The following is a 142742-nucleotide window of genomic DNA, read 5'->3' as shown; positions in this document are numbered from 1 at the left end:
CACACACACACAATAAACAATATGTGACGCTGAGCTCCATAAAGGTCATTTGTTGTTGAGGAATCACTGATCCCCACGAGCATTAACAAAGTCAATTAACAATTCTTCCACAAAGAGGAAAGGAACCCATCTCCCATAAAAATAGAGCGCCGAGTGTCGTCCAAGCACCCTCACAATTATAACAACTCTGCGTCCCCCAGATAATTATGTGAGCCATAAATGGGGAGAGAAAGACAGTAGAAGGCAATGGTCACTGAGAAGAAAGAGAGGGGAGATGAGGGGAAGCAGCGCCAACAGCTGGTTTGAATAGATTGTGTGTGGGATGAATTAAAAAGTTGAACCTTTCCCTGGCCGTATTCAGATGTCTGCCGCTGGGTGATTAATCATGGCCGTCAGGACCTGTAATCCCTTTCAGTGGGAAACAAATGCAGCCACTGTCCTCTCTTCTCCAATGCGCCCAGGGCCCAGGGCCACCAGCCCGCCTGCCTGGTCACAATACCTGAACCGCAGAGAGGGCACCCTGGGGAGCGGGGATGTGTGGACACACTGTAATCTGCTCCAAACATGATGGGAGGAACAAAAAAGCTGGATTTCAACAAAATTGTATGGCACCCTTTATTGGTTTTGTAACATCCTTTTTGTATCTCGCAGTCAATAGTTGAGGCAGGTGGCACGGCGGCACGTCCAACGCAAATGGAGCAGCTATGAAAAAAACAAACATGCCTTCGGGGACCTAAAGAAGGCTGTGAATGGCTTTAGATGACAGAGGAGTTCTTTTTTCTCTGACTGATATCAGACCTCTCCTGCTTGCAGCTGCTTTAGTCACTGAACTTCATGTCACGTTCCTACACGGTGGTAAACAGCTGATCTAGTTTAGAAAAGACAGTGAGAAAGTCAAGAGCCAGCAACATTCAGAGCCCGGGAGAAGAAAGTGTGTCATCAGCATAAAAATAGAAGCCCTCTAACGAATTCCTAATCATATCCCCCATTTCCTCGAGGGGCTATGCTAAAGAGGTTAAAACACCAGCCGGTAGATGAGAATATGTGGCGCATTAGCTCTGGAGATTAATTCTTGGCATTCCAAAGGTTTTCACTCTTATTGATTGTTAAATTCCCCATTATCTCCTCAGAACCACAAAACAGGACTATTCTCTGTGCAGCCATGTGTCCTTTCTGCAAATGTTAAAAGCTCAATAATGGGGAGTAATTTATCCTTAATGTCTAACACTAGTGAGGATATCAGGGATGCTCTGTGCCTACTTTGTCAATCAATCAAGGGGGAATAATATCCTAAAAGCAAAATGCACTACTTACACATCAAAGGCAGTGAAGAAAGCATCAATCTTGACTTAAGCTTGACTGAATCAAGTAATGCCTGTGTGGCTTTTACGAGTGAATAAATTGAATGCCCTTCAAAAGGGCGCCCCCGTACTGATTCTAATGGTGTATATGGCCTCGCAGTGATCACCCAAAAAAAACTTAGTATTAAAAAATCCTTTGTATCCAACAAAAGGCAAATGTCAGTGTTCCCACTGAGTGAAAGAGTGCTTTTATATGTGTGAAAGGTTGTGAGGGTAGTAATTCAGCGCGGCCGCAGAAGGTGGTGTGTGTTGGCAGCACGGCAGGCTGTGGAGAATGAGCCACGGCCAGCCGTTTCCAGAGCCTTTGTGTGTCTCTGTTTGACCAGGCGTCTCCTGGTCCACAGGAGCACAGCTTCAACACATGGAGCAAAGGAACAAAGCAGCCATTATCAGCCCTATCTCATCCCCACCCTGCCTCGACTCACTGACACCCAGGGACAAACAGTGGCAGGGCCCGGCCGCTCAGCTTTGCTGGGGGACTCTAAAGCGGACACTGAAGCGGACTGGGAGGTCCATTAAACACATAGGCGACACCTTAGCTGTAGACAAACATCAACACAATAGCATGCGGCGCTGGTTGCCACGGAGATGGGGGAAAACAGAGTACAGCGCCAGCGGTGACAAAGAAAGGGAGGGGTCAGGCATCGTGGGCCACTGGCAACTGAAAAGCCTCTGCGAAACACACAACACCCTTTCTTACTTTGTGTCACAAACACTGTATACCTTAAGCATCCATTCAGTAACACGTAAAGATTTACCGACAAGTAATCTGCATACAGGATCTCTGCAACGCAAAGTTTATGCTAATGAAAATAGAGTTTCCAATTGAAGCATATGTGCAGTTTAAATTAGTCTACTCTTAAACTAAATGCTCTGTATCAGTATTTACTCCTGTTAGATAATAAACATTGCAAATTCCTTTAGTGAGTTTAAACATGCCATGCTTGGTAGCAGCTCCTTTTTAAGACACAGTAGTTGAAAACACTACATATGTTTCCATATATGTTGATGAAAGTAATCACCCTCAGTTTATCATTCAATATAGGTAGAATACAATCCAAATGTGGGACAAATATCTTATTTTTGTTATTTCATTCTTGATAAATGTAAGGATTAGAAACGCACTCAAGAGATAAACTTAAAACTAAGTTAAGACACAACAAGAAAAAAGGATACGACTACTTTACATGAAGTAAATTAAGTGTTTGCAATGGAGGCGTAGTGAAGTATAGACGTTTTAAATTCTACATTTTCTCAGGCTAAACCTTGAATCCCATAAAATAGCTAAAGAAGTACTCTGTCAAAATGTTTAAAACAAGCCTGTTTTCTTAAGTTGACACTTTGGAAAATCTTGGCTTTCATTGGATAGTGAGAAAGGCCTGCACTATCAATCTGTTAACAGAAGCTGTGTTTGTTTATTAATGATGTATGCCTCATGTCTGCTCTCAGTTTGTTAGAACTACAATAAAGTTCAATGTGTGACATAGACTACGTTTCAAATTTTGCATGTAAATTGTGAAAGTACAACTGAGTGTGAAGTGAGTGAGATCAGAGAAATCATCAAAGCTTTAGTAAAGAAAATGAGTGTGCATACATAAACACAAAGAACAGTTTACCAGTTTTTCTCACTTGGCTGTCAATTTAAATACTATAAATTCAAATCACCGAATTACAAAACCTGCTATTCCCACAAACCAAAGTAAACCATGTTAATTGTCTATTTAAATGGATGTCATTTATATTAGTGTAATGTTCTTGATGCTGACACATTTGCACCTGAAAAGTTATATGTTGGGTTTTTTGCCCTGTCTGCAGATTCCATGCTGGAAGAAAATATTATAATTGGTGTGCTACAGTCGAGTACTCGATGCCTTAGTCTAGAAATGCCAATCATGATATCCATAACTCATAAAGTATTTACAAATAAATGGAGCTGAGGTTTTGCCCTTAGATGATGATTCCAAGTGTAAATGAAATTCAAAAGCGGAGTGGGCTAAATTAAATTGGACAAGTAAGCTGAGGTACCAAACGCTGGAATTTATAGAGAGGGCATTGTGGAAATTGGAGTTTCCTGTTTTGATTTAGTTTTCATTCAGCACAAACTGCATGTGGTGATACATAGTGCTTTTCTGCATCACAAGAGTTTGCTGTTCAAGCCTGCTTTCTGTCTATTTTTTCACTTACGACTAGCGAATAAAACCAGTCGATACAATCATCCCCTCTGACCTCTGAATCTGACAGCATGTCTGCTAAACACTTCAAGTGTACTACGAGAAGTAAGTCAGTTTCTCTTTTGCTTTCCTTCCCTCTCCTCTCTTCCTGTGCTGCTGTTGTGCACAGCTCTTCCTCCTCTCCACCTGCCTGAGCTGCTGTGGCCTTGTCTGAATCCTCTGAATTCCCACTCCACTGCAGTGTATCCGCCTGGAAACACCACAGATGCCAGCACTTGGTAAGTTGCGCAAAAAACAAGGAAAGTGATGGGATGAAGATGTCAGTTATGGCAAATAGAACTCTGTCACACTCCTATAACATCTCTGTCACTGATTATCAGACCGGAGAGTCGAACACACACACATACGCACACACACACGCACGCACGCACGCACGCACGCACGCACGCACGCACGCACACACACACACACACACACACACACACACACACACACACACACACACACACACACACACACACACAATGTTGGGCTGATAAACAGAAGCACGAGAAGAGCTCTAATAACACTGAAGTAACCAGATGACAAAGATGTGGATATACACAGTGAAGAGCCCTGAAAAATACTCGGCACTGAAAACATTTTTTTTTAAAACAAGGCAACCGCAAAGTCCTTTGTAGTTTTCCCAACTTTAGGTGTCGTGTTAGATCACTGTCAGACTCGATGGACAGTTTTGAAGCAAAACCAGAGATATCATCTTTTTTACTGCAGGCTTTATTCTATCTTGTCAAAACATGATGCCTACATTACCCACAGAGTCGTTGGAGATTTGGGCGCTTGGTAAAACAACCTAAATAACAATAAAAAACAAAGTCCGTTCCATGTGTGTTCAGCGCAGCATTTCCATTTATTTTCCAATAAAAGTAGCTAGCACTAGCTCTAAAAGGCGCCAGATGACATCAAACGCTCATTTGCATATTCGTGCCATCGGGATTTACAAAAGCTTAGCGGTTGCAGTAACAGAGAGACCCCTTGTGGTTGAGCCGTATTAGGAATACATTATAATATAATACATATAAAAAATATATCTTGGTCATTTCTTGATGATATGAAAAGTAACTTTTTATATATCTTTTTGGAGATAGAGTTTGCCAAATTGATCAAGTAAACCTCCATTTGGCAGGAATGGTAAAGTTTTGTCGGTAGTTTCTAAGCTCTGAGAAAACACAGAGAGCGATTTGTTTGGCTTACAATACATCTTGGAAGCATTAGAGTGAGACAGTTGAAAATGTGTCTGATGCGCTATGCACTTTTGTTAAGCTTTTGTTATACTACTTCTATGGTGCAACAGGCGGTGCTAGCACTTGTTCAAACTAATTTACTTTTATTCTGCAAATAAGATGTGATTCAAGTAAAGTCTAATTCATAAAGAAGAAAAGAAAATGGCTGAAAGAAAGATGCCCTGTTGGCTTTCTGAAATCTGTTGAAAACCCTTCACTGGTTAATACCCCAAATCACATAATATGCACATTTTAACTTGTTGATTAGGTTATTCATCAAGAGTGACAAGATGTATTATTAAGAGAAAAGGGCCCAGGATTTTGTGTTACGTTGCTGCCAGGAGACCAGAGTGCTTTGTGAAAACAACCTGAGGACCTAGCATTGATTTCATATCTAATTTATTTCCTTGTAGACAGGGGTTTGAGAAAAGGGAGGGTCTTAAGCACTTGGGTTGTTTTTCTTGAGTCCTCCAGGGTGGGAGGAAAGGATCACGGGGTGAGGAGTCAAGGGGAGGACAATGTGACTGATTGAGCTGAGGCATTAGGTCAGCGTCGGGAAGCTGAATCAAACCCAAGCAAGACCCTCCTCACAACTAACTATGATCAAATACATCATCCGGCTCTGTCAACACATGTGTCCAGCTGGACGCTATATGACTTCCACATGTTCCTATGAGCTGGGCTACACAGCAACACACATTAGAGGCCTTATCAGCACGCAGCTCAAAGCAGAGCCCTGACAAAAGCAGCGTTACAGCGGAATAATGGATGCATGAAATCAATCAGTGAGTTTCAAAAGGTCATAATGGGCAAAGAAACCATATCATCTCTAAAATGGTCCACAAAGAGAAATTCAACAACAGGACATTAATTGGAAACGGGTGAACACGACTTGTTTTAAAATTCAAAACGTGTGTGCTTTTTACATTAGCCAGATAATTAATGTGCTGCAATCATCACTAGTCACTATTGGGATGAGAATTAATCTACACAAAAGCTCAATTTCAAAGAAAATGTATCACAAAGTACGTTTCTTTTCAGTATTCTTCCAACATTCGTCCACGGTACTTTCAATACAGAATTCAATTATGCGGAACACCTGAACAAACAATATCTCACAGCCAATTATTCAGCGCCTTGGAGACCATTGGCAAACAAATTAGCAATGTTAATGTGAGAGAGTCTTGATATTTTTGGCTGTGTGTGCTTACAAAGGCAGCAGCACTGCTCCCCCGCTCTATAGCTTTTCGGGCTATTGTTGACTGATAAATTAAACAGATTTGACTTGATTTGAGAACAAAAAGGAAATTTCAGATGTCAGTCTGCTCCTCTTCCTCAGATAGGAGTCATCTTCAAACTGTGATTGCAGCATTCATAATTGTCAGAAGCTTCTAGACTAAAAAGAATAATGTTTTTGACTCCAGACAGCCGTATTTCAGGTTCAGTCTGAGCAGTGCTACTCTGCTTGACATTTCAGCTTCCAGACAGAACAATGAAAAACTACCATGAGATATCTTGGCAAGGCTATTGCCCTGTGTATTGATTGGGCAAAGGCCCAACATCCCCTCACTAAAAAGAGATTAAAATATCAGACTTGTCTAAGACATTTATGGAGTCTGTGACCTCAGCCAACGCTAAAGTGGAGTACATACATCATAGTCCATCTCTGTGAGCTGCACTGAGTCTTGAGTAGCACTGACAGAGAGAGAGAAGAGAGGCTGAGCATTCAACTGCACCTCTATGGGCTGATGCGGAACAGATTAGGCTCCAAACTGTAGGTGTAAATCAACTAAGTTGTTGTTTCATTAAAAATTCACACCACGTTGTTGCATGTTAATGTTTAACACTGTGAGCTGTTGTCTGGGATGCTTCTCTTACACCCTCTTTTTTTTTTGTTTAAAATGGATGAGATGGATTCTGTGGGAAAGGCAGTGAGACAAAAGCGTGAAAGATGTGTGTATCCATTCACAGCTCCAGAGGACCTTCATTACAGAGCAAGCAGGTCCTGTCAACGTCTTTTCATTACATGGTCCCATATATCCACCCCTGGTGTCCAAACGGTCCGCTCTGTCGCCTGTCAAGAAAAGGCACTCTCGGGGAAAGTCCTCCTATCTCCCCGATCCCCTTCACCACGCCTGATTCCAGACTGCGAGGCGGGAGAGGCCAGGCAGAAAGGGAGGAATCGTGTTTGCCATCAACAGCTCAAGAGAGTAGCATGGCAGCAAGATTGATGACACCCTCCCCGAAAGTAACAAAAGAACTCCTGTGCACGAGGGCCCGCTTATGGGGCTTGATAGAGTTGTCATCCTCTTAATAAACAGCTCTGATATGTCAGCGGCAGTGGCAGCAGGGACTACACCATGTTCACCCACCAAGCCATGGGCAGGACCACCTACTGGCACCACAGCACACACATCCGCGGGCAATCTCTCCACATGGAGCCCCTGTGGGCGTTAGCAGGACGATTACTGGAGAAGAATAAATAAACGCTAAAATATTCCTGTCTCTTAAAATCATTGTTGTGCAAGACAGACTCAAGGTAAATTATGCAATAACATCTGTGGAAGTAATTCACATTCATGGTGATTTTGTTGGGGCGTGAGTTTATCTGTGAGACACAAAACAAGTGCCATTTTTACCTCAGTCAAGGAGGTTAGGTTTTGAACTCAGTTTGCATGTCTGTCAGCAGGATTACAGGAAAACTACAAACTCAATTTTCATGAAACTGGATGGTAGGTTGTTGTTTGGTCAAAGGAAGAGACCATTACATTTTGGAGCGTTTCAAAAATAACAGGGAGGTTGAATAAATTATGTTTCACTTTCATTAACGTTGCTATATTTTGGTGCATTCGTGTCGTTTGGGAAAAATCCCAAAAATGAGTTCCTCACCGAAAAATAATTCATCTACGGTCGGAACAACGACATGGAAACAGATATTAACGTGTTGCTTTGAGCCATTGACCACAACATATCTACTTTATGGTGTCCACCTTGTTTCCACATATGGTCTTGAACCACATGTACAGCAAAATCTTTCCAACTCTATCCTAGGAGAACGTTAATGCACCATAAAACCCACAATATTCTGAGCAGTAAAACAAAAGAGTGCTGCTACTTTAGTTCATCAAAAGAACCACCAGGATACTAGCAATCACAATAACTAATGTCTGTGGTGACTGTCAAGCCAGCAAAAACAAACAAAAACCATAGAAAATCAAGAAGTTGTTAAATAAATAAGTTAAAAGCAATAATAAATCTTGCCAATATTATTAATGTACATTTTCTCGGGGTATCAGCTACTATAATATAGCATTACTGTATACTACCATTGCTTTTTATAAGGTTGTTTCACAGTAGCATGAGTTCTGTGTTTTAATTTAAAGCAGAAAAACTGAATAAAAAGGCAGCACATTTTATCAGGAATATGAGAGACGAGGATGACAAACACACAGATTCCTGCCATGAAAATGGACCCAAAAATCGTTTTATATAGTCTGCCACTTACAATATTCACTTATTTTTCACCAGAAATGTTGTTGTCTCTGTCACGATTCAATCTGCAGCACTCTCCCCACATGCTGTATAATACCTAGTTAAAGCCAGCAGGGTGTGAAATGGTATTTGGAAGTAAATGAAACTGACTATGAAACAGTGGAGTTGGGAGATATTGCCATGTCAAGATGACAGACAAGTCCTGGAATGGAGCAAAAAAGTTATTATCCCAAAGAAGAGCAAGGCTGGATTAAATATAACCCATGATGCCTCACACCGCTCTGCCTTTATCCTCGCAGACACCGGAGAGAGAATTCATACAAAAAACAGGCAAAAGGCAAAGATCCCAGCTGCAGCCCAGACTCCTGCTGATTTTCATTTGAACAATCAATAGTATTTCATGCTGCCGTGCCAATAAGTGTTATTGCAAAGTGTTTGGTTATTGATGCTCCATATAAAGTGTTTTGAAGGAGCTTTAGAGGAACACAATCCCTCGAGGCTCCTCCTGGCCTGATTTACAGCTGAACCGATGAGTCACAGAGGACATGCTGGGCATTGAAATAGCGACAAGTATGTTGTCGGCCTTATTAATTTTTAAGGTAGAGTGTTGTCCTGTGGTTTATTAGAGGACATGATGATTAATGACAGCAAGGGATTGTAAGGGTTAGAGCCTAACTGTTATAAGGTTGAGCGGGGTGAAGGCATATGAGGCTTGGCGCGGTTCTTCATCAACCTGTGCTGAGTGACGAGCTGCAAATCAGTTTCAAAGTCTATAGAGAACATGAGTTTTACTTTAAAATCCATTCCTGAGAATTTCCAATCAAATAACACAGCTCCATTGGAAGAGTCAAGGTGAACATCATCCTTTGTTTGTACCTCGGACTCCAACAATCTTTCCAACACATTATATTGATATCACTGCTAAAAATAGCCCCCCTGCACCCTGCCCTCTCTTTAGTTTCATCTATGGAGACCCTCGATTAGAGCCTGACAAACCAGTCAGCATTTAATCACACAAAATAAGTAATTATCAAAGGGAAGGTTAATATCACCTTAATAATCAATGAATCACCCTAAATCCGTTTAAAGAAACATTTACAGGTTAAAGGGGAAAATACCACTTCAGTACCTCAATGGTTGATTAAAATAAACCATAAGTCCTAAATTGGTAGCTGCTGCCCTCTGCTGGAACATCGAGCGATTCTCCAAAACAAAGAGAGCTTTGTTGACAGCCATGTTTTAATCTGTGTTTTGTGTATCCTTGATTAATAGCTTTGAAGTGAAACTGATCTTTACTATTAGCGAGTGTCTGATTTCACAACATATTAAGAACGCAGTATTTTTGTTGAACACTTAGATGATGACCATCACAGCACCCAAAAAGTGGATCTGCTAAAACTATTAAAACAACAGGTACTTCTCACACAAACTAAACTAGTGTTTCATTTGATCTATCAGTCAATTAACGACCAATTTTGTATATTGCACTGCATTTCTTTTTCATTTAATAAAGCTTTCAATTGATTGTTTTTTACTAAATGAGCATTCAAACTCTAAATACAGATTTTAATATCTCACCTTAGGAGGTCTAGCAGTATAATAAAATGTAATAATGAAACAATGTGATGTCAGTTTTTGATCTTGATCCAAATTGTAAAATCATTGAATAAAGATATACTGTAAATAATGTGGATGGGTTGCATCACAGTCAATACCTGTTCCGCGTCATCAAGCCTGATACTAAACAGGTGGACTGCAGAACTGCATCCATAGGTAAAAAGCACTAAAATAATTAGTGTGTTTTTGGGACATTGATTAAAAGTAAGATTCCTTAAAAATATCAGATTTTCAATAAAAGATTATTGTTGCCAAAAAAGGTATGCTTATGATATTTAGGCAATTACCATGGAATATCTAAAAAATGCTATCAGTTCAATTCATCTTTAACTCTGTATATTTTGCGTTTTGTCTTCAAATGCACAAAACTGGTGGAAAAAGTGTCTGTTACTGTATAGTGTGTATTAGGCGCCGCTAAAAAGTAGCCTTCTGCGTCATTCTATGCGTCAAAAGAGATGTTTGTGCTCCCTGACCTGGTAGAAAGTCCCTCTCTTATGAAGTCACTCATTTGTTTATCCGCTTTGGGATAATAAGTATGATAAAGAGAGATGTGGGATACATTCATGAGATGTAGACACAGTAAAACTTCACTTGTATTACACTTGTTAGTTGTATTATGACATGACAAGTGTCATCATATTGAAGTGATAAGACATTAACCGACAGTCACATCAGATTCCCACAGTATCAGCAAGTAGACACTATGCACTGATTTATCCTGGTCTAAATGTCTACAGCACTGTACACAAAGTAACCCTGACTTTCAGATGTATTTCAGAATTCAAAAATATAATGATAATTGTCTGAGATTTATAATAATGATGGCCTGGTTACATACAGTAAAATACAAATAATCCTGTAAATGTCATATTTATGTAAGCTACCACTATTCAAACAATAAGTTCTCTAAATAATTGCAATTACTAAATGTTGGGGAAACCAATAACTATGTATTTTATTAAGTTTGTATGAATCGTAGGATACCCTTTAGTCTGTTTGTTATATTATTTAGTTTGAGCTAGTTGTATTGACAGTAGTTCTGCCTCGTGATGCAGACAAAGTGAAAGTTTTAGCCTTGTAAAAAATAATGTCATTTGTTAGAGATAGCCAACGATATGTCAGTCAGACAAAACTTTGGCATCAAATAATCTGTGAGTATGTGTCCTTATTAGTATTAGTTGATTATCTTGCGAAAAATAGCCCAGATACAAGATTGTTGTCAGGGATTGTGTTTCACTATTTTGGACTGTGGAGCACAAATGTCAATGTATAATTAGATGTTATCTTAAAATGAAATCTTACAGTGGACGGGTGAAAAAAATGAGCAGATAAATCTCTGGTAATAAATGTAAAGACTATACCATTCTTTGAAAAATAATCCAGGATTTATCAAAATAAAAAAACAGAACCCAACCCCTCTTTTTCGGAAGTTTCTATCCTCATATTTTAATACCATTCTTTAGTTTATATTGCTCTTTGTCTGGCATGGATAGCGATATATAAGTATGTATTGCACATTCTTAATTTTGTTTATGTAAATATTTCATTTTATTAATCTTGTATTAAATGTAATTCTTAGATTACTCTTTTTTTAATGCAAGTTGCAGCTACTATGGCAATTTCTTGATATCTGAACACGTTTTGGTTTCAGCATCCATCCATCTCCATGATAACTGAGTAAACTCTCACAACTCTGAGATGTGGTAAAAAGCCCTAAGCAGTTTGAGGAACATTTTCATTAAAAAATATCATTGTTTTATATTGCACATATAAAACAATAATTTTCAAATATTTATAAATACCACATAGTACACCTATGTGGTATTTATAAATATTTGAAAATTATAGTTATCAATACCATGACTGACTCCAGATGTACTGCTTTGTGAAAACTTAATGAAAAATAAACATCAGTATTTTTCCCCAAAATATGTTTTCAAATGAAAGCTGAAGCCTCAGGTCTTTATCGTTTTGGTCTTACTTTGGTCTTGACTCCTTAGGTCCTCCAGAGTAGAAGTCTGATGGTGTTGTTGTTATTGCCACAGCAATCATGATACAGTGCCTCCTCCTCTTCCTCTTCCTCTTTCTCCTCTTCATCTGCTGCTCTGGAGGTCTGAGTCCATCAGGTGGTGCTGTCCATCCACTGAACTGCAAGACAAAACAATATCAGAAGGTTGTTCATGATCATTTGTATGATGTCATGCAATGTGTTTAAGTGTGTCACAGATACAGTTTCATTTAATACAAATAAGAAAGATGTATAATGTACAACAACAACAATATGTAACACTACAAATCAATAAGGCAGAATATAAATAAAACAAGATGAAAATCCAGATCCAAATCGTAATCAATGATAACATGTAAAATGCATGAATCGTATACAAATATATAACTTAAAATGGTCAGTATAAACACAGAATAAATGCCAGACTAAATTAAGTATCGCATAGTTGAAGTATTGCGCATTATTACATTATGTTACAAAGCTTTTGTCCTTGGTGTATCAGAGGGGGCCAGAACCAGATCAAACAAGAAACGTTAAAAGGGACACAGTCGACCTGGATACTAAAGCAACAAAATGTCATTCTGTGTCATAGATGGGAGAGTCTGTAAATATGAATACTAACATTGTGTTGCTGAATTCACTTGGCACACTTTGTCCACTAGTTTGAATCCAGGGCACAAAAGGGCTGCAGGCTGATAAGCTACATGTGTGTGGTTCATTTCTTCCTACAATGATTCAAAACAACATACATACACTGCAAAAACCCTGTTTTCCAGAGGCTGCTGCAGAGCTTTGGTGGAGAATTCCTCTTTCTTTAGAAGTGGGATCAAATAAATGTCCAGCTTCTGCCACAGTGCCAGAGGGTGGGGAATGTATTTTAGCCCGCAGTCAGGCCATTAGCCGACAATCATTAGGAGTTTTTCTACACTGTCTCCCCCCAGATTGTCTAGGATAACTACAACTAAAGAGTTGTTCATCCTTGTCTCAATTCAGCACCACCTTTACTTACAGTTCAAAGCAAGCTTAATGCCACAAGGTCAGTTGGCATCTTGAGGATTGAGGCCTTAGGCGACATCTCCATGCTCTTTGGCCCTGGGAACATTTCACGTTGCTTTGCAGCTGCAATTAGTGTTATCAAAGCTGGTAAAGGTGCAGCATGTCTGAATACTATGCTGCAGGGTAGCTTGTGAATTTACTACAGCTTCCAAGTGTAACTAAAGTATTTTTTAAGTGTAAGATTTTTCACAACATCAATCCAAATCTGAGATATAACTAAAGGTAGGCTATTGAACAAATGTAGTGAAGTAAAAGTACACTATTTACCTCTGAATTGTAGTGGGGTAGATGAACCAAGTTGCAAAAATGTAAATACTCAAGTAAAGTACAAGTTCTTCAAAATATTACTTAAGTAAATCTACTTTGTTACTTTACACCACGGAATTTCGTTTAAATGTACCTTATTGAAGCAGTAGCTAAAACCGTTTATGCTACTAGACTAGCATTAGCAGAGTGACGTTAGATAGTTGTTGCCGCCGTCTGCCTCACAAGGCTTTTTGAGTTTTTCTACATCCTAAAGGTAATGTACAGGCTGAACGTCTACACACTGGAAACATTGCTCAAGACCTTAAAACGCTTAAAAAATGTGTTGATTGTGATGTTTATCATCAGGAATATAGTCATTTGAGCTACAAACAATGACATTAATTTACAGTGGAGCGTATTTGTTTTCCTCATCAATTTCCTCTCAGTGTGACGCATTAAGAAGGCCTTTCAAACTATAGAAAAGACTTCTTAATCTTTCATTCATTATTTTGCAACCAAACTGCCATGAGTAGCCTACCTTGGGAACATGAGAGACCCAAGTTAAACATCATACTCATTTCAACCAGAGGAGGAGAAGTCAACCCATTTTGCATTGTTACAGATTATTTGAAGGATTATTCCATTGACTGTATATATATATAAAGGATTATTCCCATTTACGCATGATTTGGTCACATGTGCATTCAGGACAAAACCGGAGTGTACCGGACGATATTTTTTAGTGGGATTACATAACCTTTCCCATTTAAACCAGTTATCCCATGCAGTACCTGGCTCCCCCACAGGGTGGCGTCTTGCACCGTGAACTATCTGAATGTTTTATACTAAGGTTGTTTTTACGTTGTTCCACACGGTTGATTTGGTCTCCAATAGTGAAGCACGTTTTCCATCGCAGCATAGTTCATACTTTAAATATAATTCCTTACATCGTTCTTACATGAAAATATAAGAATGCACACACACAATAGTGGAGGAGCATGCACTTGCAGCAGCAGCAGTAGCTGCATGCGGCTGATCTTCTGCTAGAGGGCGTAGCGTTTCGTTGTGCAGCCTATCCAATGACCGGGCTGCATGTGCCTTCAGTCAGCCTTGGAGTAAACACGCTGCCGCCTCCTCAACCAATCAAAGAGACGACGTACCAGTTCCTGTTCTTATAAATGTGCAGGGATCCCCGACACTTGGTACCGGAGAATGAGAGAGACACTAGCGAGATATCACACGACAAGACATTGGACCTCTAAGTCCTCTAGTTTTTATTTCGATTTCCTTGTTGTTCCAGGTAATATAACTTCTTTCCTCTGTGTGTTCTACTTTCTCTGTGGTGCTCAAACTCAGCGTGTACTAAGTGTAGCCTACCAGACTTTTCATTGTTACAGTTTTAAGACATTGATCTTACCAACCATGGGTATCTAATTATCTCCAGTGGATTCAGCTTTTGATTTAGTTTAGGATGGTATAAGTCTTATATGTATATTAGTGTTTTAGTGTAAATGATGCTGGATACCAACGAGGGAGCCTATGATGTAATGTTGTCTCACCGTGGCAGCCAACTATAGTAACCATGACTACTATAACTATTGGAAACAGGATGTACAGTAAATGTACTTTTTTGGCCGAATGTATATTTGTGTGTGTTGCCTTGTAATTACATTTTCCACGAGGCATCCTTTGTGAGCTTTCCTCATTAAATCCAATCGTAATGGTCATGGACATGCGGAGGCAAGTTCTCTTTGTTTCCAAACTAGAGAGGGGGGAAAATACTGGAAATGTGGCTTCTTTTGACATCCTCAGTGTTTTTTTCGTCCCTCCTCCTTTCTGGAAGAGGAAACAATGGTGGTGTTTTTGTTTTGCTGCGCCCAGTTACGCAACATGTGATCCAGAGCTCACCTAGGTCTCACACTGGCTCTCCTCTTCTTATCCTCAGGTGTGTTATAGAAGGAATTAAGATGGCTACGTCCTCAAGCGCGACGTTGAGTAAAACTGTGAAGCAGCAGTACATGGAGCTCCCTCAGGGGGATAAAGTCCAGGCCATGTACATATGGATTGATGGAACAGGAGAGGGGCTCCGCTGCAAAACCAGGACTCTGGATTTTGAGCCAAAAAGCATCGAAGGTAAGCAACACCCTCAATCTTCCATAAACTGTCAATAAATACTATGATTAAATCCTTCATAATATAACTCATCTGTGCCTATTCTTGTAGATCTACCTGAGTGGAACTTCGATGGCTCCAGCACCTCCCAGTCTGAGGGCTCCAACAGCGACATGTATCTGATGCCTGCTGCCATGTTCCGGGATCCTTTCCGTAAAGACCCCAACAAGCTGGTGCTCTGTGACGTGCTCAAGTACAACCGCAAACCTGCAGGTAACAAGAGTGAAACTCAGGGTCTCTAAAGTTTGAATGAATGGGATATTTTGCAACAGAGTAAAGAAAATATAAACTCTTTTTAAAACAATGGTTCCCTCTACAAATTAAATTGATAGTAAAAGTTGCTTGACTTTATTCCTTAGGAGGGGGAGCACACAGTTGCATGCACACTTTAATGACCAGTGGTGCACACATTTACATGCTTTGACACAAATTTGCATATGCATGCTCTCATTTATTATGTGCATACAAACTGCTGTAGGCATTTTTTTAAATGTAAAAGTAATGGACGGATAGTTAAAAGAAGCCCTAAATAGAGAGAGGACTAACTATAAATGTATTTTAATGTTTTTTGTTTTTTTAATCTTTATTCATGGGTTATGTACATTAACATGATACACAGCTTCTTTGTCAGAATGACGAACAGATGCTAGTGTAATAAAAATCCATAATTAAATCAGCACTCTAATCTAAGCAATCTCTAAAAAAGTAATTTACATAAAGTTTTGCTGTATTTTTGTGAATACTTTTATTAACCTTTTTTAGGCATTAATATTCTGGAGATGTCATTGTTTTTTCAGCCAAGATCATATTTAATAAATACTGAAGCAAATCAGTAATTGTTGCCTACCTTCCAAAGGACTACTTGTATAACTTGCCTTGCTATTCAAACGGCAAAACTGGTCTTGATCCGGGAAACTGTATTTTACTTTACCGCTGTCAGTCTCCTAATCCGAGTTTCTTTCTTGCAGAAACCAACCTTCGTATCACATGCAAAAAGATAATGGAGATGGTGGAGGACCAAATTCCCTGGTTTGGCATGGAGCAGGAGTACACTATTCTGGGCACAGACGGACATCCTTTTGGCTGGCCATCTAATGGTTTCCCTGGACCACAAGGTAAGCAGCCAGTTTGGAGAGTTTGTGCATAGAAACATGAATTTGTCTGGATGTTTTGTTAATAATGAATGCATTTACAGGTCCTTACTACTGTGGTGTTGGAGCTGACAAAGCCTATGGCAGAGATGTAGTGGAAGCCCATTACAGAGCTTGTCTGTATGCTGGAGTCGACATATGTGGCACAAATGCAGAAGTGATGCCTGCTCAGGTAAACATTCTAAAAGCTTAATCCACGTTTTGCCTTCGCTCATGTGTTTATGAATGACATTCACTTAATAATGCATCATTTATTATAATCTATTTGTGTTTGTGTGTTCAGTGGGAGTTCCAGGTTGGACCTTGTGAAGGCATCAACATGGGGGATCATCTCTGGGTGGCGCGCTTCATCCTGCACCGTGTCTGTGAAGACTTTGGCGTTGTTGCCTCATTTGACCCCAAGCCCATCCCCGGCAACTGGAACGGTGCTGGCTGCCATACAAACTTTAGCACAAAAGAGATGAGGGAAGAAGGTGGATTAAAGTGAGTGTCATGAAAGTTGACTTTAACCGCTCTGCTTATCTAAACATGTTTTCACATGAATGAATTTCTGATGGGAATTTTGTGGTTTCTGCTTTCAGAGCTATTGAAGAATCCATTGAGAAGCTTGGGAAGAGGCACAGCTATCACATCCGTGCCTATGATCCCAAAGGGGGTCTCGACAACGCCCGCCGTCTCACCGGCCACCATGAAACCTCCAACATCCACGAGTTCTCCGCAGGCGTGGCCAACCGTGGCGCCAGCATCCGCATTCCTCGCATGGTCGGCCAGGAGAAGAAGGGCTACTTCGAGGACCGCCGTCCATCTGCCAACTGCGACCCGTACGGAGTGACCGAGGCTCTGATCCGCACCTGTTTGTTGAGCGAGGAGGGAGACGAACCTGCGGAATACTAAACCTATAACTCAGTGACTCACTTCCACTGCCCTCCCTGACATTATCTTTTCTTTAAACTAGTACTGTATTTTTCTTTTTCTCCCGCTGAGAATTTAACTTTCATGTAATGGCTAAAAGTTGGCTGGTCAACTTAAAATATGACAAGGTAATGATATCCTTGGTAGTTATGCGCTGGTAATGGCAAGGTATGCCTTTCCCCTGTCTTTTAAAGGGATTGGCTTTTGTAACACTGTTTTCTAGCCCATGTCATATCTTTCCCTTTCTGTTTCTTGGTGACTAAAATGAACTAAAAAAACACATGGACACTGAAGAGTAGCGCTGGACAGCATGTGTAACTAAAAGAATCTGACTAGCTCATGTACTGTTAATATATGTTGACCTGCATTCTCAAGTATCCAGTCTTACATGTTACTAATTCTTTGATTTATGAAGTGTCTATTTTTAAATGGCAATGTTTTTGATGTATTCAGATTTTGACACACTGGGTCAACTTGTAAGGTACACTTTGTAGATGTCTGTAGACTCTGTACCCAGACGTTTGTTGTTCAAATGTGGTGGATCTGTCCATAATGCCATTTGTAGATTTCCTCAAGGAGTTTTATCCTTTTGTTAACTGAGATATTGTAATGCACCTGATTTGGTAAAACATCATGTTTACTGGACCTGGTGTTTTTTATTGAAACATTTAAAACTTTTATTTTATCACAACATGGCTCTGTGACTCTTGACTAAAAGGTAACGTTTTGCTAAATACTTCACTTTACAAGCAATGGAGAAGAGCAATACCACTGTGATAAATCTAATGCTACAGCTAGCAGCTTGTTGGCTTGGAAAAAAAGACAGGGAAACAACACTTATGTTTACTGATCAACACATTCCTCCAGAGAGAGCCAGGCTAGCTGTTTCCCAGCTTAATGCTAAACTGGAGATCAAAGCTTAGGAATCTGAAGCTCCAAGCTTTTTAAACACAAGATTTAATAATGATTGAGCAAACATCCTATAAAACTCTGGGTAGTTCTCACCCTAATTTAATGTAACAGCAAATGTGTAATTGGCCGCAGGAACAGTTGTAGCTGGTTTCTAGTTGAATGCCCAGACTTGAAAAAGCTGTTTAGCCATCTGGTGATATAAATTTCCTGCCGGCAGTAAACAATAACTCGGTAAAACGCCTAACCCTAACTTAAGTGAAGCCTTTTCCTTGCCAAATGTTCTGAAGTGTCAGTCAGGCTCATATATTGGCAGGAGCTCAACAGCAGCTTTGTTCTTGCTGGTGGGAGCCTGTGGGCCGGAGCTGTAAACTGGTGTACTCACGAGACATTCACTGGAAAAACAGCCCGAAGCCAATATTCCCAGAAGTGATGTGTTGTAAACTACACAGAACCTCTGACTGTTGTGGAGAACAAACCTTTACCTGTCTGAATCCTGTTATTAACCAAACAAACCACATAAGCAAGTTGATATGTCAAAAACACATTTATTTTAAGTTTAGTTACAGCTGAATGGGACCTTGATTTAGGGGTCAATGTCCACAAAAAAATAGGATGTCAAGACAGAATATATGTAAAATTACATTTCTGACTCGTGCAAATACAGGGAAAATGTAACTACCGGTACAACATTATTCAAACATTTCCTAGACAAAGAGCATCTTAGCCGATCCTAAACATACTGTTAGCTCTGTGACCAAGATTTGCAGACATTTGTGCCAGATCAGCATTATTTAGGTCAAGGAGATGGAGTCAGAATGTCAAAAATAAAACCTTGGTAAAGGGATTCTTTGTTACCCTACTGACGGAAAGGCGAGGCTATTCCACCGCACTTCACAAGAACGCATCCTCATTTCACGGGACATAAACATTTGCTTCTGGTGTGCTACCCACACTCGGGGGAAGGGCAACCAAAAGTTTGCTCTGAGACCTTTCCCCTACATCCTGTCTGCCTCACAACTGCACGTTATTCAGCTCCCGATTGGCTTTGCCGGGAACCTGTTGACCAATCATAAAGTTAAAGGCAGGTTTAATCTTGTTTCAGAGGAGGTTGGCTGGCCTGAAGCCAACACATGTACTCTAACTTTGTTTTTGTCTGGGTGTTTTGCTTCATAAGCCAAAAATCTGAAACCTCACCACCCCTTAAACTTTGTTATGTGTCCTCCAGGTTCATCACGTTTGTTTGAGTTTGAATCAAGCACCATCATAGCAATGCTTTTATACTTTAAATCGAATACACTTCCAAATCAATCAATGACTACCAAGGGCAAATCTGCAATCTCACTAACTCCCGCTAACCAAAAACACACTGCTTTACAGCCCAGTATTCCCAGGAAAACTACCTGCTTTCCCAGTGGCAAAAAAGGGACATAATGTTATTTTCCTCAACCTATCCACTCATCCCATCTGTGCATATACTTGTTTGTGTCTCAGTGACCATGTGGATAGTCAAAACATAACCAAAGGCATCCCGTTCTCCCTCCAACAGATTTTCCCATCTAGATATCTGACAGAAAACTGTATGGATCTTTTGTGTTCAGCTCTGACACTCGAGTGTTAAATGCCATAGCAGGATGTGCTGAGTTTATAATGACATTCACTCATCGTTTCAGCTTCCCTTCACTTCCTTGCTTCGAAGCTCAATCAGGGGGGCTTCAATTTGCATGCACCTTCCGCCTGGGAAGCTCAAACGACGGGGAGACACTGGACAAAGGATGGAGAGGGATGCTGCCCTGTTGCTATGACGACCACCGGAATGTGCAGGCTGGTTCTTGTGGGAGAAAAAAAAACTCATGTTATATAAGGAGCGGGAAAAAATGAAATGGGGTCTAATAAATAGAGCTGCACAATAAACCCCCTGGACAAACACAACGTTAAGATGCTAGTCAGTCTGCATGCACTCACACTATGGCACTGTGCAAAAATGCCCTCTAACTTTGGACAATCTTATACATGTAATTAAAAATAATGACTGATGTTTTGGCAATCTGACGTAAAAATAGCACACCAAGCTGCAAGAAAAGCAGCAAGGAACATCTAACGCTTTTAAAGGTTGCGGCTTTTCTGTCAGTACATGTACAGCTCTTCACTCGTGCTGCGTTGTGTAACAAATCATACTAGTTCAAACCAGTACTGGATCTTCTTGCTGCAATGTGCAACAGGGAAGGGATATCTGCATTAAGGCCATGTGTTGGTAAAGACGAGGGAATAATGTAATGTGCAAAACAGCTTCAAATTATGTTTTTTTGTGAAAAATACTCCATAGGAAAACAAGAGATAGAGATAGAGAGTAGATGTCAGTGGAGGACAAGTTGTTTTATGGCTTATTTATCGGCAAGAATCATGCATAATCCTATGAAAGATCAAAAGACAACAGGATGAGTTTGCGTATATCTGATGTTTTTGAGTTTTGAATTAACAATAGGGAAAACACATAGGCTGTTTTTTTTCCATTTCATCATAATCACATCTTTTTTTGATAGAACAATCTTTTCTTGCACATTCCTCTCCCACACATGTACAAAATATTCACTCTCACATGCATTTACACACAAAGGGAAGCTGCTCACACGTGCTCACGTTAGCCCAACACATGTGCTACCACAGCACTGTCTACAGGGGCAGAGGATAAGAAGCAGCTGCATGTTTACATCCACGCTGCATTTACACATTCTCAGTTTGGGGTTTTACACTGATGTTGTGCCCTGACTCGAGGTGTCCTGATTGGCTGAGCACTCTGGTGTGATTGGGCTGATGCTAGATCCTCCAACAGCCACTGAGGTTTACCTGCGCCGTGATTGGTCACGCTATTACAGATGACACAGTGACACACTTTTGAGTGCTGCTGCAGTGAAGACAGTTATCTGCCATTGTTTTTTTTTTCACACAGCACAGATAGTCAGAACTGATTGTTATTGGCGGTGTAACAGGAAGAATTGTCTAGCGGAAAAAAAAGCATGTTGGGGTTAAGCATCTGCTCAGATATACAGTATATAACCCGGAATAATGTTTTAAGCATTAAGACTTATAACCCCTGGCATAAAAATGTGTTGCCATACTTGGCTTACTTAGATTGAAATTCTTTGCACTTGAGTAAACATTCGCTTTGCATCCAGCAATACGAAAATGTTTCTTTGCTTAAAGGATGGTTAATTCACTATTGTACACTGCACGTCAGGGCTTTCTCCCAGAAGTCTCCTGAGGTAAATGAAACTTTATGAAGATTAGGAAAGGTTCATGGTTTGGGTTAAAATACACAATTTCTGGCAGTTCGCACTGAAGGATAAATTCTCCCATGTGCAGAGGAAAAGCAAGTGGTGAATATATAATCAAGCTCTGGCATTTTAGTTCACAAACTGTTCCGGTCACAACAACAGCAAGTTGCTCAGTTTCACCAAAAGCCACACTATGACTTGTTGGCAGGGTGAATGGCCAGATGCCAGCACTCATGTGACACCAAACACTCAAGAAGGGCTCCCCTCCCCCCAAAAGACGCCTGCTGATCTATCTGCAGGGGTTGTCTGTTCTCTAACACACAAAACAAAGGGTGAACCGCACACCCCCACAAGTCCACTTTCTGAGAAATTTTCCATTTCCTAATTAAGCATGCCAACCCCATCCGGACCATGTCCCAACAGAAGAAAAAACATCTCCTTGTACTTTGTGTCCTTTTAGTCCTTTTGTGTCCCTTTTAGTGTGGCAAATCTAAAACTTTATATACAGTAATATGATGCTTTATTGTTTTATATAGGGACACTGGATTACAGCAGATAGTTCAAATATAAAAGAACAGAAGACACGCAAACAATTTAAATTCACAAAAATCGTTCTGAATAATGGAAATGACAATAATATCCCATATTTGATTAACCCTCCTGTTGTCTTCGGGTCCAATCTGACTGATTTACTACTTTCATCAATCATAACTTTTTTGTTTTACAATCGATTGCATTAAGGCTTTATGATATCATTCACAGTAGACATTTGAACATACAAATTGCTGATCACCACTTTAATTGAATTTTGGATGATTTAGTCAACTTTGTAACACCCATGGTGTTCCCGGTCATCAAATGACCGCCATAAAGAAAAGGAATTAGTAACCATCCGGATCAGATAAAACACACACAAAAACACCCGCACCCACCCACACACACGCACGCACGCACGCACGCACGCGCACACACACACACACACACACACACACACACACACACAATCCTTATGTGCCCAATCCCCCCATGTGAATCACACCTGGTACTCACAAACACACACACACACAAAACAATTTGAAACATTTCCCGCTCTTATGTGCCCATCCCCCATCATGGATCACACCTGTCACACGCAATACATGTCCAGTGTCTATTCTTTGTATATTTACTGCAGTTTTTCATGTATACCAGTAGTCTGATACAATATTTACAGTTTGAAAGGGTATTTAATGAAATTTGGTGATGATGAATGGTTTTTGTGTTAATGTAATAGCAGTTAAAACAGGACCGGTCAAGTAAGGGGGGGGGGGGGGAAGACAATAGGAGGGTTGAATAAATAACAATTTGTTGATGTGCTGAATGTAGTTTGTTTGTTTGTAGCCTTTATTTAACAGGGTGAAATCCCATTGTGATCAAACAATCTCTTTTTTAAGGGCGACCACATGCAAAATAAAAAAACTGAAACTGGATCACATGAAAATGTATTTGTATTGAAAGCAAGTTCAACCAACAAATCTGGTGATATAATTTGATAAATGTCATGCAAAAATGTAAAGCAGATTAAAAGCAATATAATGCTACAGCATTCTTCCATGAGAATGTTGAGGTTTTCCGCAGGAGAAAAAAGAAAGAAGTCACATTTTGCTGCATGAAGCCAACAGCTGCCTCTCACATACTTGCCTTTATACTCAGGCTGTTTGCTTAAAAGATTGACCCTCAAACAGGTCAATGTTCTGGGTCAACTTCAGCACTGAATGGACACTTCTGTCAGACAGATGCCTAATGAACAACACCACACTCACATGAGTCAGCCACACATTATTTCTCTCCAGAAGCACTCTCTCTTACACCCACTCTCAGCATCACAGCTGTACACACCTTTTCTAAATTAATATTTGCAGAAACAATGACACAACACTAACAGTTAAATACGCATTCAGCACTTTGTGCGTCATGTAAAATACGACGCTTCAGGTCACCAACCTTTAACAAGAAACGTGACAATTTGTCTAAAAATGCTTTTCACAGCAAACAGACTAATCTGATCTCTGACTCCATTGTTTCAATAACAGGGAAGGGCAGGGGAGAGAAAGTATTCGGATCCTTTATCAATACATTCCAATACATTAATGTAAGAATACACAAACAAGTAAAAGTCATACATTTCAAAGAACATAAGTATTATCAGCTAAATGTACATAGAAAGTATGAAAATGGCCCCTGTGACTAATATGTTCATGATGCTGGTAAATACTTATACATTAGTGCATAAGTATACTACTACTGCTGACCCTGGTTGGGTTGAAGCTTGTTTTAATTCCTTAAACTGTGTATAAAGTTGCCCACTTCACATACATTAAGTAAGATTAATATAGTGTTTCCCAACTCAGGGACCGGGCCTCTCCAAATGTTCACAAAAGGGGTTGTAAGATTTACGAGGTAGGAGGAAAGAAGAAAATATCTGTGGTTTAAGTGCTACAACTCATAAATAGTCTCATAAAACAACTGAAAAGGGTCAGGGAGCCCCAACTAGACACTCTTTTGTTTCTACACTGAACAAAAATATAAACGCAACACTTTTGTTTTTGCTCCCATTTTTCATGAGATGAAGTCTAAGATCTAAAACATTTTCTATATACACAAAATAACCATTTCTCTCAAATATTGTTCACAAATCTGAAAAAATCTGTGATAGTGAGCACTTCTCCTTTGCCGAGATAATCCATCCCACCTCACAGGTGTGGCATATCAAGATGCTGATTAGACAGCATGATTATTGCACAGGTGTACAGGGTAATGTTGTGAATCGAGTGGCCTGTGTTCGTCGTCCATAACATATGCCTGCCCATACCATATCCCCACCACCACCATGGGCCACTCGATTCACAACATTACCCTAACCCTAAACCTAACCCTAACCCTAATCCTAACCCTAATCCTAACCCTCACACCAGATACTGACTGGTTTTCGGACCCCCCCCAGACACCCCCAATAAAGCAAAACTGCACGTTTCAGAGTGGCCTTTTATTGTGGCCAGCCTAAGGCACACCTGTGCAATAATGATGCTGTCTAATCAGCATCTTGATATGCCACACCTGTGAGGTGGGATGGATTATCTCGGCAAAGGAGAAGTGCTCACGATCACAGATTTTTTCAGATTTGTGAACAATATTTGAGAGAAATGGTTATTTTGTGTATGTAGAAATTGTTTTAGATCTTTGAGTTCATCTCATGAAAAATGGGAGCAAAAACAAAAGTGTTGCGTTTATATTTTTGTTCAGTGTATCTGGTCATAAGCCTGAAAGAGTAAGAACCAGTGTGCTGTAGAGTTCTTGAGTTGATGCATTTTGTTTGTTTCCACCACTATAGAGGTGTGAAAATCTATTGATGGAGAAATGCACATCTATCAGAATTCCTTTATTTGTCCCACAGCGGGGAAATGTACAATGTATCATCATATTGTGAGACCTGCAGACAGTGAGCCTCAAAGTCACATGCTAAAAGAAACATATAAAATAATATGCATGGTTGTGTATATTTGAACTGCTTTGGTAACAAAAGTGAACCATAAAGTCATCATTTAAAATATAAACTTTTATATTTGTCATAAGACAGATTTTTATACTTTGAGGACCACATAAAAATCCTTGAAGCAACTGTAAGCATGGAAAGGACAGCTCTTTACCTTAGGTAGGAGATGCGGTTAACCCAATTGCTTGGCATTTGAGGCTGCCCTTGAATGTGTGATTGACGAATGAATACAAATGTACACTTAATTGTAATGGGCATAGAATGAGCAATGAAAATGTAGGCCTAACAAAGTTGGTCTGTATTTAAACATGGTGCATAAAGCTGTTTTGCAATGACCATCTCTGTTGAATAATAAACCACAATTTAAAAGTAGCCTACATTTTTGGGGAAAAACTGTCTACTAACACAGTAGCCTATTCCTATGCTAATATTTATTTGACATCGACCATGAACATTATCGTTTCACAATGTTATCTTTAGCATTCCTTAACTTGTTTTTTTCCCCCCCTGTTTCCTTTAAAAAGTCCTCTACCCTACTCTTTAAAGTGTTACAGGGCTTCGTTGCTTTGACAATACCAATTATCTTTAATACAATCTAGTCTTACCTTGTTCTTCCAAGAAAGTTCTGAGGAACCTTTTTTTATACAGCCCCTATCTTTCCAGACACAAACTAAGCTTGTTTCTGTGTGACTGCCCTCTGTGGACATATATGTCTTGTTTTAAAACACCAACCCCCCTCTCTACAACCAGAATGGTAATGGTAATGGTTTCTAATGTGACTTTGGCTTTTGTTTCCTTGAATGCTCTTTGCTGGCTGATCATGTCTGTTAGCGTGTCAAAAGTGAGTACTATCAAAAGATCATGACTACACACAGTATGCCTCATAAGGGAGTGGTTGGCTTACGCTGGAACATGATGACACACCCTGGCAAGCACACGGGAAATTGCTTAAGGAGATCTTGAAGAGGTTTTAGATGCAATTTATTGGTATTGTGTAACAAAGTGGAAAATGTGGTGCAGGTCAAAAATAGCAGTGTTTGTATTTCAAGCCATGTCAGGAAATGTATGAGCAAACTGGTTGGTATGAAGATAAAACTTCTATGACAACTGACAACATCAGAAGGAAATAACCTAACATTTCTAATGTTAAAAGCGTAGTCATTATGTCATCATGTATCAAAACTAGGGCCACCAGGGTAGGTGGAGGGGGTCTGGAGGACGGGTTTTGGGCTGACAACCCAGGAGCACAGCGGAGGGCCCGGAAGGCATCTCGGGCGGACGGCCCGGGGGCAAGGCAGAAGCCGAGAAGGGTGACTCGGGCGGACGACCCGGGGGCAAAGCAGAGTCCAAGGTGGGGGTCTCGGGCGGACGGCCCGGGGGCAAGGCAGAGTCCATGGAGGGGGTCTCGGGCTGATGGCCCAGGAGTAAGGCAGAGTTCATGGTGGGGGTCTCGGGCGGACAGCCCTGAGTCAAGGCAGAGACCATGGAGGGGGTCTCGGGCGGATGGCCCGGGGGAAAGGCAGAGTCCATGGAGGAGCGAAGACCACAGCAGGCGAACTCAGGGGGCCGAGCATGGGGGCGAAGGCAGCGGCAGAAAGAGTCGGGGGGCCGGGCCTGAGGGCGAGGACTGCGGCCGGGAAACTCAGGGGCCGGGCTCGAGGGCGAAGGCCACGGCACTCAGGGAGCCTGGCTCGAGGGCGAAGACCGCGGCACTCAGGGGGCCGGGCTCGAGGGCGAAGACCACGGCACTCAGGGGGCCGGGCTCGAGGGCGAAGCAGGCGGCGACGGAACAACTCCGGAGGACGGGCAGGAAGGCGCTGACATAGGGTTGGCAGGACCCCCGGCAGAAGAGTAGTCAGAGGGACCCCCAACGGAACAGGACATGGAGTTGGCAGGACCCCCAGCGGAACCTCCAACGGCACTTCAGTAGGGACTTGAGTAGGGACTTGAGTAGGGACTTGAGTAGGGACTTGAGGGAACTCGAGAGGGGACTGGAGAGTGGGCTCAAGAGGGGGCTCGAGAGGGGACTCGAGAGGTGACTAGAAAGGGGAATCGAGAGGTGACTTGAGAGGGGACTCGAGAGGGAACTTGAGTTGGGACTAGAGAAGGGACTAGAGAAGGGACTAGAGAAGGGCAGGGGAAGTGACTAGAGGAGGGACTGGAGAAGGGACTTGAGAAGGGACTAGAGGAGGGACTAGAGGAGGGACTAGGGAAGGGACTGGGGAAGTGACTAGGGAAGTGACTAGGGAAGGGTCTAGGGAAGTGACTAGGGAAGTGACTGGAGAAGGGATTTGAGAAGGGAATTGAGTAGGGACTAGAGAAGGGACTTGAGTTGGGACTAGAGGAGGGACCATGGCCGTTGGGGCCAGAACTGGGGCCGGGACCATGGCTGCTGGGGCCAGAACTGGGTCTGGAACCATGGCCGCTGGGGCCATAACAGGGCCGGAACCATGGCTGCTGGGACCAGAACCGTGGCTGGAACCATGGCTGCTGGGGCCAGAACTGGGTCTGGAACCATGGCCGCTGGGGCCATAACAGGGGCCGGAACCATGGCTGCTGGGACCAGAACCAGGGCTGGAACCATGGCTGCTGGGGCCAGAACTGGGGCAGAACCATGGCTGCTGGGGCCAGAACTAGGGCCGGAACCATGGCCGCTGGAGCCAGAACTGGGGCCGGAACCATGGCTGCTGGGACCAGAACAGGGCCTGGAACCATGGCTGCTGGGGCCAGAACTGGGGCCGGAACCATGGCTGCTGGGGCCAGAACTGGGGCCGGAACCATGGCTGCTGGGGCCAGGACTGAGGCTGGAACCATGGCTGCTGGGGCCAGAACTGGGGCCGGAACCATGGCTCTTGGGGCTCGGGCTGCTAGCCTGGACTTGCGACTCCTTCTCTTAGGAGCCGTTTGGAGGCTCCGTGGACCTCCAAAAGCCAGACGAGTTCCAGAGAACAGCTCCTGGACCGGAGCAGGAACTGGGGCAGACACAAGGGTTGACTCCAGACGGAACACACCGAGGCGTATGGTGTCAGGTTGGGAATTGGGAGGCAGGGGGCTAGCATGCCTGGGGCTAGCAGGCCGGGAATCACACACCGTGAGGAAATTCGAAAAATCCAGCCAGGTAAGAATTTCAACAAGCCTGGTTTCTCCGTAGCCATCTGGCGCGCCCCTGCCAGAGCAGCCTCTCGCTGCTGAACCCCGGACGCACCCCTCCATCGATCAGAGCAGTAAGCCAAAGAAAAGGAAAAATCCAATAATTCCTGCTCAAATGGATCTGCTGGGCCCATCCTTGGTTGGTTGGTTCTGTTACGGCTAGTGAAGCAAGAAGGACCCAAATGCAGATAACACTGAAATTGCCTTTATTTCAAGGAGAATAATGTAACTCGGAAAAAACAGAAAACTCCCCGGTGAACCAACAAAAGACGAACCAACACTGAACACAGGAAGAGACTAGACTAAATACAGGGAGGGGTAATCACGAGACGAGAAACAGCCGGGCAGGGGAGGAGAAACACAAGGGCAACAGGTGAACACAATCAGACAATTAGACACACCAGGGAAACTAACGACAGGGAGGGAAAACACAGAGAGAGGGACCAGACAATACACAAGGGAGACAGGGAGAACCGAACAGCAAAATAAACCCCAACCTAGACATACAAAACTAAAAACGTGACATAACATGAGAATCGTGACAAGTGTGACTACGTTTCTACCAAGCTAGAAATGCTTAAAATTATGGTTTCAAATTTGATGTGATGGCAAAAAAGAAAAGAAAATGTGTATACTACCTCAGGGATTACGGACTAAATGAGACAACAGGGTGCCAGAATGGATGTGTGTACTCCAACATGCTGTACGAGGCCACCATAGTCATATTATCTACTTCCATAAATGTTTCTGCTTTGCTTCTTTTTTTGGTTGATTTGTTCCACACAGGTTTTTATTATTTATCAAAACCGTCCCAGTTGAATCTTTGCCAGTGCAGCAGTCAAGAACTGTGAAGATTTAAAATAACAAAAAACCCAACACACACACACAAAATCACTACAATAGAGTTAATTATGTGATACCTACCCTACCTTTAAGCTCAATAATACAATAGAGTAGATCATTTTACACAATGACATGGATTGACCACAATAATCATCGGCTGTTAAACAAACAAGTATTTTGTGGATGTATCACATCTAAAATCTATTAATAGTTTAAATATTTACTGTTTGACATTTATCACCTTGAGAATATGATCAAAGCTTCCTCCAAATCACACAATGGTTTGTAGCGGAAATGGTGTTCGATGTGAAAAAAAATGTATGACATTAGAAAATGAACACGCTTCAATGTACTTCCTCCTATCTCAATAGCTCATAAGGGTGTATCCACTTCTGTACTTTCTAGTGGTTTTTACTGAAGCGTCACCACTTTTAAGGAAATAAAATCTATAAGAAACAGAGTCGGTAAACTGTGTCATTCCAGTCTTAACCAACCCAGAACTGAGCTCCAAAGATTGTGGAGATATGGGCTTTCTACCTTGGTTGTAAATGTTGAATCATTAAGGAATGTCTTTTGTGGACTTTATTTATTGTTTACTTTTTTATTGTTAAATAATTTATTTTAAATTCTTCCTTTTCCTTTTATTTTCTTCTTTGTGTTTGCATTTTGATGTGCTTCGAACCCCCATAAGCTGTGTCCTTATAACACTCTGAATTCAGTTTACTTGGTTTAGCAACAAGGAAACAATGGCACAGACAAACACAGTGATCTTGGAGCTGATAGTGTATTTTAAAAAGGCACAATGTGGGTGCACCATTGCACTTCTAATGTTATTTTTATTTGTTTTCACTTCTGGTAGTATCTTAGATAATGCAAAGCAAGTCAAACTTCCAATTGCTTTCTCGAAGGCAAATTAACAAATTGTTTCGTACAATTTACTCAACACACAAACGAAATACTGCATGTTGACCTGAGGATATTAAGACAGGTCTTCACTCTACATAAGGCAAACATCATGGATGAAGTCCAGTGTTGGTGAACATGCACTTCCTAAGGCCCAGATAATAGGAACAGTGTAAAAACACAACTGCTTTGTCGTCCTTTGTTCATCCATCCATGTGCTTCTAGTCCCGACCAGCTAAGACAGGAGAAGCCTGTTTGTCATTTCCCCATTGAACACCTGACTTTTGTTTCTAGGCCTGACAAAGGGAATGCTTATTCTTCCAGGATTCATGTTGAACTGATTTTCACCGGCCTTTAAGCTAACACACGTATGCCGACACCTATGCTACACTGCACAAGCATGTCTCTGGCAACATGAAGGGGTGTGTTGATAAAGTAAGCTCATTACTCAAAACTGCAGGACAAACCACAATGTCTAAGTGTTTCTTCATCATTGAATACCAATGCACAGTATGCCTGATCTGAGTCTAAGTAAGAGTCACATGGAAACATTATAGTTGAATGGAAAACAAAGAGAGATTATTTGTAAATGAATTAATCTTGAGACTGTTTGTTTTTGTTGTAGACGCAGATATGGCGGGTTGATGTTACATAAGATGACAGAGAGATTGGGTGTGGCACAGAGGTAGATGACGTGGCTTTGTGATGTGAAAAGTATTAAATGTAACAACAGATGGCGACCAATGTATGCCTTTTAAAGGATATTGATACACAAAGGACTTTAAGAAGAGTCTAAAAACACTTGGGTTTGGCTAGCTTTTAGTGAAATGCAGTTTGTTTTCCTCTCTTTTTTCTTCACTTTACCAAGTTAATCATGCTTTACTTAGCATTGATTTGATATGTTATTGATTTGTATGTTGTGGAAATTATATAACACCTGTTTTTTCAGTTACATTTTTTAATTGGGTTTAAATAGAAATATTAACAGTACAAAATTCAAACAGCTTGACAGTAATGTTGATACAATTTGAGTCAGTTTTACTCAGTCTTTACTGTTGAAACAAAGGAGCAGAAGAAGCAGAGATAGAATCAGTAAATGCTCAGCAAATATGTTTTCAAAACTGGAATGAAGTACAGATTTGACTTGTTTTCCACCACTAGATACCCAGAAACACACCCCTGCTTTCGCATAAGGGAGGCTTTTTTAATTTAAAATACCTCCTAATGTAGACAAACTTTTTGTATCACTCTGTCTTGATAATCACAGACTGGAGCAGTAGAGAAGTACTAGCTAAGTCAAAGCTAACAGGGATCCTCCCCAGTTAGTCATGCTGGAGCAATGGAAAAGGTATGAGCCCAGTAAGTCGTGTCGACCAGCTCAACCGGGCTTACAAACACATTGGATCTAAAAACAGCACACAGTGTTAACAGAGTGTCTCAATCTTTAGATAACCCTGTGGTTTAATGGACAATAAATGAAATTTGCAATGGTCGATCACTAATGGATACAGACATAAACTGAGATATTTTGAGTCATATTCTGCTCTGCACCTACGTTTACTCCTGGCCTCCTTCCTTTAGAGATGCTGAGCTACACCAAGATTATGTAACCTATTGAAAGTATGGCCTCTGTTCTTTAACACATGAGCAGATTTTACCCACACGATTAGGCACATAAAACACACTGACCCTCTGTGTAAAGCTGCAGGATTTTGTACTCATTCACGTTATTGTAGTCAGCCATTCAGCGTTTACATAATGCCAAAACTGTTCTGTAATTACTCGTGAGAGACTACATGAAAAGCCCAATTGATGGTTTTAATTGATGATGACATAATGATTATTTTGTGAAAGGACAGCATTCCAGAAATAGGTTTCTCATTTACTACCAGTTTTTTATGGGTTTGATCTGAAAAAGGTGAATATTTAAAGATAATCTTTCTGAAAAGTTTTAACATGTATTTTTCTTACTCATTATTTCCCTTTATATAATGATATAATTGGTGTCACTGTGAAATAAACAGTTAACCAGGCTCAGGCTTAATCTTTGTTCCGATCAATTGAATCACATCAAAGACAGAGATGAGGTCTGTTGTTGCATAATTGCCAATAGCTAGTCAGGGTTACAAGCCTTCTCAGACAGAGAAAGGACGAGTTCACACACACCAGACACGCACACAAAAGCAAACACACAAACAAACAAACAAACAATTGCATGCCAAAGCACTAGTGCAACTTTCTACAGCTTTTGTCTGCTTCTTGCAATCTGCCTACAAAAGCGGACAAATTGCTTGCTGAATAATGGAGACCTCCCTCTAACCCAGATTTTTAAAATGATTACACGAAAGCAATGCCCTTTCCAACCCCCAACACCCTCTTGACCTGCTTTAAGATTAAGGCCTGATCATGTATCGAATGGAGTCACAGCAAGTTTCCAACAGCCTGTTGCAAGGGCCTAATCCCAGCAAATCCTTTCTTTTCTTCAGAACATCCAACGTACACACGCACACGCACAAACAATAATGCCCGTCTTAACTGCAGCACAACACCAAGTAGGGTACATGACTAAAGTAGAAGCAAAGAACTGCTTTGTCTCTGCTCAAAGGATTGACATCATGGTGAACAGGGTTTCCTCTAATCCACAGCCAGTAATCAACAAGAGAGTGATGCACATTGGACAGGACTGACGCATTTTACCATAAGGCTGTGTTATTGGTGTCCGTCTCCGACCTGTTCAGAGAAATGTAATGTTTGTCTTACTGGTGAATTTATTTTGAGTCATTGGGTCGAATTACATGGAAGCTATTACAATTAATTCAAGAGATTTTAATTTAAAAAACTGCAGATCTTTTCCAATATTCATATAAAATTGAAAAATACCTCAAATATTCTAGGACTTGTTGAGTCCAATAATAGTATCTGGCATGTAGTTAAAGTCACTTGGTAACATATCATTAAAAAAATTGAAAAAAAACCATAAAATTAATTATTTTGAATTATGACACATAATCAAAAAAGTTGTGCCACATAATACACAGTGAATATAGAGCATGGAGGTATTGAAAAAACATTGGTTTTGTGTCATTCTAATGGTAGGTGAGGGGTCCAGCACTAACCTTGAAGGCTCCTTTGAACATGCTGTACACATTCAGGGGTGTTCTTAACAAAGTAAATAAAGCACATATCTTATGATAATCACCTATGTGAACAGCCAGGCAGAGCAGCTGTCACTGTAACACAATCTACGTCATTAGCAAGGTGAAATGACTGAGATTACAGGGTGGATAGACCGGTTATAATCTCTCCCACCGATGTTTGATTTAACAGCTCAAACAGGGAGACGGGGACATGCAACTCTACCCTTTAGATAAAGAAATCTTATCGTTTTTTTGTTGTTATTGTACTGCAATCAGTACATTAGTTTGTTTTCATGTCGGATACCATTTGTAGTTTTACTTTACTGATTCACACAGCAGTCCAGTGGAGCTGTAGTTGCAAATGTGTCAGTGTTAATTTCATGTCACCACAACCTGCGTCACTCTGAGAACTGTTCAGATGTTCACCTCAGATAACGGGAAGAGCGAGGGCTTGTTGACCCTTTTATTTTCTTCCCGCAGGCGATGGTGTTGTTGCACCTGCTAGTTTGTTGGTCTGTCGCCAGGACGTCTCAAAGACTTCCATAACATAGACAGACCACTTGTTTAAAAGAATAAGTAATGTGCTTTGCAACATAAAAAATAAAAACTAAGATTCAGCACTGAAATATAGACAAGGGAATTGTTTTATGTTGGCGGGTGCGATAAGAACAAATGACTATTTAGGGCACAGCTGAAGTCCATCAAACTTAATTGAGTCCAAGACCAAGTCCATGGAAAATCGAGTTCCGATGAAGACCACAAAAGGCATGAGTGTCTTTCCAATGCTTATCCTTTGCTGAAACTGAATTGCAAATACAGCAAATTAAATCATTGGGTCAACGACACATCCAAGACCAAAACTATTCCCAACCCCAGCACAAGTTGTTGTGTGATTATTCCTCAGTTGGAGAGCGCAAGCATAGCGAGGTGCAGCCCGGCGTTAGCGTCAAGGGCGTACACTAAACGTTAGCACCTATCTTGTTTTCATAAGAGTTTCTTCGTCTTGCAGCTGGACAAACAAGGGTGTGTAAAATTCACCTTAATAGCAAGTGACAGTATGATAGTCTCAGCAGAGACAACCCTGGTGAGTTTGGGTGTTGGAACATCAAACTCACCAGGGTTTTTGGCATATGTGGGTGAAGAACAGCACTGAGAGAACAGTTTGTCACACTTTGCACGTTTTGCAATTAATGGACTGATTATGTTTAGAAAATGTAGGTTAAATGTGGTTAACACAAACACCTGCAACTCTAGTGCTTAAAACGATGTCCTGCCCATCTTTATCCTGTGTTCCACAATTTGAAATCTCGAGAGTCCAAACCAGTGAAACCAGTGTGGACGCTGAAGCTAGGGATTGCCCTCCAGTGGCCAGATGAGCGGGGATTTTGCAAAAATATTTAATGTCTCTGAACATTGCTCCAGTATAACATACCCAACAGTATCTCCTACAACAACAGAGCATAAGAATCACATGATTGTTTCCATAATTTGTTAAGCAAGAACAATTGTTTAACCCTCCTTTTATCCTTGGGATCAATTTGACCCCATTTAATGTTTAACGTATCTAAAAAAAAATGTCACATTATTTTTTTTGCTTAGTATTTCATGACATGCTGTTTTAGTGGTATAAAACATATAAAAATATCAATATTAACACATATTGGTGTTAATTGTGTAGGATGATATTGAGGTGACTATTACATGCAAATGTATCATTGTAAAACAAAACTACCTTCTGCTTTAGTTATTGGTCCATTAACAAAATCAAAAATATCTTACTTTAACATTTTTATTTCAATCAGTGAGATTTTATGGTGATTTATGTATTTTTCGATAGTCACATAATAGGAATTCTGGATGTATAAAGGGGTCTGTAGGGGGGAAGGTTGGGGTAATGTGTTATTTAAATGGTTATTTAGGTAGTCAACTAAGATACCTAAAGCACCAGAGACATACATCTTGGTTAACATTTGGAATATGATCATTGTCTTGAGTTTTAAACTACTGGGGTCAAATTGACCCCAGAGGATAAAGGGTGTAAAGTAAATCTGAGGATAAGCCCCTACACACCGCTGCCCTGCTCGTCTCGTATGCATGTCTTTTATAATAATCTAGAATTGAACTTACTGCATGTATCCAAATCTTTTCTTTAGGAGTTTTTCATTGTTTCTAGCACATATGACACTAAATGCCCCTTTAACTTGGCTGTAACTCTGATTGTTACCGAATATATTAAAAAGAATTCAAGCAAACAAAGAACATTGACATTTGTTCAACTAAAATAAATTCAAGGAAGAGATTGCCTGGGTAAGCCTGAGTGGGTTTTCAAATATTCTCAAAGTAAAGCTGCCTTAAGGGAAATACTTTAGCTTAAAACACAAACAGCATTGAAGCAAGAAAAACATACACCCTGACCTAAATACACATTTGAGATGAGAAAGAAGGTCATGAGAAAGAAGGTCATTTATTTCTACCTCTAAAAGCCTCCCCAAACTATTGAACTTTCAGAATGGGTATTTTTTAAAAGGTGTTATTGTCTGCTTTTTTTCTTTGTATCTCAAGGTTTCTTCATCCCTGTTCTTTGGATGTCATTTAATCAGTTCCCTTTCATGCTGGGCTACTAAACAGACACTCAGACACAGGTAAGCCCACACTGGTGCTTTCTTACAGCACGAACCACACAGTGTGTCCCAGGTTCCCCAACGTACCGTGGGAACTGCATCTGCGAGAGAAAGGCATTGTGGCATAGGAGCTGTCAAGAGGGACAGCGGGATAAAACAGGAATTGTCCCTCAGCATGGACCCAATTCATTTAGCTGGCACACAGCAGCCTGTTCGTGTAACATCACCCGGCCCAGCCCGAACCAAGTCAGGCTGGAAGCATCTGATTGTTCGTCTGTGGGGTGCAAAACTGAGCACAGACTGAAGGAACTATTATCCAACCTTCTCTGATACAGTGCAGCACATGCACACACTGACAGAGACATTTAGTTGAGCCATCTTAATTAAAACTCCAACACAAAGACAACAAATGGCCTCTTTATGTTTCCAGAGCGGTGAGAGAAAATCTCTTGAATAGGAGCCATGATCAGGTTAAAGTTTACAATGACTCTCTGACACCTTGTTCTCTGTGACAGGAGTTCAACCCTTTGTCAGTGTTTTCAGAAATTCAATATATCTGCTGTTTCCACATAATAAAGAATGTTGTCACGGAACAAGGTTTTATTTATGTGTATAAAGCCTTGTTTTCACTTTCCTTCTTATTGTCACATTGTGAGGCAGATTAACCTGAACCTTTCAACCCTGTGCTCAGGTAGAGTTGAAGATTCATAGGAGAGAGATATATGTTATGGTCATAATATACATATTATTTGTAATAGTTTATAACAACAGCAATAACCAAAACATACAAGTGTTTTTGTTAAGTTAAGAAAAAACTGCACTTGAATAAAGCTAAAGCAAAATATGACAAAATATATACGTACAAATACAATTGGTCTGATTTGTATGTGTTTTTTTTATACACAAACTAGATTAAACAAAGCATTTTTTCAAACTGTGATAATACTATCACGCTTACATTTTTAAATGCAATACATCTGGTTCTTTGGTCTATAAAATCCAGTAAAAAAACGATTATAATTCATTTGAAAAACACCATAAGGGAATTTTTTTTAAGAAACTTCTAGTTCCACAATGTACTGAAAAACAGGAGAGATGTTTTTAAATAATATAAATATATCATTTTTAAAATATTGCGACGATCATTAGTATTTTGCAACAACCCTAGCTAGAGTGATGCAAAGAACAAAAGCATATCCACGCATTGAAGAAGATAATTGTTTTTCCTATAAAATGTGTTTTTATTAACGGTATATTGTATTAGCTGGAGCTGCCTTTGTCCTTAGGTTAGCTGACTGTGTGGACTGGTTAGGAGTTCACTGAGAGGTCGGCGCAAACATAAATGGTTGGGAATGCTAGTGTAGAGGAAACCTTATCAGTAACTTTTCTCTTGGACTATCGGACTGAGCAACACCTGCAGGAAAAAGGATGATCAGCTTTGATTTAATGACTGAATCACGCTTCAGTAAAAGTCAAGATGATGTTACAAAATGTCCAAACCCATCATAAAACAAAGTCCAAACCAATTCTGATAACATGAAGTTCAGCTCGGAAGCCCATTGTTTGTAGCTATATGATAATTAGAGTTGGCCCTGCTAGCTGTTTATGTAAGAGGGACTTGTTTATTCATAGTGAGTTCAGCCCCATCGGATCTCAATGGCTCCATTATTTGGAAAGTGGTTAAAGCTTCTTTCAAACTTCAAACGCAAAAAGCCGCCCACTCATGCAAAACTGGCCTGGTGATCGGCAAAAGCTGAGATGTAATGGCTGTGCATATGCAGCAATGTTCTGCAGAATGAGAAGAGCATTGTGCCCAAAAGAGTTATGCAAGTTCTATACCTTTGATGAGCCGTCTGTGAAACACCTGAGTATAGAACACAGAAATAGCAAGACAAACGGCTGAGGACGCATTACATTTCCACTGACCTGCTAACACAGCTTTCCATATATTCTACCACACCAAAGAGAGAAGGTCCACACACAGCTGGGTCATTGTTCTTGACAAGGGGGCCTGCAGTGTGCAAAGCCTCATTAAGAGCGGATGGCTATAAGCCTCTTTGACTGTACTCTCTGCACCGGCATGCACTGAACCAGGTGGAGCGTGCTGCCGGTTGAACATTGCTAGTCCAAATCCTGGTTTAAGGAAGGATAATTTCTGCAAGGATATGATGGAAATTCTCATAATTCCCACACCATATCAATATATTAGTGTTTTTGTTGGGCTGTTAGGATGCGTCACCATTCATTTTAGCTAAAGCTGGTGGAGCATTAGCTTACTGAAGAAATTGTAAAATGACGAGTTGGATTCAAGGGAAGCATGATTGAACTTAGCGGTATTCAATATGCCAATTTCCATCTAATTTTGGCTGATTGTCGATGCCATTACGCTACTAACCACTAACAGATGCAGACATACGCAATGCTTTTCAAAATGTACAAATTCACGCAAAAAAAAAAGAGAAAACGTTAGATGCAAAACATAAGTTTCCATGCCGATATATAGTTATAAAGCCTTTATCTGCCTATACCAAGGATGAGCGAGTATCATCCCTCAAGTATTCTACTTCAACTTCCATTTGCCATTTTCATCCCATTTTCTTGTGCAAAAGAGAATATTGTTTCCCAGTAGGCCTACATACAAATGGCCTCTTTATGTTTCCAGAGCGGTGAGAGAAAATCTCTTGAATAGGAGCCATGATCAGGTTAAAGTTTACAATGACTCTCTGACACCTTGTTCTCTGTGGCAGGAGTTCAACCCTTTGTCAGCGTTTTCAGACATTCAATATGTCTGCTGTTTCCACATAATAAAGAATTTTGTCACGGAACAAGGTTTTATTTATGTGTATAAAACTAGCCTTGTTTTCACTTTCCTTCTTATTGTCACATTGTGAGGCAAATTAACCTGAACCTTTCTACCCTGTGCTCAGTTAGAGTTGAAGATTCATAGGAGAGAAATATGTGTTATGGTCATAACATACATATTATTTGTAATAGTTTATAACAACAGCAATAACCAAAACAGTGTTTTTTGTTAAGTTAAGAAAACAACTACACTTGCATAAAGCTAAAGCTAAAGCTAAATCTGACAAAATATACATACAAATAAAATTGGTGGTTTTGAACATTTGAAACATTTGAACATGGTTTGAACATTAGAAAGTCTATAACCTATCAACAGAACACATACATTCATCCACTAATTATATGCAACAGATATGGGAATAAAGCTAAATGTTTTGCACAACTGATCACGAACAATGGATAACTGAAGTCAATACCAGGCTATAAAGCACAGTAGAACAAACACTATACACAGCATATCAGAGAAAGAACGCTTTTTTATTTTAATAATATACAACTACAAGTAAAAACACCGAACAGTTGTGAAATGGTAAAAAATAAAGTTTGAAACACATTATCTACCAGCTGGTATTCAATACAAGGCAAACGGAAAAAAATCACTGCACTGCAGATTTGTACAGTTTAATAACTATAAATTAGGGCTATCAAGTTAACGCGTTAATAACGCGTTAACGCAAAAAAAAAATGAAAGCCACTAATTATTTTAACGCGATTAACGCATGTGTATTTTTTTTCCTCGGCCGCCCCGTAGTTTCAGAGCGCATCGTACATCGCGATGCATCTTATAAATCGAGAAAAGTCCATACCTCTAATGCTCATCTACTATGGCTGTTTGAGCTGAACCTGTAATGAATAATGAAATATAAATAATGTTCTCACCAGTTTTTTTACCACCAATATGTTTTTTATCAATAGATAGCCAATTATCTAACTAGATTTGCACACTGCGCATACAGGCACACTACCTAGTACCTACTATAAAATACAACACATGTTCTAAAACAAATGGGAAGTCACACACATTCATCCAAGTTGTAGTCCCTTTTCAAGAGAAAATATGTGAGAAACACTAATGGCTCACCCTGCAACTAAGACACTGCACACAATTCACACCACAACAATTATTGGGGGGGAATAACATTTATTGACATTAATGTATTCTTTATTTTTCAGTGTCTTCCATCTCAGATGTGGTGAGAAGATATCGGTGTGTCCTTAAACTGGTGCAGAAAAGCTTCAAGATGACCAGAGCTTTTAAGAAAGCTCATGTTTCCAGGAATGCTGTGAAAGACACTGCAGCAATTGCTGAAGTATTCCTGGTGGACTAAAGTGTCCTAGACCAGTTTAAGGGTAAAATCACACTTTTAAAATTAGCCCAACTCTCTCAGAAAAAAATAGTCGGTGAACTGGCAGAAAAGATTGCTGAAATGAAAAGCAACAAACAGCTCATCCCCTTTTCTGCCAGGTAATTCTGAATGTGGGTTGAGCGTTGTTGTCGTAAGGGGGGAGTTTTTTCATTTTGGAAAGCTACTTTGGGGAAGTTTTTTGGCGACCTGTTAATAATTATGTTTAGATGTCCTTTAGTAGGATTGATTGTGGTTCACAACTGTTCAGTTTTTACTTGTAGTATATTATTAAAATAAAAAAGCTTTCTTTCTCTGATATGCTGTGTATAGTGTTTGTTCTACTGTGCTTTATAGCCTGGTATTGACTTCAGTTATCCAGTGTTCGTGATCAGTTGTGCAAAACATTTCGCTTTTGTCTGTTGCGTATCATTAGTGGATGAATGTATGTGTTCTGTTGATAGGTTATAGACTTTCTACTGTTCTCAACTGTTTTTCACTTTAATTGGATAGTCCTAACACATGCCTACAAACGCTTAGTGGAGAACCTACTAAAAGTATAGTAATAGTCAACTCTAGATTATTTGACGATCAACAGATCGTCAGCTAAACTCTAAAGTTGCTAATCTGTTGATCATCAACTAATGCTTAAGGTAATAGTCGAATAAACTTTAGTTGCTAATCTGTTGATCATCAACTAATGCTTAATGTAATAGTCAACTGAACTTCAGTTGCTTATCTGTTGATCATCAACTAATGCTTAATGTAATAGTCAACTGAACTTTAGTTGCTTATCTGTTGATCATGAACTAATGTTTAATGTAATAGTCAACTGAACTTTAGTTGCTTATATGTTGATCATGAACTAATGCTTAATGTAATAGTCAACCGAACTTTAGTTGCTTATCTGTTGATCATCAACTAATGCTTAATGTAATAGTCAACTGAACTTTAGTTGCTTATATGTTGATCATGAACTAATGCTTAATGTAATAGTCAACTGAACTTTAGTGGCTTATCTGTTGATCATGAACTAATGCTTAATGTAATAGTCAACCGAACTTTAGTTGCTTATCTGTTGATCATGAACTAATGCTTAGTTACTTGTCGGTTTGAACGATGCTGTTGAATGTCAACTGACACATGTCAACTGATGCACTGTTGACATGCTACTACATGTCAACTGATGACTTATAGAGTGTTAACTATGGACTATCAAAATAAAGTGTTACCCAAAAGCATATCCACACATTGAAGAAGATAATTGTTTTTCCTATAAAATGTGTTTTTATTGACAGTATATTGTATTAGCTGGAGCTGCCTTTGTCCTTAGGTTAGCTGACTGTGTGGACTGGTTATGAGTTCACTGAGAGGTCGGAGTAAACATAAACGGCATGAGAATGCTAGTGTAGAGGAAACCTTATCAGTAACTTTTCTCTTGGACTATCGGACTGAGCAACACCTGCAGGAAAAAGGATGATCAGCTTTGATTTAATGACTGAATCATGCTACAGTAAAAGTCAGGATGATGTCACAAAATGTCCAAACCCATCATAAAACAAAGTCCAAACCAGTTCTGATAACGTCGGGTTATGTATTGTAACCCTTGTTATATTAACACAGGTGGATCTCACCGTATACCGAGGCCTCGCCTCTTGACTATCTTCCTACACCTCTCTTCAGCGAGCGGAATAGGACAGACAGTGCCCTGAGTAGAGGGCTCCGCCTGTGTTAATATAACAAGGGTTACAATATGTAACCCGGCGTTATATCTCTCACAGGCTCCGCCCTCTACTGGACTCTATGGGTACAGTGAGTGGAGCCCTGATATATACGCGCACTGTGGCCCAACAATACCATTCCACCCTACTGTCCCTGACCGGCTTTTCTGGTCAGCAGCTGCTGCCCCACATTCTCCTTTACCCCGGTTGTGACCGTGGAGAAGTCTGGGCTGCGGCTGACAGAGCACACTCTGCTGTGCTTGCCACGCAGAAAGTGTGCTCAAAAAACAGTGCTGAGGGCCTCCGCCCATAGGCAGATGGGGAGAATCCCCAGCCCTGTATGGGCTCACTGTGCACCTACCTCTCTTACCTCATTCACACCAACGCAACTCCGGTTCAAGCTCCGTGCTAGAGCTTTTCAGGTTCAGAACCGGTTCTTCGGTTTAACTCCGGCTCTTTTCACACTGCCCAGAGTCCGACTGGTGCTGCGTCATTGCGTCATCCTTTGCGTCATGACTTAACCGTTTGCGTGCCTGCTTCATAAAGCCAAACCGCGCGGAAACCCCTCACAGCTGACACCGACAACAACAACAATGGCCGATTGTGCTCCAGCTTCCTCTGTACCTCTTCGGAAGACTAGATTCCCAGTAGGTAGCTGGTCTCTTCAGTGGAACACTGCTGCTTGTTAAGTTTCTCCATCGTTGTGTACAAACTGGATAAAACGCCGGCTTTTTGTTGTTGTTCAGGAGTTGATCCCGCCCCTACCCCCGCCTCGACGTAAGCGTGACGTATGCGGTGCTTTTGCTCTGGCCGGACAATTTTTTGGTGCTCGAAATGAACCTGATTCCGGAGCTAAGAGGCTGCTCCGCTGCAGTGTGAACAGGAAAACCCGGTGCTTTTCAAGCTCCAGCTCCGAACCGGCCCTGAAACACCGTTGGTGTGAATGAGGTATGTGAGTCCCTAAGGATCACAGGGAGAGTGCAAGTGCCCATGCCCCACACTCAAACACGGACCCCGTGTGTGTGGACTAAAAGTGTGGAGGGTAGCTCTTCGCCCCGTAATGGGTCAGTGCGCACCTCGCCCATCCCGGGAAAGGCGCATTACGTCCGAGGAGGAGGTCAGATGCCTACTGACCCCCCCCCCCCCCCCCCCCCGCCCCTCCTCACCAGTCCTGTGTTGCCCCAGCAAGCACAGACGAGGAGAAAGAGCCAGACATGTCCAAGAGATAAAACTTTATGAAGGGGCCCGGCGTTGACCAAGATGCCGCTGTGCATATATCCTCCTCACTCACACCATTGAATAAGGCTGTTGACACAGCTAAAGCCCGTGTGGAGTGCGCACGAATCCCCGTGGGGCAGGCTCCCCCCGCCTGTCCGTAGGCATGTGCAATGCACTCGCAGAGCCAGCCTGCCAGGCGTTTCTTGGACAGAGCTTTCCCGATCACCCCGCCCCCGACGCACACGAACAGCTGTTCAGTGCGTCTAAGGGCATCCATGCGCTCCACATAGCCTAACATGCTAGCGCACGCACCGGGCAGAGGAGGTGCAGTTTAGCTTCCCTGGCCCCACCATGGGGGGGAAGACTAAAACCCCCTAACTGAATAGCCCTCGACCTGAACGCACTCCTTAGGCTCTTGGGCACAAAGGAGGGTTTTGGTCTGAGTGTCATGCCGCTCCGGTCACCCTGTTCAGCCTTCCTCGCCCATAGTGGGGGGAGGAAGGCTATATTACACCTCCTCTGCCCGGTGCGTGCCCTGGCATGTTATGTAGAGCGCACGGCTGTCCTTAGACACACAGAACAGCTGTTTGTGTGTTTCGGCGGTGGGGTAACTGGAAAAGCTTTGTCCAAGAAACGCCTGGCAGGCTGGCTTTGCGAGTGCATTGCACATGCCTACGGACAGGCTGGGAGAGTTTTCCCCACGGGAGTCCGTGCACACTCTACACGAGCCATGGCTGTGTCAACGGCCTTATTTAATGGCGTAAGTGTGGAGGACATATGCACGGCAGCATCTTGGTCAACACCAGGTCCCTTCACTAAGCTTTATCTCTTGGACATGTCTGGCTCCTTTTCATCGTCTGTGCTTGCTGGGGCAACCCAGGACTGGTGAGGAGGGAGGGGGGGGGGGGGGCTGTGGGTCAGTGGGCATCTGATCCCCTCCCCGGACGTAATGTGCTTACGTTTCCCGGGCCCCCGGGCCCCCGGGCCCCGGGGGACGTAACGTGCACATGGGAGATTTCTTTTTTTCCCCTGCATTAAGACAGGAGGAAGAAATCCTCTACGTTATGGCACACATCCGCGGGGTAAGCGCGTCAGGGTGTGCCCGACCAGCCGCAGCCTCTTTCTCTCTCCTCGGTTACGACTGAGGGAGAGGTGAGGGAGGCGCAGCGGCTGCTAAACTGAAAGCCGGTCCAAAACAGGGAGATGTTGCGGTGTTCTCGCGGGACAGCAGAGCGGGTATACATCGGGCTCCGCCCCCTGTACCCATAGGGTCCAGTAGAGGACGGAGTCTGTGAGAGATATAACGTTGGGTTACGTATGGTAACCCTTGTTATATAAGCACAGCGGAGCCCTCTACTCATGGGAGCACTGCTGCCCTATGCTCAGTGTTGGGCAAGTTACTTCCAAAATGTAATATATTACATATTACTTATTACTCTCTTTCGAAAGTAATAAGTTACATTACAATATTACTTTCTCTGAAATGTAATGAGTTACACTACTTTAGTTACTTTTTAGTTACTTTCACAAAAATAACCGCAAAAGAATAGCTAGGTATTTTAAATGCTAAAATGTATTTTAGTGCAGCTCATTATGCATCCAGTGAAGGGCAATGTGGTATAGCATAACAACTGTGTAGGCCCTTATATTAAGGCTACTAACAACTTGTATTACAGGGCTTAGTTGAATACTCGATTCTGATTGTAAATTCTTAACATGTGACACGTTGTTAATACAGCAGTACAGACCGCTGTCAAGGACTATAATGAAGGTTAACATATTGTAAATCAAGGCAAATATTATTTAAACCATGCTCATGGTTTGAAATGGCAAACATTGAAAGGCAAAAGTATTATTAAAACCATGTAGCCTACTACATCATCACCTTGGTCCCATCATATACGATGGGAAGAGAATATTTACTGTGCTTGAAAACTGGTATCACATCATTATGTGAGGTTGACTTTGTGACCTGGAGAACATTTCAGCTGCAACATCAGCTCGTTGATAATAAGCTTGGGATATGAGATATTTTTGTAGCCATTCGTGGTGAAGGCATCTGTGCTATTGTATGCATCATTTTTGACCCAACATTTCTACAGGTATGTCAGAATATGGTACTATTTTCACATGCATATTCTAGCCATTGTCTATTTTTATACCACAAGCTGCAAAATGACCGCCTTACCCCACTGTACAGGCGGGTAGTTGTTTAGATATACCTGGCACCTGCGGGCCGCAGAGGGGCGGCGTAGTTTTGGGCGACGAAGACTGCTGCTCCGGGGCCGGCGAGTCAGGCGGGAGTAAGCTAGTGTCCACAACGGAGGGTAGCGTGATGTCCGCATCTGACCTGTTGCTACTGTCTGCAGTAGATGCAGTGTTGCTGGCGTTTAGTGATGGTTGGTTTAACCATTTTCGTATAAATGATTATCCACAGATCAGATGTGTGTCACTGCTGTGGAAGCACTTTGGAAATGATGCACGCGCAGCGGAGCAGGTCACGCGCACCTGACACAATGTGTTGTTTGTATTTTTCGCTACGTTCTCTTTTTTGAATGGTTGCATAACGTTCAACTTCCCCGAAGATCTCGACGCGAAGCCTGAAGGGTAAACACCAGGTTTACTAATCTACCCGCACAATTTGTCCGGTGTCGGAATGTCTCGCTATGTTAGTACATTCTTAAAAAACAAAACACCATTTAATTTCGGGTTAAAATGTGTTGTAACTGCGTTACTGAGCATTGTAACGGGTAATATATTACCCACATTTCATTAGTAATGCGTTACATTACTTCATTACAGCAAAAAGTAATATATTACTGTAACCCCGTTACTTTTGTAACGTGTTACACCCAACACTGCCTATGCTACTCAGCTGAAGACAAAGTAAAGGGATAGCAGTGAGGGGGCGAGTTGCCTCTTATGCAGTGGATGCGTGCGCATTCAGGTAGGCCCGCCCAGGGGCCAGCTACGTCTATGGAAGTCTCAGTGAAGGAATGCTTGCATGAATAGGATACAGGGGAGTACCCATAGAGTCCAGTAGAGGGATCCGCTGTGCTTATATAACAAGGGTTACCATACGTAACCCAACGTTTCTCGCCCATGCCGATATATAGTTATAAAGCCTTTATCTGCCTATACCAAGGATGAGCCAGTATCATCCCTCAAGTATTCTACTTCAACTTCCATTTGCCATTTTCATCCCATTTTCTTGTACAAAAGAGAATATTATTTCCCAGTACAGACTAAATGTCAAACAAAGCTCATCTGCCAAAACTGATCTGCTAAACAATCTCTGGTCTAACTGTCAGATTTTTCCTTTTCATAGAAAAGGAAAATATAAATCTACCATAACAAATATGTGAATCTCTTTTTCATCACGCGGGTGCATTATTCAAATCAGATGTTATTAAGATGTCAAGCTGTTTTCCTCCTGATGTTGCAACAGTTTCCAAAAAAGCTGAAGATCTGAAGATGAAATGACAAGAGCCATTGATCGAGCGGTTATGTGTAAGCTGTGTCTCTTTGTGGCCTCTTTAAAAGCTGATCTCACTATCATGCTGGCTGCATCACATGGCTCTCCTTATGCCAATCACAGGGTGAGGGACACTGACACCGGGCACAGCTGTCCTGGCACCTCTCAAAGCCTTTGAGCTAAGCTGAGAAGGCAAGTCCTCTCAACTGAATGACAACATTACACGACATTGCAAATTATCCTTTAAAGAGATGGCACTTGCCTGTTGAGGTGTTTTATAAGTGCAAAGAAAAGACTCTTTAATATTCTCAGTAAGTGAGCTTCCACCTCACCTGTATTGTCATCAAATGATAAAACAAGTATTGATGTTTTAACAGTTGATATTCCGCTTCAAAATTAACATGAAATAAAAGGAAGGTATTTTTCAAGTGTGTTGCTCATTGTAAATTAAGAGAATTATCCCCTATGCAGCACTATGAAGCTTTTAAGCTAGTTTTAAAAAGCACATTGACTTTACAAGTCAGATTTTTCATCAACGCTACTACAGCAGTCTCAGGCAGCGACTCGTAGCAGGCTTGAGGTATAGATCAATATGCTTACATTCCAATTCCCATAATGACAACATGCTTATGATCAACAATTACAATGTTTACCATGTTCATTATCTTGAACAAAACCACTGTGATACCTGATGAATGTTAACCAGTTGCGCTAGCTAGCTAACAAATGCAAACACAGTGTGTCCAACCCAGTCTCACGGCATTTCGTGTTATAGTCACAACATTTAATCTATTGATTCGTGTTCACCAACACGATTTCCCCCTTTTTTTTCGTGTCACACAGAACGATTTTAAAAGCAATGTATTTCTATTGGTAGTGTTTTTCGTGACTGCACCACGTCTTTTTGTCCGGTAGGGTCTTGGAAGACCGGAAGCTGTGGGGTTCATAAAAACATGTTCTTACTCTATATCAAGCCACAATTATTGTTTTTATTTTAAATCGTATAATGTCTGACTTTTTTTGCCGTCCGTGAGGAAAATAAATGGGGCTCAGAGCCTCAGAATACTGAAATCTGTATTTTTCAAATCTTTTTTTCTTTTTATATCCGTCATGTAATGGTAAGCTATTGAAATTCTGATTCCATAGATGTGTTTCCCATCACCCAAAACCCCGGACTATTCTTTCAACTCAGTATTTACATTCTTATATTCAAAGAAAATCAGTAATATCTTTAAAAACTACAAGTCCCTTTCTATCAGCTGTGGACCGTTATGGTGTAAATACAGCCTATCTACCAATTGGATCAAATATAAAAGTCAACCGAATTACTATTGACACTGCAAGGAGACGTTTTGTGTGAAGAGAAATTGAAGATGTTGTTTAGTTGCTGATATATTTATGATCCACGTCACGTATTCAGTTTTGGTGGCAGTTCTTCCAGTTTGTCCAGAAGTCTTCTAATCAGGGCTCTATAAATAAAGAACTACGGCAGATGTGTAATATTGAATGCAGCCGAACCGTGTATTGCAATGCCGTTATGTGATGACTTTCAAAGAGAAAAGCAAGCACACTCGGATTACATAAAGTATTATTTATTTTTTTGTAATGTTTTTCGGATTTCATATCGCATTAACAGCATATCCCAACGTGCATTGCGGCTAAACAATCCAATCACCGAGCATCAACGATAGCTGAGGATCTTGGATAATCAGTTCAGTGGGTGTGTATCTGTTTCCGGTTATTTTATTTTTGAAATTCAGTTCCTGGCGGACGGCAAATAATCCAGAGATTATAGAATTAAACAAATAAATAAAAACAAGGATAATTGTGTGTTATTGTTGAGTAAATAACAGTGTGTTATTTAGAAAGAATAACAAATTAGAAGGAAACAAATATTTAAATTTAAAAACAATAATCGTGGCTTGATATTGAGTAAGAACATGTTTTTAGGAACCACACAGCTTCCGGTCTTCCAAGACCCGACTGGACAAAAAGACGTGTCGCAGGCACGAAACACACTACCAATAGAAATACATTGCTTTTAAAATCATTCTGTGTAACACGGAAAAAAGGGGGAAATCGTGTTGGTGAACACGAATCAATGAATTAAATGTTGTGACTATAACACGAAATGCTGTGAGACTGGGTTGGTGTGTCACAATGCAAACTCCATTAAACTAACAACAAACCCGTTTTTAAACTGAACCTAGAGCCCAACTCCTGGGAAGACAACAAACAAGCTAGTTGTTTAAGATGACAACATATCATAGCATTAGTCATTGCAATAAGGTACTCACAGATAGCTACTATCCACCTCAGCTGTTGGACGCCTCAAACAGTGGACAAAAAATGTCTAAACTATAGCTAAAGAGACAGACATTGTGTCTAAGAGTTTACGTACAAGTACCTTAAATGAGGAAAACATATATATGACTTACAGACACCTCTTTTCATTTAAACACCAGTAGCCACTGGCTATTAGCCAGTGCCAAACTAACTTTCCCTGATTTCAGTCCTATAGCTATAGGTGATAAATAAGAGCAGCTGTAGTTTTGTCACTTTTCCTTCAGGTGATGGAAAGAAAGACTACAATCATGACATATAATTGTTCATGTGTACATTCATTGACCGTTTTTTTTTTTAAACTTGCATGATTTAAAATACTTTATGAAGTAATTGTACTGTTACCATGTTAAAAGTCTCCACCATTTGATATTCTAACTACAATCTTTGTCAAAATGTTATGCTTGTGAACATTCAAAGTAGCACCAATCCTCCCTTCCCAATTGTAATCGTACTCTTCTACAGTAATGACATCTACAAACACGTAAAGGATAAACCACCAGTTCAAGTGTCTTCAGAGAATCAGACGTCTTAGTAAGCAGTATGTGAGCATGATGCAGGGGAGGTGACTCTGTTCTTCATGAGTCAGCTCTGTCAAAGCCATGAGTCAGGGAATGCCAAGGAAACAGCTGCATCCTTGTGTCGCCTGACTTTTTATGTCCACTTTGAAGGCTTGCAGGCTTTTAGAGCAGTTGTAAAGCTATATTTGTACATGCTCAATGGTCTTTTAAACATAAAAGATGTGACCATAGATTGTTTTTATCTTATTCAGCAACGATCACATCTCCAGTAAAAAAAAAAAAAAATACCTTGTTTGGTTTAAACCTCCTAATGACCAGGTGTTACAACAATAGTCTACGTGTCTGGACTTTGACATGGTTTTCATCTCAGTTACACGTCCTAATGTGTGGTTTCCAGTTTCATGTCATTCTTTCTCTCAGTCTTTTTTTCCCTTTGAACTCTGACAGGTGAATACTTGTAATCAGATCAGGAAGAGTTTTGTTCCTTTTCAGTTGGGTAGCTGCGCACTGTGAATGCCAACTCAGAAATAAATTATTGTTCGAACATTAACTTTTCAACTCTCCCAAGGTCACTTTCGTTTTTTGTCAATATTGTACGGTGGCTGAGAAGGGCAATCGACAATTACAAAGTGTGAACCACTAAAATATGTTTGCAGCTCATCAATGAGGGAAATGTGCTGTTCTCTCTGTTTTGTATTAACTTAAATCATTTCGAGACATGTCAAGAACTCACCTTGAACTTTGAGAAAGTCAGATGGAGGTTTTTCAATATTTTATGACCAAACTATTAATCAGAAAAATGATTGTTGGTTGCAGCCCTTTATTGTGACTAAAGGAAAAGTCAGGACACCATAGAGATAGTTCAACACACTATCACTCAGTACTATATTTATAACAAGCGTGGGGAATTTTTCCAGCATGCACAAGGTAGTCAACAGGGCAACGTCTTGAAAAGGTCACCCATTAATCATAAAGGTGTTTAGATATGAGAAGAATTCCACCATATTAATTGGTAAATGCAGTATGCAGTCACAGCTAAAAGAATAGGATAATTGATGTGAAATGTTATTATTGAAGGACATAAGTGTTTTAAAGGAAAGCTTAGACAAAGCACATACTTAACATACATACCCTCCTTATTGGCTATAATACAGACAAACACACGCATACACACACAAACACACAGCAGGCTCAGGGAGGATTTATAGCTACAACGTGGATTATATTTTATAACACATGCCATCCCTGGCTGTAATCCACTTTAACAGGGCCTTGTTTGCTGACACATTGCAACATGAATATACAACTAGGAGAGAGAGTGAATTATTCAGTTAAAGTAACAGCTACACTTTGAACTTTGTTAGTTAGGAGGACAGGTCGATTACTATAATGTGGATTGGTATCCATTTTTATTCTGAGTTTTACCTATTTATCATACTGTACAGTCTTATACAACATCCTAGATGCCAAGTACACACATACAGGCCTCTTACATCACCAGAATGTGTCATAACCTCGCCTTCATTCAACAAGGAGAAAATAAATAGATATAAATAGCCTATACATAACTCAGGAACTGCAGGGAAATGTGTTTAACATGAGAAAAGAGGGGGCAAAAAATTAAATGTTGTGATGAAATGTGGATTGTGTGTTTGAAGCAATGTTGACATTACTTCCCCTTTTCCCTTAAGTAGAAATGTGTATATTAGTCCTGTGTCACACTGGTAATCATTCATGTTCCCATCTGTAAACAGGCAACTCCAGCAAAACAGATAATCCTTAATAAAGTTTTTTTGGACGGAGACACTGTCAGCTGCTTGTGTTGAGCCACTTAAATCCCAGCTCTGCACATTTACTTATATAAACCTGCCAACAGGTGATATAAACAAGATAGAGTACCTGGAAAAGGACTGTTACTAAATTAGATGTGAGACCACATTGCTTCACGTGTTTACTTTAAACTGGACGTCCCTTGGCTGATGGGTCAGGACTTGTTGTTGGTGGAAGTCGCTGCACAAGTTTTGGTTTGTGGGGGTTTTGCAACGTGACCATGTGTTGGACCCAGAGGAACAATCAGACCAGGATACGAGAGGGGGCTGTGGGGACAATACTGAGGCTGTCCCCTGCAGGCCCCATGCCACATAAAGACCTGATTATTCCCCCCCTGTTGGCTGGCCTTGCAGAGTGGACAGACAGTGGACTCAGTATTTCCCTTCCTCTGGTGAGCATTGGGGACTCTCCTCTGGTCTCCACCAGGGCAAAGCAATTTAAGGGGAGCTGTTTTTTGGAGAGCCACTGTGGGAAAGTCATTAAAGTGTAAAGCATCTCTCTTTTATTTCCCTGTAAAGGAGCCCTGGAAGAGAGGTCCACCAAGGCTCTAGATGGTAATGAGTGCTGACACAGAGCGAGCACCCCCCCATCGCGTGTGTGCCGATCGCCGCTGCCATGGCAAACCGATTCTCTGTTGTGAAACTTGCCTAAGGGCCGCACAGCGAGAAGACTTCCTCTCTTCCACAGGTGGCCAGTGTTTACCAGCAAAACGCTAAATCAGACCTTTTTCTTCCGACCGGAAGAGTACGTTTTCCTCTTTATACTCTTATATGTGTGAAATTCTGATCAATAATAATAATAATATCTGTTAAAAAATCTAAGGGATATGTAGTGTTCTGTTAATTATAATAGAGGGAGGCCCAAAAGGAGTGAAAGTATAGAATGTATAGCTTCAAATGATTTTAGTACAACATTGCTGCAAAAACAGGCATGGAAGAAATATACGATGTTCAAAATGCAATCCTCAATATTGGTTGGTTGGTATTTGCCTTAGTGTGCTCATAAGGGAACAGCAATCACAGCCTAACAGTAAGGACACACATTAAGAAATAAAACACATAACCCGCTCATCATAAAACATCACATATATCTCTGGGTGTGAGGTGTTTAATAAGAAAGTCTCAAGCAAAATGTTGTAAAGTGACTTTTAAATGCAGTTATTGCTTTGCTTTGGTAAAATGTGATTTTACCTCCCTACACTTTAGCCAGCTCGGTGCTGCATCCTTAAGAGTGATTCTATTGGATAACAAATACTTCAAAGAAAGGTTATTTTGCAGGACTACTGTCTCAAAATTAATGAACTTGGAAAAAGGGACTTTCAGTTTCTACTGTGGACTTCTTTAGTGTGCATCAAAGATCATCATCATAATTTATTTAAAGACGTCTCAGTGAATACCTGATACGCAACACATGGCTTGTAGGGATCCTGTGAGGAGGCCTTTAATTTAATCAAGGGGTCATTCCTCAGCCGTCTCCTCTTACGGTCATATCATTATTATTCCATGCAATGTATATTTAAGTGGTAAACTGAACAGTGCACGGGTACAAAACTACCTATCATCCTTTCTCCAGTGATGCGACACACATGGCAGGCTGTTATCAAAGTATTACAAAACCACAAGAGGAGACGTAACAGCATGCGGGGACAAAGGCACAATAAGTAGCTATCTGCACTTCATTGTAATGACAGAAGATTGCCAAAAACACAGATCACGGGAGTTCCCTTTATGCAACAGCTGATGCACAAATAACAATCAGAGGTGCTTCACTTGTCAATTCATAACTGATGTCCAGATCACATTGGTGCAATCAGGCCCAGAAAGAGCTGACAGCTGAGTCCAATGTGGAATTTTCGAGTATGACAACCTCCCTCAAATGTGGACCACACAAACCGGTCTTAAGCAGTCTGCTGTGTGTGGAGAAATGTTATTCATTCAATGCCACTTTAATTTCAATGAAAAATGGGGGCCTCTGCTGGAACCCTTCAGTACCACATGTTGTTTATCGGCATATTGCACCCCAGGATATCCCTCTAGTACAATATTCAATTGGTTCAAATTGGCCTGCACCATAACATGCAGCTGTCTCATTAAACATGATGTATAAAAAAGAAAATTATCTCGGGGATGAGCTCTTCTAGAAATCACCTGCAACTCTTCTCAGTTATGTGAACTTCCTACCCTCAATCCGAAACATATTGTTTTGACTTGATTGACTGAAAAGTACATTTGTACAGTCATCACCTTTACACATATTGCCACACCGCTGTTCTATTTTTTGTCTGTCTATCGATTTATTTGGTTAAACATAGGGTCATGCGCAACAGGAAAACATTCACAGAACAGGTCAAAAAGACCTAGTCCCTGAGTTCAGAAACATATAGATGTGAAAAGTGAGGTTATGCAACAGCCGGGCCACTTGAATAAACTGCCACATACTGAGGGTGAATGGAGGAGTTGGGACCCATTGTCACCAGCGATTGATATGCAGAGCACTGTAGCTTTACTATTTGGACTCTTGGTGGGTTCGATCAAATCTTCTGTATCTTTACCCCGTTATATGCGAGGAGCTTTCTTCCTCAAATCGCCCTAAAACTTCTGCTTTCATAGAGACCAGCAGAAGCAGCCCAGCAGTCACAAGGCTTGCACAACGGATTATCGACACAGCCCATCATCACACATTTTAAATTTGCCTGAGGGGGCTTTACAATCTGTACAGCATTGACACCCTCTCTCCTGCATTGCACATGTAAGACCAAAACACCACCATCAACACTTGAAATGAAGTTTGTCTGCTGTGATCATTTCACGTGTCCAAAGGTACTCAGAGACCAATCTTGAGTAAACACTGGCTGGGTTGCAGGCAAAGGACCTGAAATATGTTGTTGTACTCACCGGTGCAATGAAGCAATAACTAAAGTTGGACACAAGTCAATAATAACAAATCATTGGATTTTTTTTTCCTGAGAAAAAATAAGGTCAATGCTTTTATTCTGACACACCTCATTGTTACCTCCAAAATTACCTGGGGAAAGAGTTTTGAATTAGAGTTAGACACCCTTTGTTATTAGACAGACACTGCGTGCAGATAACCAATGACCTCCTTCATTTTTTGTTCAAACACAAGGATTCTCCCCAGTTCAGTAAATCCCCCTCCTCCAAGTCCGCCTTTGGTAGCGGAGTGAACTGGGTTGGGGTTATATAACCAATGTCTGCTCCCATAGATCCTCAGCAGCTCGTCTTCCCCTAATCTTTTCAGCTTGATTACACCCTCCATCCCCCTCCTCTGCCGACTCACTCAACTGAAAGTGTTCTCACACACAAACACATCCAAACAGGACCACATCAACAGATCCGCCACGCTCCAGTTTAGAGTGGATGGGATGCTTGTGATTGCAGGTGTGTGTGGCTGCAGCAGTGATCTGTCAGTGTGCATTTAAACAAGAAGACGTCTGAGGTTAGCTGTGCATGTTTGCCTCTAATCTCCAGACCTTTACAGTGTATCTTAGCATCGTGAACATCAGTGTCAGTCATCGCTGCAGCTTGATATCTGTGTGAACAAGAGCGATGTTATAATCTGCTTAAACATGTCAACAAAGTGAGACTGTACACTGATAATATTTGATGTACCAGCAGCCTGTTAGTTGTTTTGTAACACAGTGCTGTTGAGGGAAGCCTGCTGTTACCGGAGGTGTTTCTGCAATTCCTCAATATGGATGCAACATGCAACTAATGTTTGAAAGAGACAAATAGTGGTAGTGTCAACATTTAGTGCAGCTTGTTTGCAGCACGTATGCACTCCCTTCTTTCTCTTAAGATGTTCTGACAGAAATCAAACACAATGCTCTATTCTTTTTGTAAAGCAACCCTTTTGCAATCACGGGACATTTGATAGCTGCTGTGATAGAAAGAAATTCAGGTCAAAGGTTCAGACATTGTTTCCTCCGAAAACATTTATCAGTACACATAATTTGGCATGAGCATTCACGATGACAAAGAAAGAATAAAAAAAACAGAAATTTGAAGTGCGGAGAATGTGTACGACTGTAAAATCGCTATTTGGCAATGCTAAACGGGGATAAAATGGCCAAGCGACGTTTTCCGAGTGTACTTTTTGTGAAATCCAAAGCTTTTCCCACCAAAAAGTGTTCATAAAAAATGATTTTTAAAAAGGTAGAGAACACAAGGGAGACATGAAGGTCCAAAGTGCAAAGGGTGATTTCAATGTGAGCCCTTCTTTTGTGAAAAATAAGCTTAACTGCAGTGGCATGACCCCTCTCCGTGCCCTTTGCTCACCAAGAGCATAAACACTGGAATATTGTCCTCAGGCTGCAGTTTACCTACAAACCTGTGCACCTCCAGAAGGCAATAAATCTCCCAGCCTCCAGCTGGCTCAACATTTAATATGTTTTATGAGCCTTTTCTGTGAAAGCCAACAGGCAGAAGATGCAGGAAGTGGACCTGTTTCACAGTTGTAACGCAACATAAACCTGGAAGCTGTTGAAATGTGGGAAAGGGGGGTTTAAGTGGAGTAGTGGGTCAGTAGTTTTCATGTATGACTGTTCTGGTGTAAGCTTAATGACAGAAAATCCCATTATGTGCTGCTGAGGTACTGCTGGTCTGAAGGTTTTGGTTCATACAGGGTTCTCTGACAGTTGTACTTACCTTATCGTTATCATGTTTAAAAGGCATAAGGGATCTTTATGAGCAGAGCAAAGAAATGGGTTGAGCACAATCACGTGTAGTATGTATACAAATTCGAAATTCAAATAGATTTTCTATCAGCTAAATGTCAGTGTCTTAATCCTCATAGGCTTTCATCTTTTGCACTGCCAACCAAGATTCACTGGATTCAAATCTCACACTGGAAAACTGCAACCAAAGTTTTATCGAAAAGTCAACTGTGAAATTGCAATCAGTCGCTTTAGAGCTGATCTACCAGAAGAACAATTTATCTTAATTCCTTTTTGTCATCAGTGGGCTGCCTCAGAAAGTAGGCCAGTCTAGATTTGTGCTGTCATCATCTCTGTGAGCACAAGGGGAGCTTTATCAGCATTGTGGATACTCAAAATGATGCTCTCATGACCTTGGTATCATTAGTGCTATCTGCTGAGATTAACACACCGTCTAATGTTTTCTCACAACGATATAAGTTATCTTCTCGAAACATGATGTAATCAATGCAAACGTCTCAACACAATGCTCTGTGAAACAGCAAACAATTTCGAATTATTTTCACCTATGAATAATCTATATGCGGTTGACTATGTCATCAGAATTACTTAAATAAAACTTACCCCTGCACTAGTTATCTTGAACGCATCTACAGACATTAGTTATGATCTACTGACATCTATTGACTTGATGTGAAACGGCAACCGTATTTTATATAACTTCACTAAAATTCTTAGAAGTGGCTCTGCCGCCCTCTAGTGTTAAAGTCTTTAAGCACACATACTCACTTGTAGATGAGCCAGATTGAGCTCATATTACAGTTTTTCTCGATTGCTAACACACTACAATTCTACATAAAGCACAATTATTTTAACTGACACTCAAAGAGCAAAAATCGGCTCAAATCTCCAAAACTCTAAACACGTTTTCAGCTTTTCACACAATTTGCAAATCAACATGGCACTTTTTGCAAACCACTGCGCACGTTTCTCCACGTAAGACACAGGAATTGACATAAAATCACGTGTTAGCAGGTTTAAAGCACTGATATTCAAAATGCCTCACACATGGACCAATGATCAAGAAACACGTTCCACCTGACCAAACACCTGATAGCATAATTGTTGGCTCATCAATCAGGATGTTAGCACTATGGAAAGACCACAGGTGAGTACTTTCTTACAGCAACAATGGAAGCCAACATGGAAGCAAGAGCAAGAGGAAGAGGAAGAGGAAGAGGAAGAGCTGGGCTGAGAGTGAGAGGAGGAAGAAGGAGAGGTAGAGGAAGAGCTGGAGGGAGAGGACGTGGACAAAGAAGAGTACTCTCTAATGAAATGAAATGTTATCAACCATGGTTTGACGATGAGAGAGTCTGGACAGAGGGTTCAGCCTAATCTAAGCCGATTTACTGTTGCCTCTGTAATCCGGACACTTAGACTTGATATCAGGTTAGTTACCAGTTTTTAGCCCTGCATAATTCATGATATATCAGTGCTTATATCTGTTGTGTGAAACGTATTTACTTCATTACTGTAATTGAATTGATGGCATGTTGCATACTATAACTGTACAAACATCCTGCACAATGTACTGTGGTAAACGTACTTTTATGCAACACAGACACTGACCAACCACTATATCTTTGTTGTTTATCTGAAGGACTGAGAAAAAAAGAGGTGCAGGTGGAAAGCTAAGGATTTTCAATGAGGCACAGGAAGCAGCAGTTACAAACTTGGTTTTGGCAAACAATGCATCACACTTAGAGAGATCCGAAGCATAGTAACTATGTGCTGAGATGCATGTTGCACAATGTTATTTTTGAATACAATTTGATTTCTTTCAACAACTCATTTGTATTTCTTCATTTACTGTATTTCTGTATACTCAAGCAACTTTCTCTGCAGAAACCTCTATGTACAGAGCATAGCCCATAACAGATGAAAGTGCTTTAGATTATGCTCAGCAGTGTTTAGTTGGATGGTCAAACCATCTAGTATTATGCATGAAGTGTGTTTATATTTGGTGCAAAGTTTGCATTTGGTAAGTGTTTCTGTAGTTTTGAGTGCAGTTCTTCATTTAGCAGGAGGAATGAGGTGTTTTGCACTTTGGGTGTGTGGTTTTGTGAATTGTGTTTAGTGTTCTGATAAACTGAGCAATTAAAAAAAAAATGTGTGTTAGCAATCGAGAAAAACTGTATATCTGTTGTGTGAAACGTATTTACTTCATTATTGTAATTGAATTGATGGCATGTTGCATACTATAACTGTACAAACATCCTGCACAATGTACTGTGGTAAACTTACTTTTATGCAACAGAGACACTGACCAACCACTATATCTTTGTTGTTTATCTGAAGGACTGAGAAAAAAGAGGTGCAGGTGGAAAGCTAAGGATGTTCAATGAGGCGCAGGAAGCAGCAGTTACAAACTTGGTTTTGGCAAACAATGCATCACACTTAGAGAGATCCGAAGCATAGTAACTATGTGCTGAGATGCATGTTGTACAATGTTATTTTTGAATACAATTTGATTTATTTCAACAACTCATTTGTATTTCTTCATTTACTGTATTTCTGTATACTCAAGCAACTTTCTCTGAAGAAACCTCTATGTACAGAGCATAGCCCATAACAGATGAAAGTGCTTTAGATTATGCTCGGCAGTGTGTAGTTGGATGGTCAAACCATCTAGTATTATGCATGAAGTGTGTTTTATATTTGGTGCAAAAGTTTGCATTTGGTAAGTGTTTCTGTAGTTTTGAGTGCAGTTCTTCATTTAGCAGGAGAAATTAGGTGTTTTGCACTTTAGGTGTGTGGTTTTGTGAATTGTGTTTAATGTTCTGATAAACTGAGCAATTAAAAAACAAATGTGTGTTAGCAATTGAGAAAAACTGTATATCTGTTGTGTGAAACGTATTTACTTAATTATTGTAATTGAATTGTTGGCATGTTGCATACTATAACTGTACAAACATCCTGCACAATGTACTGTGGTAAACTTACTTTTATGCAACACAGACACTGACCAACCACTATATCTTTGTTGTTTATCTGAAGGACTGAGAAAAAAAGAGGTGCAGGTGGAAGGCTAAGGATTTTCAATGAGGCACAGGAAGCAGCAGTTACAAACTGGGTTTTGGCAAACAATGCATCACACTTAGAGGGATGCGAAGCATAGTAACTATGTGCTGAGATGCATGTTGCACAATATTATTTTTGAATAAAATGTGATTTCATTCAACAACTCATTTGTATTTCTTCATTTACTGTATTTCTGTATACTCAAGCAACTTTCTCTGCAGAAACCTCTATGTACAGAGCATAGCCCATAACAGATGAAAGTGCTTTAGATTATGCTCAGCAGTTTGTAGTTGGGTGGTCAAACCATCTAGTATTATGCATGAAGTTATATTTGGTGCAAAAGTTTGCATTTGGTAAGTGTTTCTGTAGTTTTGAGTGCAGTTCTTCACGTAGCAGGAGAAATGAGGTGTTTTGCACTTTGGGTGTGTGGTTTTGTGAATTGTGTTTAGTGTTCTGAGAAAATGAACAATTAAAAAAAAGATTGTGTTAGCAATCGAGAAAAACTGTAACAACATACTGACACCGGTTAGTAAAAACCATGAATTAATGCTGTGACAAGTGTGCAGACAAGACGGCAGGCGAAAAACCTTTTAAAATGCGTGTTTTCTGAATGGAGATCGGATCGATCAGGATAAACCAACCTGTCGCTGCTTCGTCCACACTCACAACAACGGCATACAGACATAAATAAAGCAGTGACTGTATTCAACATGACATAGACAGTCTGTGGTTTGTTCATGTTTAACTTTTGTCCAGTTTCTGAACAGATATGAGGAGCTGTGAGCTCTCTGGCTGGCTCTGTCCAATCACAAACAAGAAGTGTTCTCCCTAAAGGAATACCCTTTCCGTATAAGTTGAAATGCTGATGTGGTGTTTTGTGAAATGCTGTGGTGTTTCCTGAAATGCTGTGGTGTTTTGTGAAATGCTGTGGTGTTTCCTGAAATGCTGTGGTGTTTTGTGATATGCTGTGGTGTTTCCTGAAATGCTGTGGTGTTTCCTGAAATGCTGTGGTGTTTTGTGATATGCTGTGGTGTTTCCTGAAATGCTGTGGTGTTTCCTGATATGCTGTGTCTCGTGCGCACGAAAAAGTATCTTGTGCGAACGAGAAAGTATCTTAATTAATAAAGCGTGGCCTCGTTTTATTTAAATTGAGACCAGGAATTACATCTTGTGCGCACGAAATTAATAAAACGTGGCCTCGTTTTATTTGTTTCTCTCTCTATGAACCCTCCAGGGCTCCGTAGTTACGTCACTTAGACCAAATCTCCAACGAGGCGTTCTGGGGCAGCAGACAGGTCTTTTCTGTGTTAGAGATTTACTCGCTACAGGGTGTACTTTGAGGGTTTGTGACTCTGCAGACCGTTTACATGCATAAAAAGCTACATAACACACAAGGGGACGGGTAATAACCGGAAAAGCATGACAGGGGACCTTTCAATTATTTACCTAAGAACATCTAAATGTGATGTGTTGAAGAATATGGAGCATTACTATTGCACTTAGAATTTTTTTTAAACCAGCTAGCCTTAGATTTTCACAGAAGAAACTGTGGTTTAATTAATCAATTGACAGAAAATCAGCGAAAAATGTTGATAAAAGATTAATTAATTAAATAATTTCACAAGCACTAGTGCTGAAGTTCAAGTCGTTGTATAACATTGTACATTTAATATTCTTTTTTTCTTTTGACTGTTAAACACATCTTAATGTCTTTCATTTTTTGTAAAGCACTTTGAATTGCTTTGTGTTGAAAAGTGCTATATAAAGAAACTTGCCTTGCCTTGCCTTGCCTAAACAAAATGACAGATCTTCAATTTGAATAATCGGCTATCAATAATGAAAATAGCCATAGCCCTGGATGTGAAATCGGAGGAGCCTTGATTTGGTGAACAGGAGGCATGTTTGTCAAAGATAAACTGAAACATAAAGCTTTCATCTGTTTTGTAACTTCTTTTTGGAGAATCATGTGTGCGTCATGTCTCGTTGCTTTCCCACACAATGCTGTTAAATAATCTTTAGAAATTGCCTCTTGGAACAAATAATCCGTGTGACAAAGATTGTGCCCCAAAAAATTGCTGTATGTCCCACAATATCACACTAAAACTTGTTTGAAATGGGAACTTATAACAAATCCAGATGCTCATTTATATTTATATCCCTTCATGGTGACACTGATGCTGTGTAGCAGGAACACAGTGTCATGCCACACAATGATAATTAGTAACCCCAGGTTGGAAAGAGCCTTTTTTATTCATATATTTTTGTAGGATTCACATTTGGATCATCATCAAATTATAATCTTCACAAAAATATTATATCTTTTTTACATTTTCCAGTTTTTTGTAGAAGCGTTAAACAAATAAAAATACACACAAAACACCAATAGTTCACAAAAGGATGTTTGCATTTCCATGAATCTCTTCCTCTCAACATGCAAACAATGAGCTCAGCACAAGAGAGAGAGATTTGACAGAGAAAAGGGTTCTTCTGAGGAGCTGTGTCACAAAAGAAGGTCAACACTGTTTACGGGAATGCTCTGGCCACTTGATGCAGGTGTTCACTCTCCTGCTACTTCCTATACATCTCTGCTGTGAAAATTAAAGCCATTGGCATGCATTTGTTGTTCCCACAATAAAAGAGAAATGTATTGTATTCCTAACAATATGGAATAGAAATCCAGAGCCCAACAAAGGCTTTCTGGAGAGAAATGCTATTGTGCACTTTGTTATAGCCCTCATTAGTTCCTGATGTCTCAGTCTAAGGCAACGTTCCTTTCAAAGGAAATCAGGGTTCGAATGTCTCTTGTCAAGAAGACATCACAGTGATGGGAAACATATTTTATTTTATGCAATCTCATTATCTAAACTCTGTCAGACTTCTGTGCTTGCCTATTTGTGTGTAGGTCCAGTTGGGGTTAACTTCTGTTAAATATAAAGTAAGAGGATGTCATGTAAGACATGAAATATAAGGATTCAATACTGTGGAATTCACATGTTCACATGTGTAATACATTCCTCGGTGGAGTCCCGAGCAGCAGTTAATTCAAATCCATAATGACCAAAATCATTATTATAACACATGTCTTTGCCTCACGGTGAATACTATAAATTAATTAAAATACCATGATGAGTGTAACCTTAAAATAGTGGAAACTACACTACCTTCAATGAAAATGTACATGTGAAATTGAAAATAAATATATTAGGAAACACAATATTCACAGTGTTGATGTTGTGGTGGTGACCATTTGTCAAACTGCAAGAATAACGCTTCCATGATTCAACATTTTACACAGTACATGTAAGTATACTGTTACTCTATATATGCACTGTGGTTTATCACAAATACATTGGCTTTAGAGTACTAGTAGTAGTTGTAAAGAGAACGGCAAAGGATTTAATCTCAGGTGAGAGGATATTGCTTTGGGACCCCTGTGACCTATAATACATTATGTCCCCAAAACAAGTTCAGCAGTGAGAACAGCACACAAAATGCCAAATGTCAAAACAAATGAACCTATACATTTCACTGTTGACCTTTCTCATCTGATCTTTAAGTCTTCATAACAAATAAACAATCATATTATTCATTCAAGCCTTCTGAAATCACTGCTGACAGGTGAGTATTTCACAAACCAGAGTAGCAGTGAGATATAAATACTTATGGTTTAAGACCCTTTTCGTTTGATTACCACATGAAAACTGTTCATAATGCCCAACATTAAAAGCAAAGACCTGTAGGAAGTTACAAAAAAAAAACAATAGAGGGAGGAATTTGAATTCCAACACCTATGACCCACAAACACTTGGATGTTTCATTAACGTTGCATGCTAATTACCAGTTGGCAGCACAGCAAGAAATTCAAAAGCATACTGTTCACAACCAGAAATATGGCACCACGTCAACTAAAGGACACAATCACACTCAGCAAGCCCTCGGCCCAGAAGGATATTTACACTGGCAGCACTCCGGCCTTGGAAGAGTTTCTGCTCTGCTAGGCGACGGCTTCTTCACGTGGCAGGTTGAGCCTCACCTCCCCTCCTCCTGCTGTGGAGGCTGAGTACACTGCGGTGCCAAACGCAGAAGAAGAGCCGTTGGTCTCCATGGTGAAGAGCGTGCAGGGACTTGGTAGGGCCGCGTCAGGAGCTACCTTTTCTGGGCTGGACACCTGGGATGATCCACGGGAGGATGTGGGGCTGAGCTGCACAGCTGTGGTGTCCTGCAGAGTGTGCTCACTGGTCTCTATTTCAAACGCTGCACCACCAGCCAACCCTCCATGTCCCATCAGCCCTCCACCCCTGCCGCCCACCTTAGACCTCCGTGAGCTGTTTGGAGGGGGGAGGCGGCTGCACACGCAACAGGCCCCAAAAAAGGAGAAGGCCACCAGCAGCAGGATAGGTCCGATGATGATTGGGGGATTGGCAGAAGGCACCAGGGTGCTGAAAGCGAACGCTCCCACCAGGGTGATGTTGAGTCCAGCCAGCATGATGCACAGGCCGCAAGCGCAGCAGAGGGCCGGGGAGGGCAGGCCATGAGGGCGAGACTTCCTCCTCGTCTTCTTCTGCAGCTCTTTTTTAGGGACAGGGGTACCAGTGTTTCTGTCAGTGATGACCATGTCTTCACCTCTGTCTCTTCCACTGTGGTGTCAAATCTCAGTCCAGTGTCTTCCCCATGGCAAAGTTTAAATCAATTCACAGCCAGGACAACATCTGTGTCTGTAAATAACAAGAAATGGCAGCTGTTAGGCTTTTTTAGGTACTTTCTTTGAAAGTAAATAAGCTCTGTGGTTACACACATATTTGAAACTCTTGTTCTGTGCACAAGTTGTACTGGACAGCTACACACAAGCATCACTCTGGTATTCCTATCAATTACACATGTCATGATATATATCTGTAAAACAATGAGCATTATTTGATACAGTTAAAGTTGGCTCTTACAGTAAAACTGTAATCTCTTACAGCAGAAGCCTTTTGAACTGTACATTGAATTAAGACTATGCTTTTTGGCTCAAATTCTATGTTAAACAATAGATAAGAAAAGTACATGTCATGTGACTTAGATAAAAAAAACATTGAATCAAACAATGATTATAAAATAGGTAATGATGGGTTTTTTCAATGGAGAATTTGACTATATTGATACTTAATAATCACACAGTGTAAATTAGATGCACCCTGACTTTAAATCCTTTATAAAAAAAGTCACAAGTGTTGCTTAATAAAATATCATGCCTGATGAGAATTGCTATTTATCTTATCTTGTTTCGTGGAGTGAAATGTGTGTAATGGCACTGCAGCTGCATCATTCCTGCCAGCTAGGCCACTATGTGAATGGCATTTCAGTATTTAGTTGCAATCAAATCAGCCCTTTCATTCCAGCATGCATCCATTCAAGAGCATTCACTGCACATGAGGAGAGGGGATGTGGGGAAAGGAAATCATTGTTGTTAATCAGTAAATATAATACCCTGAATATATTACAAACAGTAGGCCTACGTTTAATAAGAAACTATGATTTGCAAAGAAAACGTGTAAACGCTTAGCCTGCTGAACTGATGTGATGCATTCCTGTAAAAATTAACCCATGAAAAATCAACTTACCCTTTATGTCGATATACTGAAGGTCTTCCCATTGTTTGATCAGTAGATTACCACGGAGATCCCAGGTCTAATTACCAGGTGAAAATACAGAGAGGTTGAAAGGACGCATAAAAACCAAACGAGGGGTTTTCTTCCTGATTTCGTAGCGTCACAGTCCTGAGGGCACAAGTCATGACAGCCATTCAATCACAAGAGCGAAGCGATCCGAGCTGATGTGGAATATAAAATCCGAGCAGAGGAGAGGAAAGATCAATTATGTGAGATGGCATTTCTTCTGACTGAGACACACAGACGCAACACGGTGCGCTGCTCCCGGTGTGCACCAAGACGCACGTAGCATCTGACAGGTCACCCCGCAACGGAAATGGAGGGAAACCGCTAAAATATGCGAGGCATCTCTCCGGTAGCCGGGGTTGAGTCGTCATATTTCATTTTTACATATATGTGATGATCTGCCGTGCAGAGCATCTTCTCTCCACCATGGACCTCTGGATGCGAATCCCAGACTCCTCCTTAACCATCCATCCTTTAGTGTTCAACCCCTGTGTGTGTGTGTGTGTGTGTGTGTGTGTGTGTGTGTGTGTGTGTGTGTGTGTGTGTGTGTGTGTGTGTGTGTGTGTGTGTGTGTGTGTGTGTGTGTGTGTGTGTGTGTGTGTGTGTGTGTGTGTGTGTGTGTGTGATGAAGGCTGTTGCATCTTGCCTGTATCTCACGAGCTCACCTTTATGTACTTGTTGCTAATTTCTCAAGGAACACACAATGTGAAATCATGTCATTAATAAATAAATAAGCCAACACAAGTGTGCAGTGTTATAAATGATTGTAAGTCATTCTTAAATGGTCACTCATTTGCATCCTAACCTTTGAAATTCCATTAAGTCTTGTGTATTGTGGTGCATTGTGCAATAGACGTGCCTGATACTCACGGTAGAAAATACTTGAATACATGTTAAAGTCATGCATTTGAGTATTTTATTAAAACAAACTCATAATGTTAATCATTATTCAATAACCTGCTGATACTGTTCTATACTTATTGACTGATAGATTGTTTGATTTTTAAACATAGCGAAACATGCTATCTTAAGTATAAAGAGCGGCCCAAAGTGATATATTAACATTTCAAACCTCAAAAACTACCAAAACAAATTGAAATATGAAATGACAAAGCAGCAAAACTTTGAGCTGGAATCATGAAAAAAATATATTGTGCAAAAAATCCTAGTTTGTAAAGCAACTACACCTTTCAAATCATTGAACTGGAGATAAAGCTACAACACTTCCTACTGAAATGTAGTGGAGAGTAGAAAGTGCAAAGTAGATGTATCACAAGTAAAGTACTAAAATACATGTATTTAGTTACCTTCCACCACTGTGTGGCTAGATTTGTGTGAATTGACCCTTTAAATGGTTCCAAGTCTGATTTCAATGCGAGAAAAATGGGAAAGGCTGGTTTCCATTTTCGTTCTCAAGTTTTAATTTCCCAATTATAAGTTGAGTTTTAATTGTCAATCACATTCATAAGCAATTAAATGTTTGTTATACGTCGCTCCATTGCTAATCCTCACAAAGTGTGATTTGAAGCTTGACAATCAAACTGCTGGTTGTCATCAAGGCACTGCAGACTCCTCGGCTGCTGTTGCCGACATTATTCAGCCTCACAGCACGCCACAGTTTTTGTCAGAGCGCAGCGTTCTTCCCCACGCCACTTGCAATGCAGCAGCCATTCTGCCTCTGCTGTCCTGAATATCAATGTATTATGTTTCACTGCGGGGGTACTGCTCACCGTGTAGTTGTTGTGTCTACCTGTACACATGTATTCCAATTTGCTTTATGTTTGTACTGTATGTGGCCTGTAACATTTAAAGGCAGGGGAATTGAGCTGATTTTGATTGTCACATAATGACCGTAATCATAGTTGATGGATATTGAGAACATTGTGACATGATGATATGAGCTACAAGCAATTCAAATGACTGTGTGTATTTGCTTCACTCATTGGAAGGAAGTTCTGCAATAGTTTTTCAAACAAAAACGATATAATCTTGGGAGAGGTTTATTAGGCCATAAAAACAATCTCGACAAGCGAGCAGGTTTAGGAGATAAGAGGTCTACAAGAGATCATCTTCTTTTAAAGAAACCTAAGAAAGAAGGTTTAGCAAGGTTGGGCATATGTTGACGTCATGGCAGGTCTTGGTCTCCAGTAGGCTGCTTAAGTTTCCGTCTAGATAAGACGTCTGGCAGGTCTGAAGTCCTGAAACACACCAGAGCATTTGCTTCAATTACGGTCATCCCCTGAATCAACTACACAAATACTAATAATACAAATAAAACTACTCTTAAATGAACTGTACTGAGTGTATTGATATGTGCACAATGTATAAAAATTAACGTCAGTGATTAGTTTAAATCACATTTTTTCCAAGTATTGCTCAGTAAGCATGATATTTTATTAAACAACATTAGAATTGGGAGGGATGAAACCCCTCTTTAATGGTCACACAGGCAGAAAACAGCACACACAGTGAAATGTGGCCTCTGCATTTAACCCATCCTAGTACCAGGAGTCTAGTACTACAGGAGCAGTGGGCAGCTATTGTACAGCGCCCGGGGAATTCAGTTATTTCAGTCTATCATTCATAATTTTCCAAACAAGGTATGACTTCTTTGGATCATACCTGAATATGATGCTACCAGTAAGATAACATTGGCATTGCAATAAAGGTGGTCCTAGTTAACCAAAATTATACAATATGCTAAATTTGAACATCCCTTTATCTCCTCTAAACAGTCTTTAAGGCAACAGAAAAGCGCATGTCTTATGTAAGAGTTTGTGATGGCTTTTTTTTCAAACATTTTACTATGGTAATAAAATACCTAACTGAAGCACATACACAATTATAGAGATTACATATAGTTCATCATGAAGCATGACCTAATTAACACCATGTGCTTTTTATTAAGTAATTAATCTGTTAGTTTCAGGACCTCATGACCTTTTATTTTCAAATGAACTGCTTTGTAGTTGTGTGACCCAATAAACCAGTGAAGTGGCAGAATACAACTTTATCCTATTAGACATGTGTATGAAATGATCATGATTTGAGTATGAATTCTTATGGCTAATAATGTATGTGTAGGGTTCATACTGATCTTCACTTTGACTACCAAATTTGAAGAAATGTAAAAAAAAAAGTAAGGTGCTCCTGAGATACTCAGGCATTTTTTAATTACAAGTTTTCTTGAAATAAAACTTGTCTCATAAAATATTTGCTAATTAGCATCTGCATTTGTATTTGAAAATGAATCTACAAGGAGATATATTATGTTGGACTCTTACCCTTCATCTGGGTTGGCCTCAGCCATCGATCCGCCCTCCACAAAGGTTCCCATTCGACTCTTGGAGCGCTCCAGGTTGAGTTGACTCTGAGTCCCTGCCGAGAGCAAAGGAGAGCAGATCAACACGTCGCTAAATTCAGAATCATATTTCCAGTTTCACTAGGCTGTATCAATATCTACACGACTTCACCACTTAACATAATGAATCTTTTTTAATTGAACTATATGCAGAAAAACATTGGGAGAAACCAGTTGTAATACATTTTGATAAACTGACATTCATATGAACATGTTCAACAGGTGTAACTTTAATGCAATTCCCTTAGCAAAATGGCTATTTCACATATCACATATGTCCTTGATCTTATAATGCCTTCCATCTAGGCCAAGCAAAAGCAGTTATGAAAGAAGAAAAAATGCTTGTTTTTTTACTTTAACGGCCCCCAGAGAGATGACTGATGCTCTGCAGCAGACACAACACCTCTCAATGGTGTTAACTCTCCAGTGAGCGGACAGGTGTCGGATTTGCTATCAACGAATAAACGACCATGAACTAAATGGCTCACTGTGAAGACGTAAACAATTAATAGGCAAATTCTCTATCCTTCTGTTGAAACACTAAGGAAAGAAAACCATGAAGGCTCGCTCACCTTCTCTTCTTATTGTCTCTACAAGTTGATCGGGAGCGACATTGGCAGTGGGGTGCACTCTGAAGTTTCCTGTGAAGTGAAGACATATTCAGGGACAAAATAACATTTGACTTGAAATACTGATAAAAGAATATACATATTGAGGGTTCAAACAATGAATACAAATATTTAACAACTTACCAAAGGATGGAAGAATATTGTTGATGTTCAGCCAGGCTTTAATGAAGGGGTAGATTGCTATGAGCAGGCCTGGAAAGCAGATAGCATAAAACTAATATAGTGTCATTATCACTATTGGTTTAAGAAGTAGGAACGATAGGAGTGTGAATATAATCTTTTGTTTTTCTTTGACCTGCATTTGTACTGTAGTGGCCTGAAACTAACTAGGAGTGTAGAATACTAATCAGTCTGCTAATTGCATTTGCACAATGGCCATATATTGCATGTGAGCCACACCAAAAGATAGACACACTCCCATGCTCATTTAAATCACGACCGGCAATAAGACGATGATGAAACAGCCTTCAGATTATTTTATACCAGATACAGTGTGTGATGTTTTTTGATGTTACACTCAAAGTATAAATTGATGTCTGAACCACAGGGCTTGTGTGCCTGTCTGTGGCACTGTGCTCCAATTCCACACAGTTATTGATTTCCCTTATAAGCACAAGAGCTGACATTAAACACTGGCAGGTCCTGGGGGTGGCTGTGATGCATGCATGTGCTTAAAATGTCATGAAACTGCAGAAGGAGAGAAAAAAATCTGCCAAGAACACTCTGTTCATACTCATTAGTCAGCCTATGTGTCGGAGGAGGCATCAAGGCACATAAGCCCCAAAACACATCATTAGATGCTACTTAGCTGCACGAGAGCTGCTATAGTGAATGTCTCGGTCAAGCTGCTGTCTACAGTTTTGATTTGCCAATTCTTTGCGCACATGAGTAACACAAATTAATTATTGAGAGCTGATCAAATCATCAGCGAGAACACGTTTACCATTAACAATGCATGCTAATGTTGTCGTCCTCGGATCAAAAGCCCTGGCCTTTGCTTCTTTCTCTTTCTCACTTCTCCATCTTGGCAGTGAAACTCCTCAGGCTGTCAGTCGCTTCCAGTTACACTGATGTATCAAGTGATCACATGGTGTGTTTTTCAAGGATGGCGAAGGAAAAATGTCACAGGCCACATGCTCTCACTTTAATTTGGGATTTTAAAAAAAAGTATTCATTCCTCATTTTACATGTTGGATATTAACTGTCCACCTCAAACAATTTAATTCATGTTTTACTGCCTCATTATTTGGATTCTCCCAGATTCCACTGCTGTGTGCTGTATGTAAAAAGAATAATGATCATTCCATATTATATTTATCGTCTTATTAAAACACAACATCTAAAACAGTAGCTAACTGTCATTTCCTTTTTACACAACTTGAATATTTTCTGGTACTTTATCTATAAAGAAATGCAAGTAGTGTAGGTTCTCCTTTATTAGGACTACAACTACATTTTTATTATCTATTAACCTGCCGTATATTTGTATTGATTTATCTATAACATTTGCATCGACTGATTGATTCGTCTAATTAGTGTTGAAGCTTTGTCCTACCTGGTATAGTAACTTGATGTTAGGGCTCAGTTATCACATTTTGGGCAAAATGGTATTCAACTTGACTAATTTGAAAGAGGTAACACAGCATAAAATGTCCGGCCAAAAAAAGAAATAAAAAGTAATCCAACATTTTTCTATAGCGGTGTCTAAAAACATGTCATCGAGTCAAAATCCTTTGGAGAAGCTAGTCTCTTAAAAATGTGGAAAAAGTCATGAAGTATTAAGGTGATCAAAGAATGTATGTTTTAAGTTGTTAACATTAAAAAATCTTCCATCGATATCCTGTGACACTATAGAAATAATCAATGGGTTTTGTGGCTAAAGGCAAAAAGCATGAAGACAAACAATAAGTAACTACTGTAAATAGCTTTTCTAAAACTGGGTCAGTAGTTAGAAAGTTTCACACACACTCACCGATGCCTCCCGCTCCCAGGAAGATCCCTCCTACAGCATCGGCGTCACACTCCCTGGACACCCCGATGATGATGCAGCCCGCCACGATGCCGAGCAGGGACGAGCCCACCCGCAGCCCGTGGTACTCCCCGACGCTGACGGGGTTCATTCGGCAGGCGGAGGCCTCAGGGCCCTCACTGCCACTGGCAACTTCACTATCATCAGTGGAAACCTTTCCTCTTCCTCACTTTCACTCTCTGACACAGGAACACTTTCTCTGACAGAGCCTCCATCCCTATTCTCCGTGGATCAAGACGTCTCATGCATCTTTAAAGATGGGGCTCTGGTTTCCATTGCCACTGAAAATTAGAACGCTTGGGTCTCTGACTTTTACATGAAAGCGATACGTGCGATACAAATCTGATCACAGCGCTCTTCCTACCAGCACCGGCATCTAGTATCACTGGATGCCTGGAGAGTAATTTAGGCAATATAAATACACTAAAACAGCTGTGTGGTATGTATTGAGCATGACAGAGCATCCAGGAGTTAAGCGTATGACACAGTGGTGGGAGTTCAAGGGCAGGGACACAAACAGAGAAGGGGGGATGGAGGGAAAAGAAAGGGCAACAGTTAGAGAGAGAGAGTTAGAGTATGTGCTACTTTTGAGATTTGTCTGCAAGCTTGAAGGGAATGTGTAATGAAAGGTTCGGAGAGTCCTCTACGGTGGGGGCCCGAGGCCACGCAGAAAGGCCTGCAGTTGCCATAGGAATAGCATATCCATGGCAACAGAGGGAAAAAGAGGGTAAGGAGGATTAACACCGGTGAATAGGAAAACAAATGAACTAAGTGGGGAGAGAGGAGAAACCGTGACACATTTCCTGTTCAGCAAGTCTATGTCGACTTCTATTATTATCAATCGATGGAGCTGTGTGTGTGTGTGTGTGTGTGTGTGTGTGTGTGTGTGTGTGTGTGTGTGTGTGTGTGTGTGTGTGTGTGTGTGTGTGTGTGAGAGAGAGACAGAGAGAGACATAGGCAGGCCCTACCTGTGTGACCCTCCTAGCAACACACTGTCAAAGGATATATATTTTTTGTATGTCAGAAAAATAAGTAAAGAGGCCAATACATGTTTGTTTCCAAGATTAATATTTATTTACATTTGTGAGAGGTAAAACCATCAGTATTTCAAGAAAAATAGCAAATATGAGATGAGTGACGGAATAATAAAGATATGATTTGTAAAGAAATGAGAAGAAGAAGAAGAAGAAGAAGAAGAAGAAGAAGAAGAAGAAGAAGAAGAAGAAGAAGAAGAAGAAGAAGAAGAAGAAGAAGAAGAAGAAGAAGAAGAAGAAGAAGAAAAAGTGCAGTGGTAATGTCCATCAAAAAGTCTTGCAAATGCAAAACCTTAAAGAAGGGAAAAGTTATCCTCGTCGTAAAGCAAATTTGGTCTAGAAGATTCTCTGGGCAACTGAGAATAAATATTTTGCCTTGTAATAATATAACATTGGCCGGGAAGGAAATACTTTTAGAGCTTGCTTGCAGGTGCTAAAGTGGCACACCATCTCTAACGTTCACATAATGAACACACTAAATCACCAAAGCTTGAGCTATTAGTGTGGGAGGCTGTGCAGGGCCATTACTTGTGAGGCAATAAATGTTAGCAAATGACACAAATGTACCTAATCTCTGAGGTTAATGACACTGTGCCCTGTATAGGCTTACGGGTCTCAGTTTGCCTCTAAGACATATCATTTAGAGATACAAATACAAACAAACTTCTGATAAACAAATTATTAAAATATATAAAAAATTCAACCTACATACATAAGAAAAGCAGATGATATTGTTGCAACATGTCATACATTGAAATTATGAAGAAAACCATTTTTGATTGGTAAATTCTCATTAATCTCCAAAAAGATAACATTTATTTATATTTGAATACAATTTGGCTGTTTTCTTGTGGATAACAAACATAGTTATAAGCTATAAGCACATGTTATGTTTAGCATCAAAAAAACTAATCAGCAACGGAGAAATGCTGTGAGAGCAGTGACAATAAAATGTGCGTTGGCCGGGAATCGAACCCGGGTCAACTGCTTGGAAGGCAGCTATGCTCACCACTATACCACCAACGCTTGACAACATTTGAAGGGAAACGCTGAATTTTTTTCCCGTTTGCAGCAAGGCAGCTATGCTCACCACTATACCACCAACGCTTGACAACATTTGAAAGGAAACGCTGAATTGTTTTCCCGTTTGCAGCAAGGCAGCTATGCTCACCACTATACCACCAACGCTTGACAACATTTGAAGGGAAACGCTGAATTTGTTTACCGTTTGCAGCCGAATTGGTTATTCTACTAAATCTGAGCTGGGTTGCAAAAACGAGGGATGCTTCATGCACACGAATCAGCGAGGTTAGCCAGGGAGAGCTATTAAACCACAATCTGCCAGAAATCACAATCCTCTCTAACCAATCAGGCTTCAGACTGAAGTTAGGACCACCCACCTCATTAGCAAACAGACACAGAAATCAAATAAGTGAACATAAATGTAAAAATACATTAAATATATAAAATAATGTATGTTCTGTTTTATTCTCAACTTTTATTTATACATCCATTTATTGCCATATTTATTTATGCATTTTTTTCTTATATTTATTTATTCCTGTATTTATACATTCATTTTTTGCCATATTTATTTATGCATTTTTTTCTTGTATTTATTTATTCCTGTATTTTTTTCCTATATTTATTTATTATTTTATTCATTTATTTCCGTATTTATTCATAAATTTATTTATTTATACTTATGTCATGTTCCTATCTACTTTTTCACATACAATGATGCAAAAGTATAGACTACAAAATAAAATACAAATTTCTACATAATATAAAAGCAAATCAGGTGTGAACTTTGGTTTAAATAGTGAATCGAAATGTTCAATGTAATGTCAAGAAATAGAATAAGGCTAGTTTGCTTCTTAACAAGTGTAATGATCTCCATTTAGTAAAACATATAGGGGGCTTATTACTGTTATTATATTAAAATACGAAAACATGCGAGAAAAAAACAACTTTGGATTTTTAAATAATGGATGTTTGTTGTTATATACAGCTATAGTTTAGTCCACCAGATGGCGGTGTAGTCTGTGGCAGACAGCTGTGAGATTGATAGAAAACATGCAAACACAAAGACATGTAAATATCATAGGCAACTAGAGAATGCTGGAAAGAAATTGCTAGTGGGAATGCTTTATGCTGAAAAGCTGACGCTGAACTGCTATGCTGAAATGTGATGTGTAAGAAAGAAAGTGAATCATTTAGATTGAAATGATACATGAACACTGGGGGCTTGAATGTGTGATAAGAGAAGAAAAGAAAGTAAAAAGGCTTGGAAAAGCAGCAGAATATTTGAACTGCAAACTTGTGAACTAACTTGATGGCGAATGATCTGTCGCCATGCCAACGGCATTTGATGACATCCCATAATACGCTTAGATACGTTGATGGCTGCATCGTTACCAAACCTGTGAAGTTTTGGGCCGTTTGGAGCATTTTTACTGAAGTTATGGGAAAACCGTATTTCATGGTGAGCATTGTGTTGCCATGGCAACGGCATTTGAAGAAATCTCAAAACTGTCCCGTAGATGTCTTCACGGCTGGATTCTTAGCACACGTGAAGTTTGAACACTTTTTGAACATTATCATAGGAGTTATAGCGAGGGATGCGTTTCCATGGAAACGGCATATGATGACACCCCATAATTGACGTAGAGCTGTTGGGGGCAGGACCGTTAATCATTATATGAAGTCTGGTGCTCTGAGCATGTCAGTTGGAGTTATGACATCATCGTGTTCCATGACACAGATGTTTATATTTGAGCAAACGACATGTCCAGAGATCAAAGGTTTCCATGGTGATTTGCAGTAATCAGTTAGAGGAGAGCATTTTCATTGTTCTGAATGAGAGATAAACCTCTTACATGTGAACGTTTTGTTGAAGAACCGTAACAGATATTGGTGAAATTTCAAAGCTTGAAGCATGTCAAGGAACTTGAGCATCTGAAGTATACTTTTTGTGTACTTTCGGGTTAATGATGTGGCCTTTTTGGCAGATTAACTAAAGGTGTGTGGCTGCTGTGATGGGGGGAAGATGTGGCTGAACTTACAATGGGCTTTAATGGAGACATGTTGAACGTTTTTGTCATGCCCTCAAGAGGCATTCTGTTTAATTCTTTTGCTTAATTCTTTTTTATCTTTCAAGCTACAAGATGTTTTCCTATGTTTGTCATGAAAAATTATTTCTAAGGAATTCTAGGGTTTGGGAATTATGGCAGGTTTAAAAGAAAATATGAAGGCAAACTTAAATCTTTCCTCCACTATAGCTGTGACATCACGCACTCTAAAATCTGAAGAAGGCCTCTTTACCAAGCTCTAAAAGGATAGGAATCAGATTTAAAAGTTGTGTTACACGAATAATGTCAGAAAGATGTGTAACATTTTAAAGTTGGAATGAGGTTTCTGAGTGAAAGTATGAAGGACCAGTTAGCAGTTGAAGTTGCATGAAGATTGTTCAAGTCTGAAGAGTTTCTTCATTGACTTCCATGTTAAAAATGTGATAAATTATGGGATATATCTCTGGAATTATGAAAGTTATGAATGATAAAAGTAATAGCCATCGATTCCCGACCGAGCAGAACGTTTTGATGTGTGAACGGAGCTTCTGCGATGTTCAATGTGGGAGGCGAAGTGGCACAAAATAACCCGGCAGAATAATAAAGAATTTTGTGCGTAGCATAACAGATAGTTGGAATGCATTCCCACTAAAATATATACCTTGATAAAACGAAAATGACTTTACTGTAATCAAGTATGGAGGACGGAAATTGACGTAGGTTTAAATAGATAAATGTAAGTGAACGTATTCGGTTTTATTTTCAACTTGTATTTATTTATACATTAATGTATTAATTTGTACTCATATATGTACCTATTATTTATTTTTAATTATTTATTTCCTATTTATCTTAATATATATTTATGCATTTGTTTAATTCTTCCTATATTTACTTCCGTGGGTATGAATATTTGTATGCAAAATTCTGTGGCCAGTACGGGTATCGAACCCGCGACCTTCGCGTTATTAGCACGACGCTCTAACCAACTGAGCTAACCGGCCATGCACTGTATGAGTACAGTAACCTTTTCATACAACATCAGACAACATACTATGATACCTATGAACGTTTATTTAGAATCTATGCAGTGATACGATTTTTGATCGGACGCAACAGTAGCGTGTCCGACGCCAGCTCAGGAGGTTGCGTGTTCAAAATCACGTTGGGGTCAATCTTATTAATGTTACTTGTATTTATATGTATAAAAATAGACCTAATATACAAAGCAGCGTCTCAATTAACTTCCGTCATCCCGCCGATTGGTAAAGCTTTTATATATTGAAGCAAAAATGAAGGGGTAGTAGGTATAATAAATAAATACAGGAATTAATATCTGTGAGAATAACTGTTTGTAAAAAATACAAGACGGTGGCACTGGCAACAAAGCATTTCACTTCCCAATTTATAGATACAGCTCTGGAGACCACTGCAAAATTATCAGTTTCTCTGATTTTACTACCTGTATGTGTTTAATTGTTTAATTGTATTAACTACTTACAACGTGTCTTTGTGGTGTGCTTCAACTTATAAAGTCTATGGTTTCAACCAGAGCCGACCCGACCCATTAAGCGACATAAGCGCCCGCTTAGGGCCCCGCAGCCACTAGCAAAAAAGGGGGAAAAAAGGAAATAAAAATAATAATAATAATAATAATAATCTCAGTACTGTCGCCGTGATAAGTATGTTTAATTAATTGTGTTAATATGCCTAGATTGCCTACTCTTAAAGTCATGTATTATATTATTGAGTCAATAATATAATACATTAACCGTGCTTTACCTGAACCTCATCATGACACTAGAGAGGACGGCAGGATTGTAATTTCCCGTGTTCAGTGAATGCAACAGAGGCAAGACACCAGACCAACCAGAGAGTTGAATGGAGATAAACATCTGTCTTATTGGCTGACAGGTACCTATCCTGTGAGGTGTGACAATGTTTAAACTGTCAGTCGGACTCAGAGTTTTTGAAGATGGACATAAGAAAAATAATTTCTGAAAAAAGACGACAATTCTCAAGTGGTGGCTCACACAACAATCCCAGAGCCACCACTTGCACCAGGTAAACAAGGTATGTAAATGTCAGTACATTTCCAAGTTATGCGAACATGTAAGCAAAGCATAAATTACAGCTACGTTGTTGACGTTACTTTGAATCGCACGGGTAAGCTAAACCGTTAGCAAAGCTATAGCTAGCCAGAGATATTAAATAAACACTTTGTCATACAATCCAAATGTAATGCTTTTTAGCGTTACCTGGTGATTTCAAAGAAAGCTCTCTGGAAAATGTTGACTTACTGTTCGACATGAAGCTAGAAGCTATTACAGTACACAGTTGATCCTGAGTCCTTTCAGTTAACGTGCTTCATAGTTAGCTTAGCTAAGCATCAACCTAGCACTGAAATATATGGATGTTATGTGACAGTATTTCTGAGAAAAAGTCAGCTGAAATGGTGGCATATTTGCCACTGCTTTACTTGTCGACAGCATGTTTGAACATATATGCAGCAGTAAATGTAGCTGTTTGGCCACTGACGTTGCCATAACAACACCTGAATTTAAATGTGCAACCTCTTTTTGTGACAGATTTTTGCATGAAATTATAATTCTTCTGAATGATATTCCTATTGAGAGCTAGTTTCTATGTGAATATTATGAGATGGACAGCCAGAGAGGATACATGAAAAACAGGTATGAAATACTATATGACAGTAAAACAAGAATACAGTTTAAAAGGGGAGTGATTAGTATAAGAAAAATAAAATCTGTTTAAAGTTCTGTCTCATATGGGTGTTGAGAGATGTATCCGTAGATTTTTGTTGTTGTTATTGTACAGGCTACAGACACAAAACATGGACATTACAATAACAAAAAGAGACATTCTTATCTCAGACAACAACAAAAAAACAGAAAAATAAATAAAAATAAAATACAGTCAGTTGGTCACTTCAACATTTCATAAACAAAACAAAGAAAATAGGTTGACAGTCCAATATCATCAAAAGCTTTTATTATTCCTTTTTATCCCACTCTTCGCTAGAGCTGATTGTTTCCCATTTCATGGTGTGTTGAGCCATCCTTTGATTCTTTGTGGCAATCATCCTTTCCAAAATAAATTGTGTTTTTAATCTACTTTTCACACAACTTAAATTCAGATTTCCCCTTGATTGAGCTTTAAAAATAAGTATTTTTGCCAGAAGAATAATTGTATACATCAACTGTATATTGAGGTGTACAGACCTGTTGTCGGTTTCCATCTTTTTTTAATTTACGTTTCCAGTTAGTTGGAATAGCTGAAAGCAGCTGGTTAAAGTGAAGGAAATCACATATCTGACCATACATACAGCGAAAACACTTATATGAAATTAAATTACCTGTGCTATCTAGTAAATCTTTCATGAAAATAATTCTTTTTTTCAGGAGACTTTCTCATAATAGTGGTTTTCCATCTATTAAAACTTCTGAGTTCAACCATATTAATTGATTTTGGATTTCTTCTGGTGTATCTGGGGGGTAATACTGGAAACTCAACCAAGCCTTCAATGCATCTCTAACAAATGGTGAGATTTCTACTAATATGTATTTTTTAATAACCATTCACAGTGGTGAGGTTTTAATTGGAAAAAGGGAAATAGTTTACAGTAAAAAAATAAGTGCCCTGAAAATAAGTTCTGACTTGTTCTCCAAAGACTATTATGATACATTTTATTAATCCAAGATGCTTTTAAGGATGAATTCATTGCTGCCAAATTTGTTAAGTTTAGTCCACCATTTTCAAGTGTATTATATATGTATTGCCTTTTTATCTTGTCAGGCCTTTTTATCTTGTCAGGCTCCAGATGAACTTAAACATTCGTTGTTCAAAGCTTTTAAAAAAGGACGCCTCTGGGGAGGGAAGTGAAATCAAGAGATAAACAAACTGTGGAATCACAAGTGCATTAATTATTGTAATCTTTCCCTGTAATGAGAGAGCTTTCCCTTTCCATAGATCTCTTAATGTTGCTCTCAAAGTGCACCAGATTGATGCTTTTAACTTCAATATTTAAAAAAAGATCTTCCCGGGGAGGTGAGGTCCACTGTGTTTACATGCTTATTTATACAATATGTGTGCTTATGTTAACATCATAAGACAAAAGTTGGTTCCGTGTTGTGTGTAGTGAGAACGCGCTAGTGAGGGGGGCCCCCAAGCCAAAGCTTGCTTAGGGCCCCCAAAAGTCTAGGGTCGGCCCTGGTTCCAACAGACACTGGAATATAATGGCTAACATACATTTAGCGAATGAGAATGAGAGTGGTCTTTTAATTATTTTCAGAGCTGTATGTCGAGTATGTGAAATGCCGCCAGCATAAAAAAAGAAGGGCTCGTCCGGGATTTGAACCCGGGACCTCTCGCACCCTAAGCGAGAATCATACCCCTAGACCAACGAACCGACGACGATGTCTTGAGTAATAAGAATACAGAAAGATCGCAACGGCATGATCCTTGGACGTTTATTTTAGATTTTATTTTTGCAGAAAAAGTCGTCATATTTTGTTAGTAAGCACGAATACAGACAGTACAAAATGTAAAGTCCCGTAACATAAACCACGAGCAGATACATTGTTTCCACAAGGGCCATTATTTCTGTTTTATATTTGATTGTCTTACATTAGCTAAAAAACATGTTTAGACATTTTATGTCGAAGTTAAATTGGCACTTCCCGAAACTAGTGGAGACCTAACTGCAGATAGCGTAGCTAAATATTAGCCTGACATGTTTGCTAGCTAGCAACAGTAAGACTTGTAAAGTTAGTTAGAAAAACATGAACATATTTAAACTATATATTGTTGGCTAATGGTAAGTAAAAATGCTATTTGCTATAAGAAATACTACATACCTGAATCGACATCATTAGTTTGATCCATTAACACAAACAACAAGTAGGCGCGGCTGTTAGTGGCTAACGTAACTGGCACCTTGCTGTGTGTTTGGAACAGTTGACTGCAGGTTAGACTGGATTCCTCACTAGCTGTATTTATAGGGATACAAGTTTAAAAGTTAAGCCTACTGGTGAGATATTATACTTAACTGCAATTACTTGCGTTATATATACCGTCTGTACTTATTACACACTAAATAGACACTAATTTGAGTTGAGCATCAGTTAATAGGCTTACTAAAGACCACGCGTCATAATGTAGCCTATGATTTTGTTATGGCCTATGGCTGTACCTATGGCTGTACCTGTACCTACCTTACCTGTTTGAGGGCCACAGGGCAGAGACTGCTGCTGGGTTTCTTCCCCCACCTCTGCCTACCACTCTCTTTGCATATTTTATGTACACAGTCAATACCCCCAAATTCCCCTTAGGTAGAGAACACAGCAGACTTTACATGGTAGCTTCCTCAACTTTTGGTAATAGTCTAGTCGCCAGCTCATAGAGTCCTATTGTATAACAATGTATAGTATTGGGAATAATAGGCCTGCTACCTTACTCCAGATTTCCTGTGTGTCAATTTTTTTCTGTCAACACATTATTGTTTAAGAATATGGATAATGAAATCATAACATAAAGTTATCAAAGTTTTAGATTCTGTTCACAGAATTACCAAATGAAGGACATGCCTTTGATAATGCTTTAATGTTGCAAGATCCCTAGCAAAATAGCTAGTAATCAAATTACCTAAAAACAGTTGACGCAGTGGGTTGGAGCGCTTCTGTTGTAGAGGATGTGGCTGTTGTGGAGGACTACAAGTACCTGGGAGTGCACTTAGGCAATGGATTGAACTGGAGGAGCAACACTGATGCTGTGTACAAGAAGGGGATGAGCAGACTCTATTTTCTGAGGAAGCTGAGATCCTTCAACGTGTGCAGCAAGATGCTGGAGATCTTCTACCAGTCTGTTGTGGCCAGTGCACTCTTCTTTGCTCCGGTCTGCTAGGGGGGCAGCATCAGAGCCGGTGACACCAGCAGAATCAATAAACTGATCAGGAAAGCTGGGTCTATCATCGGCATCAAGCTGGACCCCTTTGAAGCTGTGGTGGAGAGGAGGACACTGAACAGGCTGTTGTCCATCATGGATAACCCCATCCATCCTCTCCACCTGCAGCTGGACAGTCAACGGAGCTCCTTCTCTAACAGACTGCTGCAGCTCTGCTGTCACAAGGACCGATACAGGAAAACATTCCTGCCCACTGCAATAACTAAGTACAATAAATCACCTCTGGCTGGCAGAGAACTGTCTCTGCTCCATAGTTTCTCTTGGAATAAAACTACATTGTACATTTATATAATCTGTTCAATATTTAATATTCCATCTGTCATATATGTATGTATATATTTATGTATAATACCTTGTTAACCCTGTAAAGCCCAAATATAGTAGTAATGTAACTGTACATATTTTACAAACACTACAAATTAAAATAATATGCCAAGAGTGAATCAAAAATGTTTCTAATTTTTAAGTTATTGGAAATTCTATAAATATATATGTATGCACCTGTGGCAGACAACATCCTTTTATTTGTATGTCTTTCGCCCATCTATCTGTTTCAGCAAGGGCAGCAGGGTAGCTTATATATGTTACTCCAGGTGTAAGTTTTCTTATATTTCACATTATCAATCAAAATGTGTAAAGTAACTACAGATAGTAAATAAATGTAGTGGAGAACAAGTACCCTTTCCATCTCTGAATAACAGAAGTAGTAGAAGAGTAGAAGTACAAATTAGGCCTACTTGAGTGAATGTAGGCCTACTTAGTTAGGCCTACTTTACACCACTGCTGATTATTTCTTATCTTGTATTTATCAATGCATTTATAGATTTAAAAACGGATGTGTTTTGTGATAGATTTATGTCCATTATGAGAGTGATAAAAAAAACATTGATAATATTCACCTGGTTGTTTGAGAAAACCGCACCAGTCAGCAAATCTGTACACGACATACGGGTTTTATCAGATGTCATGTGACCTACACTCAGCCATCTTGTGGAAAGCGAGAGAGAGAGAGAGAGAGAGCCACACAACTCGCATACAAACCTTGTGCTGTCAGAACAAGCAGAGGTAAGACAGCCAAAGTTTAATACACTAACGAAGGAAAATCGTATATTTCGGTAAAGCTCCATGTCAGAGAGTCATATTGTGACGAGCTGTTGTGCTTGGGATTGTTGTTAAACCAACATGTTTCCTTGGCCTCGCAGCACCGGGGTCCAGTGACTCAGTATGCCGCGTCCGGACCGAGTGAAGTGCGGGATGGTTAGAGGAGGAAATGTTGTTGTGGATCCAGGCTGCGTGAAGGCCGCGTGCAGCTAGTTAGCCCAACTGTTAGCATGCTAGCATTGAGGATAGGGATTAACTCCTGTGTAAAATCAGTGTTGCCTTGTTCATTTACGTAGACCATATGACAATGCGTTTTTCCTTATGGGTAACACATGTATTTCAGTGCATTATGTCTCATCTCCACGTATGACACGCACACATTGGCTACGTTGGGATATAAAGCTTATTGCTAGCTGGCGAAATGCAGAGGGCTAGCTAATGCGCTAGCATAACTACCGTTGGCTAACAGGAATACCCTGGTGTGGCACATGCAAGTAGAAAGTAACACAACTCTACTGACAACATTCAACATGACTATTAATCCACGGTCAACCTTTATACAATAGGAAATGTGTTGGCTAATGTCAGTTACGTTTGTCTTGTATAAAGCTACATTACCCATGTTAGCTGTGCATTGGTCTGGTTAGCTTGCTATTTTAGCTAACGTTAGTGATGATTTACACTTAACCTTCCCGATTGACTATTTCGGATCTTTCCAACTTTAACATGCATCAGTAGTGTTAACCAGAGTTAGCCACAATGTACTACAACACGGTGGGTCAGTGTGACTCACGGTATTTAGCTGTGTGTTTGATTTGCGTTAACGTTACACGATGTACAGAAAGTGTTAGTTAACAATCGGGACAGCTTTGAAAGAACACAGGGATCTGTCACCTTTTTCGCTGATTCAATCCATATGTCTTTTTTAAAAGTCACAACCAAACTTTTAAAGGGTATTTTTGTTTTGAACGGATTGGGTAGTTTGCGAGATAGGATCAAAAGTAATTTCTTACAAGTCGTATCTTTTTTATTCATTTAAACTTTTGTTTGTGTACTGTATTTTATCACTGGTGCATGTGCAAGTCGTGTAGGGAAATTGTCACAAATGCTTGTAACTTCAATGTAGTCATTGTATTTATTGCTTTAACCACCAAGTTACACGTGGCTTATCCTGGCTTCCATATGGTCAGTGTGTGTACTGTCGCCGTTTGTGCCCGATATTTGAACAAGCTTTGCTAAGTCATAACTCATTGTTTTCCAGTCAAACTATGAAGGAAAAGTCTTGGTAATGGATACAAATATATAAAAGAACTTCAAATCCTATTGGCAAAAAACATTTTTCGTAGTGGTTTATTTCCTAAAGGCTGCATTAGTTGTCAGTTACAGGTGTCCAGGCCCTCTTTGCAGACTGGGAGACTTCCTAAAATAGCTTTAGCAGATTGAAATTGTACACTGCTAGTGGGATGGGCTATATATCCTGAGGAGTTTTAATTCTTTAAAGCTGGTAACACAACCTTACATCTGTTTCCAAATTATATTGAGCAGAATTTTTCTATGGTAAATTAGTTGTGATAAATAATTGATTATGAAAAACCGTTATCATAAAACAACATGGTTTATATTGTATTCTTGTAGATAGTTATTGGTTGCAAGACAACACTGCAGTTAAAATGGACAATAACCTAATCTAGTTTTCCTTATATGAAAAAGATGCAAATTATTATTTTTTTAATGGTAATACATGTGCATCCCTAAAACCACACACTACTGAATTGTTAGTAAATGTTTGTTTAACAAAACAAGTTACATCATCTGTAGGATTTTTATTTTCTGTGCGATTCTTAGGTAAATTATTTACAGTGACAATGTGTACATTTCATTTCCAACCATAGTACTGCTATACTATAATGATACTAAGTGGCACTAATCCCTTTTCTTCTTTTTATATCGGTAGAACTTCGAGGAAGAATGGCCGAAACCCAGACACTTAACTTTGGACCAGAATGGTAAATGAACTGGCATAAATTCATGATTGGTCAGAATGAAATGATTTGGAAGTTGTGAAACTGGTTTTATGTAAAGTCATACATGTTCAGACATGTCTAGTGCCACCTCAGCTTTTGAAGTGTTTTCTGCTCTTCTTATGTCCCTTCTGCTTTTACCACCCTTTCTCCTTCTCTCTTTTGCAGGCTCCGTGCCTTGTCTGGAGGTGGGACCAGCGGTATTGGTGGTGGTGGTGGTGGAGGAGGTGGCTGTGGGGTTGTCTCTCCACCCCTCTCACCTGCATTGCCAAAGTATAAACTCGCAGAATATCGCTACGGAAGAGAAGAAATGTTAGCACTTTATGTAGAGGATGACAAGGTTGGTAGGCCTCCAGGTTATATTAATTATTATATAATTAAATAACTTGTCAAAGTTGTATTCCCGCCAGGATTAGATATTCATTCTCCTTGTTTTCGTCTAATTGTTTTTCTCTGCCAGATCCCCTTAGACCTTCACGATAAAGAGTTCCTGCCCATATTGCAAGAGGAGCCCTTGCCGCCCCTGGCACTCGTGTCTTTTACAGAGGAGGAACAGGTAGGTGTTCTTTAACCAGGTCTTTATCTAGGTCAGAAACAGTTCCAGACCAAGATACATATCATACTGCCCTCAGGCTAGTTGGCTTCTTATTGTCATTTCTCAGATTTGAGTTTGGCAATCTGGTTACCAAATAAAGAGCAGTCACAAAGCAGAAAGTTAAGAGTGTATCTTTTGTCCCACTATCCCTCTTTTGTGTTTGCAGAGAAATTTTTCCATGTCTGTAAACAGTTCAGCTGTACTCCGGCTGACAGGGCGTGGAAGCGGTCCGATAGTAGGGGCACCAAGAGGCCGAAGTACCTCAAGGGGTAGAGGTAAGAATTTAATTAAGATCATACCAGGATGTTTCATGTTTCCTTGCTCTTTTCAAGGATACAAAGCCATTTAGCTATTTTGCCTATGCAGTTTCAGAAGTCACAACAAGCACAGATATTTAGGAAGCCTTTGAAGAATCCTACCAGCTGGGACAAGGAGTGTAATATTAGCACTCTGTAGGTATTGTGCCTGATCAGCACACACTGCTGCAGCTGCTTGAATTGCTGATATGTCTAAAACATGGAGAAACCTGTTTGAGTTCACTCTGATGGTATCAAGAACACACACATTCAGACACCGTATTCCTCCTCAAATCCGTTTAAGCTGCATTCTGTATTTTACAGTGCTCTTCATGCTGCTAAATCTGAATGCTCAACCTACACCCCAACTCTAAAGTACTGTCAATTCTGTCACTTGTTAGCCTCGGCCGTTTTTAAAACGCATAAAAGAATAATTTGACCAGTGGGGTATTTACTAAAGTATGTTATGTTGTAGAACAAAACATGAAAACATGTATTTGGCTTTTGTAAACCACAGACCTTACTTCAGCCATCTCATAAAATGCATTGACTTGAATACGAGCAAACCAGCAATGCTAAAATGCTGACTCATTTCTGGGCTTTAGGACTCATTCCTGCACCACTCCTTTTCTTCACTTTAAATCTACCGTAATTTTCGGACTCTAAGGCGCACCTGAATATAAGCCGCAGCAGCTAAATTGAATGATGTGTACATATATAAGCCGCACTGGACTATAAGCCGCAGATGTTTTAATGTTTAATTACCATATGTAAGGGTTCGTGCACAGAGGGGATTGTCGGGAAAGAGATGGCTGTTTGAGGAAGCTCCCATTTATTAACATTTCAACAAACCAGTTGCATATTTGCATAACGTATTCAAGTGTTAGCATTTAGTGCAATAGTAGCTACAGAACATGTGCTGTGTAAACTGTACTGTATCACATAGCGTTTCAGACACACAAACTTTTCAACTTTCAAACTTAAACGGTGCGCTCCCAGCGCACGTACCGGCAGTGATCTACAGCAGTGGTTTTCAACCAGTGGTACGGGGACAAACTGTCTCGCTCTCGTAATGTCTGTCTGTCTTGCTCTCGTTCTGTCTCTCGTACCACTCTCGGTTCCACTTTTACTTTTGCGCGCTACCTGTCTCACTCTTTTCCGGCCTCCAGCTTTTCCTGCTGGAGCCCGCCGCTTAAAGGTGGGGGGCGCGGACCGGCCATAGAGCCCATAGAGTTAAAGGTGGTGGACTGTAACCTGTAAAATCCATAGATTTAGGAGGTCCCCTAGTGGCCGTTAGCTGTAAAAATCCATAGATTAGCCGCACCGTTATATAAACCGCAGGGTCGAAAAATGGGGGGAAAAGGCGCGGCTTATAGTCCGAAAATTACGGTAGTTCTCTTTACTGTTTATTGTGCATCCTTGTATAAATATGGAAAAGTACAGCATTATTTGATTTTGTGCATGGATCATGGTATTTCAGCTATATATTTATGCAGATTATTATAAAGTGAATCCACCCAATACTACTGGCTGCAGAAGGTGCTATAGACTTTCTGATGTGGAAAATCTACATATGTCTTGTGCGACCCCCTGCTGATGTTTGAACTGAATTTGGTCCTTTGACCTGACATGTTGAATATCCCACCTAAAGACTAGTTCATGCTAAGCAGTCACACCTAGTCAGTAGCTAATTAACCCTCTTAAGGTCACGTTAACTCACGTCAACCTGTGGTTGTCCTCAGGCCGGGGAAGAGGAGATGGAGGGTTTTACCAAAGAAGTTTTGATGATGTGGAAGGTTTTGGTCGTGGAGCGAGGGAGATGCATCGCTCCCAAAGCTGGGAAGAAAGGTATGAAGATGCTCATTTGTGGTGTTACGTTTAAAATAAATAGTTTTAACCGTATGCAAATGCTCAATCAATATGTTTGTAATGAGCTTACATAATGTGTTTTTTATTTATCTCACCAGGGGAGAAAGAAGGTTTGAAAAACCAGGTCGAAAAGACCCAGGTCAGTGTTAAATTCTGTTATTATCACTAATAATCAATACATGATTTATTCATTGACAAAAGCACTGACTTACCTACTTGTTGCTCTCTCTCCTCAGTTGAAGTTGTTCCAGGACATTTTCCGATGATTCCCGGTAAGTTTGCTTTTGTTTAAAATTGACCAGTGGTTTCAGATTTCTTAACTAAGTGTAAACGGCTGTGGTTGAGAGTAACAGTGATAGCTTTACTTTGAACTAACCCTCCACCCACTACTCTCTGCAGTCCGAGTCAACTATGAAGACGGTGTAACCGGCCTACCGAGGAAGCAAGACTTCACACGTTCAGAGAGTGAGAACTGGCGTTCTGCTCAGAATGGTGAGGATGATGAGGGGGGCTGGTGCCCGGCGGGGTTTCGATCGGAGAGTGAGCGGTGGTGCCCCCCGAGCCCAGGTGGGGGCAGTACTGACCCTTTAACCAATATCTCTTTATTAAAAGAAGAAGCTTTATGTTGACCTGCTGTGTTTGTTGTTTAGTTAGCTACTGATTAGGGTGCAGTCTGTAAACTGTTGTCGGGGCTGTCAAATTATTTCAGCGCGCAACAGAATATATTCGTACCTTCTGCTAACTGGAGGGATATTTTCAAGCACAACTTCTTCTTGTGTATGATGGAAAGTTTGTCAGCGTGGATATCAGCATAATATACTTCAACTAATGGCACATGTTTTATGTAAATGGGATCATTCAATGCAGGCCTAATTGTTGCCATCTTCATGAAGCAACTGTAGATTTGGGGATTATGATTGTTTCAAAATGCTACCTGTTTGTCTTTTCAGCGGAAGGGCCTCGGTCGGCAGGGTGGCGGGAACTCCCAGATCAGCGTCGTCGTTTCCCATTCGATGCCAGAGAAGACGAGCGCGGCTACAGGAGGCCGCGATCAGGCAGCGGCAGCCTGGACGACGACAGCCTGCCAGAGTGGTGTCTGGAGGACGCAGACGAGGAGGCGGGCACCTTCGACTCATCGGGGGCCTTTCTCTCACTCAAGGTTAGAGGACACCTGAGAATAAATCAATGAGTTTCTTTTGAATTAAGTATTGATTTGCTATTTATTCACACAAATGGCTCCTCCACACTATTACGGAGCAGATCATCTCTTTGGGGCCAAGTCTGAATGTTCTTTGGGATACTAGCTTTGTAGTTGCTGTAATGTTGTTCTTTTTGTGTATTCAGAAAGCTTCCAAGGAGCCAATTCTGGAGGAGGGAGAGCTGGACTTCAAACCCTTGGAAGAGTGTGAAGAAGGCCTGGAAGAGGACGACTGTCAGCTCAAAGGGACCAAAGACATTGAAACGGATGCAGAACGAAAAGGTCAGATATGTTGTTTTTCCTTACACATGGTTTCACTCCGGCGCATCAGCCCAATACAGCAGGGATTTGCATTTCCATTGCACTAAGGCTACCTGCTTCAAGGTGTGTCTTTAACTCCAATCTTTCCTTTTCATTTCCATTGAAGCCATCTAAATATAAGTAACTTTGTTTTTGAAAGGCTTTTAATATGAATATCATATGAAATTCAGAAACTCCCTCAGCAGTAACTTTACAACACTGTCATAATGAAGGTGAAATCAAATGTGATCCAGATATTTAAAAGTACAAGCAAGGATTTAGAAGATCATTTCAAATCCTAACCACAGAGATTTGGTATGAAGCTACAAAACACCTTTTTAAAAAACGTTTGTCTCTGTGACTCAAATAGTTATGTCCTCATGTTTATTGTTTAGTAATGCAACATCATCCCTCAAGAGAACTCGCATCTTTTTTTAGACAAGGCCTCCATCTCATTACTATAAATCTTTTTTTCGTTTTTTTTAATATATAGAATATTCGAGAGCATCAGAGGAGGCGTTACCTGCAGCCCCTCCGGTCTCCGAGCCTCAGTCTCGGTCCCTGATCCAGCCAAACAGAACGGAAGAGTCTGAAAGGCCGATTGAACGGCAGTCACCGCTGGAGCTGCCCCCAGAGAACTGCAAAGCCCCCCTGCACGTCCCCATGTCCAACAGCATGCGTGAATCCCTACCCATGAACCACATTTCTACAACCCTTGCAGGTGGGATTCGAGTCTTACATTTCCCCTTTTTTAAAATGACTTTTTTTTTTTTTACCATTTATCCACACCTACCAAGAAAACCACCTAATATCTAACACATGCTGTTTTTGCAGAAGTATCTGCTCCATCACCCAGCGTCCAGCTATCGCAAAAGCACATGGTGGTCCCCGCGGCGATAAAACATCCTTTGTCCTTCTCCTCGAGTTTAATGGCACCTATTGGCAGGCCCACGGCTGTGTCACACGACACAGATGAAGACGAGAGACTCAAACACTTTGAGCAGGTAAGTTGGCACATCTAACATGAAAATCTGTCAAAATCAGACTAGCCTGTATTCCACAAACAGTAGTGAGATATCTCCAACTGAATTGAAGGATCTCTTAAAATCATGTACTTATCGAAAAGGTTATTTTGTGAGTTATAACAGAGGCGTGGCTAATCTTTATTTGAATACTGTGATATGTGATACATTCCGTAGAAGACCAGAACACAATAAAGACAACCCGTGTCCACTAACACTCCAAACACCAGCAGCCATGTTACGTTTGGTCCTAACCCTTTTTTGGAGACGGGTATCTAATTTATTTTCTAAAATGTTGTCTTTCCCCCATGTTTGACTAGGAGGCAGAGAAGATGGTAGCATACCTTCAGGATAGTGTGGTGGATGATGACAGACTTACAGTAAAGACTTCAGAGAAGCCCAAACCTGTAGGCCTTCCGCTCACCAACGAGGCCGCTCTCAAATGGTTCTACAAAGACCCCCAAGGGGAGATACAGGGTGAGAGATTTGATGTGCTCAAAATGGAACCTACATTCTGTATATTTCTTTTCACAACAGCTGCAATGCCACGCCTTAATCTCTTCTGCTCCTTTTTTTGTTCTCTCTCAGGACCATTCAGCAACCCAGAGATGACGGAGTGGTTTCAGGCCGGTTACTTCACCATGTCTCTCTTGGTCAAAAGAGGGTGTGACGAGGTGTTTCAAGCACTGGGGGACATAATAAAGATATGGGGGAGAGTACCGTTCACACCTGGCCCAGCACCGCCTCCTCTACAGGTAAATGTTTGATATGTGTCCTGTTTCATTCATTATGTCCAAAGGTTTGCTTTGTTCTCAGCACTAGTTGCCAGTACTAGCCAGCAGGGGGTGTGATAGTCCACACTTTTTGCCAGTAAGATGTGTCGGGGTAATATTTCATGTACTTTTAAGACCCTTCCTCTCTTCACTTTACTTGATGCATTTTGTAAACGTTTGTTGTGATGCAATTGAGATTTTCTCTTTGAGGTGGCAACATTTACAGCTTGCAGATATAACTGCTTTCTGTTTTCTAAAGTAATTTAGTGTCTGTGTCCTCGATCCTTTTAACGATATTGGCACCCAAAGTTAAACTACTGCACACTTTAATCAGTTGTTAGGATGATCTCTATAGCAACACGGTCAAACCGATTGGTTTATTGAAGATGAAATCACTCCCTTTGAAAATTATATTTAGTAGGGACAATTGTAGCCTTGGTTGAATGGGAAAAGGCCACTATTAGCTTTTAGCACATTTGGATATGCAGTTCTAAACTCGTTTGCTTCTATCTACCTTTTGCTGTTAACGGCTATGATTGATCCTGTCTTATGTAATGCAGGCTGAAGGTGATCAGGAGAGGTTGAAGAGGCAGCAGGAGCTCACTGCTCTCAACCTCTACCAGTTGCAGCAGCTCCAATATCAATACCTCCTCAGGTACACCACTCTCACATCTAACCCAACTTTCATTCTGACAATAACAAATACACACACCTTAAACTACTTCACTTCCTGGACTTAATACAGGAATAGAGTTGATCTATGCTTCATGAATCAAAATGGCCACATAATACAATTGTAAATGATATATTACTACAACTAAATCACATGAATGCATATAGGAACTGAACATACAGTACATTATTTGTCTATAATCATGTAAACGTTTGTCTCAATGATCTCATCCATTTGTCCTCCAATGTTCAGGCAGCAGTATGCTCAGGCGCTGGCTCAGCAGAAAACTCTGAACTCGGCTCCTCTTCAACAGCAGCAGCAACACCAACAGCAGATCAACCTGCTTCTACAGCAATACCAGACCCTCAAGCTGAGGTTGGTACCCTACCTCTTAATGCATCTGCACCTGTGGTTAAGTGATTAGAAATCTTGCCTTACATGTAGTATTAGGGCTTGGACATGTACATCATTTTGCATAATGGGATGTAAGAAGTGTTGCTGCACTCGTTCAAATTGTTGGGAGTCATTTAGACGGAGCCCAACAATGTGGCTCTGTAAATTGGAAATGGCTTATCACAGTAATACAACTGTAATGCAAGAACACTTGTGAAAGGGAAAGCATTAGGAGAGTATTGGCAATATGATATATTAAGAGTATCCAGTGCATAACATTAAGGATTAGATGTGGGCCATCTAAGCTAATTTACAGATGGCCCTGAGCCCAATAGAGATTGCCCTGAAAAATGCGCGCGGACGAAATGACGCACGAAGGGTTTGGGGGGCCTCCCCCTAGAACATTTAGATTTTTGCAGGTCTTAGATGCTGTCTGGTGCAGTCTCTAGACTGAATTATAAGATGAACCACCACAATATTACAATTTCAATTGTATTCTTCATTTCACTTGTTTGTGTTTGCTCGCTTGCATGCCCTGCATAGCTATAATAAATACTTAAGTAGTTGGTCAAGACACTTTCCATCTGATGAAGGCAAATGCCTTCCCAGATGTAAAAAAGTAGAAAACATTACATGCAGCTATAACTGCCAAAACAAACATTATTTACGCTATTATGGCCCCTGTTAAAAATGATTGTAATGTTATCTACTGTAAGTTGGTCGAAGGAATGCCTCCTCATCCAGAAGCTGACCGAGCAGACCCGAGCAGCCGAGTGCATCCGCGAAGCACACACAATGGCGACGTCAGAGTTCCCGTTAGCAGGCAAATCTAAATCTCTTCGGTCAAAATGTCCGGTCAAAATAATTTCCCTTTAGCGCAATACCGCTTCAGTTGCGCCACTTATGTGACAGAGAAGAAGAGTATGTGACAGACAAGAGTAGTCCATTCTAATGTGTAACACTTAATGTGGAGAAAGAGATGTGCTGTATGGGTTGATTGTGCGTTGATCTGTTGGTAATGCCTCGGGGTTCCGGTAGGCATGTAAACAAATGCATAATGCTGCGCTATACTGTGTGGCCTCACCCGGTTGCATAGCGACACTTATTGTTTAGGTCACGGTGTCTTTTAATAAGCAGGTAGTCATATCATTAGCTAGAACTAGCTGGATCTGATCGATATGGACATAAACGCGAGTGAAGTCTAATCTGACGGGAGAGAGAGATCAGCTGCTGCTGACGAGTCGACACGCAGCTCTGCATGATCACATGCAGCGGTGAGCGGACAAAACACACACTTCAGGTTAGAATATCACACGTAGCTATTTTAATCACCTCTCAAACTACCGTAACTAGTTATAGATATGTTTAGTTTTACTGTCGGGTCACTCATTACTGGATCCGCGAGCTGCATGATACTGGTATAATCGATTGCCCGATCGGGCAACCAGCAGGTGAGGCTTCATGGCCCGAGCTAAATACTAGATGGCCCCGGGCCATCGGGCAGCCCTTAATGTCGAGCCCTGTTATCAACACATTTTTTTTTGTGACGAGGATTCACTTAAAATGCCCCAAAGGCTTCATCTCCCCATGTTTAAAGAAATACAATGATTCTCCATTTCAGGAAAAGGGTTGCTATGACAAACTGGGACTAAATCATTTTTTTGTGCGACGTATTTAATATTTATCTAAAAATAATCTTCTTTTCAAACTGGTTATCATAAGGAGTCTTGAGAAGAGTCAATAATGCCTTTAAGTGCAGCCTTATTCATGAACATGTTTTTTCAGAGCGTCGGAGAGCCCCCTCCCTCCTGTGACCCGCCCCCCGTCTGTACCCGATACTGGTTCTGTGTGGGAAATGCAGAACTCGTCCTCTCAGGCTTCCTGTACACCCAACGTTCAACAAGCTGCTCCAAACAGTGAGTTTCTGCCTTGAATATTATAATACGTTTGCTTCTTTTGTAATCGCATGATAGCAATAAAGAAATGTCTGTCGTGTTACAGCAGGTGCAATGCCTCATGTTGCATCGCACTCAACAGCGTGGGATGGCAGCAGCGTGTGGGATTTACCCATCGACTCCGTGGCTCAGGCGCCGACCATCGAGCAGATGCAACAGTTGGAGAAGTCAAAGTCGGCTAAGGTATTCCTGCTTTCTGTTGTCAGTGTGAAATGGTTTTGAAAAGGCTCATCTAACGTCATGATGAGTGTTTCCGCCAGACCAGTGCTGAGAGGGCGCCCACCCTGAGAGCTGGGGTGGTGGGGGGGGGGTGGTGGTGGTGGTGGTGGTGGTGGTGATGATGATGATGGTGGTGGTGGTGATGGTGTGACGTCACACATTTTTCTTATTCATCCGTCCCTTATAGATACTATCTCTTTACGTCTCTACGAGGCACACCCCTCCTGTCCTTGGAAGGTGCGGCGGTCTTGTGTTTTTTTTCGTCACAGGAACACACTTTGCAGGCGGCGAAGAGAATCCCACCAGACTCCTTTGCCCCTCCAACTGAGGGGCCCCTCCAACGCGTCTGCCCATTCACTTTGAATGGGGTGACGTCACGTTGCCTCGCTTTTCGCCAAACTGAATTGTGGGTAGCAGAGCGGAGCAGCCAGCGTCAGCCAATCAAATCCCGTTTATGCAAATCTGACAATTCAAGCGCTAGCCAATCAAACCGCGTGCAAGCTGGGAGAGCCAGACTGCAGTTCCTTTCCTCATATTCCAAACGAGAAATTACGGTTGCAAATCACCCGGTTTTTTACGACCACAACTATTTACTGGGATACAAACCGGAGGAACCAGGCATGGAGGGAGGTGGCAGAGACATTGGGTGAAACTGGTAGGTTTTCGCCTGTTTGGGGAGTTTATATATATATATATATGCATATGCATATATATATATATATATATATATATATATATATATATATATATATATATATATATATATATATATATATATATATATATATTGCATATATATATATATATTGCATATATATATATATAGCATATATATATATATATTGCATATATATATATATATATATAGCATATATATATATATATTGCATATATATATATATATATATTGCATATATATATATATATTGCATATATATATATATATATATATATATTGCATATATATATATATATTGCATATATATATATATATATATATATATTGCATATATATATATATATTGCATATATATATATATATATATATATATATATTGCATATATATATATTGCATATATATATATATATATATATATTGCATATATATATATATTTTGCATATATATATATATATATATATATATATTTTGCATATATATATATTGCATATATATATATATATATATATATATATATATATATATATATATATATTGCATATATATATATATATATATATATATATATTGCATATATATATATAAACTCCCCAAACAGGCGAAAACCTACCAGTTTCACCCAATGTCTCTGCCACCTCCCTCCATGCCTGGTTCCTATATATATATATGCAAGCTCGCATAAAATGCCCGTTTTTTTTTTGCTTTGTATGCCGGGGGCGGGACATTCATGTGATTGGTTGTTGGTCGCGGTGCTCGAATAAAATCCCCAAGCTTCAGACACGCCCAGCTCCAAGCTTTTTTTGAAGCTATAGTGTGGACGGGCCGTAAGGGCCTCAAATGACGGCAAGACGCCCGCCTGGCGGAAACGCTGCTCATGATTGAATGATCTTGTTTTGGAATACGAGTTGAAGTATGAGTTAAGATATAGGATTGGTCGAAAATGTTCGCTACCATAATCATTTTCTTGTATCATCCCACAGTTGGATTTGGAAAGGCGTGATTCAGAAATGAGAGCAAAAAGGGAGGAAGAGGAGAGGAAACGTCTAGAAGAGGCCTTGAGGGCACGACAGGAGGAAGAACGCAAGTGCTTGGCAGAAGAGGAGCTGGCACGGCACAAACAGGTGGAGCTTTCACACCATGTCAATCTGAAGGACTTCATTCCTTTGAGCTACTTCTTTATCCAGAGGCAATTTTCTGTGATGACTGACTGTGTTGTGATTCGTTAGGAGGAGGCATTAAGACGGGAGCGAGAGCAAGATGAGGCACAACGCAGGCAGAAAGAGGAAGAGGAGAGAATGGCACAAGAGGAAGCTCTCCGTAGATTAGAAGAGAGGAGGAGGGAAGAGGAGGAGAGAAGGAAACGAGAAGAGTTCCTTCGCAAACAGGTAAAGAAAACATGTCACACACTTCCTACCTCCTTTCTGGATTGATGAAATCTCTCCCTAAATAGAAAGGTGTTCTCCTCTTCTCAGGAGGATGAGCGCAGAAAGCAGGAGGAACAAGAAGCACTGAGGAGGCGTGAGGAGGAGAAGCGAGCAGAGGAAGAGGCAGCAGCTGCTGCGGCTGTTTTAGCACAACAACAACTGGAGGAGCAGAAGAGGAGAGAGCAGGAGGCCCAGAGGCAGCAGGAGCAGCAGAGACAGAGGCAGCAGCAGCAGGAGGCGCTCAGGAGGCTGCAGCAGCAGCAGCAGCAGCAGCAGCTCGCTCAGATGAAGGTAACGGCACAGAGGATGCAAAATGGACAGAACAAAATATAAACAAGGTCATTAAATACATGGTCCTGCTCTGCAGCTTCCGTCCTCCTCAAAGTGGGGCCAGCAGTCGTCGGTCAGCGCTGTGAACCAGAACCAGAGCGCCCTGTCGCTGGCAGAGATCCAGAAACTGGAAGAGGAGAGAGAACGACAGACGCGAGACGAGGTAAAGACGGCAGCCATTTCCTTTTCATCTCTCCAAGTGTTGTTTTTACGCACACTAACTCGTGTCCTATTTATCCCTCCTCCCCCCCACAGCAGCGACGTCAGCAGCAGGAGATGCTGAAGCTCCAGCAGCAGCAGGCCCTGCATCTGGCTCAGCAGCCCCAGGCCAAGATGTCTAGCTGGGGCAGTGTGGCCACACAGCCGGCTGCCACCAAGTCGCTGCTGGAGATTCAGAGGGAGGAAGCCCAGCAGATGAAACAGCGGCAGGAGCAGCCGCCACCACAGCCACAGCAACAGCAGCAGCAGCAACAGCAGCAGCAACAACAACAACAACAACAGCAGCCACAGCAGCAGCCGCAACCACAGCCCATCGTCCCACAGCAGAGCCGCAGTCAAAACAAAACTGTAAGAGACCAATTTTGCTCTTTGTCTTATCAGCTAAAGGAGGGTAGTAGAAAAAATTACGTGTCCAAAATATTTGTTTTGTAACTAACGTTTGGTTATGAAAGCTTGGTTACTCTGAGCAGCTTCTTAATATAAGAAATAGCTGCTTAAGAGACAGAATAGCCACTATTTCACTACACAGATCTCATAGAAATTGAAATGATCATCAAAAAGATTTAATATTTTTAATAACCAAGTATTTTGCAAAATAAATAAAAGGGCCAGAGGCCAGCATAACATTTATCCTCATATCTTTTTGTAATAGATCATTATTTCAGGATTTATTTGAATACAAATGCCAGACTTAGGAAAGGAACACCTTGGGTTTAAAGAAATTGTGATGTGCATTTTGTTACGTTTGTATGAGCCAATCACTGTCAGTAACATTGCCTTGCTCTCTTCACAGACGTCGTCTCTGAGTAGCTCAGTTTGGGGCTCCATGAACACGAGCCCCTCCACTAACTGGGGCTCGGACTCCAGCAGCATCTGGGGCGACACAAACAACTCTAACTTGGGCTTCTGGGATGAGGCTGTGAAAGAGGCCGTGCAGCAACCGCCTCCAACCAAGAAAGCCAGCACGCAGAAAAACAACAAAGGCAACGCCAACCTCAGGTATTTAATAAGAAGGCCAAAAAGAACCTTCGTGAGTCACAACCTCCTGCATGACTAACCATGTATGGATATGAGTAATACACAGATCCTAATGACTTCCTTTTGTCTTCCTCCTGCCTTTTTGTGTACACGTTAAGTAACTCTGTGAGTGGGCGGGTCAATAAGAAAGCCGAAGAGGAGGAGGAGAAGTTGGTAAAGTTGTTTCAAGGGGTCAATAAGAGCCAGCAGGACTCCTTCATGCAATGGTGTGAGCAAACCCTGCACACCCTCAACACGGCCAACAATTTGGATGGTGAGACTTTCAAAATATACTTTCAACGGCAGTCCACCTACAACTATTGGAAAAACCATTCCTTGAAGCCAAACTCACAAATATTCTCCGTCTGTCTCCCTGCCAGTTCCCACGTTTGCTTCCTTCCTGAAAGAAGTGGACTCTCCGTATGAGGTGCACGACTACGTCCGGGCCTATCTGGGGGACACTCCCGAGGCCAAGGACTTTGCCAAGCAGTTCATCGAACGACGTGCCAAACAGAACGCTAACCAACAGAAACCGGCACCGCAGAACCAACAGCAAGCCCTCAAGCAGCAGCAGCAGCAGCAGCAGCAGCAGCAGGTGAGCCAGACTGAAACTGATGGTCTTGTGTTCACAAATAGAGTCTGTCCCTCTTGCTGCCCCAAAAATAGATTGTACTATGGGTTATTTCTGACTTACATGATCAGAGCAACATACCTCTGACGTAGTTTTGCTGTCATTCTCCATCAGCCACAACTGTTATTTACATTTCACCCAGTGACTCCCTCCCTACGTCACCCCCTTGGATCAGCCCCAAAATATGTAATTGCGCCGCTTATTCCTTGTTACCTAATGGGAATGAAAACCAAACACGTCCATGTGTTCCTCTTGTATAAGCGATCTGGATGCGTATCATATACTTTGATAACGTGTTAACAGGGCAATCTTTTGGTGTGTATCACTAATCGAATTTGCACCACAATGTTTCCGTTTTCTCCTGTGTCATCCGATGGCAGGAATGTTGTGTTTGTATTCATTGTACGATTAAATCACTCTCCATATAACTGGAATAATCATCAACCCAGCTCGGTCTATGTGCATAATCGTCATCATCATTTTTTGCTGCCACCACATTAAGTAAAGTGGTAACATCTCGCCCAGAGCTTCAGTCTTTTTAAATGTGCATGTCTGTCCGTCCAGCAGGATTCTGTATGGGGTGGATCATCGTCGGTGTATCAGTCCAACCATACGAGCGCCCAGCAGCAACGCTTTGAGACCGTCACCTCAGGGAAAAAGAAAAAGAAGCAGAAGATGGTCCGCGCAGACCCCAGCCTCCTAGGTAAGAGCTAACACCAGTGTGCTACATCTGAGAAACCTGCCGACGTGTCATTGCTAACTCACTTTTTTTCTTGTTCAGGTTTTTCTGTGAATGCCTCATCTGAGAGACTGAATATGGGAGAGATTGAGACTTTGGAGGACTTTTAAGGGACTGCAGCCAAGCAAACCCCACTGACTGTTTCCGTTTTGAACAGCAGCCGTTTTACCCGAACCCCCTCTGACACTGCCCCCCCCGACTGCTTCCACAACATTCACCTTTTTATTTTCAGTTTCACATTTATCAGATGTACTCTGGTAATCCCTCTTTAAATTTCAGATTGTGAACCAACAGTCATCTCTTGAGGCAGGGTGTGTTTTTCCTTTGGCTTTCGGACCTATAATCTGATGATATGGACTGGAGCAAAGTGGCCAGTGAAACATCCGACCAGCCCAGAGCAACTTGAGTTTCTGGAAAAAGTCTGCTGGAGCATTGATGTCTGTTGGGCTTCAGCTAGTAGTTCCCGGATCGTGTCCTAAAATTCAAAGTGACTTCAAATTTCCAATTTGGCCTCCATTTAATAGGATTTTTTTTTTTTAAATGTGTGGATATATGGGAAGGGTGGTTGGGGTATAATGGGAAAGGTTAGAGATTATATCCTTTGTTTTATTTATTGAAAGTTTTGTCCCTTCACTTTAATCCCCTCCTTCTCTTTCCCCTCCCTGTTTTCTGCTGGGTGTTCATGGGTAATGACGGCAAAAGTAGAGCCCAAGGATTCGTGGCCACTAATGTCCTGTTTTAAGGACATATAAAAAAGTTCCAAGTAGTTATCTATTTCTTGTAAAATACTAGGCTGTTTAAAGAATAAACTTTCAATTCTGCATCTGTATTATAATATATGAAAAAGAACTGCTGGAGTCATACTTTTTTTTTTATTGTGGTATGAAACAATAAAACGGTCTTATGTGTGGGCTGTTCACACCTCTGTCTGATCTATTCAGAAAACAACACACTTGTGCAGTATTCATTCAATTCACCCACACTCACTCTCACACTGACACATTTGAAAGAGTCGCAAAGGTATAGAGGAAATGAAAAGCTGTAAATAGAATAGATTGAAGCCGGCTATCAGCGTTCACAGTGGTAATAGACTAAAGATCATTTAAATCCCTCTAAAAGAAATCATTTTTTTAATGAGTAATTTTATGTAACATGCGTTGGTCACAGTGAATTGCTACATATATTCTGCTGACTGTTATTTCCATCTTTCAGTTATGTTTGTGTGAACAGACCCAATGCAGAAGATTAACTGCCAAATCAGTCCCTTGGTTTTTTTAGACTAATTGCTCTAGCTGAAAGACACCCTTGACTTAATCCTAGATCACAAGTTAAAGCTAGTACATTACTTAAAGTACCATTGGGAATCTGTACCTCAATTTAATGGCAAATATTGTAATATATACTTCACGTCTTTTCTTATAACAGCTACAGTAATGTTCATGGGATGTAAGCTGACCGTTTCTGTAGCCTGATCCCACGCTGAAGACAAGTTATTTAAAATCCTACAACTTTAATATGTTTATCTGTCTCTTCTGAGCTCCCCAACTTTTTAGAAATGCTATACTCATTTTGCAGGAGCACCCCTTTAAAATATTGTTGCATTAGCAGGGCTGTACCGAATACTTCAAACCTTGGAAACTTTCATAACTTTGACATTTAAATTCTGCGCAACTTCTTTCTTATTTGGTTATTCATTCTACTTAAATGTGGTTCTTTGCACAGGTGCAGATAAAGACTATGAATAATAATATCACAAGTTTTAGATTACAGTTGTGGCTGAGTAGGATTGTTTCTCACTTGTGTAAACCAACAATTTCGATGAACTCTAAAGCATAGTACAGTACAAAAGTCGAATCTATAGAAAAAAATATCCGGTATCTTTAACGACATTCACAAAATGTTATTTCTTATATATTGTCGTTCATTCCATATTTGTTGGCGTTAACCCTTTTAAAGGAAAATAAACACACGTTTCACTGCGCTCACCCTCTAGCTTGCCGCATGCACTGACGAGTTATGTTCATTTAAAAGTTCATTCCAAATACACACTTTTTAAAATGGCAATGGAAGATGACGACAGACATTTAAAGCTTTATTCCAACATCTAAATATAAGCTTTCAATGTAAAAAAGAAAGTGACATTCAGTTCAACCCAATGCGTCAGTTACGCTAATCCAATAATATAATGCAGTCATTCTATCTCTTGTTTTCTTTTGAAACTGCACATTTCTGCTGATAAAACCTTTTGGATTTTTGTTACTTTTAGATCTCAATACTTCCATCACTGCCATCTTTTTCTTTGCTGAGATCTTTGTGATGTGACCTGGTCAAGGTCAGCGGTTGCCGAATGTTTACACCGAACACCCAGCTATGTAGCCGGAGTAGTGTGGAGTGGGTGGGCCCTGCGATGATGTGCTCACAAAGTCCACACTGTCCAGACAGTCCTGTGCACACCTAGTCCCACCCCTTCTCTCACCCCTCAGTAGCCTACCTCTCCCCCTGCTGCGCTCTCCTGTACTCTTCTCTTGCTCCTCTTCCAGGGTCAGCCACTCTTGAAGTTCGAGGAGTTCTGGAAAAACGCACATCTTGTCCCTCGCAGCCACCATGATTCACAGCAGCAGCATCCGCAGATTCCTCCTCCTGGTGCTCCTCGGCCTCTTGGTAGCCTTTGTACACACAGGTAAACCACTTTTTGAGTCTGATTGATATGTGTATTTTGTCTTTGTGGTTGGCTGACAGGTTTGCAGCCTTAACTGTGTATGCTACAACTAATTATGGTAAAAGAAGAAAGAAGAAGACCTGAGTCTGATTTATTGAAAGAAAAAAAACGAACAAACAACATCAAAACATTTTTAGTATAAGGTTTGATATTCTTAGCCTCTATCGTTGTTTAGGGTGACTCATGGGCTGGGTTTGCGCCCCTGTAGGTATCAAATCAAAGATGTGTGTGTACGTGTCATTTTTGCTCTCTTTTTCCACAAACACACACAAACAAATACACACACACACACGTTCACAGGCCTGGATGTGTGAGCGTGCAGCCCGATGTAAATGATGCAGTTGTTGAGACTCTTTGAGACTCTGAGCTGTGAAAGCTGCTCTTTGACAAACAGGATGATTCAGTGGCTTTCATGATCCCTGATGTTCATACAAACTCAAATAGCTGCCGCCCTCTGACTCCAGCTATGAGGTTGAAGTGGTTCTATGCAATATCCGTTCGAGGTAGTGAAACGTCAACATATGTGGAATGTATTTCATGTATGTAGAGATATTTGGGAGAGAGTAGTAAGAAGCAGATTCATGTGTTCATCTCTTAATATTTATTCACATCAACTGGTTTTCTGCACAAGTGCTATTTAAAGAACACGTTCATATTTAAAGGAACATTTCCAATTTTCAAAATACATATTATTCTTGTGAGTCAACAAAATAATGACTACTAAATCCAAACACTAGTGATCAAATTAAAATATGTGATGTCACATTTGAGGATATTTTCCATATAAAATGGATTAGGAAATATGTTATAGATGACACAGAGCACCCAGGGGAATGTTCTGAGTTAATGGGGATTTTATTTCACAAATAAGAACAGTATCAATAAAAAAAGTTATCAGAAAAAAAAAACAATTAAAAAATGTATCGTTGATGGAGCAGATCCAGACGTTATACTTGATGACATCACAAGTTTTATATTACTCCCTGGCTTTGAGATAGAATAGCTAACATTCAGAAAATGAGATGTTACTCTCCCCGCCCATGCAGAACCCGTGTTTCCCTTTAAGATTTGAGAGATCAGCCCTGTCACTGGGTCTTTCACTTTCACTTACTGTATTTTTCTGTTCCTTTTTGCAACATCTCTCAAATATACTTGAAAAAAAGCGTACACTGTAGCAGGGCTCTCAGGCCCAAAGGTCACAGTAAAGGTTGAGAGGGCAAAGTCGAGCATGTCCACCCTGTCCAGTGAAAAAAATACATTACTGTCCCCTTGTGCCAAAAAGAAAGTCTTTGTGCCAAACACAATGTCAGCGTTTCTAACATTGAGGTGCCATGACCTGCCTTCACCTTTCTAAAAATATATTGTATTCTTTGTTGGCTTTGTACAATTTAATGTGAAACTGTGTTTTTAATGTCTCACACTCTTTAAACACAGCCAAGTGAAATGTTTTTAAGGATGACAATGTTCTGCTTCACATGGAGTCTACACTGCAGCTGCTTCTTATCTGTCTGTTGTTGAAATGTAGAGTATGTGATGATTTCAACTAGAGCCAGCAATCTTGACGACATCAACAACCAATCCAGTGACTAAACCAGAATAACATCTGAGCATTGTACTACAATACAGAGAAGGGTTCATCACTAGTTTTGTAACCTAATTCTTCCTTATTTCATACATATTTTACAACGGAAAATCCCCTAAAAGTGAAAAAAAGGTGAAGCAAGGACACATAAGTCCATCTATATCATGTTTGAGCTGCGTCCTCCGCGGTTTAAGTTGCTTGGCCAGGTTGTCTTTCACACACACGTATGCACGTTTTGTCATCTCTCTGGCTGGTGTGAAATCCTGACTGAAGAGGTCTACCAACAAATGGCCTTCTGTGTTTTCAGTGTCTGAAATTAACCTCCCTTACAGTCTGCCAGGCTTTTATGAGTCTAGACTCAGAGTCTTGCGTATAGAGGGTTCTTGATTGACACTTAGTCATCTTTAAAAGGTGTGACTCAAAAAGTTTGCAATGATTCCTAAGCAAAGGTAATCCTTACCGTATCCTGGGGGATACCTGTGTAGTGGTGATACATGAAAAAGGAAAAGCTAAATTGTGATATGATAAAAAAATAGGTTTATAGACAATTAAAATGCAAATAAGATTACACACTTTGTGGGAAACTAATCTTTAATAAATATACAATTACTAAGCTGCCATACCTGTGTAAAAAATTAAGCAATGTGTTGCAGTAGAACACAATAGTAGCTAAGCTAGCAACAAAATAGTTACCTAAAAGTAACGGATACTCATTTTTCCAAAAGGTACGAGATACAAATTTAGCAAAATAACTAATTGATCAATTGTAAGCTAGAAATAATGGGAAAAACAGTTAGCTAAAAACAATGAATTAACAGTTAGCAACTGTTAGCTTAAAGTGGTGGAGAATAGTTAGCTAAAAAGTAATGAATGAAGAAAAAAGTTAGCTATAGATAAACAGTTAGCAAAAGTTAGCTAGAAGTGAGGGATAAACAGTTAGCAACAGTTAGCTAAAAGTGAGGGATACACAGTTAGTAACAGTTACTAGAAGGGAGGGATACACAGTTTGCTACAGGTAGCTAGAAGTGAGAGATACAGTTTGCTACAGGTAGCTAGAAGTGAGGAATAAACAGTTAGCAACAGATAGCTAGAAGTGAAGAATACACAATTAGAAACAGGTAGCTTACGTAAATGGATAAGAAGTAGGCCTACATTAAAAAAAAGAAGAATAATTAGTTACAATTATTCATAATAAAATATAAACATGGCCTATTAAACCCATAGTGACACACAACTTGATGGATGATGAAAATGATGATGAAGGGGTAATTGATGATGAAGGTAGATAAGCTGTGGGGTACATCAGCCAAAAAGGTTTCCACTGACCGAGTAGCTAGTTGTCAGCTGACCAGGATTATGTTTTTTTTCCTTGAGGCCTCAGTTATGTTAATGCTTTAAACAGAAATTGCAAGCTTGAGTGAACTCCTTCGTGTGGAAACAAACAGCAACGGAAAACATCATGTTATTATTTTTGCCTTCCTATTAAATCAAGCTGTCCAGAGGGCACAGCCTTTTACACACAGGGGCTATTTAATAAACAAGTTTGTTTGACATCCCGTACCCAGCCGGTGCCGGTTTGGGCCTGGCCGGTTGTTACTGGTTGAAGCCCGCCGCCCTCCATGGCCGCACAAGCTGCCTTTTGTGCCCTCGGCTGAAGGCCTCATTGATGGCTGAGCTGGCCAGAGGCCCGGGCCTCCAAACCTCCAGCCAGCAACAGGACAGGAAGCTGCACACGACTCAGTCAACACAGCAGCATCAAAATACTCACATCAGAAGAGCATATCAGAATTATACCGCAGCTAACATGCTTATGTTTTAAACTTAAAAGATTTTATCATATGGACGTGAAATAAGATACTAAGACTCTCCTTTGACAATGGCAGAAGAAAAAGAGGAAGAAAGATGTGAAGCAGGGTAAAGTTTACCAAAGGTGTCAGAGGCTACAAAGTATTTTTATGTTAAATAAACTGAGTGTAAATATGTTTTGGATTATGGTTTTGTTTATGTGTAGAGTTGAGGATAGGTTAAGAGAATCAGTGAGTGTGTGGGTTTTTTGTGGGGAGGTGAAGATGACATTTTCCCCTGTTCCTCTCGATTTCAAAAGAAAAGCTATACAGCTGTCAGTTACCATAAAGATGTCTACGACAATCGTTATTTTGGTGGTTTGTCAGCACTAAGTCGTGTTAGGAAACAGAAATGTGGCCCAGAAAGCAACCTTGTTTCTTTGGCTACTGCATAGGTGTGAAAAGTCTCAGGGTAACTTCATGCTCAGATGGGAAGAATGTCAGAGGACAATTTGGGATGGAAAGAGAAGAGAGGATAATTGGCACAGAGAGTTGTACACGAGCTGAGCCTCATGCACAAACAACTGCCTCTCCTGCTAAAGCAAAACATATCGGGCGACTGTGGCTGTGAGGGAGTGCGGTCGTCTTTCAACCAGAAGGTTGTGGGTTCGATCCCAGCCCATGCAGTCAACATCTCGATGTATCCTTGGGCAAGATACTTAACCCTGAGTTGCTCCCGATGGCATGGCCAACGGTGTGTGAATGTGTATGAATGTTAGGTCCTATAGAGTAAGGTACACTGCTCTGTATGAATGGGTGTGAATGGGTGAATGACATGTAGTATGTAAAAGCGCTTTGAGGGGTCTTAAAGACTGGATAAAGCGCTATATAAGTACAGTCCATTTACCAGTCCATCTACTACTCCGTTTGGATCATTACGGTTTAAGGATTTGTTTAGACAATAGACAAACTTTGTTGAAACCTTGAAATATTTTAAAAGGCAACCGTAGCTTAAACGGTCAAAATGTTCATCCTCTACAAAGACATCCTTATGCGTAAGCCCGCGTAAGCCTCAGCCGTTAGCCCAGTGAGACAGAGAGAGGCTGTTGGGGTGATTACAGACGGGGCCATGTGTGCAGCCCTGCATCCCAGACGCCTCCACATCCAGAAAATAGTCAAATAGAGTCATTAGCAAAGCTGTTTGCGTCGTCAGTGAAATTATTACCACTAGAAAACATACAGTAAAATGATACTGCACACGGATTAAGTAACTGCTTGTAGATCAGCCATGCTTAAGATATGGTTGAGATAGTGTTTGAATGGGGTATTATCAACAGTACATGGCAGTTAGCACTCCCTGAGTTTGGAAAAACAGACAGTAGTACCAGCATGGTTGCAAAGCATTGGACTGCTGTGAATAGGGACGTCATCAAAATATATTTTAGCCCATTGAAAAGATTGTCAGTTTACATGAACACTATATTTAAAATATTTTCACTGCTTCACATTGCTGTGACAGTTTGTTCAATTCGTGAGATCAGCAATATCTGGTCAAAGCCACCAGACTCCTTCAACAAAAAAGGTAATTTTAACTCAAAGAACAAAGGAGATGCTGGTAAACTGCTGCTTCAATTAGTTAGTTTTAGTTAGACAATCAATTCCCATTTTTGTGATGTAAAAATACTATTAGCAAAAGTATGGGCCTTTCTTTAGGGAGCTTGAATACAATCTGCTGCTATCCCCGTCTACAGAAGTACACAAGCTCCCATGTCTTCTCTCTGTTTTTCCAAATGATGGTCATGATGGCCCCCATATACTGTTGGTACTGACCATGGGTAATGACGTCATTAAACGCTATTTTAAAGAATCTAAACATCCCTTTTAAAACAAGCACAAGTGGAATTTAGTTTTCCTTTTGGTCTGCAGAGACAGTTGCAGACTTATCAATCAGAGACACCCAGGACACCACGTCAGGAGAACCACCCAGTGACGTGACCACCAAAGACCCTAACCATGACACGACGGAGCAGTCCTTCACCTTCGACTACGAGGACAACACACACTCTCCGGACCTGCTCGACGAACAATGTAAAAATCATCACTTTATACACCAAATGTATTTCAATTATATGTAAACAAATGATTAAAACCATGTGTTTGTGTGTGCAGGGGTGCTGGGGCCAGGGGCCATCACAGCCATTGTTATAGCCGTCTTCTTAGGAGCTTCTGTCCTCCTCGCCCTCATCGTCATCACACTCAGAAAGTTCACCGCCTCCTAGAGTGAAATATCCCCATCTTGTGTGCATGTGTTTGTGTGTGTTTGTATGTTCTCTTTTCCCCTCTCATCTCAGTCTCTCAACTCTTTTTTGCAGATATGAGTTGTGTCTTTTGCTTCCCTGTAGATGCTATAAATGGTGGCAGGTCCCGTGACTGACTTACAGATATCTTTCTATAAACACACTTTAAATGTTCCTCAACATGTCCACTTTTACTGCAGGTATAATGTTAGAAACTGGCTGGCTCTTCCAGTGGAAATCATAGCATGTCCATGTCATTCACTTTGTTTTCCCTCTTGATCTTGCATATGCTCTAAAGGGGCTTTAATGTTGTGGGCTGTCTATTTGTACATGAGGTGTGTGTGTGTGCTTTCGTCAGTGTCTGTGTTGTACTTTTTTCCTTCAAAAAGAAAGATACACATGAGGTTTGTTTAGTCTTAAACAATAATTATGCCAAAATCATGTCTTAAAATGTCCCTTGGTGTCACCCTTATACAAGTTTGTATTGCACCATTTACAAACATTTGTAGAATCCAAATAAGAAAATATTTAAGAGAGGCTTCTTCGGTGAATGTAAACAGGGTAGTTTGGTTGTTGGTTTGTGCCTGCAGGCCAAATGTTAAGTTCGAATGTGGATGAATTTGTGATTTTTTGTCATGATTTCAATTGCAGGGGTTTGGAAATTATTTTAGAAACAATGTTACCTTTTTATTTACGCCTAAGAGTCCTCAGCCATACAAATGGATAATGCAATGGTAATATCACTGCCAAATCATTTTGTGATATTTAAGTTAAATAAATAAATCAGATGCCAAACGTCCTTGACTATTGTGTTTGTTTGTTTTTTACACATAAATACTCTAAATCCACACATTGAACTGTATAATATATGCAAAATAAACACACAATCTTTTCACAAAAGATGACGAAGTGCCTGTGCAGCATTGTTTTTGTATTTGACATGCTCATAATCTCTTTATTCTAATGTTTATCATCAATATGTAAAAATGCTGCAACGTTTGTTTATTAAAAACGATTTGTATTTCAAACGGTTTACTTACAGAAGCCCCAGGCCTCAGTTCAGTCACTCACAACAGTAGGTGGCAGTATAGCTGCCAGCTTCATGTGCATGAAAAGGGTTTTGGCTTTCCAAAAGACGAAAACTACTTCAAACATACGTGTCAACTGTCTCTCTGATCAATTCCACTTCAAAAGCATGTATCTGTTAACTGCGTTTAAAGTTCAAACAGTCTTCCAAAAACATCATAATTAAAATGTTTTACCTCTGAATACAAGAGGGAAAAACAATCTTACGACACGTTGCATACAGGCCTCCACACTTGAAACCAGGAAACCCTCAAAGATAATCACAAATCTGCCTCTGCAGAGACCTGAAACATTGACCACTATCAGACTGAGAGAATCAGCCTTTTCTACAGAAGAATACCAATAGTACCAGAACAGAAATCAAAGTATTCGAGTCATCTCTGTCGGGACTACTGCTAGATGTATACTTTGATGCAGAGATGCCAAACCATGTATGAGAAACAAACTCGTTTTTGACCTATAATCTATAAACTCAATGTATTCAAGGCAAGGCAAGTTTATTTATATAGCACCTTTCAACACAAGGCAATTCGAAGTGCTTTACAAAAATGGAAGACATTAAGAAACATATTATAAAATGGCCTTTAAAAAAACTCATTTAAAAGCAAAGATAATAAAACATGAATAACAAAAGATACATAAAAAAAAGTAACAGTAATCAAGAACATAAAGTCTACTGCACCAGGCCATCTCTTCATACTCGTTTCAACATTAAGAGACTGTGTGCATCACCATCCTAACACTAAGCTGAGTAAAACGTCACAAGATGCAGTGAACAACCACATCCAATGTTACTTCATATTCATACAGCGATGGGATTTCCAGTCAGAGGAAATACAATACCACAATCCTGACAGGTGGTAGACAGACATGATAGACACGTGATGTTCTTTTTAATAATATTTTTATACATTTTAGGGCATAACAATCAGCGTTGCCCTTTTCAAATAATACATTTAGATACATTTGATATCATTTTGTAGGTTTGTGTTCTTTTTTACGTATGCCTTTTTAGTCTTTCAGCTGATATCCAGTCACACCAGTAGATTTATAACTTTGGTCCTGGTTAATATTCATATTGAACCTTATATTGATCCCAATAGGAGGAATCCTCTGACTTTTTAACTGGCTCCTACATTTCAATGTATTCAATACTTTTGTTCATAAACATACAAAAACGTTTGACATTCCCTTAAACCTCAGCTGCACTTTGGTTTAGTGCTATGTAGCAAATGTCAGTATTCTAACATGTTGTATCTTTAAAAAGCATATAGAAGTGTGATTGCTGGACAGCTTCACCCCTGCCTTGATTCTAAGCAGACTATAATGCACATCTAAACACACATTTTGCCTTGGCATGCCTCAGGAAGTGGTGATGAAACAACAAAGGTAGAGAAAGCAGAAGTATGTCTAGCACAGAACAGACTTTCAGACTGACACTGAACATTACACCCAGACTGGCATATGTGAGGTAAGAAAACATCAAGATTGAACTGTAAAAGATAATAAGAAAGTGTTAGGTTGTTGTTGTTGTTGGAATGCACTTATTGTAAGTCGCTTTGGATAAAAGCGTCAGCTAAATGCAATGTAATGTAATGTAATGTAAAGTTAAATGTTGATAACAAAAACAAAGGTTTGTTGCACTATTAAAACAATATTTAAATTACAAGCCAGACCTAATTGTAAAACATTCAGAATTAGAAGGAATCAGTTGGAATAAGTATAAAGTAATATTTGAGACTATTCTTGTGTTTGGAACGTAATTTATCGAATATAATGTGAGTCACTTGTAATCATCCGTGACTTTAACTATACTGTAGCTTTGGTGGAAAACATTTTTTTACCTTGAGATACATGGCCGCAGAAATATGTTTTTGTTTCTTCTCTGGGAAACCATTTCTTACTTATCCGAGTAGTAATAATCTGGGTTTTTGTCCTCTGTCTGGAGTGATGGCTGCAGAGTAACTCTAAAATCAATTCATCGCTTCAAATGCTTAAAATAATGTTTATTGGTGTTTGACTACATACAGCTGCAATGAGATTTAACATCCATCAAGATCAAGCTATATAAATTAAAGTCTCATTTAAATTCAATATTATTCACCATTATAATTAAATGTATCCCTGACCTAATTCTAATTCTAGCTTACATTGCAAATATAGTGCATGTGATTGAAACTACTGTGTTATCAAGAAAGATAGATACAAAAACAACAGCTTCTGAACCTGAGAGGTTTCACAAGGCTTGGCTCAGTGGCACATCTGTACGTTTATGTGTGGGCACAATGACGGAAAAACAGATTCACTTTGAAATCAAATCAAACCATTTCCTCCACAGCGGCAGCAGCAATAGCATGACAAGCAACTGCTCGTTCGTTGCGGTGAACCGCCTGATGCCATATCTGGAGCTGACCATCTACATCCCCATCTTCATCGTTGGTCTGTTTCTCAACGTTGCAGCGCTTTTAGTGTTCTGCGTCTTCTTGCGGAAATGGACCGAGTCAACTATCCACATGACCAGCTTGGCTCTGATGGACCTGCTCCTCCTCTTCCCCCTTCCCTTCAAAATGCACGCCGCCACCCACCGCTGGCGCGCTGACCTTCAACCTCTCTGCTCGGTTTTGGAAAGCCTGTATTTTGTTGGGATTTACGGCAGCATCTACACCATCATGTGTATAGCTTTGGACCGTTGGGTGGCTATCTGTCACCCTTACAAGGCCAAAGTATTGCGTTCACCCAAATTGGCTCTGGGGACCAGCGTGGGGGTCTGGGTGCTGGTGCTGGCAACCCTCTCCCCCAACATCTATCGCTTCAGGGAGGCCGGGCAGACGTCTGACTTCCAATGCTTCCACCGCTTTTTAAAGAAAGGATGGAGCCCTCTGGTGATCATCTGCCTGCAGGTGTTTGGGTTCCTGTTGCCTGCCCTGGTGGTGGTTTACTGCTCGGTTAAGACCATCTGGGTGCTTCAGAAGTCGGGCGAGCACAGCCCCCAGAGCCGAGCCTGTGTGAAGATCATCTACAGCAGTCTAAGTGCCTTCCTGCTGCCCTTCACCCCCAGCCACCTCGGTATCCTGCTGCAGTTCCTGGTAAGAGAAACTCGGAGCTCATTTTGTATAAACTGAACTCAAAAGTGAAGCAGCTTTAACAAGATAATAGATAAAAGTGAAAACAATCTCACCTCAAGTAGCTGTTCACGAACTCTCTAAGTTTGCCTGGTCTGGTTAAAGATATAACAAACCAGTGGACCTGCGGTTATATTATTTGATCATTCTTAACACATATCATACGTAACTTTTTTTATTTTAGTGTCAAACATGGCGTCTGTGGCCATTTCACATCATCAAAAAAGACTAAATAAAGCCTGTATAAAGTCATAACATATCCTTGAGTAGAGACAAACCAATCACTGGCGTTGACCCGGCAGTCTGATGAAGAGATCATCTTCAAACACACTGATAAGAAAATGTTACACCTTTAGTGTTTTTTAAAGATTCGATCATGTATTATACTTTATATTTTAAAGGCCCTTCTATGGAAACGCATTAGAGAAAAAAAAGTATCTATACATTTTTGTGCAAATTTCTATGTATACTGTCTTTGATGTTATCAAATTAACATTATGCTGAAGCTATTATTTATTTTATTTATTTGTATTATCAAAGATTTTACCCCCTTGTCTCTATTAACCTGATAATATGTTGCATTTTGCTGCATGTACCTTTACATTTCTTAACAAATAATCTGAGGGGAATTTCTTGATGTTTGTTTTAACTTGTGATGTGTCATTTTGTAAAGCACTTTGAGCTGCATGTGTTGTATGAAATGTGCTATCTAAATAAAGCTGTATTATTATTATTATTATTATTATTATTATTAAAGGCAAGGCAAGGCAAGGCAAGGCAAGGCAAGGCAAGGCAAGGCAAGGCAAGGCAAGTTAAGTTTATTTATATAGCACTTTTCAACACAAGGCAATTCAAAGTGCTTTTAAAAAAATGAAAGACATTAAGAAAATGGCATTTAAAATCAGTCATTAAAAATAAAAGTTAATAAAATAAACACAAAAAGAAAGAAAGAATACATGGATAAAAGTTACAGTGCAGTCTAAGATATGAATAGTCCAATTAAAAGCAGCGACAAAAAGAAAAGTCTTCAGCCTGGATTTAAAAGTAGTAAGAGTTGCAGCGGACCTGCAGGTTTCTGGGAGTTTGTTCCAGATATTTGGAGCATAATAACTGAACGCTGCTTTACCATGTTTAGTTCTGACTAAATGACTGATTAAAGCACAAATTCAATGAAGTCAGGATGGTTAACCAATATTTTATTTTTTGTGACACTTCCCATGATTCCAGGTACACCAAGGAATAATTCAAGACTGCGGCAACCAGACCAGGATCAGCCTGTTTTTACAGACAGCCTTGTGTCTGTCCAACGTCACCTGCTGCCTGGACGCTCTGTGTTACTACTTCATCGCTCATGAGGTGAGGAGCCCCAAACACAGCTTCAGGAGATCAATGATCAACCAAAGAAGAGCCACCGTAAGCACTTCAGAGTTCTGACAGCAATTTAATTGAAATGTGAATATTAGTTGTCAAAGGACGGCTGGTGGTGAATAGGAAACCTGACTTAATGAGTGATAGGCAAAAACAGGGGACTGAAACTGAAAGAGAGCATGTATTGTATTGTTTTTAGTGGCTAAGTGTGTCAGTAGTAACGAGTAACAGGTCAAAATGCAATCTCAATTTGTGCTTGAGAGTAAGGGGTAAACGATGGAGTAGTGATGAATGAGTTGGTCCAATGACAGGAAGCACAAAGACGCCCGTATAGCCTCAGAGAGCTCTGTGGGCGGCAAAAATATCACCTTTCTTCTCAAATGATTTATTCGCGGGTTTGTCATCCATCCTGCGCACTTAGCCTAAGTGCGCAGTTTCTAAGTCTTAGAAACTGATGTGTGGTCTGATGGAAATATAAAGCTGTCAAACGGGCCACCAGCTGCTCACCGCACAGCTCTGCAGTCTATGAAGTTAAAAAGGCGCTCTACTGCAGATACACCAATTTGGTTTACTAGTCAAAACAGTCAGTAAATGTGTTACTTCTTCAAACACATAACTAATTATAATAACAATCATCATGAGGCTTTATTTATCCCTCATATATGAAATGCGGAACAACCTAAAAGTCAACTTTATAATGAGGTCAATAATTAAAAAGGAAGGTAGTGAATACAAAAATGACTTACATATTGATTGAAATATGATTTCAAATGTTCCCTTACTTGGTAAATGAATAAATCAACACAGCAACCAGTAGAGATCTGAAAACACACAAATTAAATTGATTATTATCAATTTTTCAAATATATTGTTGTATTATATTTTTATAAACTCAAACACATTTTTGTTTACTATTTTAATAATTGTTTTTTTATTAGTTTGGTCCCCTGAACATTGTGCATTTCAAGAAAAATGACTGATGACCTGATGCTTATTGACAATGATGTGTTCTGCTTGAATGATTTAAAAATGTATCTGTACAGAGATTATACTTAACATATTTTCAATAACTGATCCGAATGAGGAAGTAAATTGAAAGCTCTGGTTGAACGTTTTGGGAAATCAAACTGTCTGACAGGGTGAGTAATCAACTTCCTTTGACTCGCAACAAATGCTATTACAAATGACAAAAGTAATTTTATTTTGAGTTCTTTGTTGGAATTCTTTTACGATGTAGCTTTAAATGTGCAATATAATTGACATTGTTAAAAGTCCTGTGTGTACTAAGACTTTCAATAAGATTGTTTGATATTAATATGCTTAGTAGAGGATATTTGGTTTTATGTAAATATTGTCAAAGCTAAACCCAAATGTAAAGTTGCACATGCATTATCTGCCGTACACGCTCTGCCTTATTTCGCTCATGTTGAACAGAGTACTCTTGTGGTAACAGTGGAAGGTGTTCATAGGTTTCAATAAGGGCTTAACTGTATTTAGAAGCAGCTTTAAATGTTATTGACTATAACCAGTCGGCCATGATTGTATTTACTTGCATTACTTGTCTCAATACCTTCATTTTGCACAAGCGTACTGTGTTGAGTTTCAATGTTATTTGTTTGAGCTCAGTAAAAATGAATTTCAGTTTTCCTTTGGAGTTTTCTTTTGAAAGTGAAATTGTTTGTTCATAAAGCTCTTAACATTTTTCATCAGTTTTTTTCTGTTTTCTGTGCAAATGGTCTACAAACTAGAATCGGCTAAAATAAAACAAAGATGATGTAAACATTGTACAGTAATACTTATCAGAACAAAGACCTACACATTGAAAAAGTTGATTTCTAGTATACGACACATGGACCACTAAAAAGAGTTCCAGAAATAAATGCTTTCCCATCAAAGTGACACTGTTTTTGAAACCAAAGCTTCCTCTTTTAAAGAGAAATAAAGCAACCCACGGGAGTTTCATCTCGTGATATGTGTCACATCATAACAATGACGCTGCAGCTATGTTGTATAGGAAAATCACAAGCAACCCATTATGTGTGCAGCTTTCTCAGATTAATGATGTGGAAGAGGTGTTAAACTCGAAATGAAAAAACTCGAAAGTCAAAAATAAGTTTGATCATTTATTTTAAAGCAGCAAGATATCAGAAGTTATATTGACTGTACAATAAAGGAAGGTAATCTAGGACGATGAAATATGAGCACAAATCACAGGTTTCTCTCAAAGGAGACTTTTCTGCTCCAGGTTGTACATTAAATAGACACCCCAAATCTTTTTCAATCGGGACAAATTAACATTGTAGAGATTTTTTGTCACGATAGGAGTGTTTGGGGACTGGCAAAGCTAAAGACAACGTGCAAAATCCAAGTAAAGAGGAAGAGCGAGACAACATGAGTTAAGCCTTTGATATCATCTATTCTACAGTAAGTGATCTAACTAAAAAGCATTCTTCTTAAATATTTCTTATATCCTTATAACCAAGCATAGTGCAGACTTTGGTTCCTTCTGTCCTTCTAAAGCACTGCTACTGAATACAGTCTAGAGCCATTATATCCAAGGAGTAGGAAAGTGCGATACCAAAGGAAATGACAAGACAAACCATAAAGAAATAATTCACGAAACAAGTCGATTTTAGATAAAAATCTATGCATGTAACAATAGGTCATCCAGATGAAAATAAATGTACAGTTTATATTGCTTAGGAACAATTACCCTTATATACACACCATTCATTAATGATACGAACAAGCAAAGAAAAGTCTTAACTACATGAGGTATATGCCATTTTCTGACATTCAAAACAAAAAAAGAACAAATTAACATGAGTGCACTGGGTGAGCGCTTTCAAGCATCTTGACGGACGCCTACGGTGCAATAGGTTAGAAAAAATACAAAAAAAGGACAAAACAACATTTCAATTAAATAAAAGTTTGCGGATGCAAGTGTAACTAACTGACACACTAACAGTGACATTGACAACAGATATATCCAAACACATTCGTAACTTCATTCAAATAAACTGGCTGAATAAAAAAAGACATTTCACATGAACATGGAAGAGCATTTCCAACTTGAGACAAAAAAAATAAAAATATAACTCAAAGTAAAATTGTTGGACAAACACTTGCTCTTAAAGTGCAGTTAAAATCCTAAATAATTTAAGAGGTATGGTTTGAAATTGGCTTCAGAGTTGGGTGGCTGTGATTTCCGCTTTAGATTTAGAACCTGTCACAGATGACGGTCTCAACCACAAAAGTGTTCTCGAAGTGACGGATGCGATGGCAGGTCTTTGTCTCGCGCCTGTCAATACCTGCAAGAGAAAAGAAGACACATTTAGAAAATCTCTTCAGTAGCAGAGGCTTGCTGGGTTTCCTATTTGTTCATTTGAATAAGCAGCGGTAATCCCCACATAAATATCCATATATGTACTCAGGGGAAGTTTAATGCATCACACCAATCAAAGGCGCCAACGACAGGAGATCTCAGAAGCGCATCACTACCTCCTCCGTAGTGTGTGGATGTGTCCACTGCAGTAGCAGTGACTCACACAGCAGGAAGTTCCCAGGCTGGGCCCACACACACGCAAACACATATACACACGCGCACACACTGACTGACTATCAGGCTGCCAGGCTATTAGAGGAGGGTATTAAAAAGCAGACCCAATATCTGCGTGTTTACCAGGAAGCCCTTATTTGGCTCTGGTTACATTTTATTACATGCATGGTCACATGACTCAACTTCTCACAAACGTTGGTGTGAAGTAGACTGATGATTGGCGGAAGTGATCCATCAACAACTATTTAGCATATCATATTGCCTGTTGAGCTGCAATGATTAATTGACGAAACAAATTCTGGATTAAAAGAGAATGTTGGTTATCTAATAAAAAAATGTATGAATAGAATATTTAAGGTATTTTTCCAAGGAAGAAAAATGGGTTTTAGCCTCTCGATTTTATGCTATATCAAACTGAATATCTATGATGTCTATGATCACCTTTGACTTTGAAGAACAGGGATGGACATTTTCCACAATTTTCTGACATTTTATAGGTCAATTGTGAATAATCTGAATAATCTTTAGTTTCAGTGTTAACTGCTGAGTAGATTGGAAATGGAATTGGATGAGTGCACTTACGTCTGTGTGGGTTGCGGCGTCGGAGGCGGTAGGTTTCTTTGCCGTAGCAGAGTCTGTGGATGAAGGGGCCAAGCTGCCTCATGTTCCTCACCCTCCCTGTAACCATCATCTCCTCCTGGATGATGTATGTCTGAGGAAGGTATGTTCCTCTCTGTTTCAAAGAAAAACAAATGATTAATCTCTAGCAATGCTTTTACAACAGCTTCACCAGAGACAAGAGGTGAGGATGTAATGGGCGCTCACCTTGACGTTGACCAGTAGCTCCCACAGGTTTCGTGGAGGCATCACTAAAGTTGTGTTCAGCTCGGTGATGTAGCATTTGTCCAAAGCAATGTCATGATAAGCTGTGAGGCCCTGAAATCAATAGAACAAAAAGGTTACAATCCGAACGATAATGAGATACTTGAATAGGAAAATATAATGAGAACAAACTAATGGATGTTTCAACCTACCCTGTGAAAGTCGTGGATGATATCGGCGGGGTCACTGCCTCCGAAGTGTGGCACAGGTACACTGATCTGCTCGTAGTTGTCGTCAAGATAGATGCCAACATTCTCCTCGATCTCTTGGCGGCCCCTCATAGGAGCGAACACAGAGTCTTCGTAGACAACCCGGCAGTGGAACAGGCTGTCTTCTGGGATCTGCTAATGGGACGCAACAGAGCTGAGTTAGAATCTGACAGTTACCGTACTTTAAGTTTTTGTATTTTTGTTCATTAAACTTCTGAGCCACGGCGTTCAGGATATGAGGTAAGAAAGGGGAGGTAGAATGAACTGACCTGAGGTATAAAGTAGTAGCGATACACGTAGATAGAAGCCAGCATCAGTCCCGACATGAACACCACCAGGCCAAAGGTGAGGCAGCAGAGGCCAGTTGGAAAAGTCTTCCTCGGCCCAACGGGAAGTATAAGCTTCTCCTGTAAAAAGGAAAGAAAGGAGGTTGATTAGGAGGGCATGATATTTAAAAAAAGGACACAAAGTATTCAAGTAACACAACATGTTTCACCAAAATATGTGCAAAAGGATGCAACTGACATGTGGGGCGTTGCATTTGCATTGCCGTAATGCTGCAGCCAAGAAAAACATATCTTTTATTAAAGCTGCTATGTATGTTTCGACTATGGATGGAGTATCAGCGGAAGTGATGTCCCGCTCACACTGCCATGCTGTTCTGTACAAAGTCAAGTAAATTCTGACAGGAGGTAGTTGCTAAGTCGTCAGTGAGGAGAGGAGATCTGATAGACGTAGGACGGACATGAATGAGGCATGCCAGATGCCCACCCACAGTCTCTCAGTCTCCACTGCTCTCCCTACTACTGTTGCTATGGAGAGCGGAAGCAGGGAGAACAGATTGCACAAGGCTCTGACGAAGATGCTCGCACATGGCCGTCTGGAATTATTATTGGAGGCCTACTTCCACGCTCCATATTTGTTAGTTCCCTAGCACCCTCAGTGGGAGTCAAAGCGAGAAGACTTGCGTTGAGGAGTCCCTCAGCAGAGGCGGACATATTAATAGATCTACACACATTGGCTCTGACGCCTAGCACACTGTCAAAGCCAATCAGAATCCACACAGCTTTTTAGATCATGTCTTATTCTTCTGTCGACGTAACAAACGGGTGGAAAAATGCGTTCGTAGAAGGGAAATTGGAATTCAGTGTTTGTACAGTGTGTATCGGGGGGGGGCAGATTGAATCTGCCCCCCCCCCCCCCCGCCAGATTGAATCCAATTTGAGAAAGATATTTTTGTCATGATGAACTCCTGGGAGGTAGTCCAGAAAGGAGTCTATGAAAAGCTGGACTTATTTTGCAGATCATAAATATATCATTTAGGTTTAACATAAGGAATATTTCCATATTCCCATCATGTGCACAATAAACTACTCTATTTATCTATATATGTATCATTTTTAAAGATGTTTCATTCTGTTCAAAAATAATGGTTACCTGAGCCCCATGTATGGAGATAAGGACTTACAAGGGTGCATGTTCAGCTCCCTTCAAATTGACTCAAATATATTGATTAACTCATCAAGATCCTTAACATAGGATACCAGAATAGCCAAAAGGAAAACAACGAATTTGAACTCCTGACATTTAATGTTGAGAAGTCAATCATGAACAATGTTTATTTCCAACACACATGATCTTTGGTTAGCATTCTCTATCACAGGTTCATGTCCTCTTATGGCGCAACCTGCTGGATTTACGTGGTAAAACACCTTGTGACGTCACTGACTGGTGCAGTGACCGCATCTAACAGCCCTGTTGTTTTCTTATTTCGACAAAAACCGGAGAGAACTGAGGCTGTGTGCAGTCCTGCTGCCTTTACTGAGTAATGAGAAGGCATTTATTTTTCATACTATTATTCACTTTCATTATTTACGCCTGCACGTATGAAACGTTTTGAGTATGGTGTAATTTCCTCTGAAGGCACAATTACAGGACGGCCATCTGCAGTGTGTGCTCGCAGTGTCCAAACAAGATGACGTAATGTCAACATCCCCAAGCAGGGATGACCTGCCATTACAGGTTAGCCCTGTGCCTGTTAAGTAAGATGTTTTATTTTCTGTCAGAAATATTTCCTATGCACCGTGTAGAGCAATATAATAAACTGCAGTACGTGTCGTGATGTTAAACTATTCGGTTGCATTAAAAACAAAACATCACTGCAATGCAATCACGTCTGAACAAAATGGCTTTTGTTTATATAAGCATGTTTGCACTAAAAGATCATACCAGAATAAAAGCAAATCCCATAGAGTGACATGATGATGTATAAACAGACAATAATAATAAAGCTAATAACATACAGGTCAACGTTAAATTAGCACTAATTAAGTACTGGAAGACAAGAAAAATACCACAACACGAAACAATAGAAAAACAAAGTGTGCAAACTCACGTGAGCCTGAGGTATAATGATCTTGTCTCCATCGATCTCTTTGTCGGGCTTCTGCGCCGAAACCGTCTGGAAAGTGATCTTCACCATGTTTGTTTGTTAAAGAGTGTGTGTTCTTTATCTAGTGAGCTGATGATAGTGCGCTGGTTTCCTCCACCGAGCTGGGAAGATTATATAGCGACAGACCAGTTTCGCCCCCGGGGCTCAGTGACCTCAGAAGAGCGTCTTCTCTGACGAACAAGCACTGTGTGGGTCTGAAGGAAAAGCCGCCTCGCCGCTGTCACAATAAGAGTCCAAGTCCGGTACCAATGTCCAAATTTAACTCGGAATGCGCTGTTTAAGGTCTGTTTAGCAAGACAAATAAATACAATTAAACGCTTAAAGCTGTTTAGCATTAAAAAAAAATCTATTGTATCGTTCGTGTATTAATATAAGATTACATCTTGCTCTTATTCTGAAGGCAAGTGCCCAATATGGTAGTGCTTTCCGTATTTTATTTAAAGCTGCATCTCCTGTTCTGTTCTCAACACTTCCATCCGGAAATGTAGGAATGTATCAAACTCTCAGCCAGCTATAAACAATTTCGTTCGCCCGAGGTCACTATAGCTGATCATTATTTATGATAATAATAAATGAGCATCAGCAAAGCATTTAGTGCATATAGCATTTTACCATAAATTACAATGCAGGAACAATATGTGCCTTGACTTGAGTATTTCATTTATATTTTAATAAATAGTATATTTTATAGTACATTATTATACACAAGTAATGTAAAGCAACATGATGAGCATTATGAGCATTAGTATAACCCTTTACCTTTAGTGTAATATTAGTGTATTAGTGCTTTACATACAAGTTAAAACATATATTTAAAAAACTCTAAGCCCAAGTTAAATGTAATGAACACAACTTTGCAATGTCATAGTTAATCATATCATCAGATATATTGATTTCTGCAACTTAAACCCTACACCCAGCAGCCAGGCTCAGCATTGTTGGACCTATAAAGCTATGATAGTGGATCACGGCAGACCAAACGAAATGTACTACAAACTAGAGACATCCACACGTCTATTGTGACTATATGTGGATACCCATGACACAGTGTCGATATGACTCACTGCATACATGAGTTTTAAATAGATGATACGACATAATAAGCTACACTTTGAAGGCTCTATGTACTAATTATACCAGAACATAAATATGTCACTAAATCATCCAAATACAAGGACTCTGTTTTTTTCAGCCAGCACTGTTTTAGGCTTTTGTTCATTTGCAGAGACTCAAGGCTCTTTACACATCTATGTACTTGACAAATGGCTCATATCATCCAATTCACATTAGTTGTTTTTTTAGAGGGAATGGAGCACTTGCCCAGTCCCCATAGGTGAACTGATGGCTCACAATCAAGCATTAAATAGGCTAAGCTGACTAATGATGCAATGTGAGAATTAGCAGATATATGGCCTATATATATTTAAAGGAAGTGCTTTGAATGTTGGTTTTAAAAGGTTACATTTTGAAGTACTAGATAAGTGCCAGTAGATAAGTGCTACAAATAAATGCAGGTGCCAAAAAATATCATTTCTTTTTATTCAAAGACATATCATGACACACAAAAAAATATTGTACATGCCCTAACCTTTTTTTGGGTAAATGACGAAGTGTTGGGTTTTCTTAAATGAAATTCTGAAATAACCTACATATGAAGGACTGACCATATTGTTTTTTCTTTGATTTATAGCAGTCGTTTTCATGCATTCAAGATGCTCTATTATTTCCATAATTTAATTGGTTGTTTCTTATTTGTTTCAGATGTGGATATATATAAAGCTTTTTGTACTCCCTCTCTGGTTGAATTCATATATTTTAAATCTGTATGCAGATTTCAAAGGTGGAAGAAGTACTCATAACTTGTACTTAAGTAAAAGCAGGAATACCACAGTCTAGGAATACCACGAGTAAAAGTCCTGCATTTTAACTCATGTAAAAGTAGAAAAGTCTTAGCGTCAAAATAAACGTAATGATCCAAAAGTAATCATTATGCAGTTTAGGCAATTTTCTAATAATATACATGTTTTGATTAGGATTGTTGATCCATTAAAATGTTTAAAGTGGAGCTTATTTTAATTACTTTGTATAGGATAGCTTGTGGATTTACTCCAGGTGTAACTCAATTCTTAATTTAATTGTTTATTATGTTTCATATCATTAATCACAAACTGCTAAATAACTTGAGTAAATGTTCGTAGCTACTTTTTACACCACTGGTCTGGTAGATTTAGACTAATATCGGGGACAAAAGCCAACATGACTACTGGTGATTGGCGGACATGAGCATTGCGCGCTCTCGATGTGTCTTGCTCTCCACGCCAGTTCCCCCATTCATATGTAAATGAGCAGTCATATATACCAAGCACAAGCCCCCACGGAGCAGCATTTAGGAGCCCAGTCCCTCTGCAAGCTTTGTTGGCTGCTGGGATCGCCCGGCCATCTGTCCCGTTAACGAGCTGTAACGGCTCTCTGGATTACTCACCGACCTCCAGAGGGTTTCTGGCAGCGCCTGGGTTAAACTTTAACAACATGGCCCCCAACCGTAACATCACAAACGATACGGACCGAGGTGATAACTGCACTGGAATCAAATCTGAAAGAAAGGTAAGAGCCGGAGTGAAGATTTGATAACAATATCTGTCTTATCTTGGCTGGTAACTGACAAAGTACGTTAACTTCATTGTCTGTACTGTTTTTGGCAGATGAGGAAACCTCTGGTGGAGAAGAAAAGGAGGGCTCGCATCAATGAAAGTTTACAAGAACTCAGAGTCCTCATGGCGGATTCAGACGTAAGAAACTATGCATATATTTTCAGGCCTGTTATTTGTGTGACGCTAGTGTTTTTCGTCATACAAGTGTGACTTGGTTTAGCTAGCTTGGGTAGCCAGCGCTTGTAACTTACGTTTTGTTTTGTGTCACCCGTTGCAGTTACAATCAAAGATGGAGAATGCCGAAGTGCTGGAGATGACAGTGAAACGGGTGGAGAGCGTCCTCCAAAACCAGGCCCAAGGTAAACATTGTTCAATTTACGTGTAGGCCCATTTAGGAGTAAAGTACGCCATTAAGCAACACTGTGTGATATATATTACTTAACAAAAAAGTATTACGTTAAATTAGCATATTGCAGTCACGTCCTACCCTTGGAGAACAAACTAATTATTGCAAATCGGATCCACAAATTAATTTATAACGTCTAGCACATTCATATTTTTGATTAACTGTGATGCGGCCACAGGTGCGCATCTTCAACCGCTGCTCAGCCAATCACAACAGAGAGTTTTGTTTGTTGCCTGTTTGTTTTGCTAACTTCCTGGCTCACGGTTGTTGTGTCTCATCTTTCCGTAGAAGTGGACGCCGTGAACCGGGAGGCTTGTGAGCGGTTCGCCGCAGGCTACATCCAGTGTATGCACGACGTGCACACTTTTGTGTCCAGCTGCCCAGGGATTGATCCAACAGTTGCCGCAGAGCTGTTGAACCACCTCCTGGAGAGCATGCCCCTGAACGACGAGGACCGCCTCCGCGTGATGATGCCGGACACGATGTCAGAGAGTCCCGGCATTAACAGCAGCACTTGGTCCCTGTCTGAGAGCATGTACTCGGCCCTGGTGTCCCCGGCCCCCTCGACCACCTCCTCTGATGACCTCTGCTCCGACCTGGATGAGACCACCGACTCGGAGCAGAGTCATGTTTCTTCAGAGGAGGAGGCTGACAGCCAGGATGTGTTGAGCTTGCCTGTCATTTGTTACTCCAAGTCAATGTGGAGGCCATGGTAGATCAGTAAAAAAGGAATGGCATGTTCTGCAACACTAGATGTTTTTTTTTGTTAGGATGTTTTGTGTGGTAGAACTCAATAAAACCCTGCTGAGATGACAACTTTGAAACTTGTTGAGGCATCTAAGAAGCTCTTCTTCATTATTGCGGGATTACAATTAAACTAAATTGTATTTAAGGAATAAAGTATGTAATTAAGTCTGAGGTCAGAGACTTGTAGGGTCTTCATTTGGAAGTGTATTGGCCTTGTTGGGCCTGCCTTCAGTGAAGGGGTAAATGTGTATGTAAATATTTACATGTTGAATATGAATCGGCTGTATAGAAGATAGCTTTCCCACTAAAAATGCTTTGTTAGTTGTGTGTAAATTATTTTGTATTTAGCGTGTCTTTTTAACTTTGTATTTATAAATGTCCAATGACTTTTAGTAGGCTACCTCATCTGATTGCCTAAGTTTCAACTTTTCAATAAATATCTTTTTGACAGCTCCATCTTTTGTTTCTTCTTCTAGAAAAATGCCACGTTTTACACTCGAGGATCCCACAATCCACCCACCCACGGCTGTTTGCAAGATATTGGTTATTACTCTGCAATTGTGGGCCATGTGTGCATGTGCACTCCTCTTTCTCTCTTTCCTGTTCTCTCTCTGATCCCTCTGCACATCGTAGGCATTTGTGAGGTGTGGAATTAGTAATCATCTCACTCCTTATATAGGCCTAGTTGAGGAGTTGACAAATGGGTTTTATAACTTCTCTGACTTCAGCTTTTTTGATGTTACAGTTTTAAAATAGCATGGTAACAAATAACTTGCTCAATCATGGAAATAGTCTGTACTTTAAAGACCACTGATGTCATCAGCTTCCCAGTAAACATGCATGCACTATATATGGTGCTTTCATAAAGGGAATACAACTGTGATCCACTGCAAAATAAATCAGTATATGACTTGTAAAGATACAATAACTGATATATACATGTTAATACTTTTCATGCCACCCCGTACTAAGAGCCCTTTGCCTATTCACACACACTTGTGTCTGCACCCTCAGAAGTGACCTCTGTGTTCCTGAGAGTCACAGACACTGTTCTGCCTCCGCTCTGTCAGCTGCTACTACAAATGAATACGAATAGGCTGGAAGTCTTAATCCATTTCTTGTCAGATGGTGTTCCTGTGATGTCCAAGTGTCAGTTCTTACACTTCCTGACCCAAACTGAGAGGGACCTTTGGTGAAATGACAAGAAACAGATTAATACAGAGAGTGTTGAGGGATTAAAGTAGAGCATTTTTCCTACTTAGCATTACATATATCCAGTATTGTAAAGTGAATACTCAAGTGCTGTATCGCCAGTACATCTACCTGACACAGTTATCAGTTACTTTGCAGATTGTTAAAAAAAAATTAAAAAAAGTTGTAATACATTACATTGCAAAAGTATAAATTAGGTTGAATAAGCTCTACCATGACCAGCTGCAATACATGAGCAGTGGCAGAATGCAGAGGTGGGAGAATTACTCAGATTTTATAGTAAACGTAGAAATACCAGAGTGTAGGAATACATTACAAGTAAAAGTCCTTGATTCATAATGTTACTCAAGTAAAAGTACACAAGTATTGGCATCAACATAATACTTTACCAACAGTAAAACTCATTCTGCAGATTGGTCCATTTCACAATAATATATGTTTTGATGCATTAAAGTGTTATCAGAGCTGGTAAAGGTGCAGCTAGTTTGAATGGCTTTGTATACTGCAGGGTAGCTTGTGAATTTACTCCAGGTTTAACTAAAGTCTTTTTTAAGTGTTGATTATATTTAACATCATTAATCCAAATCTGTAAAGTAACTATGGTATTAAATACATGTAGTACAGTACAAGTACATAATTTACCTCTGAATTGTAGTGGGGTAGGCCTAGAAGTAGCCTACCATGGCATGTATAGCATAGCATGGAAATAATCAAAAAAAGTACAAGTATCTAAAAATTGTACTTGAGTAAAAACTACTTAGTAACTTCACATCACTGGTAGAATGTCACTATTTAATCAAAAACTAGATCACTCTTGTAAAAGAGTAGCCTACTTTGCAATTTTACTTCAACATATTTCACAGGTTATACTGCATTTATTTGTTAAACTAGTTAAAAGTTACTTTGGCAATCAAGACTTTTGTATCGTGAATAAATTATAATCTAAACGTATATTAATGGGATATTATTACTTCTTAAACAAGATCTGAAAATTCTGCAGATTTGTCACAAGCGGACAGGATGACGAGCTTGGTTCCATCGGGACCAAACCGGATTTGCGGATCTCCAGAGGTGCAAATGACCGCTGCAGGAGGGCAGTTTGTTAATTCAGTTCAGGTGTGAACAGTTGGGGGGGGGGGGGGGTCCTCCTTTGATCCGGCATGCTGAGCCGTGAACTGTCTGCAGAGAGCACATCCAGGCTTTTGTCTGAGTGTCGACCGACACAGACATTTGCATTGGGAAGGTGAATGTCACGACTTCAGGATGGAGAACAACACCAGCTTACGTTTTGTTTTAAACATAGTTATAATGTAAAAACGTACTGCCCTAGTTGCTATAATGGTCCCTTTTTCAACATATTAAGGTTTATTTTCATCCAGTAATTTCTAAATCAGTCTTTATTTGTAAAGCATTGCTCTGCTGCAAACAGCCAATCGTTTTCTTAGTCGTTTATACTCGTCAATTGGTGACCCATTAACAGCTTAGAGAACAACCATTCCTAAATGAGTTTCGTATTTGTCTTATTTAAGCTAATATGTGCTGCTCGTCAATGACACGTCTGTAATAACCTTTAGGCAAGAAAGAAGCAGACATTTTAACACATTAGGCATCACAGTCAATTTGGCAAGGTTTTATTTAGAGAACAAATATAACAGAACATTCGCCACTTAAAAAAGGGGGAAATAAAAAGGTGCATTGTTGTCAGTGTTTGTTCAAATAACAGAAAGACAAATGACAAATTCAGGAACATGTTCAATTTGCCATAAAGAGCTTCAAAGTGAAGGAAAGCTCTCCACATTCACTTGACATCTGTGTGAGTTGCTTTATACCCGTGCAATAACCCTAAACTTCCACTTCTGAGGTGACCACACAAAACAGTAATGAGCTTCAGACACTTCCACAGGATGCTCAGGAGGCTCTTTTCCATATGTATGAGGAGTAACATCAGACCATTATAAGTGTGATCTGACACACTTTGAAAACTGGGGAAAATTATTATTTTCCCAATTTATATCTATCACCCACCATAAACAACATACCAGTATTTTCCAGTCCACGGTTGGCTTTATCCGAATGGTTATTTCACAACTCACAAATTGACCTGTGAAAAAAATAAATATATATATATGCTCAGAGTCAAAGACTGTTGCACACACACAAGCTTTGAAATGCATTAAAATGAAAGTTTATTTAAATAAGAGGCACGTTTCAAAGCTGATACTGACAAAAAGGCTGAATGGAAATACGTATAAACAATGAAAGCTTAAAGCTTCATAAGGTCACAAGTGACACAAAGCTCCCTTTGAATGATACATTCTCATAAACATTATAACATGGACTGGTGAATAAATATAGCTTTATTCTAGGTTTTTCACCCATTCACCCTACAATTCACTGGCGATCAGTAACACATTAACGTTTCCATGTTATGATTCGTTATAGTATTACATCACTTAAGTTCAATATATAATATTGTACATTTAGTATTGCCTTGTATGAGAGTACGTTCTCAGGGGATGGAGTTGGTGAAAAGCTTCAGATGGTGAGTCCATGCCTGCTGCATTCGGGAACAAGTTTATATTTTGGACATTCATTTGCTATAAGTGACTAAACACAACACCTTTCATCTTTGCCTCCATGTGTAGCTCGCAAAGTGCAGTTGTGCGTTCATTTAGTGCTTGATGGCTATGCATGCCTGAACAGGAGTGCCTGAAATTGAACTCCGCCTGTTTTTACCATATGCTGACTCAGCGTGCTGTTGTTGTAACTGAGAAAATCACATCACAAAAAGCTGAATCAACTCTTTTACCGCAGCAGTTTGAACACCAAAGAGCCACTTCCTGCCATGTGAGTGACGCAGCCTCTGGTCTGTCGATGTTTGTTTGACCTCTACTGTGCTGCATAAGCACACATTGTGTTTCTCTTATGACCTATCAGTGCAGAGGCTGCACTATATTAAGCGCTAAACGGAATGAGTGAATGATCATACGCAGTCACAGAATCCAGCACTCGTATATTTACATTCAACACAAGCTTTAACTTAAGACAGTAATGAATGTTGTGAGAAGAGCAAAGGGCCTGTTTGATGCTTCACGCAAAGAAGGCCACTTTTCACAGTGGTGCAGAAACAGAGTGTGACGGGTAATAGGGGACACTTTGAAGATCTTGATGAGTTTGTTGTCTAGCTGGTTGAAGATCTTGATGAGTTTGTTGTCTAGCTGGTTGTCTCTGAGAGAGAGTTGGAGGGTTCCTTTCTGGGCCTCCGCTGGCAGCCCTCCTCCAGCGCCTCCGTTTCACCGAGGTCAAGGTTTGCCTGTTCCTCCTCCACCGCTGCTGACACTGCTGCTGCCTCCGAGGCACCATTACAGCAGGAGCACGCCTGGGCAGCACAGATAAAACGAGAAGGTGAGAGGTGATGTAGAAAAAAGTGCACATCTGAGAAACAATGAGAAAGTGGTGGGGTACAATTTTGATGTTTTTCCAAGAAACATCTCCAACCAAAACAAATATACAAACTACTTCTATTTTTCATTATTTATTTGTTTGGTATGTAAAGTCTAAAAATAACCGGGACTGTGTGTGTCCCAGTTTCAACGTCTTTAAATGTCTTGTGTTGTCATTCCAAAACCCAACGATATTCATTAAAAGAAGACTAGAAAGAAAAGCAGGAACTAATTTCTTGCATGAAAAAGAACTGATTATCAAAGAGTTGGCCATTTTTTATTGTCAAGTTTTGTCACTGTCAAGAATCATAAATATAAAAAAAGGTAGGTTAACCAACAATTTGCCAAAACCCCATATTTTCCACATTTAGAGCCGGACTATATAAAATGAATTCTACCTTGATGTCTATCTCCTTTGGCAGACCTCCTCTCTTAATCCAGGTGTGCACCTCCATCAGCTCTTTCTTCTGCTCCTCTGAAAAGCTCGGCTGGCTCTTCTGCAGCAGCCTCAGCTTCTCTCTGTCGTCTCTGAGCACTCTCTGGATGTCACTGCAGATAAAGAGGAATACAGAAACAGACACATTTAAAATTCTACCCAACAGTAAAACAAGAACGTCTAGTTTTTTGCAAACTATCAAAGTATTTGTCACTAAAGCCTTTTATAGAAATGTACAAAGGAGTTAACAGTCTTAGTCGATGCAAAGCCCTCTGTCAAGGGGGCCCTCTACTGGTCAGTAACTGTCCCTGCAACAACCACTGCAGTTTAGGGATGTGCATCTCCATCACTGAGGCCGATGCGATGCGCATCTCGATACGTTGCCACGATAGGATACATTAACGATACCTTTGAAACACCAGGCAATGCGATACGATACACCCCTGTTGCGATACAGTTCGATACGATTTGATTCAACATTATGCGATTCGGGGCGATACGATGCGATTCAACACGATGCAAAAATAATGATACTTCAATATGGTACGACAGAGGATTTTTGTTTTATTCCTTATATTCAGCAAATCTTACATTAACAAAAAAGTGCTTTACATATTTGGTACTGCACGTCCCATCATGCCGTTTATTTGTTTACCTTTAAAAGCTCTCCAGAGTACAATTGTATAACACCTCACAGTTAAACAATGTAAGGATGCATTGCTCATGATTAACAATGTGCAAATAACAGCTACCATAGAGCAATGCCCATACAGCTGCCAGCCTGATGTGCTTAACACTCAGAGGCTAACTTACCAGTGAGCAGAAAGCAGTGGTTTCTATCTGAACAATAAAGAAAACAAATAACCTTTCACAAACAGGTATTTCATAACTGCTTACAGTAAGGAAGACATTTAAATTATTATTGGCCGTCACAGGCTGCTGTAAGCTAAACACCTCTCTCTGACAGAACACCTCACTGAGTGATTTAACTCATATGTCTCACTTTCAGGTTTCTCTTTTCAGCCGCAGACCCCACGTCGCCTCTTTATGTGCGTCGCTAAGTTCCTCGTACTACTTGTGTACTTTAAAGCGGCTCGGCATCGTTAACAATTTGCGAGTGATTTTTCAAGTTGACCGTCTGTAGTAATAGTGCCGCGCACATATACCATCAGGACGTTGCTGATGGGGTGCGGCTGCGGAGTGATACTGTGTGTATGCAAGTCCGCATCTAGGACGGATCTATGTATCATGGCTGTAGACCTGTTAAGTAATAAAGATACCTCATACAAAGGTCTACGGATACCTTATTACTCTCCATGACCTGCGGTCAACTATATAGCATAAATGACTATTACACCGTCTTTCTTGAACAATCCGAAGTGTTGCCAAACGTTTGATTTGTAGGTATTTTTCGGTGCGCTGTGTTTCTCTTTCTCCTCAACTTCCGTGTGTGTTGATAACTGAGACTCTCGTTCTCCGTAGTGGCGAAGCAAATATCAAAGATCATCTCTGCTGAGCGTTGACAAGATGAGGGGATTTTATGTGAATTAATCGTTTTTTTACCGATGTAAAGACGCTACGCAATCAATGCATCGCGAGTTCAACCCGGTTCAACCCAAACTGTAGCCGATGTGCACTCTTTCAACCGGTGCACTCGCATCTTGAACGTTTATGCCGGTGCACCGATGCGAATCGGTGAATCTTAACATCTCTACTGCAGTTAGATCTTTTTAGTCAAGAAACAAATAGTATGCAGGAGTATTCAATGGTCTTGTGACCTATTGAGTTAAAAGGTGCATATTTGCATATTGAGAAATAAAAATGACGGATGTTTAGTGTGAAAAACAAACCCCCAATAAGCTCTTTTGTCCTGTGACAACCAGAGCACAGACATATCTTTGCCAGAACTTGTGAGGATAGGAAGCTAAATCAAGATAGTTTTGTTTTATTGTCTCGCAAACACATCCTCTATTGCCCATAAACAGGAAACTTGTCTATCAATGAGCAAAAGAGGAGAGTTTGTCTGTATACATGCTTAGCGTTATCCTTCATTACCAAACGATGAAACACAGCATTTCCAGCAGTACTTACGTGATGAAATGTTCACTCTGGTCCATCTCCAAAGCCCTGCTTTCGCTGCCATTCAGGTGACCTTTGGCCTTCTGGCTGATCTGGGACGAGTCCACGCTGCCAAAGTAGTTGCTACTGTTGTTGCTTCCTGAAAACACCAAAAGAGAAAACTATTAAAACGTTGCTGATTCTGTTTCACTGTAGTGTTTTCAAATTTTTCCTGCTTTCATCAATATCTGTAAGGTGAAGCTTAAGGTCATACCTTTTCCACTGCCAGACGTCCCACTGGCTGACGTCCTGCTCTTTGATGTCCCGCTGTTTGATGTCCTGCTATTGGAGGTCCCACTGGCTGAAGTACCGCAGCCGTTCGATCCGGAGCCCATGGAGCCCGAGTCGGCTGAGCCGGAGTCCTCGTGGAGAATAATGTCCAACATGTCGATGGAGAAAGAGTTGCCGTCACTGTTGTTCCCATCGCCACCTGAACTTGTCTGCAAAAGAAAAACATTGAAGGGACGTTATTGAGGAGGAGCTTGATTTCCCAGCTTTGGCCAGCAGACTCCTTCATCTCCTGCAGCGTGTCTATACAGGCAGGTGCAGTACAATTAGAGGCTTTCCTCTCACTTTGCATTTATAATCTCAAATGGGAGTATTTATTTGCCGTGAGCATAGAAAACTGTCAATCTCAACAGTCACATGGGACACAATACCATGTGCTACACAGTAAGGCTGAGCTTGTTAAAACCAAACAGAGACTCTGATCCTTAAGCAGCTGATTTAAAGCTGGGAGAATTATTAAATAACAGAATGTATTTCTGAATACATTCATGTGAAAGATTACTATTTGTGACACCGGTCTGATTTTCTAAATATATAAGAAGGAAAACAAATATTTATATTTGTATGTTCAAACTGCTTTTGACTGTTAATGTTGTATGGTTTCAACCTTGGTCTGGTTCTTGCATGCAAAATCAAAGACAGTCTATGTGGTTGCAGTCATACATACAGTACTAGGTACCAAAGTAAGTTTCAGGATCTTTTTTTTTATTTTTTTTTACATTGTTAGATTGTTTCTTAGTCACATGCTTTGGTTAGAATCTGCCATTCTAACTAAAGCCACTCTTGGAAATATTTTTATAGAACATTTCAAAATTAAAAATGCTAATAATTAAACCATAAATAGTAAAAAAAATAGTTAGTTATAGTTTACATATGGATTTTGGAAGGAATGGGATAGGAGTTTTTTTTAATGATTTGCCTACCTCTTTGCTGCAAGACCTTCTAGAGCACACTTTATCCCAAGACGAACGATCACAGATACAGTGCGAGCCCTCGCAATACAAGGGTCCAGGTGGACCAAGGAGACTGAGAGAAGGCTAAGGGTGTAAGGGATAATAAGATGATTCGTTAACACCCGAGGCCACATTTCATCTGAGGAGTCGAGATTGACTTGACTATTAAGTCAAGGCATAGGAAATACAAACACAAGAAACTGCTCTAATACTGTGAAAAATGTGGAGGAATTACTGTGTACTGAATGTGTACATGGCATAACATTGTGGAAAAGTGAGTGACATATGAATGAATGCCTTAGGGGAACATATCTACACAACAGTGGTTTAAAGAACCCACAACGATTAAGTTTAAGGAGGCTTTGACATTTTATCCTCACAGTTAAAGAATTTTACTGGGGAGAAATCATAGGCATCTGGAGACTTGAAGAAGAAAAGAAAGGGAAGGGAAAATAAAAGTTAGTTTCGTTGTTTACCTGCTTCATCTTCATCTCCCTCTCTTTGGCCTGGTTTCCACTGGCTCCCATCTCCCATTCTGCCATATTATTCCCTTGCCCTCCAGAGGAGAGCGCTGTGCAGTCCTGCCGGTCCACACACAGCTCCAGCTCCAGCAGGTTGAGGGGTGAGCTGCAGCGAGACTGAAACAGGGGTGGAGACGCCGGGCCTCCAGACTGCGGCGTTGAGGAGCGAGACTGGCTCTCAACCACGGGCGCCTTTGAGGTTTCCGGGACTGGAGGAAAGTAGAACGCAGAGGGGATGTAGTTCGATTGGAGAGCAAAGTGGTTCGGGGAGTTGAACTGGCTCTGGACAGTGAAGGACGGTGAAGCTGCGAAGTGGACCGGGACTGGAAAGGCAAACGGACTAAAAGGCTGCATTTGGGTGGGGAAGCCAGCAGTGGCTGCGTGGAACACTGGCTGTGGAGATTGCAGTGAGGGGGCCAATGGAGAGAAGGGCATGGGCAGCATTAGAGCCACAATAGGAGCGACCATAGGGGTGGTGAAGGGAGCAGGGTGGATGGGCTGTGGGCAGGGAGGGGGCTGGGTGCCCCGATTGTCCACAAAGCCTTGATGAGTGGCATCTTTGCGGGGGGCCATGGAATTGGCTCTGGGGTAAACCGGGAGGGGGTAGCCTGGCATCACTGAGGGGTAGGCCACGGGGAAGTTTGACTGCGAGGTGTCAGAACTCGACCAGGAGGTCAGGTTGAGGCCGTGGGTCAGGAGAGGGGGCCGCAGGTGTTGCTGTCTGTGGTGGGACACGGTGCTGCTTGAGGACTCCATCTGCTTCGCCCGCTTTGACTTGGTCTTCTTGTTCCGTGTGCCTCGCCGAGCGGTGGGCTCTGCACTCGGTTCATCCTGCTTGGAGGACTGAGCAGCGGGTATAGCTACAGAGAATACAAATAAGAAAATGTTGAGTCATCTTTTGAATTTTACAAAGTAAACAAGACTTGCAAGTAATAGGCAAGGAGGTTACACATTCAGAAACTTGGGTCTTACTTTTGACCAGAATTGTCAGATTGTATAATAACACATTTAAAGAGATCTAATAATATATAATGGTTATAATCAAGAGTCCAACTTAGTCTATTTAACTTCAAATATTGTTATAACAGAATTTAACAGAGTTATTATCCTTTAAAAAGGCTTTTGAGATGCTGTGTTGGTGTGGTGGTCAGGTACCATAGCTGGCGATCTGTTCCCTCTGACGCTCCAGGTACTGAGAGCAGTTTTCTTTAAGCGCTGTAAGTCCTCGATGCTCCTTGAAGCGATACAGAAAGGTCTGCTCCTCCTTCTGCGTATGGGCTGCCAAAACCTGCTTGGTCAACCCGAGTTTCTTATAGGACTCCCTCTCGTGACTGGGAGGTGAAACAACACAGAGAGGAACCCCGGGGCTATGGCTGGATTCCCCTATGATCTCTGTATGTCAGAGGGTGACAGCATAGAAATACATTTAGTATACTCATAGGCAATAAAAAATGACTTCTGTAAAGCAACATTTAGCATAGATAGCGACGAGGACAAAAGCAGAGTTGAACGAGTGTTGTAGAAGCTTCAATTGACACATTCACGGACACTATGGAAAAAATGCCTTAAAAATACAAATGGAGAAAAATGGGAAGCCGCTTCCAGGGCTACTGATGTTATTCACATACTTCCATCATGGGGTGGATCAATTCGCCTCGAGTTTGGCTCACTTACTTGATCAAGGATTACCACAATGCTTATTGGAATACATGTTTTATATTTGTATCAAATGTACAACAAATAGTACACATTTGTTTGCTTTCTGTGTTCATCATCGCTGAAGATTTTAAATAATCCGATGACGTTCAAAGTTGTGGAAAAATGAAACGTTATGTATTCTAAGGTGGTGAATTACTCTTTATATGCGCAACTGAATGAGCAGCATCCAATACAATTGCTGGTTTAAGGCAATGAAGCTCACATTCGTTTAGAATTTATCGCAAATTAATAGTTTTATATAAAATCCAAAAAATAAAAAGTATTTTTCACCACCATTGCAGTAATTTTGGACGGGACCCAATAACCCTGCAAACGTTTTGTGCACATTGAGTAGCACCAAATAAGAATTAAGAAATAGTGGAAATAGTTGACTTTCTGTGTTTGACATATAAGCTGCCAAGCATCCACTGAACAGACACACATGTAAAGACACGGAGAAAGAAGCGCGAACACATAGTTGAATTTACAGTGCTGTGAAAAGCAGCGTTGCTGATTTCTTCTGTGTCTTTATATTTATCACTCGGAGAAGCTTAAGATCTTCAAAAAGCAGCTAATGCTGTCAAGTCAACAACAGAGTCTAAGCTGAAGAAGAGTGGGCTGATAATCAATGTTAAAAAAAGTATTTACAGGTAAGGCATTTATTGCTGATAAATATGGCCAATATCTTTTTGAAATTGTTGATATGTGAAACATGTGCTTACTAAATGTACACGTTTGTTTGTTTGTTGTCTTAACCTTTTGTCTCAAGATCTTATATCTTTTTATGACGAATATGCAACAGCAGAAGAAATCAGGTTGGAAATATTTTTCACGGCACTGTACCTGAGTCCGGTTGAGGTTTCTTGTCCCCAACATGCACTATGGTGCTACTGTTGCTACACTGACTGGTTATGGACACCACACTTTCGGGTTTGTTTGGTACAGAAAGGGGCTGCGATGCGCCCACTACCGCTGGGGCCGCGTCACTGGACTTTTTGTCGTGATCTTCCAAAGCGGAGAGAGAAGACTGATTCTTCAACAAGGCTGGTTCTGCCAAAGAGAACAGAGAACAAGTGATACTGACTTCTAGTGAAAGGCCGCATGATGAGGGGACAATAGGTGTCTGCTTTCCTTTCTTTGGTAGTAAAACTGAAGTGGTGAGACATACCTTCAGACACCTGCATGCTGTGAGGTTCTTTCTGTTTGTCCTCATCCGAGTTAGAGGACGTGGTGTTAGAGGAAGAACGGCACTTCCTTTTCATACTGATGGGAACATTACAGCTCTCCAAGTACCTACAGGAACAACAACATAACGTCAATTATATGCAACTAATCATCAGTAAGGCACATCACAAAGCATTTTACGCTGTTACATAACCATACTGAATAATTGTTACAAGGTTAAGAATCATTGAAATTGAACTTAAATGTTATAACCACTGAGAGCAATGAAATTATGTACTTTTCTTTTTTTTTTTTTTTTTAAGTGTGGAAAATGATCTATTCTATAAGATCTTAATTGAAGTTTATATGGCTGGGTATGAATTGCGTGGCTACCATTCATCCACATCATGTCTTTATTTCTTACCTGACAACACTGTCCAGACAGCTGATCTGCTGATAGGAGTAGGCGTTCTGATCTTTGAAGACCGTGTCCTCGTTGGAGGAGGACCGGTTCTCCTCCATCGTGACCCCGGTGTCCTTCCAGTGGAGGGGCGTCGAGTCTTTGGGCCGCACCGCCGTCGAGTGTCTCTGTACACACTCTACTGGAGAAAGGACAGGAGTTAGGGGCGCAATTTCACAACGACTTTTAGCTGTCTCTGGTTCAGACACACACTCAAGTATTTACAGGTAAATAAGCAGGGAGTTGTCAACTGGACTTACTGCCATTGCTTTTCTTGATGTCTGGTTTGGTTGTCTGATGCTCAAGGCTTTTCTGAAGATGTATTCCTTTACAGATTTCCTGAAAGGTCCGCTGTGAAATAGAAACCGAATTTTGTTGATACGACAATTTCTTAAGACCTTTTGATAAATGAAACAGAATAGAATAAATTGGCTAAAAAGCTGAGGCTGAGTATGAGCTTTTCCCATATCATCCCGTAGCAGGACCACGCTGTACTAAGCTGTGAGTATTTGGGTTTTACTCACCGGTCGTGCTTTGTCGCTCACTTCCTCCATCTCTAGTTGGATCTTGGCCCCGTTGCTGTTGTTAAGGCTCTCGTTAGAGGAGCTCATGCCCACAAGGTGGTCGTTTCTGTTCAGACTGCAGTAACCACTGGAGCCACTGTTATGGACCGGCTGATAGGAACACAGAGAGGGAACAAAGTTGAAAAAAGGATTGGATTGGATGTTGCTTAAATCCCTCGGCTGTTTACATATCAACACTTGCATCTTTTATCCTCTCTCACCTGCAGCAGGAGCCGGTGGATCTGCTCAGTAATCTCCTGGATGTCATTGTCCACGGTCTTCATCTCAATGACAGTTGAGACACGGGGCGAGAAAACATCTTCATTCACAGGGCCCCTGGTGAACAAAAAGCACATCAGGATGTATCAGAAGCCGAAATGTGAAACTCCCATATATTTAAAAGCAACCATGACAGACTGTACATCGATTAGACAGTCATACTCACATTCGCACTTTGTGTCTTCCCATAACAAAGGACACCTTGCGGCTCCAGGGGTTGACAAAACTGGACCAGCTGGTGTCCAGAATGAGGTATTCTCCATTTCGCGCACAGAACCGGATGGAGGAGTGGTCGAATGGTTGTCCTGCAAATTGAAGAACTGCAGAGGAAAAGCCAAAAATAATATAGTTAGATCATGTTTGGGAAAGAGACATGGAAACTTCTGAAATCTCTTTCATTCTGGGGACTCACTCTTTTTGTGAATGGCCAACATAATCGGTCGGTCATTGGGATGCAGGTGGAGGAGGATTTGTGTGCCAATGAGGTCCTGGGGGAGATACCCAAGGAGAGGAACCGCCCTGAAACACACATGGCAAATTGCTGTGTTAGTTAGCAAGCAACAACACCACTTCTTCTTCTTCTTATAGTTTGGGTATAGTTTTGGTTTAAGCTTAGAAGAAAAAACATCCTGCAATCGCTTACCTCTCATCAACATCCTGAAACAAGCAGCTCGGTGTGTGTGTGGTGGTGAAGACGCGTTTGTCAGAGGGAGTTCTGGGTGCTTAAGGGAAAAGAAAGGATTTTAATTGTTAGAGTCTCTTCTGTATCAAACCTTTTCAAGTTATAAGCTGCAGGAATAAAACAAAAATAAATTATAACTTATGTCACTTATCTGACTATTTGTATAAATGTTTCTAGTGCAATTTACGGAACTGTACAGTTTTTGAACAGTGTAACAGAGTCATGAATTGTTCTTACCATCATAACCAGAGTGAACTGTCTCTGCCAGCAGGAGGCAGCAGAACTGGTCTTCAGCATGCACTGTATCTGGGACCTTCATCCGGTAGGGCGTCATGCGGAATGGATAGTACTGCAGAAAGCTCTCGCTTTTCTTACCACCACTGGAAATGAGGTAAAAATAAAACAAACCAATTACTATAAGGTTAGGGTTTGTTTCATAAAAGTACAGGCCTTCACAAATAACCTCTGTCCAGGTTTGTGGATTTATTGAACACTAGGGGGCAGTGTCTAGCTATGTTTTCATCCATGTCTGTGTACAATTAATGAGTGGTTAGTGTGGGGTTATGATAAAAGTTATGCAAAGCAGTCATTACATTACATTGAAGGATTGTTATGTGGAATGATTGTGTTTGTGTGTGTCTGTCTGCCTATATGTATAACACTGGCCTGAAACATTTTATGTGACAAATTAATAAAAAATAACATCCATAGTGGATTGATTAAAAACTACAAGCAGGTATGAGCAACAGATGGCCCAACATAATTGTTTTTGAACAAACGCACACACCCACCTGATACGACAGAAGAAGGACTTCTTCTGCATGGAGTCAGGCGGAGATGACTCTGAAACGGGAGAAAGAAATGTTAGAATTCATAAAGCATCAGGAACCGGCTGAATCTGGGTCTCAGCCCCAGCAGGAGATCAAGCTTTGATTAACTCTCCGAATAAACATCACTGAGGCTGCAGCACCACACTATGAATTGTAACAGAGTCAAGACTTAATGAAGTGCATAATAGGCTGCAATAATCACAACAGATACAGTTCAGCTCTGGGTCTGATGTGAAAAAGAAAATGAAGGTCAGAGGCAACAAGTCTATCTCTGATCATCAGACTAGAGAGAACATAATGGACTCTCTGAGTGGCTGAAAAATAAATAAAACCTTTTCAAGAGTTAATTGTGAAACAACTCCAGTCTTCTCAAGCACCCAATCCAATCTTCCTTGGTTGAAAGGGTAAGCTTCATGAATTTTATAAAACAGCTCAGGGCAACTTGAATTTAATGGATTACGTTGATGGCTACACATACTACACTATCACCAAGCAGCCCTGCTTTCTACTAATCTCATTTTTGTATGAATACTTTTGTGTGCTGAATGTAGAAAAAAGACCTGATGCATTCACAGTGTGGTAAGCCAGTACCAATGTGTTGAAGCGGAGAGAGAGAGAGAGACATGTATATTTACCTGCTCCGGTGCACATGCTCCAGGAGGGCAGGCGGTACGGCGTTGTGAAGCTGTAGAACACGCTAACATCCTGCGGCGCCAGGAACTCCACAAACTTGCTGTTCTTAAACACGTCTCTTTTGCACTTTAGGATGGAGGAAGCCTGATCAGAAATGTACACTATTCTTCCTGTGGTGAGAGACACTGCTACTGCAAACATGTCCTGTTGAGGAGACACAATCCAAATGGTTTACAATAATGCTCACAAACAAGTCTTTTTACTGTCAATATTTAATAGTTCTATTCTTTCACTTATAATTCAGGGACTCACATTGTTTTTGAGGGTGTATTCTGAAGTAATGCTGTCTAACTCCTCTATCGTATAAGAGGATACATCCTGGCCTGAAGGTTGACTGTCATTGGTCATCAGCAGCTGGTAATACTCCTCATTGGCTGTAACCCATAGATGGTCATTTGATTAAAATATGGTCACAACCACAACACAATAAACAAGACAGAATACATAGTATGTGGACATTGATGTCATAAACAGCAATGACGATTCTATGTAAGGGGTGCAACAAAACAATTATCTATTTGTTAACATTTATTGTGGTACTCTAAGATGTGCATAGAATTAATACTGTACACACAAAGAAATGTGTGTGGTACAAATAATAGCTATATTTCTTAATGTTAATAAGATTGTAGAGTGTATTGTAAGGCGTCAGCAACTTAAACAAAAACATTATAACTTGGTGTTAACACACAAGACAGAGAAGAGGGAAATGTAAATGCTCTTTACCTTCCACCTGTTTGACGCAGCTCAGTGCGTACTTGAGGGTGTTCAGTGTAGAGGACTTGCTGTTGTGTCTCTTCTCAGTGGGCATGTGAAGCTTCAGCTCTTTCAGAGTTTTAATCATCTCCTTCTGGGTCTTAGCTTTGGCAGACTCCTGACTACTGTAAGTTGCACAATCACACACAAAGAGGCAAGTCAGATACTTTTACAAGAAAAGCAATTCCTCAAAAATAGATTTACATTTTGTTTATCATTAAACCCTTCTAATCTAAACCATATTCAATGCTAGAAAGGGATGAATTTGTTTCCAGTGTTGTAGCAGAAGTCAGTGCACTAACCTGCAGCCGCTGGTTGATGGGTTGTCCTGCTCTGAGCTCAGCAGACTGAAGGCGTTGGAGCTGCTCGGAAGAGACGGACTGTGAGAGTTTGAGCTGTGAGAAGAAGGATAATTCAACAATTTGCAACAAAATTGAGCCAGAAATTACCTTAATTACTTCAAAGAGAGACACAAAAAGAGAGGGAGTGAACTGATTTAATCGACTTTCTCAGTTAAGTGAAGTTTAACGAAAATATAAATTGGTAATTGGTTCCAGTTTGGTGCAAGAATGATGTAAGACTCATGTAGTTGTGTTTGTGTGAGCCACTGCATTAACCTACAAGCTTAACTTGACACTAATACGCTCAAATCAGAGCACTCTGACACAGACTCACAACAACTCAGGTTACTATGTATAACATGCTTATCGGGCTCAAACAAATGACCACCTTTGTAAAATAGCTCATACGCTGTACACCTACAGACTGAGAGCAAAGGAGCTATCCGACCATGTTTAACTCTGCAACCCAAACTGTTTCAAACAAGTAGGTTCAACAGGCTCAGAAAATTAACATTGGTTTGGTAGAGCTCGGTTATATGGCCCAAAAGGTTTGCCATTAACACATGCACAAATCATACAATTGATTTGATCTTTATGTTCGTTAATTGATGTATCAATGTCACTAAACAGGGTTGCATTGTGAAGTAATAGTATTGTTTTTGATTAGCGCCCAACTATAGTCTCTCTCTCTCTCTTTTTTTTTCTCAATCACAATATGCACGCCAGATAAAAGCACAAGCCTTGATTGCCGCAACCACCACTGACCTTTTGTTGCTTTCAGAAGATTCCAGTATTGCAGAGTCCTTACTGGTGCCATTGGAGCTGCCCATCGAGGCATGGCCAAGACTCTCAGTGCCATGGCTTGTGTTGCCGTGGCTTTCATTGCTGTGTGATTCCGTTCCACTACCGCTGGAGCCACTGCTCTTCATCTCCATGTCCTCCTCGGGGAGCGATCGAGAGCGGGGGATCTTGCGATGCTTGTGCTGCGAGGCAGGAGGGTGCTGACCGCTGCAGGAAGCTCCATCTTGGTCCTGCATCACAGAGAAGCAGTAGTTCTTGGAGTCTGAATCTTCCGACATCAGGAAGAATGCTGGTCTGGGCTTTTTGCGGGATAATTGTAATTTATTAATAAAAAAACGCTATCATCCCAATTTCACAAGGATGTTGCTTGAAAAATTATTGATCTGTGGAGAAAAAGAGAGTATACATATTAGTGATAAAGTTGTGCATATTTCAATATTAAGACAACTGTAGAGACATAATGGTTGAATGATGTACTAATCAAGTTGGATGTACACAGATACAAAAATATTGGCAAGACAAATCGATGCTTTTTTTTTTCTCATGTGATATCAGAGCACATAGCAGGGTTTAACCTCTTAGCCTTGTTCACTTGATTAGAAACTTTCAGAACATCTATGGATGAGTAGTATCATCTGGAAGTAGGACAGGAAAGGAACATTTTTCTGTTAATAATTAACAAATCTGTTGGCCCTTACAGCTGGCATAGTGAAGTGAGTTCAGAATCAACCAGTTTGCTTATCGATGACCCGATTCCAAGTAGTTTATCCTGCGTGAACTGGGTCGACATCCAGGCTAATGACCCGAAAAACAAGAAGGATGAACCAGGGTAATATAGTTTGATGACTGCTCAGTACGATAACATGAAGAAAGGATTGAGGAAATTATTTATCTTCAGCCCAAATTGCAGCACTTTGCAAAGTTAAACCATACCGATCCTCTCCAGCCATTATTCCAGTTGCTGCCATCAGGCTGCACACTGAAAGTCCCAAAGGCCATCCAAAACAATAACAAGAAATCCTTTATTCCACTAGCTGTGACCATTCCTAAAATGAGCCTGTTTAAATAAAAAAATGGAACCAAGAATTCGAAGTAAAATGCCCATATAACAGAAGAAGAACACTGAGTCTGTCTATCATAATCAAAACCTATATCTCCAGTTTCAATAATGTCAGGTTGAGACAATTCTATAGCATCCGTTTGCAAAATTGAAATAATTGTAGAGATCAATAGATGTTGTGATGTTTACAAAAAGTATTGGAGCTACTGCATAATAATCTGGCATTAAGATGTTACTTTGCGCAGTTTAGCATCTTCCCAAACGTCCCACAGTGTTGTTACTACAGTACCAAAATCCAACAAGTGATAAAAAAAAGCAAGCTTTCACAAAAGGTTTCAGTATCAAACAATAATACCATATTAGTTGACTTTCAACTTGGCCATACAAATCTAATATAATTGCAAAATAAATAATAATGAATGAATTCTTCCAAGAGGCTCATGTCTTGATGTAAGATTATTTACCTCAAACCAAACTGCAATGCGCCTGACTCAGCATGATCAGACTCTATCTCTCACATCTCTAATCGGTGCTGGATAAAGCCCCCTGCCATGCAGAGCTGTACTCGCTGTAAGGCGTTTGTACCGGCGTTCTCATGTGACAGTGACAGCAGAGTGAGCAGGGCTGGTGTAGTCTACTGACCGGGATTCAGAACCACACTGACAGTTATGCAACTTTCATGGTTTACGTTCATTGACAACATTTTACATAATTCACAACACAGCACGTTAACGGTAATGTTATCTTCAATGTTCGAACTTTGAAACATACATTCTCTCTATCGCAGAGCAAAACAATTGCAAGTAAACGTAACACCGCATTTGCATCAGTGCATTTCTGGGCATTATAATTAAACTCCACCAACCTCACAGAAGGCAAATCTTCTACTGATCCTGCTGTCTCTGTAAAAAATAAAGCCTTGTATCCAGAGCTCTTTGTCGTCTCGAATAGAGAAAGCGTACGGATATCGTCTTTCCCAGGCTGCTCTTTCACACTGCTCTCTCCCGTTCAGGTTCCTGGATACATCAGGACCTCCAGTGGTAGAAGTGACCTGATTTCAGGCCACGCCTCCTCCAGCTCGCCGGCCATTGGTCCAGGGATCCGTCCATCGCTCTTAACTGGCGATGCCCGCCCCCAGGAGGGCGGTTATGCGGCTGCTCCTCCGCGCTGCTACTGGTCTCCCGCGCTGTCAGTCTTTTTTATATAAGCATGACATCGCTTTCACGTGGAAACCCACGGCAACTTCACTCGCGTCAGAACAGAGCAAATTATATGGAAGCAAATAAGAGACAGAATGATTTGAATTTCATCAGACACACCGAATTTATAGCATTGAAATATTTTAATTTGAAAACCATGTATCTGAATTGTTTTGCTCCGAATTTACCTATGTGAAATAAAAATCTGAAATGTCTTGATACGCAATTTCGAAAGCTGAAATTCAATGTAGGCTATTTGT

General features: G+C 40.4%; 10 protein-coding genes and 1 long non-coding RNA gene across 21 annotated transcripts in view; 6 read left to right on the top strand and 5 right to left on the bottom strand.

The window, feature by feature from the left end:
• Positions 1–12056, bottom strand: part of pbx1a (pre-B-cell leukemia homeobox 1a) — a 65169-nt gene extending 53113 nt beyond the window's left edge. For 3 of the 4 annotated variants that reach the window (XM_079650065.1, XM_079650067.1, XM_079650066.1), the window contains exon 1: positions 11903–12056. The gene's annotated coding sequence lies outside the window, so the exon portion shown is untranslated. The remainder of the gene's footprint in view (positions 1–11902) is intronic. The other variant, XM_079650068.1, reaches the window with a different exon arrangement.
• Positions 12057–14374: 2318 nt separating this feature from the next.
• On the top strand, positions 14375–18157 carry glula (glutamate-ammonia ligase (glutamine synthase) a). Its single transcript, XM_079650518.1, has 7 exons — positions 14375–14531; positions 15177–15364; positions 15455–15616; positions 16372–16518; positions 16599–16726; positions 16838–17037; positions 17136–18157. The coding sequence occupies exons 2-7, from the start codon at positions 15199–15201 to the stop codon at positions 17446–17448; spliced, it is 1116 nt and encodes a 371-aa protein (XP_079506644.1). The 5' UTR covers positions 14375–14531; positions 15177–15198; the 3' UTR covers positions 17449–18157.
• Positions 18158–51255: 33098 nt separating this feature from the next.
• LOC307020020 lies at positions 51256–52117 on the top strand. Its single transcript, XR_013802766.1, has 2 exons — positions 51256–51540; positions 51668–52117. It is a non-coding gene; the product is annotated as an uncharacterized lncRNA (long non-coding RNA).
• Positions 52118–61145: 9028 nt separating this feature from the next.
• tmem275a (transmembrane protein 275a) lies at positions 61146–65026 on the bottom strand. Its single transcript, XM_079650636.1, has 2 exons — positions 64506–65026; positions 61146–63617 (listed from the first exon to the last, which is right to left on the bottom strand). Exon 2 carries the CDS (start codon positions 63515–63517, stop codon positions 62897–62899), a length of 621 nt encoding a protein of 206 aa, XP_079506762.1. The 5' UTR covers positions 63518–63617; positions 64506–65026; the 3' UTR covers positions 61146–62896.
• Positions 65027–66543: 1517 nt separating this feature from the next.
• Positions 66544–71386, bottom strand: kncn (kinocilin). 2 transcript variants are annotated; one of them, XM_079650520.1, is made up of 5 exons: positions 70516–71386; positions 68673–68741; positions 68493–68561; positions 67844–67937; positions 66544–66757 (listed from the first exon to the last, which is right to left on the bottom strand). In XM_079650520.1, the coding sequence occupies exons 1-5, from the start codon at positions 70667–70669 to the stop codon at positions 66685–66687; spliced, it is 459 nt and encodes a 152-aa protein (XP_079506646.1). In that variant the 5' UTR covers positions 70670–71386; the 3' UTR covers positions 66544–66684. The 2 variants fall into 2 exon arrangements, with proteins under 2 accessions (XP_079506646.1, XP_079506647.1); XM_079650521.1 differs by having other exon boundaries at positions 70522–71386.
• A 10246-nt stretch (positions 71387–81632) lies between these two features.
• Positions 81633–99069, top strand: gigyf2 (GRB10 interacting GYF protein 2). 6 transcript variants are annotated; one of them, XM_079649196.1, is made up of 29 exons: positions 81633–81730; positions 83721–83772; positions 83956–84127; positions 84248–84343; positions 84549–84657; positions 86421–86526; positions 86646–86686; positions 86784–86819; positions 86947–87039; positions 87498–87706; positions 87892–88027; positions 88539–88766; positions 88880–89049; positions 89388–89544; positions 89656–89822; positions 90401–90495; positions 90766–90888; positions 92692–92822; positions 92944–93044; positions 94742–94882; positions 94988–95146; positions 95234–95476; positions 95553–95678; positions 95771–96082; positions 96528–96733; positions 96871–97025; positions 97132–97346; positions 97950–98085; positions 98164–99069. In XM_079649196.1, the coding sequence occupies exons 2-29, from the start codon at positions 83735–83737 to the stop codon at positions 98229–98231; spliced, it is 3969 nt and encodes a 1322-aa protein (XP_079505322.1). In that variant the 5' UTR covers positions 81633–81730; positions 83721–83734; the 3' UTR covers positions 98232–99069. The 6 variants fall into 6 exon arrangements, with proteins under 6 accessions (XP_079505322.1, XP_079505321.1, XP_079505323.1 ...); XM_079649195.1 differs by having other exon boundaries at positions 86947–87114; XM_079649197.1 differs by having other exon boundaries at positions 86947–87114; positions 97947–98085.
• Positions 99070–100591: 1522 nt separating this feature from the next.
• Positions 100592–107302, top strand: snorc (secondary ossification center associated regulator of chondrocyte maturation). Its single transcript, XM_079651518.1, has 3 exons — positions 100592–100801; positions 106133–106294; positions 106376–107302. Exons 1-3 carry the CDS (start codon positions 100726–100728, stop codon positions 106483–106485), a joined length of 348 nt encoding a protein of 115 aa, XP_079507644.1. The 5' UTR covers positions 100592–100725; the 3' UTR covers positions 106486–107302.
• Positions 107303–108706: 1404 nt separating this feature from the next.
• Positions 108707–113974, top strand: LOC307020265 (G-protein coupled receptor 55). The gene is made up of 3 exons (XM_079651503.1): positions 108707–109060; positions 109928–110675; positions 111939–113974. Exons 1-3 carry the CDS (start codon positions 108996–108998, stop codon positions 112143–112145), a joined length of 1020 nt encoding a protein of 339 aa, XP_079507629.1. The 5' UTR covers positions 108707–108995; the 3' UTR covers positions 112146–113974.
• A 215-nt stretch (positions 113975–114189) lies between these two features.
• Positions 114190–119452, bottom strand: itm2cb (integral membrane protein 2Cb). Its single transcript, XM_079647766.1, has 6 exons — positions 119125–119452; positions 116999–117136; positions 116673–116864; positions 116464–116574; positions 116221–116371; positions 114190–115390 (listed from the first exon to the last, which is right to left on the bottom strand). Exons 1-6 carry the CDS (start codon positions 119209–119211, stop codon positions 115299–115301), a joined length of 771 nt encoding a protein of 256 aa, XP_079503892.1. The 5' UTR covers positions 119212–119452; the 3' UTR covers positions 114190–115298.
• Positions 119453–119857: 405 nt separating this feature from the next.
• Positions 119858–123441, top strand: hes6 (hes family bHLH transcription factor 6). The gene is made up of 4 exons (XM_079647767.1): positions 119858–121785; positions 121884–121970; positions 122110–122191; positions 122527–123441. The coding sequence occupies exons 1-4, from the start codon at positions 121711–121713 to the stop codon at positions 122952–122954; spliced, it is 672 nt and encodes a 223-aa protein (XP_079503893.1). The 5' UTR covers positions 119858–121710; the 3' UTR covers positions 122955–123441.
• Positions 123442–125804: 2363 nt separating this feature from the next.
• Positions 125805–142518, bottom strand: per2 (period circadian clock 2). Of its 2 annotated transcripts, XM_079647297.1 has the most exons (24): positions 142149–142512; positions 140188–140606; positions 139384–139476; positions 139052–139206; positions 138578–138699; positions 138268–138469; positions 137594–137645; positions 137040–137182; positions 136764–136842; positions 136533–136639; positions 136287–136440; positions 136063–136177; positions 135803–135952; positions 135539–135629; positions 135243–135420; positions 134823–134947; positions 134498–134704; positions 133112–133348; positions 131912–132816; positions 131406–131519; positions 130409–130634; positions 130168–130294; positions 128039–128189; positions 125805–127576 (listed from the first exon to the last, which is right to left on the bottom strand). In XM_079647297.1, the coding sequence occupies exons 2-24, from the start codon at positions 140499–140501 to the stop codon at positions 127412–127414; spliced, it is 4212 nt and encodes a 1403-aa protein (XP_079503423.1). In that variant the 5' UTR covers positions 140502–140606; positions 142149–142512; the 3' UTR covers positions 125805–127411. The 2 variants fall into 2 exon arrangements, with proteins under 2 accessions (XP_079503423.1, XP_079503422.1); XM_079647296.1 differs by lacking the exons at positions 125805–127576; positions 128039–128189; positions 130168–130294; positions 130409–130634; positions 131406–131519 and having other exon boundaries at positions 131813–132816; positions 135243–135417; positions 142149–142518.
• Positions 142519–142742: the final 224 nt, after the last annotated feature.

The sequence above is a fragment of the Notothenia rossii genome, assembly GCF_949606895.1.
Source record: "Notothenia rossii genome assembly, chromosome: 9".
NCBI lineage: Eukaryota > Metazoa > Chordata > Actinopteri > Perciformes > Nototheniidae > Notothenia > Notothenia rossii.
Note: the sequence above shows the minus strand (reverse complement) of the source record. Positions and strands in the feature narration are given on the sequence as shown.

Excerpts from the sequence above, each read along its gene's own strand:
- glula (XM_079650518.1), top strand. The coding sequence starts at position 15,199 with ATGGCTACGTCCTCAAGCGCGACGTTGAGTAAAACTGTGAAGCAGCAG. Across the intron at positions 15,617-16,371 it reads GTACAACCGCAAACCTGCAG|AAACCAACCTTCGTATCACA; the intron begins GTAACAAGAGTG and ends TCTTTCTTGCAG. Across the intron at positions 17,038-17,135 it reads AGGGAAGAAGGTGGATTAAA|AGCTATTGAAGAATCCATTG; the intron begins GTGAGTGTCATG and ends TTCTGCTTTCAG.
- tmem275a (XM_079650636.1), bottom strand. The coding sequence starts at position 63,517 with ATGGTCATCACTGACAGAAACACTGGTACCCCTGTCCCTAAAAAAGAG.
- kncn (XM_079650520.1), bottom strand. The coding sequence starts at position 70,669 with ATGAACCCCGTCAGCGTCGGGGAGTACCACGGGCTGCGGGTGGGCTCG. Across the intron at positions 68,742-70,515 it reads AGCGGGAGGCATCGGTGAGT|GCCTGCTCATAGCAATCTAC; the intron begins GTGTGTGAAACT and ends TCTGCTTTCCAG. Across the intron at positions 66,758-67,843 it reads GAGGCCAACCCAGATGAAGG|GACTTCAGACCTGCCAGACG; the intron begins GTAAGAGTCCAA and ends GGTGTGTTTCAG.
- gigyf2 (XM_079649192.1), top strand. The coding sequence starts at position 83,735 with ATGGCCGAAACCCAGACACTTAACTTTGGACCAGAATG. Across the intron at positions 87,707-87,891 it reads GGGCCTTTCTCTCACTCAAG|AAAGCTTCCAAGGAGCCAAT; the intron begins GTTAGAGGACAC and ends TTGTGTATTCAG. Across the intron at positions 90,496-90,765 it reads CAATATCAATACCTCCTCAG|GCAGCAGTATGCTCAGGCGC; the intron begins GTACACCACTCT and ends TCCAATGTTCAG.
- snorc (XM_079651518.1), top strand. The coding sequence starts at position 100,726 with ATGATTCACAGCAGCAGCATCCGCAGATTCCTCCTCCTGGTGCTCCTC. Across the intron at positions 100,802-106,132 it reads GGTAGCCTTTGTACACACAG|AGACAGTTGCAGACTTATCA; the intron begins GTAAACCACTTT and ends TTTGGTCTGCAG. Across the intron at positions 106,295-106,375 it reads GGACCTGCTCGACGAACAAT|GGGTGCTGGGGCCAGGGGCC; the intron begins GTAAAAATCATC and ends TTGTGTGTGCAG.
- LOC307020265 (XM_079651503.1), top strand. The coding sequence starts at position 108,996 with ATGTCTAGCACAGAACAGACTTTCAGACTGACACTGAACATTACACCC. Across the intron at positions 109,061-109,927 it reads CCCAGACTGGCATATGTGAG|CGGCAGCAGCAATAGCATGA; the intron begins GTAAGAAAACAT and ends TTTCCTCCACAG. Across the intron at positions 110,676-111,938 it reads GTATCCTGCTGCAGTTCCTG|GTACACCAAGGAATAATTCA; the intron begins GTAAGAGAAACT and ends CCATGATTCCAG.
- itm2cb (XM_079647766.1), bottom strand. The coding sequence starts at position 119,211 with ATGGTGAAGATCACTTTCCAGACGGTTTCGGCGCAGAAGCCCGACAAA. Across the intron at positions 117,137-119,124 it reads TCATTATACCTCAGGCTCAC|GAGAAGCTTATACTTCCCGT; the intron begins GTGAGTTTGCAC and ends TCCTTTTTACAG. Across the intron at positions 116,865-116,998 it reads GCTACTACTTTATACCTCAG|CAGATCCCAGAAGACAGCCT; the intron begins GTCAGTTCATTC and ends GCGTCCCATTAG.
- hes6 (XM_079647767.1), top strand. The coding sequence starts at position 121,711 with ATGGCCCCCAACCGTAACATCACAAACGATACGGACCGAGGTGATAAC. Across the intron at positions 121,786-121,883 it reads GAATCAAATCTGAAAGAAAG|ATGAGGAAACCTCTGGTGGA; the intron begins GTAAGAGCCGGA and ends TGTTTTTGGCAG. Across the intron at positions 121,971-122,109 it reads TCCTCATGGCGGATTCAGAC|TTACAATCAAAGATGGAGAA; the intron begins GTAAGAAACTAT and ends CACCCGTTGCAG.
- per2 (XM_079647297.1), bottom strand. The coding sequence starts at position 140,501 with ATGTCGGAAGATTCAGACTCCAAGAACTACTGCTTCTCTGTGATGCAG. Across the intron at positions 135,421-135,538 it reads CATCAAGAAAAGCAATGGCA|TAGAGTGTGTACAGAGACAC; the intron begins GTAAGTCCAGTT and ends TCCTTTCTCCAG. Across the intron at positions 134,705-134,822 it reads CAGCATGCAGGTGTCTGAAG|AACCAGCCTTGTTGAAGAAT; the intron begins GTATGTCTCACC and ends TCTCTTTGGCAG.